The 144,179-nt window shown below is 37.1% G+C and overlaps 7 protein-coding genes, 2 long non-coding RNA genes, 1 other non-coding gene and 1 pseudogene across 17 annotated transcripts; 4 read left to right on the top strand and 7 right to left on the bottom strand.

Annotated features, from left to right (window-relative positions):
* Positions 1–16,073: 16,073 nt before the first annotated feature.
* LOC126598541 (uncharacterized) lies at positions 16,074–20,037 on the top strand. 2 transcript variants are annotated; one of them, XR_007614872.1, is made up of 6 exons: positions 16,077–16,281; positions 17,617–17,905; positions 18,825–19,379; positions 19,500–19,598; positions 19,690–19,770; positions 19,853–20,037. XR_007614872.1 is itself a non-coding variant. In XM_050264910.1 (3 exons), the coding sequence occupies exons 1-3, from the start codon at positions 16,105–16,107 to the stop codon at positions 18,206–18,208; spliced, it is 489 nt and encodes a 162-aa protein (XP_050120867.1). In that variant the 5' UTR covers positions 16,074–16,104; the 3' UTR covers positions 18,209–18,332. The 2 variants fall into 2 exon arrangements, 1 of the variants encoding a protein (XP_050120867.1); XM_050264910.1 differs by lacking the exons at positions 18,825–19,379; positions 19,500–19,598; positions 19,690–19,770; positions 19,853–20,037 and adding an exon at positions 18,186–18,332 and having other exon boundaries at positions 16,074–16,281.
* Positions 20,038–22,962: 2,925 nt separating this feature from the next.
* Positions 22,963–25,311, top strand: LOC126598539 (probable phospholipid hydroperoxide glutathione peroxidase). 3 transcript variants are annotated; one of them, XM_050264907.1, is made up of 6 exons: positions 22,963–23,117; positions 23,743–23,819; positions 23,910–23,971; positions 24,237–24,355; positions 24,756–24,923; positions 25,040–25,311. In XM_050264907.1, the coding sequence occupies exons 1-6, from the start codon at positions 23,067–23,069 to the stop codon at positions 25,070–25,072; spliced, it is 510 nt and encodes a 169-aa protein (XP_050120864.1). In that variant the 5' UTR covers positions 22,963–23,066; the 3' UTR covers positions 25,073–25,311. The 3 variants fall into 3 exon arrangements, with proteins under 3 accessions (XP_050120864.1, XP_050120866.1, XP_050120865.1); XM_050264909.1 differs by lacking the exon at positions 22,963–23,117 and adding an exon at positions 23,245–23,314; XM_050264908.1 differs by lacking the exon at positions 22,963–23,117 and adding an exon at positions 23,382–23,429.
* A 2,329-nt stretch (positions 25,312–27,640) lies between these two features.
* On the top strand, positions 27,641–31,839 carry LOC126600256 (probable phospholipid hydroperoxide glutathione peroxidase). The gene is made up of 7 exons (XM_050266842.1): positions 27,641–28,034; positions 28,443–28,546; positions 30,166–30,242; positions 30,481–30,542; positions 30,638–30,756; positions 31,044–31,211; positions 31,336–31,839. The coding sequence occupies exons 1-7, from the start codon at positions 27,992–27,994 to the stop codon at positions 31,366–31,368; spliced, it is 606 nt and encodes a 201-aa protein (XP_050122799.1). The 5' UTR covers positions 27,641–27,991; the 3' UTR covers positions 31,369–31,839.
* Positions 31,840–32,119: 280 nt separating this feature from the next.
* LOC126600255 (AT-hook motif nuclear-localized protein 5-like) lies at positions 32,120–37,160 on the bottom strand. 2 transcript variants are annotated; one of them, XM_050266841.1, is made up of 6 exons: positions 36,693–37,160; positions 35,956–36,502; positions 35,403–35,470; positions 34,516–34,647; positions 32,929–33,087; positions 32,120–32,716 (listed from the first exon to the last, which is right to left on the bottom strand). In XM_050266841.1, exons 2-6 carry the CDS (start codon positions 36,419–36,421, stop codon positions 32,489–32,491), a joined length of 1,053 nt encoding a protein of 350 aa, XP_050122798.1. In that variant the 5' UTR covers positions 36,422–36,502; positions 36,693–37,160; the 3' UTR covers positions 32,120–32,488. The 2 variants fall into 2 exon arrangements, with proteins under 2 accessions (XP_050122798.1, XP_050122797.1); XM_050266840.1 differs by having other exon boundaries at positions 35,956–37,160.
* A 3,390-nt stretch (positions 37,161–40,550) lies between these two features.
* On the top strand, positions 40,551–41,889 carry LOC126600596 (uncharacterized). The gene is made up of 2 exons (XR_007615484.1): positions 40,551–40,668; positions 40,931–41,889. It is a non-coding gene; the product is annotated as an uncharacterized LOC126600596 (long non-coding RNA).
* Positions 41,890–46,933: 5,044 nt separating this feature from the next.
* Positions 46,934–49,485, bottom strand: LOC126598459 (uncharacterized). Of its 2 annotated transcripts, XM_050264826.1 has the most exons (6): positions 49,185–49,481; positions 49,044–49,101; positions 48,349–48,417; positions 48,176–48,271; positions 47,794–47,883; positions 46,934–47,334 (listed from the first exon to the last, which is right to left on the bottom strand). In XM_050264826.1, the coding sequence occupies exons 1-6, from the start codon at positions 49,331–49,333 to the stop codon at positions 47,284–47,286; spliced, it is 513 nt and encodes a 170-aa protein (XP_050120783.1). In that variant the 5' UTR covers positions 49,334–49,481; the 3' UTR covers positions 46,934–47,283. The 2 variants fall into 2 exon arrangements, with proteins under 2 accessions (XP_050120783.1, XP_050120784.1); XM_050264827.1 differs by lacking the exon at positions 47,794–47,883 and having other exon boundaries at positions 49,185–49,485.
* Positions 49,486–51,215: 1,730 nt separating this feature from the next.
* LOC126599573 (lysine-specific demethylase JMJ17-like) lies at positions 51,216–66,657 on the bottom strand. 3 transcript variants are annotated; one of them, XM_050265968.1, is made up of 34 exons: positions 66,540–66,657; positions 65,058–66,440; positions 63,837–63,894; positions 63,382–63,504; positions 62,899–62,956; positions 62,667–62,803; positions 61,651–61,809; positions 61,462–61,548; positions 60,434–60,616; positions 60,071–60,223; positions 59,790–59,981; positions 59,630–59,695; positions 59,284–59,379; positions 59,076–59,162; positions 58,832–58,948; positions 58,543–58,750; positions 58,390–58,454; positions 58,040–58,098; positions 57,812–57,943; positions 57,565–57,721; positions 57,153–57,488; positions 55,466–55,648; positions 55,313–55,374; positions 54,534–54,612; positions 54,073–54,222; positions 53,858–53,991; positions 53,528–53,645; positions 53,370–53,443; positions 53,136–53,280; positions 52,734–52,883; positions 52,220–52,315; positions 52,038–52,133; positions 51,739–51,938; positions 51,216–51,654 (listed from the first exon to the last, which is right to left on the bottom strand). In XM_050265968.1, exons 2-34 carry the CDS (start codon positions 66,389–66,391, stop codon positions 51,420–51,422), a joined length of 5,529 nt encoding a protein of 1,842 aa, XP_050121925.1. In that variant the 5' UTR covers positions 66,392–66,440; positions 66,540–66,657; the 3' UTR covers positions 51,216–51,419. The 3 variants fall into 3 exon arrangements, 2 of the variants coding, with proteins under 2 accessions (XP_050121925.1, XP_050121924.1); XM_050265967.1 differs by having other exon boundaries at positions 61,651–61,812; XR_007615190.1 differs by lacking the exons at positions 51,216–51,654; positions 51,739–51,938; positions 52,038–52,133; positions 52,220–52,315; positions 52,734–52,883 and having other exon boundaries at positions 53,214–53,280; positions 53,528–53,625; positions 61,651–61,812.
* Positions 66,658–71,068: 4,411 nt separating this feature from the next.
* LOC126599043 (uncharacterized) lies at positions 71,069–72,201 on the bottom strand (annotated as a pseudogene).
* Positions 72,202–90,583: 18,382 nt separating this feature from the next.
* On the bottom strand, positions 90,584–90,655 carry TRNAC-GCA (transfer RNA cysteine (anticodon GCA)). The gene has a single exon. It is a non-coding gene; the product is annotated as a tRNA-Cys (tRNA).
* Positions 90,656–92,399: 1,744 nt separating this feature from the next.
* Positions 92,400–94,902, bottom strand: LOC126600278 (tubulin beta chain-like). Its single transcript, XM_050266862.1, has 3 exons — positions 94,396–94,902; positions 93,673–93,942; positions 92,400–93,340 (listed from the first exon to the last, which is right to left on the bottom strand). Exons 1-3 carry the CDS (start codon positions 94,787–94,789, stop codon positions 92,673–92,675), a joined length of 1,332 nt encoding a protein of 443 aa, XP_050122819.1. The 5' UTR covers positions 94,790–94,902; the 3' UTR covers positions 92,400–92,672.
* Positions 94,903–96,945: 2,043 nt separating this feature from the next.
* On the bottom strand, positions 96,946–98,120 carry LOC126600495 (uncharacterized). Its single transcript, XR_007615453.1, has 2 exons — positions 98,034–98,120; positions 96,946–97,747 (listed from the first exon to the last, which is right to left on the bottom strand). It is a non-coding gene; the product is annotated as an uncharacterized LOC126600495 (long non-coding RNA).
* Between the last annotated feature and the right edge of the window lie 46,059 nt (positions 98,121–144,179).

The raw sequence follows: 144,179 nt of genomic DNA on the forward strand, positions 1-144,179 counted from the left end.
GAACGTACTATTTGACTCCCAAAGAAATAATGCATATATAGAATCCTTTATGCATACGCAGAAAGGTGACTTATGTATTTCATATTGTATGAAAAACATTGATATGAGTTGTACCTAGAACGGTACAAGACAATATCAGTGCAAGCCCAGGATCAGAACCATGGCAACTGTCAAGTGAGTTCTTAAGTATTTAAGAAATACTAAAGGATAAATTCCTCAAAGATCGAGGAAAAATTAGAGTAACGTAATGGAAGCGTAAATGTATTAGATTATGAATCTAATCCATCATTGGATGTTTCTTCATTATGAATGAAGAGATAAACAGATATCTCTTTATTATGACTAAAGAGATATTTGGATGGAAACATTAAAGTAATGACTTTAGTGTGTTCCATTATGAATGCAAAATATATTGCCATATATAAGTTTACAACAATGTTGTTTGGATGGGAAAGTTCATTTATGAACTCTCTATTCGGTTCCAACCAGAAAGTGTCTCTAGTGTACTGACACTACGACACTAATGAGGCGATAGCTCAAGCCAGGGAATCAAGGTCTCATCAAGATCCGAACTCAAATGAGAGACTGAACCACATGATTGAGAATCATGTATAATGGTGACGTCGTTATTCTCAAGGTTGCTTCTATGGATAACATATAGATATCCATTGTCTAGGCCTACTACTCAGCCATTTATGAAATGACTACAGAAGAGGTATCATCACTAATGACCAAGCTGATTGGCTCTAGTGCAAGTGGGAGATTGTTGGAAATGTGCCCTAAAACCAATCATATGATGATACTTTATGGACATTTCACATGTTAAACTAATCTAGTTTAATATCAAGGGCAAAGATTATTGTTTGAGCCGTCTCATATAAATGTTATACGCTTAAACGATAAGTCCAAGGAATATGTGATTGGGAGAATGCGATCTAAAGAAGTTAGATTCATGAGACCAATCTTTAGTAGACACATCCTAAACGTTCCTGATCATAGGATTGCCAATTGGGCATTGACAGTCCGTTAAGATCAATACATGCTATGTCTTCTCTTAGTGAGAGTGACTAGTCTCGAGTCATTGGTGTGTGACATCAAGACAAGCATGTAGGTGCTCAATAATGAATGAGTCCACTGAACACGATCAACGAGGAGTTCTCATACTCATGTCACATGAGAACTCATGGTTGGGATAATGCAAAGTAGTCCTTTGACCTGAGGCATCATAGTTGTCTTGTGGTTAAGTCCTTGATCTTTGATTATGTCACAGTCACTCCATCAGGAGGGTGTCCACGGCACCGTCGGGGTTAAGCCACTTAGCCATGGAGGCAAGTGAATGCGCAACAAGGGATCTCTAACCTTCAAACCGTTTGGGGGAGAATACTCTATGATATGATTAAGAATCTTTGGCCAGAGTATGAATGAGATTTAAGAAGTCGTTCCAAATCACATTCAAGGCAATCATATAAGCACACGAATCACATTGGATAGTAGACATGAATAAACTATCAAACCAAACAATGTGCTCAAGAGTATTGTATTAGAGAAAGACCGTATTGCATTTGTAATCCTAAACTGAATAGGTTCTCCACCTCTTCTGATTAGCTTGGGTAACCATGATATGCTGCTAGGTGTCACTTATGGTTTGTGGAAGCCCTAAACGTGTATAATCACTAAAGGGAGAATTGAAAGTAAACTTCAATTCACAATCGATTTGAAATGGTTTTAATCGCCCACTGCCTCGCTAAAAGGAACCTAATGGATCATACACCGTGTAAGGTGGAGATTGAAGAAACAATGGAGATGAGTAAGAATAATTAAATGGTTTAATTATTTATGGCAAGGATTAATTAATATGTTAATTAATCAAACGAATAAGTTCGTTAAAGACCTCGGGATAGTTTTGGACCTTAAGGCCCAATGGGCTTCGAACGTCAAGCCCATTGACTTAAGTTGTATGACAACTTAATGACAAATAATTCACAAAGGCCTTAAAAGCCTAATGAAACCCTATGGCCGGCCATTTTGTTAAAGGAGTGGGTTTTGGACTTAATTACAAGTTTGCCACTCCAATGAATAAAGGTATAAATATGACTTTATAGCCAAAATTCATTTAGGGTTTCTTTTAGAGAATTGGAGAGAACATATCTCTCTCTTTTCTCTCTAAGAGGCCGGCCCCCTTGGAGGGATTAGCTAGTAATCTTTCTCCTCCAAGGTCACTCATCTCTTCTTCACATCTTACCTTGGTGTGGAGACTTAGAGGTTCTCTATTTTGAGAACTTGGAGAAACATATTCTTCCATCCAAATCCATGGATCTAAGAAGCAAGGAATGAAGGCCCTCTCCTTGGGTGATTAGCCTTTGCTTATGCAAAGAGGAATCTACAAAGGTATAAATTTCTCAACTCACTTTGATTTGAGTTGAGTCTTGGTTCACCCAACTACTAGGCTTTGAATTTCATGGTTAATGTTTTGTTTTTAAGTGCATACAAGCATGATTCCGCCTTTAATTTATTAATTGCATGTTATACATGTTGCTTAAATGAACATGTTTTTCACAAAATTTCCTTCAGCACAGGCATCAATGATCTCAAAGCCATGGTATCCACACATATGTTGTTGATGAAATTTCCAACCCCCTATGGTAATGGTTACATCAGAGGAGATCAACTTAGTGCACGGTCATGTTACAACACTTCGGTCAAGCAACAGCACCTGTCTATGCCCAAGGAAACCTTTTTTATACATGACCAAGTCATAAAGACCAGCCTGAACGAAGCCAACTTGGATCTTCACAATGGCAACAGTCAACCCGACGATCCTCGAGACGACTCTTTCACCCAACAAGCACAACCTGCTAAAGAGTTGGAGAAGGTTTCTATCTCAAAAGATTATCCGGATCGCATGGTGAAGATTGGCACCACCTTGTTCCCGCCCATTCGGTTGGCATTGATCTCTTTTTTGCAAGAGGACACTAAGGTCTTCGCTTGGTCATACGAGGACATGCCAGGCATTTCTCCCGATATCATATGTCATCGCTTAAGTATTGACCCTAAGACCAAGCCAGTGAAACAGAAGCGAAGATTTTATAACGCTGAACGGTACGAGGCAATGAAGGCAGAAGTTGAAAAACTCAAAGGCATAAGCTTTGTCCGCGAAGTCAATTATCCAACGTGGGTAGCAAATGTTGTCCTTGTTAAGAAAAATCCGACTAAAGAAAGTCTCCTACTCCAAAAGGTCTTGTGAAGAATATGTGTTGATTACATCGACCTAAACAAAGGATGCCCGAATGATAGCTTTCCTCTTCCTCTTATAGACAGACTTATAGACTCTACGGCAGGGTGTGAACTCTTGAGCTTCATGGATGCTTACTCAGGATACAATCAAATCCTCATGAACCCTCCAGACCAAGAACACACAACCTTCACTACTGACAGGGGACTATGTTGTCATAAAGTCATGCCCTTCGGCCTAAAGAATAGAGGAGCGACTTATCAGAGACTGGTCAATTCAATGTTCGCCGAACAGATTGGGAAGAGCATGGAAGTTTACGTTGATGATATGCTAGTCAAGAGTAAACATGTTGACCAACACATCACCAACCTATCCGAAACTTTCACCATTCTGAAGAGGTATCGAATGAGGCATTGAGGCTTCGGCGTAGGCTCTGGAAAATTCTTAGGCTTCATGATAAGCCAACTAGGCATTGAGGCTAATCCTGAGAAGATCAAAGTAATCCTCGACATGAAGGAACCGGTAACTTTAAAAGACATTCAAAGCCTTACTGGCAAGGTGGCAACCTTAACTAGGTTCATCTCTAAGGCCACAGACAGATGTGCTCCTTTCTTCAAAGCACTTAAAGGAAGTAAGAAGTACATTACATGAACCAATAAATGTGTCGAGGCATTCAAGAACCTCAAAGACTACATGAGTAAAGCCCATCTGCTCTCCAAACCTGAGGTTGGTGACACTCTCATTATTTATCTGTCAGTATCGGCTTCAACAGTAAGTTCCGTTCTCATTCGAAATGATGGTAATGTCGAACGACCTGTCTACTACGCTAGCAATGCCTTACAAGATACGAAGACATGATACTTCAACATTGAGAAATTAGCTCTAGCATTGGTCATGTCTACTAAAAAACTGCGCCCTTACTTCCAAGCACACTTCATCATCGTGCTTACCAATCATCATCTTCGACAGATACTCCAAAGTCCTGACACTTCGGGGCGAATGATCAAATGGGCGATAGCATTGGTTAAGTTTCACATCTCCTACCAACCAAAGATAGCTAAGAAGGGCCAAGCAGTGGCAGACTTCATCGCCGACTTCACATATCATGTTGACATTGTTTCTACGCCTAAAAAAGTGGTTTCATTACCCTTAGAAGCTTAGAAAATAGAACCAACAGCCTCAGCATGGTGTCTATATGTTGATGGCTCGTCCAACCAATAGGGTTATGGAGCAGAATTAGTCCTTACGACCCCTGACAAAGTGGTGATGGAGTATGCTCTTCGTTTCAAATTCAAAGCGTTGAACAATAAGGCCGAATATGAAGCCCTCATAGCAGGCTTATGTTTGGCCAAACATCTTGGGGTTAAACGAATTGATATCTTCAGTGACTCTCAATTGGTGGTTAACCAGGTCACCAATAACTTTGACGCTAAGGATAGCTCCATGGCAGCATATCTGGCACAAACACAATTGTTGCTCAAGCACTTCCACTACCAAATCACCCAAATTCCTCAAGCGGCAAACAGTCATGTAGATGCTTTGAAAACCAGCTTGGACAAGGCTAAAGGTTGTTGGCCAGAATTTGTACCCCAAGTTTTTTGGTTATACCGCACTTCATATCAGACATCAACAAGAGAAACCCCATTCTCACTTGCCTTTGGTACAGAGGCAGTTGTCCCAATTGAGCTTGAGCAAGCAACGTTCTGAGTCCAGAACTACGTGCAAAGTGAAAATGACAAACAACTTACCCTCAACTTAGATCGAGTCGAGGAACACAGAAATCAGGCTCACTTGAGGAATGTAGCCTACAAGCAGCGCATCTCCAATTACTATGACTCAAGGGTCAAACCTCGTTCATTTAAAGTAGGGGACTGGGTATTGAAGAAAAGATTACTCTGTGACAGAGTCCCGAATGAAGGAACACTTAATCCAAACTGGGATGGACCATTTGAAGTTGTTAGCATCAGTCGCCCTGGTTCCTACAAGCTTAGAAGCTCTGATGGCAAGACCCTAGGCCATCCATGGAATGTTGATCACTTGAAGTACTATTACAAGTAAACTCACATTGTACAAGTGTTAAATTTCAACCGTTCGACATCCTATGTAACGAAGACTATTTGGCATGAATTCAATAAAGAAGTGATGTAGACAACTCAGTCCTAATCCTCTTACATTTCTAGCAATGAAACACTCGGGGTTCAAAGCTTCAACATGAATGCTTCCAACATGAAATAAAGTCTAAGTATATGTCAACAAGACTATACAAATAAACGAACAGCTTCACAGTATATTTGTTCAATCATACATTCCAACACATTCATACATAAGCCAACTGTGCTTCGAAAGGGTTCAACATACTTTATGTCATTCGATACTTGCTATAATGTGCCTCGACACCTTGCCCTTATTCTCACCAACCAGGTGATGAAATGTGAAGAATGAACTCATCTTCATGCCACCAACCAGGTGATGAAATGTACAACCCGTACTCTCCTTTATGCCACCAATCAGGTGATGAAATGTACAACCCGTACTCTAATATCATTTGGCAACTTGCCACTCATGCCACCAACCAGGTGAAAAAAGAACTCATCTTCATGCCACCAACCAGGTGATGAAATGTACAACCCATACTCTCCTTCATGCCACCAACTAGGTGATGAAATGTACAACCCGTACTCTAATATCATTTGGCAACTTGCCATTCATGCCACCAACCAGGTGATGAAATATACAACCAGTACTCTTCTTCATGCCACCAACCAGGTGATAAAATGTACAACCCGTACTCCAATATCATTTGGCAACTTGCCACTCATGCCACCAACCAGGTGAAGAAGGAACTCATCTTCATGCCACCAACCAGGTGATGAAATTTACAACCCGTACTCTCATTCATGCCACCAACCAGGTGATGAAATGTACAACCCGTACTCTAATATCATTTGGCAACTTGCCATTCATGCAACCAACCAGGTGAAGAAGGAACTCATCCTTGTGCCACCAACCAGGTGATGAAATGTGATGAAATGTGATGAAGGAACCCACCTTCATACCACCAACCAAGTGATGAAAGCAACTCCATTCATTCCACCTACCAGAAAACAAGTAGTACAACTTGTACATGTGAACTCCTAGCATTCACAAATAATCAAAAACCCTCAAGCTTGACAACTCAACTAGGGGAGCACTTATGCCCAACAAGAGTTATAGTCACCAACAATGTCTTATTGCAAGCCAACAACAACTTCAGTGCATGGCATACGAAGATCAAGGTATTCAGCCTTCTTGCATTTGCTCCAGACATTTCTCCTCTGTAACTATGCAAACACTACAACTTGTAGAAAGCTTCACACACTCTTGATCAAGACAGTGTGAAGCAAAACCAATTTATGGTGCCAACAACAGCTTCATCAATGGAGGGCAACCACAATTCTCAAAAGCTTCACACACTCTTAATCAAGAAAATGTGAAACAAAACCAATTTATGGTGCCAACAAGAGCTTCATCAAAGGAGTTAAACCACAATTCTCAAAAGCTTCACACACTCTTGATCAAGACAGTATGAAGCGAAACCAATTTATGGTGCCAACAAGAGCTTCATCAATTGAGGGTCACCATAATTCTCAAAAGCTTCACACACTCTTGATCAAGACAGTGTGAAGCAAAATAAATTTATGGTGCCAACAAGAGCTTCATGAATGGAGGGCAACCACAATTCTTAAAAGCTTCACACACTCTTGATCAAGACAGTGTGAAGCAAAACCAATTTATGGTGCCAACAAGAGCTTCATCAATGGAGGGCAACCACAATTCTCAAAAGCTTCACACACTCTTGATCAAGAGAGTGTGAAGCAAAACCAATTTATGTTGCCAACAAAAGCTTCATCAAAGGAGTTCAACCACAATTCTCAAAAGCTTCACATACTCTTGATCAAGACAGTGTGAAGCAAAACCAATTTATGGTGCCAACAAGAGCTTCATCAAAGGAGTTCAACCACAATTCTCAAAAGCTTTACACACTCTTGATCAAGACAGTGTGAAGCAAAACCAATTTATGGTGCCAACAAAAGCTTTATCAAAGGAGTTCAACCACAATTCTCAAAAGTTTCACACACTCTTGATCAAGACAGTGTGAAGCAAAACCAATTTAAGGTGCCAACAAAAGCTTCATCAATGGAGGGCAACCACAATTCTCAAAAGCTTCACACACTCTTGATCAAGAGAGTGTGAAGCAAAACCAATTTATGGTGCCAACAAAAGCTTCATCAATGGAGGGCAACTACAATTCTCAAATCTTCGAAGCAAATTCAAGACTGTTCGAAGCAAATTCAATTTATATGGTTCATCCAAACCTTCGACTACCACAAGGTGTGGCTTGCATCACAATCTCTTGCTCAACGGTGTGGAAGCAAAATTTGTATATGTTGTCTCTCCCACATTTTCAAATTTCTAGTTTTCCAAAAATAAAAAAATTGGGAAATTCAACAAATTTCTAGTTTTCCAAAAAAAAAAAAATTGGGAAATTCAACAAAGCTTCATCAATTGAGGACAACTACAAATTCTCAAAAACTTCACACTATCTTGATCAAGATAGTGTGAAGCAAAATACTTCACCCACAATAGCTTCACCTACAAAAGCTTCACCCATAAAAGCTTCACCAACAAAAACTTCACCCACAATAGTTTCACCTACAAAAGCTTCACACATAAAAGCTTCACCAACAAAAGCTTCACCCACAAAAGCTTCACCCACCATAAAAGCTTCACCCACAAAACAAAAGATTCACCTACAAAACAAAAGCTTCACCCACCACTTCACCAAAAGCTTCACCCACAAAAGCTTCATCCATAAAAGCTTCACCGACAAAAGCTTCAACCACCACAAAAGCTTCACCCACAAAAAATTCACCCACCAGAAAAGCTTCACCAACAAAAGCTTCACCCATAAAAGGCTTCACTCACAAAAGCTTCACCCACCATAAAAGCTTCACCCATAAAAGCTTCACCCACCACAAAAGCTTCACCTACAAAAGCTTCACCCACAAAAGCTTCACCCATAAAAGCTTCACCAACAAAAGCTTCACCCACCACAAAAGCTTCACCCACAAAAACTTCACCTACAAAGCTTCAACACAAAAGTTTCACCTACAAAAGCTTCACACTATCTTGATCAAGATAGTGTGAAGCAAAATCAATTCATGGTACCCAACAAAGCTTCAACCTCAAAGCTTCACCTACAAAGCTTCAACACCAGAGCTTCACCCATAAAGCTTTAAAAAAAAATTCAAAAATTCAAAAAAAACAATAATTGCCTAGGCCTCATCTTCTTTGGGCCTAACAACTTTCATAACAAATATATATATGAAGGAGGAGTTTTGGGCTACGACTTAGAAAGGAAATGCTTCATTCGTCAACTCCTTTAACCGGAGACTTGGGGGACTCCTACCATATGCTACTGCACCTTGATACTCGGAAGTCTCACGACCACTCAGTGACTTGGATTTTTCAAGTCTCCAACCGAGAAGTTTTCCTCACTCAGGAAATTAAGGGAGCACTACCTCGACATACATGCTTCACTCACAAAGCTTCAACATACAAGCTTCAACAAAAGAAAAAATTCAAAGAACTTAGTGAAGAGGGCCTTGGTGTATTTAACACAATACGTTGAAATGAAGCAAAGCTTGTTTATTGATATCTCCGATAAGTTACAAATATGTACATATACATGAATCAAAATAAACAAACAAGAGGGAGCCTTCACAAAGGTTGCTCAGGAGAAGTCTCAGCAGTCTGCAGAGCCCCAGAAAGAGGAAGCATCGAAGGGTGATTATTCAGAGCCTCAGTACTAGGTAGAGCCCTAGAAGGAAGAGGCACCGAAGGTTGATCATTTGGAGCTTCATTACACGGTACAGCCCCATAAGACAAAGGCAATAAATGCCTTTGGAACAAACCCACAAACCTCTAATGATCAAGTAAAATCTAACCATCAGATTCCTGCAGCTGGTCGAGCTTCATGTTCATGTTTATAGCATAGTCATGTGCGAGCCTGTGCAATTGTTTATTCTCATGCTTGAGCCCTTTGATCTCCTGTTTGAGACTTATCACTTCAGCTGCCAATGATTCAACTTGGCGGGTTCGAGCAAATAAGCATTAGGCCATATTAGACACAAAACTTGCACACTGAACACTGAGAGCCAGAGAATCCTTAATAGCCAACTCATCAGACCGTTTGGAAAGTAGTATGTTATCTTTGGGAGTGAAAAGGTTCCTGGCCACCACCGCAACTATCATATCATTCTAGAGTCCCCAATGGTAAGATGACCAGTAAGGGATAAGAAGGATAGGTGCCATATGTTGTCTTGAGAAGGCATGGATGCCTCTTCACCAAAGTTCAAGTCAAAACAATAGTTAGATGGGCCAGACATTTTCAGAAATGATGAAGGAGAAATGAGGTCCAATAAATCTCTGAAGTACAAAAATAAGGGGAAAATTCCTACAAACAATAGCTCTCTTAATGTACTTCTTGCACACAATTGGTGCCCTTATAAAAGAAAGGGCAACATGGTCATTCGTTCAAAAATCGAAAAGGCACCACTCTTCGGATTTCGAAGATGCACCACTTTCCACATACAACATCAGCTCCTTGGGTACCACAGATAACTTTGCCAAAGATCTCTGACAAAGTTTAGACACATAAATTTTGAAGGTCCAGCTACCCTACTATTACCCACAAAGGTAAAGGAACAGCACCACTGCTTGATAACTGGAAAGTCCCTATATGTGTCAACCTCCGTGCTCCGTGGCAAGGCAGACTAGTAAAAATGCCCAACCTTTACTCACATTCGAGAAAACACTCCCAACAAGATTATTTGCTCAAAAATCAAAGAGGCACCGCTCTCCGAATCTCGAGAGCCAGACTCCCAACATGATTACTTTCTCAAAAATCGAAGAGACACCACTCTCCAAATCTCAAGAGCCATACTCCCAACAGGATTACTTTCTCAAAAATCAAAGAGACACCACTCTCCGAATCTCAAGAGCCTGACTCCCAACAGGATTGCTTTCTCAAAAATCGAAAAGGCACCGTTCTCTGAATCTCAATAGCCATATCCCCGACAGGATTGCTTGTTCGAAAACCAAAGAGGCACCGCTCTCCGAACTTTGAGAGCCAGATTTCCTTGGATAAAGTTTGTCTGCAATCTTCACACGCAACATCAGCTTTCCAGATACCACAGACAACTTTTTCAAAGTGCTCTAACAAAGTTAAAATACGTGAAGCTTGTAGTTCCCACTACGTTACTATGACCAAGAAGGGTAAAGGAATAGCATTACTACTTGTTGTTAGGGAGAGACTCCTATATATGTCAACCTCCATCCTCCACGGACAGGCATACCTGCAAAAATGCTCAACCCTTCCTCATATCTGAGAGGGCATTCCCAACGAAGCCTCTCGAAATACTCAGCTTTCTTCCCCCCCCCCCCAATAATACCTATGCAAACTAGCCACACCAGAGCAAGAGTATCTCATATCATCAGGGTCAAAAGCAAGAGTATCCCATATCATGTTTTTTCCCTGTCTTTTCCTTTGCCCTTGTTCTTATCTACAAGACAAGGAAAAAGAGAGTAATCAGTCAGCACTTGGAATCAAGCTTCCAGTCAGGAACTGACTGCCTGGAACCCCTTGCCTGATTACTTACCTAGCATTGCTCTCGAGTACTCATCTTCAACATCTTATGCTTCCAGAGAAGATACCACATCTGCCTGAGGAACAGATAGGGCAAGTGAGAAGGATACAAGGAAGCATGTGGAGACAAGCGTAACAGAACACGTGCCGATACATCCACTACTTTGTCAACAACAAAAGTATCACATATCATCAGGGTCGAACATATTCTAGATTTGATGGACTTGTTTTGACCCTCAAATTCTTGAGTCGACCTTATATTCTGGAGGAAACCAGAAAACCCTCCAGCCCAGTTCAAGAATAAGCCTGTGGAAAGTTACTTCTTCAAAAGCAAAAGTATCTCATATCATCTCTTCTCCATTTGCTTCTCCTTATCCTTGTTGCTGTTTAAGACACAAGGAAATGGAGAACAATCAACCAAAAGCCGAAGTCGAACCTCCGATCCAGGTTGCTTGCTTAGAAGTCTGATTTATTACCTTGTCTGTTACCTCCTTCGGCAAATCTCCTAGCTCGACGACTTAGGGGACTCCTACTATGGGGTTTGTATCGCACTTGACCAACCCCAAAACTACAAGTAAGCTTCAAGTAAAATTGATACATTACCTTGTGCATCTTCATCGGTTAAAGATATCACCCCTGGATGGAAGAAAAGTACTTCCAGAGAAGATGCCACATTTACATATGAGACAGATAAGGCAAGTGAAAATGATACCACACTTCGGTACTTAGAAGTTTCGTGATTACTCAATGGCTTGTATCTTGCAAGTCTCCAATCGAGGAGCTTCCCTTACTCGAGAACTTAGGGGAGCATTGTTTGTACCATACTTGACCAATCCTGAAACTACTGAGCACCGGTCAACGTTATACCATCAAGGACACAAAAGAGTTTCCCTCAAACCAAGAGGCCAATCACAGCGCGACACATGTCGACATCAGAAGCCAATCATAGCGCGACATGTGTCAACATCAGAAGCCAATCACAGTACGACACAATATTTCCGAATGTCATTTATACTAAATCATTCACTAGTACTCACTAAAGGAAAGCTTGAACCTATATACTTGTGTAAACCCTTCACAATTAATGAGAACTCCTCTACTCCGTGGACGTAGCCAATCTGGGTGAACCACGTACATCTTGTGTTTGCTTCCCTGTCCCTATCCATTTACATACTTATCCATACTAGTGACCGGAGCAATCTAGTGAAGGTCACAAACTTCACACTTTCTGTTGTACCAAAGTCTTTACTAATTTTGTGCATCAACATAATGCGTTCACAATGCACATGCAATTCACATAAGTGCCTTATGATGCATAAAACGGATGAAATATTTCCATATCACTGCAATCATATTTCACATCATCAAACACGAGAATATATATAAATATATATATTCCCTCTCTTACCAGTGCGAGATTCATAACACATATATATCTCACTTAATGCCACATTAATCATAGAAATTATGAATAATGCAAAATCAATGCAAATCATAATTCACAAAGCATATTGTTCACAAAATTTATGAAATAATAATGCATTCACATTGCATATCATATTTCACAGCAATAAGAATTCAAGAATATAACAAATTAGGAAGTAGGATCATTCGCTCTGATACCAATTTTGTAACGACCCGAAATTTCTAATTCGGAAGCTAATTACTAAGATAGGCCCCAAATTCATTTTCTTAGCAAATTTCACTAAAAGATTAATCTCAAGTATTTTATTATGGCTGCATCTAACTTTCTCGTTAGACTACCTACATACCCTGCTAAGGGATCAAGCCATTCGTAGTTCACATTACGCTTCTAGAACAACACACTAAAATTTCATTTTGATCCAACGGTTGGATCTGTCGACGTTTTAATTTACTAACTTGCAAATCTAATTCGAAAAGATCCGTACTTCCGATTCCCGATCCGTAAGTTCCTAAGGTCCTCAAATATTATGTACTATAATGTATCAAAATTTGGTGGCAATCCAACGGTTGAATGGTCATCAATTACGAAAAATTGTACAGTGGTACAATTATCCGAAATTTTTGAATATTCGAATCATCGCATCAAATTTCAACGAATGGACTTTGGATATGGGCTCAGGACATCAAGAATGTCCTGCTGTCCAAAATCCATGTAAATAGATTCTCCCCCATGCGCCGCCACATGAGCTACCGCGCATGGTGGTTTCCGGTGACCGGAAACCCACTTTTTCTTCTAACTCCAAATTCTACCAAAATTTACAAGAAGATATAGCTCAACAAGAGGAACAAGTTTTATACCTGCAACAAAGTCCAAAAGTGGACGGTAGAGGGTCAATTCCGCTAATAAAACTGGCAGGTGACTAAAGCTTCCCGGTGTCAATTTATCGCCCACGGTGGTCCAACAGGATCAAACCTGGTCGGGATATACTCCTAGGATGATGGGCTAAAAAACCCAAGTGGTGGCATCGGCCATCGCTTTGCCGATTCACCGAAAAAATGAAAAGGATGGCCGGAGCACCATTGGTTTTCATCGATTTTTATGGCTTCACACCGCCACATAGGGTGGCTAATCAAGGTGGTTCTTTGGTTGGATTTTGTAGAGGGGAGTGAGAACTTCAACATGGTGGTGGTGGCGTCGAAAAATTCCACTTGAGTTAGCTGGAATCGACCTCGGAAAATGGGAGGTCAAATGGGGGTTTTTCTGGGTTATTTGGGCCTCATCACTAGGTTTCTTGAAGTGGAAACCTACTAATTTAGGCTAACTAATTATAGACTCCCTACTAACAGTAAGTCCACATGTCTAAAAAGTCTCACTACTTCTGAGGCTCGTAACTTCTCCGTTCTAACTCGGAATTAGGATCTGTTTGCACCTACGCGCTCGTAGGGTTGTCCTCTATTCAAATATATTTATAAATACAATAAATTATATGAGGATAAAATATGTGCTCATCAAAATTACGTTTAGTCAACGAGAGACATTTTCGTCTTTTCACTTTCCGATAAAAAAAATCCATATAATCATATATTTTAAATTTTTCAGGGTATTACATTATCTGCCCCTGAAACCTAGGTTGCAGCGATTGTATATGTCAACGCATACTGCCACGGACATGAGATGGCATAAGAAAAAGTGGGTTGATGACGATGTCCTAAGGCATCCTACAGATGGAGAGGCATGGAAAGAGTTAGATTGAATGTTCCCTGATTTTGTTATTGATTCTCATAACGTTAGATTGGGACTTGCCACTAACAAATTTAATTATTGTCGTATAATTTTCCGTCATGGAAATGTATGAAAAAATAATACATGATGATGACTCTATTGATAACTAAGGATCCTGGTAAGTTAGATTGAATGTTCCCTGATTTTGTTATTGATTCTCATAACGTTAGATTGGGACTTGCCACTAACAAATTTAATTATTGTCGTATAATTTTCCGTCATGGAAATGTATGAAAAAATAATACATGATGATGACTCTATTGATAACTAAGGATCCTGGTAAGTTAATCGATGTATAATTACTGTTGTTGGTGGATGAGCTAAAAGATTTATGGACACATTATCATATCGTTTTCTTTTGGCAGGCTTCTCAGAAACTTGAAGAAAAGTGTACGAAACCCCGAAGGATCCATTATACAAGCTTGGGTGGCATATGAGGCGCTTACATTTTGTGGAATGTATTTAAACGATGTTGAGACAACTTTCAATCATCCTCCTTTCAATTTTTGCCTAAATCGCTCGACCATTCGGAGATCCGATTTGTGGCGAGTCATTTTCCAAGAATGACATGGAGGTAGCACATTGGTTCGTACTCAACAATTGTGACGAGACACTGTCATACCTAGACGAGCATGAAAATATGATGAAGCAGGCACATTCTTCACATATGTATACCAAGAAACACTGTGAATTGTTTCCGCAGTGGTTTGTCGAATATGTAAGGTTGAAGTGTTTTGTATTGGACATATATATTGTACCAATTAAATTTGCTCGAACTAACAAATTTAAATGTTTGTCCAATATTAGGTGAATCAACTGAAAGCATCGAATTCCCCCGTGTACAGTGAAGAGTTATATAACTTGGCATTCGGACTGATTTACGTTGAATTGTACTCAGGTGCACGGGATGACAAGTTGTGTACGCAAAACAACAGTCTTCATGTCCCCAGGGGAGGTGAAAGTACATACATTGAATTCTATGTCAAACTAATAAGTGTCGTGTACCAAGTGATCCTATTTAAGTGTCGATGGTTTGATACAAACCCAAATAGGCATGGATGTGTGAAAATAGATCATAGATTACTATTAGTGAACACTATCAAAACTTGGTATGATGACGACCCTTACATCTTAGCAACCATGGCAAAACAAATTGTGTATCTAGATGACCCTAAAGCCGGGAGGGGTTAGAAAGTTATTCAGAAGATGGATCATAGGAACGTGTATGCTATACCAGAACAAGACCGTACCAACGACAACATCGACAATGTTACTGACCAATGTCTTGAATCTTCAATGGAAAGTGGTGCGGAAACACTCCAAGATACTAATCTTATCCAAGAACCATTTTAGATAGAAGGAGTATCTTCAATCGAAATACCGATTCAGTCGATCACAATTGACCTCGGTAATATTCCACGATACGATGGTCCAGTGTGCACAAACGACGATGGTGATGTACCTATCGATGATGAGGAATGGGACACTGAAAATGATGATAGTGACGAAAGTGAAAGTTATTATAGTTCGGATGAAGATTAAGGCAATTTATTTGTAACTTTTTTTGTAAAACACATAAAATGGTTAATGCATTATATAGAGTGAGGAAAAAAAATGGTATGAATGATTCCCATTTTATATCTGAATTACTTTGTAAAAAAATTTGTTTTATTTGTATTTCATAATAAATTGTAAACAAAACAAAACAAAAAAAAAAACCAATTTAAAACATAATTGGGCGATGCATAAAAAATTTCGGTCAGGCAAGCATTTTAATTTTACACGGGATTATTGAATTTTCAGACACTTGAGTGACGAATACATATGTTTCATCACGCAAAGTATATTTGCGCAATGAAATATATGTATTCGTCACGCAAGTGTCTGAAAATTCAATTAAGGCGCTTTTTTTTCATGGAAATTTTAAAAAAAAACTTGCACGACGATTGTTTAGCCTTGTGAGACAAAGCCTCCGTCATGCAAGATTCTACATTATTAACCCCATTTGTCTTGTCCCTCCCTCACTTCCCTCTTCTTCCTTTTTTCCCCGCGCAATACGCTATCTTTCCTTCCTCTCTATCTCTGCCCGTCTCTCCTTCACTCACCTCGTCTCTCCGTCCCTCTCTTAGGCCGTCGCCGCTTCTTCTCCAAGAGGTAATTTCCTCTTCAGTTTTTAGTTTCAATTTTGTTTATTGAATGGGGGTTAGAATTAGGGTTTTTATTTTTTCAAATTGGGGGCGGTGGGGTTAGATTTAGGGTTCGTAAATTGGAGGTTACATTTAGGTTCTTAAATTAGAGTTTTTAGGGTTCTTAATTGGGGTTAGATTTAGGTCTTAAATTAGGGGAACGATTTTGGGTAGTGAGGTTAGATTAGGTTTTCTTAAATTAGGGGTTAGATTTAGGGTGCTTCATTGGGGGTTAGATTAGAGTTCTTAGATTAGGGGTTTTTTAATTTCAAGTACAGGGTTCGAATTAGGGGTTTTTTTTAGTTTAAGTACAGGGTTCTTAAATTAGGGATTTGTTAATGTTTTCCTGTGTTCTATGCATCCACAACATTGCACTTACACTTTTCGCTGTCCAACAACCCTTTTATTTATTTATCTTTATATTGTATAATTGACCTTTTTATTTCTCTTTTATTACGATTAGAGGAAATATATTTATGTTTGTGGTTTTTATGTTGGAATTTAAGATATTGTAGGATGTGTTCTCTATTGTAGGTTTGAAAGAAAAAAATTGAATTACACTGTACATTTGTGGAATAAGTTTTTAGATATTTGCATTGTTGACTGCCATGATTTCTTGATATATAATGGGGTATTAGCCTTTGTTGTTGCCTTATTAATATGATAGACTCGGTTGTGTTGCTTGTTGAATTCGGCCTCCCAATAGTCATGAATGGATTCTCTCCTGGGTCTGGCTATACTTAATTCACCAAGAAGGACAAAAAATGGGAAATTTATATGTAAAATGTCTTTTCAGCCAAATAGGGCAATGTCATGGTGATTAGGTATAACAAACCAATAGGATCACATTAAATCAAATGAAATCTGTTTGTGAACTCCATTATTATTATTATTATTATTCAAAGATATGGGAACCCACATGATATAAGCAAATCTGTATTTAACTAGTACATAATGATATGCTATCTCTCACATTGTTAGTTTGTTGTGAGGTCTTTATTTAAACATAAGGTAGTAAGGATATCCAAGGCACCTCACATTTGTTTGGTTTTAGGTAGTAAACTTGTAAGGTTGTCCTTTATGCTAGTTTCTTCTTATAAGTTATAATTGTTAGGTCTATATCCTATCTGAATTGATTAGTTTGTGTATAGTATATTAGTTTTAAGTTTTGTTTCTGCCAAACTTGAATTGGGTTTAAAATTTGGGTTTTTAAATTTCGTTTTAAATTTAAGTTGAAATTATTAGCATGTGTATGGTAAGTTAAATCTTTGTGTACGAAACAAATTGATTTTCAATTTTGTAGATGTCACACCTCATTAGAACCCAAAGGGCGATGACTTCTACACCTAGTTTGACAGCTACACCTAGTCCGACGACTACACCTACTATTGCCACCACTGCTCCGGCAGAGATGGACCATAGGCCGGCCAATCCGGTTGACCCAGTTGGTCCTCCAGTCCCACAGGCGCAGGCATCGTCGACTTCTTCAGTGGTGTTGCCTGTTAGCGCTCGATTTACTCACCGGTACCCCCGCACTACGAACCAGACGTCACCATTGGGATCCATAATCGATGCCTCGGGTACACGGCCAAGTATACAATCCTAATTCACTCCCTCATTCCCATGTTAATTGAGTTTTGTTATTTTAGGTTCAATTTGTTAAGTTATGTCATGTATGAATTAAAAAGTTTGCATTGTTTTCTCTTTTTTTGTTCGCAATTTCTTCGCTTTCATAAATGGGTTTTGTCATGAAATAGAAATTGTGTGTATTCCGTAATTCATGTTTGTTAATTTTTATGTTTTTGCAATTTTTTTGTTAATTTATGTGTCATTTCTTAGTTACTGAAATGGGTTTCTCACATAATTGAAAAGGTGGTGCTGTGGAAGAGATTTGATGCTGAGGAAATGGCCAAAATGTTTAACTGGGAAATGAAAACCTTGGTAATTATCATGAAGCTAAGTTTTTACAGTCGTAGAAGTTTCGGTTGTGACTGTTAAAGTCTTAAAAATGTCAACGTGGATGAGGTTATATGGAATTGTTAGAGTCTTAAAAATGTCAATGTCGAGAGCCTGTGTATACAAGCTCAAAAATTGGCCGTCTTAGGTGGCAGTTATCGCCATTTTTAGAAGTTTGTTGTGGTATTTGAAAACGCTCAAATTGGAAATATGTTCTAATTAGGAGAAAGAAAATAGTGGCCTCAAACAAAGAAGTAGCTGTGATGCTCAATAAGTAACTTTCAGGAGAAATAAAGGAAGAAAATGTATACGAATGTTAACTGAGTTTTGTTATTTTAGGTTCAATTTGTTAGTTATGTCATGTAAGGATTAAAAACTTGTCATTGTTCGAACCTTTTATTAAACTGTTGTGATCACTGTGTTGGATATGTATATTGTTTATGTTATTTTCAGGGTTTTGGGAAATGTTTTAATTATAGGTGAGGTTATGCTGAAATTTCAGTAGGATTTGTTATTAGTTTTGGGTTAATGATTTTTTTTTTCATCTCTTTGCAGCGAAGAAAAACACCTGGGGACCTTGTCGGCAATTGAAGACGGCAAAGGTCACCTGGGTGACCAACGGTCGTATCCCAATCGAATACGATGAGCGACATCGAGCAACACCAATAGCAGAGTAACATAGTGCATTGGCCCACAACATTGTGCATGTCGTGCGGACCTTTTGCCCTATGCGGTGGAAGTCTTGGAAGGCGATGCCGGAGGAGACGAAGAACACGGTGCGCAACCAATTGTCCATAAGTAGCATCGCCTTTTTAATACTTTTCATGTAAAAGTTATATATTTATATTTATTACTGTCTTTTATTACTAATACTTTCAAAATATTTGTTATATTGCAAACAAACTACAATTTGGAGGACATGGACGAGGACATGTTCGTGTACCTCAATCGACTCTTCTCTGAACGCTACAAGCAATGGAAAAGTGACATGTTCCAATGTTTCCATCAGTTTTGATGATCCATAGGTTGCTCTCGATGAGGGTTATCCGAAGGAGTTAGAGGATCGACAACATAGTTAGGTTTGGTTTTGCGGTCATTTTCAAGAGCCGGGTGTGTTTTTAATTACAACTTCTTTCATTTTACTTTTTTGAATTTTTACTAATGTTTATTATTATTATTTTTATTTTCTTTAAGTATTACAACTCATATGTTTAGTTTTTTGTATAACAGAAGAAGACGAAGGCGAACAATATCAATCAGGAGAAGAAGACTTTTCTCCACCATTTGGGTTCAAGGCCTTTCTCCTATAGGATGGAGGCGTGATGGAAGGTATATATTACAACTTTCATTTCTAATTTTAAAATGTCGCTAATAATTTTTTTTTTCTTACTAACATTTTCCTTATCTTTTTCAATTTCAGGAGGGTTCAAAATTTTCAGAGATCGACGTCTTTGCTGACGTTTATGTTCGGCCTGGGGATGAGTTGATCGAGTCCTTTCATGTAATTAATTCCTTATGCATTCAACATTTATACTAATTATTTCAAATTGTTTTCTATTAATAATCCATGTTTTTTTTCACAGGTAACTATGGTGGAGAAAAGTCAGTCGGTGCTTCAGGAGTCCGTCTCCTAGCTTCCCTCAGATCGCCGATCGAGTCTGTGGATCCCCTTGAGGATGCAGGGTTTCACATCGTGACAGAGACCTTGGACCAAACTTTTGGTCAGAGGCCAGAGACTTATTGTCATGGGATGGGAAATACCAGGCAACGAGAGATTAAAGCATCATCATCCTCGCAGTCAAAGGCCCAAGTTACGGCTTTGACGCAGAAAGTCGCTGGCTTGAAGAGTGAGCTGGCATCGTACAAGTCTCAAATGTCGATGCTTGTACAAGCCCTCAGTTCCTCTAGAATACATCTCCCCGGTTTTTCTGCACCATCATAGCCCTTCCACACCAAGCAAGCTCAGCAATCAGGCCCATTGACCTCCAACCCCATCCCCAACCCGCAGCAAGATTACCAAGCACCTTCGAACAACATGCCTATAGATTTTTCCGCTTTTTTTCATAGTTTTGTTCCTGCTTTCTTTTAAAACTTTATATTTGTACGTACATTTTTATTTATATTATAAATAAATAAAAAATTATTCATTAATTTGCTTTTTTTTTTTTTCATTAGTATAAAATCTTTTTTTTTTTTGTTAATTTTCCTTTTATTCTTTTTTTTTAATAAAAATTACACTTGCGTGACGACGACCAGTCGTCGCACATTACCACTCGCCTCTTACATTTTTCGTCGCACAGACTTTTCGAGACAAACTAGTCACAAAGCGCACTTGTACCCTTTTATAACGTACTACGAAAACCTTCATCCGTATAACTTTAGCGCGACGAGTAGTAAAGCGTCGCGCAATTTTTTTTATGCGCGACAAATTTGAAATTGTTCATCACGCAATGTCATTTTTCACAACCTTTGCGGGACAAAATATGTGCGATGATTTTTTGGTCGCTATAGGTTTTGTGCGACCTAATAATGATTTGCTCAACAAAATCTTCCTTGTCGCGCAAACTGTTTAATTTAGTAGTGGAAGTTAAGAAACATCACAAGGTTGAGAGAAAAAAAAAGTGAGTCAAACCTGTATGCTGATATGCAAATTAATTTAGTGATAGCCAAGAAAGCAAGCACAGTCTGAAAACAAAGTAGCATGAGCTACCAACGGAAGGGAATTATGACATACCAAAGTTGGTGAAGACAAGCCCATCTTAGCAAAATTGTCCGCAACAACATTTCCTTCGCGATATATGTGAGAGACGTAGAAAGTCATATTCCGAATGCGGTCCAAATAAATAGACCATTGCGTACAAAGAGGCCAAGGAGGATCAAAATTAGTCGATTGGAAAGCAGAAATAACAATAGAATAATCACTTTCCAACCAAAGACAATGCCAACCCCGCTAATATACAAACTCTACACCAATCATAATTGCTGATAATTCTGCAAAGAAAGAGTTGCGATGGCCAATCCCTTGGCATAAACCACCAAGAAATTGACCATAGCAATCCCTGAAAACTCCTCCACAAGTAGCAGGACCGGGATTTCCTTTGGACAAAAAATATGTATTAAGTCTAGTCCAAGGAACCAAGAAGAAGACCAAAGCACATGAAGAATTATTGGCGCCTTACGAGGGATAGGCTAGATCCCCAAAGAAGAAATGATACAAGTGTCAAGACTATAGGAATAACCAGGAATAAACTTCCCACCAAGAATGACCCCAAAATTGATAGACATGCAAAGACGACGAAAATAGATTGGGTGACCCTTAAAAATAAACTTCTTTCGAGCTTTCCAAATAGCCTAAATAGTAGAAAAACCCGCAAAAATCCAAAGATTGTCCAACTGTTGGGAAAAGGGCTTACGTACGTAGGCATGCCAAAAACAACCAAAGAAATTGAAAAAGATAAAGAGGTACCGAATTGACATGCCAACCACCTCCAAAGCTGCCTAGATATCCAACAATCGAAGACAAGATGAACAATAGATTCCTCGGATTAAGACATGAACAACAAATGGACGCTAAAGAAATACCACGTCATTGAAGTGCACCTTCGGTAAGAAGTTTATCATGAAGAAGCTGCCAAGCCAAAATAGACGATCGAGGTGGGATAAAATGTCGCCAAATAACCTTAGCCCAAGCACAATCACTATGTTTTCGTAGAATAACATGATAGGCAAAAGAAAAGGAAAATTTCCCAGTAGATGTAGGCTCCCAAATCAATTTGTCATCCTTTAGATTTAAAGGCAAAGGTAGACATAGAATATGCCGCGCTACAGAAGGGAATAAATTTACAAAATAATCTGGTAAAGGCCAACTTTGTGCTTCAATAACTTTTGAAGCCCTAGGAAGAATTGTAGGTGAAATGAACGAAGATAATGAAGGGCCAATAATCAGGTTATCCAACCATTTGTCGAACCAAAAGGAAACTGACTTCCCATCACTAATAACCCAACGACTATTATTATTCAAAATAGGAAAAACAAGCTTCAACCCGTGCCACATAGAAGAATGTAAGTAGATATCTTGTTTTTTAACTCAACGTCCGTTGAAGTGCACTAAACCCTAATGTACATGAACAACCTAGCATTGTTTAGGGGGCTTAGAGTTTTATTGAAAATTTGCAACGTGTTTGTACAAAACGCTTATGAGGAGATGTGTTTTCTATAGAAGTTTTCCCAAACCATTCCGTAATATCGAGTTTTGTGTATGAGAATTAGAACGTTTGGTCCAATAGACCCTCAACACTGTTGTTGAGAAAGTCAACATGCTTAGATTAGAATCCAATCAACGTTGATTTCAGCAAATATGTTGGAATGATTACCTTCTCACTTAGTGTTAATTGTATCATTAGCCAGATATTAATTTCATGCTTTGTATCAATTGTATTATAGTAGGAATCAATTATACATACGGTTTCTTTCTTACCAAAAAAAAAAATTATACGGTTTCTTCCTGTAAATATTTGTGCATGGTAACTTTATAAAATATCAATCAAAGAAATTAAACCATAATAAATTTAATTAGTATCTTACAGGATGCAGAATTTGCTATAAGACAACAACCATGACGAATCAATCAATATTGGAGCTACCCAAGTCAAACAAGGCAGACTACTAAATGGTTCACTATATGAGTTTCCTATCTATAGTATACACAGCTCATAGTTGGCCTGGTAGCTGAGAGCTTTAGCTTGACAAATAATTGAGACAGAGAGAAAAAAAAAAAAAAAAAAAAAAGAGAAAAGAATGGCTAGTCTTAGCCCACCCCCTGGACCATTTTATGACTTCACTGTCAAGGTAAATCCTTTCTATCCTCAATTACTTTATGATTAATTTTCTTAATTTGTTGCAGATTGTTGGTTTATTTCTTTTTGCATAATATGAGCGATATAACTACTCTAGTCTAAATACATTACGGGGGGAGGGGGAGGGTTTGAACGTCGAGACGTAGTTGATTAAAGATGAATGGCCTAATCACCCGGTCAATTCACCCGGTAATGAACCACTTGCAAAGATCAGTAGTTTCTTGAGTAAAGTAATTATGTGGTTTGAACTTCGAGATGCAGTTTATTAAAGATGAACGGCCTAATCACCAGGTCAATCCACCCGGTAATCTACCACTTGCGGAAGATCAGTAGTTTCTTGAATAAAGCGATTATGTTGAATGTGTTGCAATCAAAACAATAAGCATATGGGAATTTGGTATTCATTTTTGGCATGTCTTGAGAATTTTCCTTCGCCTGTTCGGATGACAAGAAAAAAAATCATACCTGAAAGGTTAAAAGTTTAAACAAATATATATTGGGAACAGAAGAAATGTTAATTTGTGTTGAACCTTTGTTGGAGATTCAGCTGAGAAATGTGATTTGTTTGTCTTGATCTTGTACTTCTTTTAATGGGGTTTTAATTTGTGTAAGTGCAGGATGTTAAGGGAAATGATGTCGATCTTAGCCTTTACAAGGGAAAAATTCTGCTGGTCATCAATGTTGCTTCCAAATGGTATATGCACTACCTTGTTTTCGTCCCTAATCATGTTTTTTCATTTTATTCTTTGATTCATTGCTCTTTTTTCAATGATTTTTCCGGCAGTGGACTGACCAACTCAAATTACGATGAGCTGAATGAACTGTATCAAAAGTATAAAGATCAAGGTTTGCATTTTGAACTTGTATGGTTTTCTTACATGTTCTTGAGCTGATATCTATGTAGTTACTTCTCCTACAAGTTGAGTTCTGACTGCCCCTCTGTGATACATGCTAATCTGCTGCTTGCTCGAAAACTTTCGAATTAATATATTGCATATGCAATGATCTAATTTTTGTTAGAAAAACATGAATTCCCTCAAAAATTTTGTTGAAATTCTACCTTTTTCCATTACTTTTCCCCTTTGTATGATAAATTACGAGGTTGATACAGGCTTTGAGATTCTGGCATTTCCGTGCAACCAGTTTGGTGATCAGGAACCTGGAAGTAACAAAGAGATTGAAGATTTTGTCTGCACTCGGTTCAAATCGGAGTTTCCCATTTTTGACAAGGTAGATCCAGAAAAGTAGATTATGTTGTATGATTGTTTCTAATTTTCCATTAGTTCGTAAAACAATGAAGAGCGGATGGTGGTTGAAGATCTTTGTGTTTACAAGTTTAAGTTCCAACTTTCAAGGATTTCAAAATCGATACATTTAGGCTATTGAAACTTTAATAGCTGAAGTTTAAAAATAAAAAAATAAAAATAAAAATAAATAAAAATAAAAAATAAAAAAAACCTATCTAATGAGTAATGAGTGCTCATTTTAATTCTATTTGAACTCTTGCAAATTAGAACTTTCACATGCGTTTTTCCCTACGGATATTTCAACTGCATCTGAGAGCTAGGATAGCAGGTATTGCAATAATGTTAGATCTTTCTTTCTGAATCCGCCCTTGTTCTTGTGTTAGATTGAAGTAAACGGAGATAATACTGCTCCAGTGTACAAGTTCTTGAAGGAAGGCATGTGGGGATTCTTTGGAGACGATATTCAGTGGAACTTTACCAAGTTTCTAGTTGACAAAGAAGGAGAAGCGTCTCACCGCTATTATCCAACCACACCCCCCCTTAGCATCGAGGTCTGTTTCACAAATTTAATCATGTTATGCTGCCTCTGTTGTTTACTGTGATTGATCATCTCGATTCATCTGTAGATTTGTCAATTTTTCTAGCCTTTGACATACATTTTCCACAGCGTGACATCAAGACGCTGTTGGGAATCGCGTAAGTAGCTCAGATGTGAAGATTTCAACATATGCTTGCCTTTTGCGTACACTGGAATAAAAGTTAAAGCTTGCTTTGTGTATGTATATTATATCAGAAGGCTTGTTAAAGATGGAGGCATGGTGCTAATTAATAAAACATTAAGCAGTTGCAATCCCTGCTTGTTTCTTAAACTTGATTAAACCATTTCTGTTCCTGATGGGATGATGGAAAATGTTTTAATTGGCAGTCAGGATTCAATCATCTTTCCTAATCTGGATATGTTTGTTATTTTGATCACAGATTGATATATAGGAGAAAGACTTAGCTGGCTCTTTTTCCACGAGATATATCTTTCATGTTAGCACTCATTGCATGACCTCGCATCATGGTGAGTACTATAAAAACTTTGAGGATATATTTCTCATTGGAGTGAGATTTTAGTTAAGGGATCAGCTAAGTAACCTTATTTGAGGGACAACCTTGTAGAGCCAACTTCCCATTGTACTTAAGGATTCCACTGCATATCTTGTCTCTCTCAAAAACCATCTCTACAAAAATCATCATAACTGGAAACAATATATCTGTTACCCTTGTAGAGCCAAGTTCACATTGTTTTTCAACAATCCAACCATGTATCTTGTCTTCCTCAAAGACCATCTCTACAAAAATATCATCATATTTGGAAACCATATGACTGTTAGATTAAATTATAATCCTTTTAGTGTTTTTTCGAAGCACCACATTCATTTATATTCGTCATTAAAATGGATGATGAGATGTGAAAGCTGAATAATTTCAAGCTTTGTATGATCAGGAGGGGAAATAAGTTCAAGCTTTGCTTTTGTGTACGTTTTACTATATCATTGTGTTGCTTCAGGACTCGTTACTATTGTAATGTGTGGTGCTAATTGCTAAAACATTATGCAATTGCAGTACCAAGCCTGCTGTTTCACAGACTAAATAAAACCATTTCTATAATTACATTTCTACTTGTGTGATGATTTACAATGACCTTATTGGCAGTGAGGATTTATGATCTCCTCTGATCTAGATGTTGGTTATTTTTAGTATGTATTTTGTTCTTATTGTGAGGACTGAAGAATTGTTTGATGTTGAAAAGTCAAGAAATCTTGCAGAGGCTTATAAGGAGTTGGACCATTGTCCAGTTAGATTTGGAGTGACACCTTAAACACCTGTTATTAACAAGATAATACTAATATTAGCATCTTCACACATGTTAACTTCCATGTCAATAAAGCTTTTCTTAAAAATAATTATATCATACTTTTAATAATCTCAATTACTAACATATTCTTTTAATTATCCATGTGGCATCACTTAACTTGTTTTGTGGAACCTACATGGGTATCACGTCAATCCACTAATAAATTTTAAGAAATTTTATTTGAACTCATCTAACATCTTTCTACACTCAACTTACTCTCTACACCCATATTATTTTTAATTAAAGAATTAATATATTTTTAAACCCAAATTTATTACCTAAAGTACCCTACCAAACCCAATTAAAAAGTATATTTATCTTTACACCCATTATAAAATAAAATCTTAAAGAAACTCGAAAGTCAAAAATCTTCTGAGTCCTTTGTCTCCCCTCCCACCTTGAGCTCTTTAGAAACAGAGCTTTTTGTTTTTCAAAATTCTCTCTGCAATTTTTTGCTGCATATTATTTGATTTTTTGATAAAGTTTCAAATTTCTACTGGAGCTGCCTACAACATTATAGCATTTTCCATGGTTGTTTTTTATTTATTTGTGTTTCGGTGTTTGTGTGTGTGTTTTTTGCTGCAATTATTTAATTTTATTTGATGAAAGAAATTCATCTAACCTGCACTCACTAACATGCACTAACCCAAGCAATTTCTCAGAAGGAAAAAAAATGTCAATCTGAACTGCAACAAATTTATAATATGAAGTTGAAGTGAAGGGTTTCGTATAGGAGGATAGGTTAGCACGAAAACAACTTTTGCTTTCTGATATGCCAAAGCCAAACAAATTACTAATACTTCTACTTTCCATAGAAAGGGTCTTATATATCAATACTTTCATTACGACTGTTGTAGAACGTTGACGAAAAAAAAATTGAAACCCAAATACTCATTTTTCTATAGTCTAAGAAAAATTGAAATCAAACGAACACAAATTTTCATAAATCGAGTTATACTTTAGTTGGAGAATTCAAAACTTTAAAATCACCATCCATCGATTTAAAAAAAAATTATTTTTCTCCATAAAAGCTATTAGGGTTTTAGTAAGAATGAACACAGGATAAACAATGAGTGATGATAAGATTTAATTATAGTGTGTGGGTTTATTGATAAATTTTATTTTTATTTTTAATTTCATTTTGTAGTTGATGGTAATTATGCAATAAGGCAAAAAGGATAATTTACATTTAAAATTTAAATTGGGTGTAGAAAGCGGTTGCATGGGTTTAAATAAAATTTCTCATAATTTTTTTATTGACAACGATGGAAAGAAAACATTGACGACCCAAAATAATAGAAGAGGACTAAATTGATGAGTTTGAAACGTAAATGAACAAACTGATGAGATGGCAAAACATGAATGACTATTTGTGATAAAACCTTTTTAAATACTATGAACAAATTTAATATATCGAATATGAAGAGAGGAAAAAACCCTAAAGCAGCATGCAACACTAAACCACGTCCACCGTTGTAAAGAAAAAGAAAGGCGGAACAGCCATCGTTATTTCACCTCCACTGTCAGGAAAAGGGAACCACCACCCCACTCTGAATTTATTTCACCTGCATCATAATTTCAAGCACTAAAGAGCTGATTTCCTAGAAAGCATCAGTTAAATTGGAGTTGTACGCTGGATTGTAGCTGATTCTGTGGCGGAGTTGATTTCCAACAGCCTCTTCTGTTGAGCGTTATTTCTCATTGGCTACATCCTCTATGGGAAACAAGGTTTCTGGCTGCTTTACAACAATGCCTCAAGGCAAGATAAATTAAGCTTATTCTGTTCTTTTCTTCTTTAACCCTAATTTAGTTTTGTACAAAATAAACCCAAAATTGCTTGCTGGATTTTGCAATTTTCGTTCACATTTTTATATTGGCTGAAAAAGTTACATAATAATTTAATCCGGTTTTTTCACTTTTCATCTACCTAATCTGCCAATTTTGCGTTTTCGCGAGGCTTTACGTTTTGTTATTTAAAAAAAATAAATACATATTCTAAACGAAGGGAGATTTCAAACACACTGCCATCAACCCAAAATAAGAATGCGATTTTCTAAACTACTCTTTAGTTTTTTTCTGAAAAGGTAAAGTGTGTTGCACAATCAACCCAAAATGAGAATGTGAAAAGGCAATGTTCATGTGTTCCTTAATTTTGCTGCTTTTGTAGCTAGCACAGGTACCTGTGGTACTTCAGAGTTGGGACCGGATTGTAAAATGCCAAGCCAACCCGATGAGTACCCAGACGGAACAATTTACGAATACACTGTCAAGGTAAGCAAGTCCTGTCTTCAATTAGTTTTTGCATTTCTCCTCTCTCTATTTAGCTGGTCAATATCACTTTGTTTGGACCCAATATCGCACCATTGACCCCATTCAATCGAGGTTGTTGAATGAATTCACGAGTTAATAGTATTTTAATATTTTTCCTAGATATTACTATTGGATTATCGTAGTAATTATCTTGTAGAAATATTTTATGAGCTTGGAGATAGGATGAAAACGAAAACTGTTGTTCAACAAGAAGATGGACTCAATGATATTCTTGTTAATTTTTTGGAGTCAATACAATGTAGAGATGACCTTCAACTCCACACACAAATCAATGCTCTACGCTAACCCTCACACTTTTGAGAAAGAAAAAAAAACACTAATTGCTTTACTGAAAGTCAGCACAAATACCGTTTGGTTAAACATATTTGGGTTCACAGATGACGGACAATGACAATCTAGTTAGACAGCGTTTCCAGAGGCAACCAGTGAAGGTGACAGTTTGGCTAAACAACACCAAGGTTGCAGAATCAGTTTTATTTTAGGAGTCTTGACGGTGTGGTTAAACAGGAGCTTTTCCTAAGTTAAACTAATTATCTATCCTAAGTCTTTGCTTGTTAAGAGTCTTTGATTCTTTCGCCTAACAAAGTGACTTCATTAGCTTTCTCGGCGAAGTAAAATGTTCCATGATTGGATATTTCCCAATGACATTCAAAGTTCATTCAAACAGTCGAACCACTTTCACCATAAAGACAATCATCTCTTTTGAGTATCTTTGTCCCTAGAGTTTGGTACCGATTCGACGCACTTATATTTTCACAAATATAGTTGAAGTTGCTAAACCTGGTGTAGAAGATTGAATTTCATAGCAAAAAGTATAATTGTATCTTCAGATTCTAGAATCCAAGGCCGGGAGTGTTCCTTCCGACACCTGATTATGAAGTCAGGAGCATATTCCATCACACTCAAAAGTATTTGCCCGGCCGAGCTCTACAGCAAATTGGCATGCCTGCATCAGCAATCAATCACCAAAAGACGTAGTTAACTCTTAGTCACTCAGCCTGACGCCACATCTATTCTCAAGAGATGGAATGGAAAATTTTGACTCATGTTTTTTGAAATGATGTGTGACGAGTGGTAAATTTGTCACACGAAAAAACAATAATGCATGCTTTTCGAAATGATGGGAAAAGAATTCTCGAGGGAAGCCAAGGGTATGAATTTCAGAGTGTTTACCAAACATTGGTATGATATCTCATACTCATTCCAAGGCTCCAATCTGCAAACCAAACGCCAAATGTTAATCTCCAAATTGTAAAACAATAATTTTGAAGAGATGAGATTATATTGGATATATACTCCCCTTTTGGAATGTTTGATAATATTCCTCAAGTGTGGCTTGGGTGCCAAGACAAAAGCATAATTGAAAGGGAGAGAAAGAAACACTGACACAACATTGGAAAAACACAAAACATATGGCTCGTTTCTTTGTTGGGAATATGAACGAAAAATGTTGATTTGTATTTGATTAAATCCATGCTAGAAATTCAGTTTAGAAGTAGTATTTTTTGTTCTTTGGTTTATAGTTCATCAGATAGTTAATAATTTATATGTTTGTGCAGGACGTTAAGGGAAAGGATGTCGATCTCAGCATGTACAGGGGAAAGGTTGTGATGGTTGTTAATGTTGCTTCCCAATGGTATTCCTCATATTCGGCTCTTCTCGCATTTATTTGTTCTTAATTTAGGGAATTATTATTAGCACTTTAAAAATTTCATTCTACACTCCTCACAAGTGTATTTTTCTTTCTAATTATAGAAAGTTTGGAGTGTAAAATGAGATTTTTGGAGTGCCAATAACAATTCCCTTAATTTATTTCTTTTGTAAAAAGAAAATAAAAACTCTATGATCATTGTTGATTTTCACTGATTTTGCAGTGGATTGACGGAGGAAAATTACACGGAGTTGAATCAACTATATCAAAAGTATAAAGATCAAGGTTTGCATTCTGTACTGTTTTGCAGCTTCAGCATATATTTCTACTTTTCTCTTTTAGTTCTTTTTTTGTATGATGTACCGGGGGTTTCGACACAGGCTTGGAGATTCTGGCATTTCCGTGTAACCAGTTTAATGCTCAGGAACCAGGAAGTAATGATCAGATTCAAGAGTTTGCCTGCACTCGTTTCAAAACAGCATTCCCAATTTTTAACAAGGTAGATTCAGAACTGAAACACTAGATTATGTCACGTCTGCATGCTTTCCAACAGCGTAAACTTACTAGAACATTTAGGCAAGCCAGAAGATTATTCGACTGGATGCCTCATGCATGTATTGTCTTTGTAAAACGGCGAACTGCATTGTAACTATAATTGTTCTATATCAGCGGTTATTTGTAACTCCCTTAGAACTTTTGCAGGTTAAGAATTTTAAATGTGTTCTTGGTCGGTATTGTAATTATTTCAGACATCTGTAAATTTACCATTTGTGTTCTCTGTGTTAGATTAAAGTAAACGGCCTTAATACTGCTCCGTTGTACAAGTTCTTGAAGTTAGGCAAATGGGGATTCTTCGGAGACGATATCCAGTGGAACTTTGCTAAGTTTCTTGTCAACAAGCAAGGAAAACCTGTCGGTCGTTATTACCCAACAACTTCCCCCCTTAGCCTTCAGGTGAAAACTTAGACATCGAATTCACAAATATAATTATGTTATGCTGCTTCTGTTGTTTATTGCAGTGATCACCTGCAGGTTTTGTCAAGTACTCTAGTTGTGTGACATTGTATTATTTTTGCAGCATGACATAAACAGGCTTTTGGAAGCCTCGTGAATTATGAATACTGTGCGATGCAAAGGCGTTAACCCGAGGGTGCATGCTCCCCGCCGGTTTCACTAATCGAACAAAACGATATCTGTTCTTTGTGTGATGATTGACATTGGCCTAGTTGGGAGTCGGGACGTAATCATCTATTCCGAACCATTGTTGACAATGACCTGTGACTCAAAAACTCACTAGCTTTATCTAGTTTACTTTAAATCTTGTAAAACACTGGTATGTTAATTGGTTGTTAGGAGTGTAAAGATGCTAATCTCGTGGACATAAACATTTGAAGAAAACTGCCCGTCTGGTGGCATTCACGAAATAAAGGTCCGATGGATATGGTCACGCCACCATCGCCTAACTCACACCTGTTTGAGCCGACGGGGGATGAGCATTCCATGTGGTGTTTTTGATTGCACTGTTGTGCTTTGGATTCGATGCGTTTTACGTTTTTCCAATCAATACAAGCAGTGTTGTCCCTAAAACACTCCCATAAGATCATAGTTTCTTAGGAGTGGTAAACATCGTAATGGTTCCAAATTGTTACACAAGGGACTGCACATCAAGATACCAGACAAATCAATGAGATTAGCGGGATGCTTGCAAGTGATTATCCAAGGGGCTATAATCACTTCTGAGGCCATAATCGCTTTTCCTCAGAACCGATGGCTCTTTTCATAATCACTTCCAAACGAGCCCCAAATGGCTTCAGACAATGCTTCATCACCTAAGTGGCGAAACACAAGTTGCTCCGAAGACAGAAAAAATGAAAGAGAGACTCATTCATCCATGCATATGCAGCATACAATTCTGCAAATTGTCATTTTTGAATCGGTTACAAACTTCAAAAGGACTTTTGATTCAAATAGGAAGTTTCCACCTAAAAGCCAAAAGAACTTCTTGCTACTGATGAGTATTTTAACCTCCACACTACTTGAAACTTCCTCAACGAGTGAATTATGTCACCCAAAACATCCCCCTGAGTTACGGATTTTGTTACAGATTATGTTAGCACAAACTTGTTTACCCACCAGTGGGTGAACAAGGGTCGGAGAGTTGCATCACAGATTCAGTTCATTTACAACAACACATATATACAAAACTGGCATGTGTCTGTTGCAGCTTATCTTCACCCTCGAGTCAAGTCAATACCGGTGTGGGCATTTCTCAAATCAACTTGCCGCGAGCCAGGCCAAATGCCTGCTCCGGAGGGATTATAATTTTGAGTTGGTGGGGCACTGCTTGGTAGACCCAATTTCTCGCTATGCTGTGCCTCGGAATTCTCATCGCTATTGGGATCAGCCAGTTGCTTGTTCTTGGTCTTGGAGCCACCATATACGAAACTGCAAAGCACAACCTGCAACAACACATGAATCAGATCTCTCAATAGGTCTCCACATTCCTTCACTACAATTAGAACTGATAAAAAGTGCTTTTAAGATCGTCCATCGTCCAATGCTAGACAAATATCACGTCACAACATGTGCATGTGCAGACAACCAGCAGGAAATAGGCATTAGCATTGAGCCTAGAAACGTTGAACAAATTATTGAGCAGTAAACAAAATACCTGCACTGGAGTTGCTGCAATCAGCACTGCCACAGCACCACCAATGACATGACCATTAGGATTAGAAAGGGAAACGCTTATTCCCCCTGTTCGATTGCGAGGTCCACCATCCTCTGCAACTAAGTAAGAACCTGACAAGCATAATATCTGGAACCGACCCTGCAGAGCCACATAAACAACCGAGTTATAAAGGGAGGAATAAGCTAATTATTGCAAAAGTAAGTGCATTTTTATGAGCAATGATTCACTGTTTCTGCATTACTATGACAGACAATCTACTTGATAAAATCAAGACACATTTCCGGGAAGAATATATAAACCTTTTGAGCTGCTCCAGAATGGAACAAAAGAAAGAGAAATGTTGCTTCTTGGAGACAGAAGTAGGCATTCAAGCTTACTTAAACCTGGATAGTATCTGAGATTCTGAACTAATTACTATCGAACAGAGTCCGCTAACAGTTAACCCCACTCCTAATGGCACCTGTTCTCCTCTTAGTAATGCATTAACCAGTCCACTTTAATTATGTTAGGTTCGGCCATTGAGAAGGGTTGGCAACTGCCTAACCGATAATCACCATAAGCATCTCTGACTCTGATTCTAACATTCCAATTATCTGGAGATCTCACTGAGACTTGCCGCTGTTATAGCCACCATCAACCCATAAATCATCAAACAGCCAGTGCGCTGTCACACGGCGACATCTACAATTCCCAAGACCCTTTGAATTATTTTCTTACCATACCATTTTCCACTCGTAGATTCCCTGCCTCCTCCTCCCCCCCCCCCCCCCCGGCAGCGCCCTCTCTTTTTCGTTCTATTCTTTCATTAGTTGTAATTATATCGGTGGCCCGAAGGCCATGTTAGCACACTGTATACCAACTGCTTTTCTCCCCATATGTATTTGATAAGTACTAATTACTGCACTAATCCCTTTCCCATCTGCTATTTGAACCAAACAAAGTGCTCAAACTAATAAAGAAAATGAAATGTACTCAAATTATAACCAATCACAAACTTACACAGAGCGGACAGCTCTTTGCAATTGTAAACATTACAATGCTCAACAACTAAATTACAGTTGCAACTTAAGGTATTTACAAGAAATGATTTAAACAAATAGAAGAAAATTTGCAGCTTCCTACCCTAGTTTTGGAATAGAAATTCTCAGTAAAACTGAGATCTGGTCCAACCCAGAAGGAAAAGGAACTAAAATGGAGTTATTTCTTCTGCTCCATATGTTTTTCCTACGGACATAATTTCTGCACTAATTTCTCATCAGGAACTAAAAATGCTCAAATTATTACAGAAAATGAGATGTGTTATACATATAACCAACCACAAACTTGCACAATGAGCCTGGACAGCTCTTCGCAATCATAAACGTTACAACACATCACTAACTGAACTAATTTGCAACTTTGGTATTGGCAAGAAATGTTTTTATAAAATGAAAAAACATGAAGCATATCCCACTCTTGTAATTATCCGTAATTTAGATATAGTCCAACATAAAAGGAAAAGCATCTAAATTGGAATTCTTTCTTAGGCACAATAACGAGCAAAATTAGAGATAAAATTGAGTTAACCTCATATGTGACACTGACACCAGTAGATGCAGGCTCGCGTAGAGTTACTGAAGACACTGCACCATTTCCTGACAAGATGCATAGCGCCCTTGGTCTCTGTTGTGCAAACAACAATAATTTTGCAGCAATGTCCTATAGAAAAACAATAAGGAAAAAATTTTTAACAGGGGCAGGAGCTCATGTGCATTTAAGCAATAAATCAACACATAATTATCATCCAAAAGCAAGTTCAACATTGACATTAAGACTTTCACCAAGAACCAGACACTAAAGAAACCAGTAAGGAAACAGTAGACAGACAAGTGTTGCATTCATATAGAGTAGCCTTACTTGCGTGTGTTTTTGCAATTGTATGTACTACATATCTCAACTTTCTGGAATCCTAGTGATACGGCCATTCCATTTAAGCAATAAATGAACACATAATTATCATCCAAAAGCAAGTTCAAGACACTGTACATGTTATAAACTTCTAATAATTCCTACCATGCTTTAACATAATAACAGGTAAAGCATTACGCAAAATTTTAATAGTGTAATTCTTATTCCCCTATAGATTCATGATCCAGAAACAATCACTGCAATATTCGAAAAACTATTTGGTTCTGAAGCTTCTTGTTAGCTATCTGAAGCAAGCATACTACGGGCTGGTAAGAATGATCAGTGCATCCTAGTATTCATCTGTTTTACTTTCCTTATGCATGAACTTAAGAGCTTATGCAGAATTGAAACCATAATTAAATAAAGACAATAAATAATGACAACCTCCTATGTCTTCACAAAGGGACTGTTGAACACAACATATTGGAGCAACTCCATTGTAGATCACAAAATGTTTGTGACATCAATTCTTAGTATCTTACTAATACGAGTGGTGTATGGCATACCTCTCCAGCTCCAATGGTGATAACATGGGGTGCAAAAGCTAATCCAGCTGAAGTGTTCATCCAATCCCCTGTGAAAACAGTTTAAAACGTCCATGACATAGTAAGAATAAGCCACCTTTATAATTCATGTGAGAAATAGAAAAACTTGAACTGGAAAATTACAAACATCTAAGCACTAACTATCATAAAAAATAAGTGTAGCGTACATAAAACAACTATAACATTAGAATCTATGACTGTTACTTCTGCGTGCATCTCTGTTTCTGAACTCCTATACATGTTTAAATGTTTGTGCTAAAAACTTGTTAGTGAGCACCTCAAGGACATTACTCGTAATTTACAAAATGCAGGAAGCTTAGTAACATTAGCAGAATTGGCATGAATTAACCACCATTTATAGAAATCAAATGAATGAAGTTGATAAGAAACTGCTAACAATAATGGGCCACTACATGCTAGCCAACTAAATTTAGAAAAACTGATAAAATTAGAACCATAAGCAAACAAAAGTAAGGCATAAAAAAAGGATATTAGAAATTGCACAGAGATTTACCAAGAGTAGCCAACTGTTGCTTCCTACCACTCCCAGGTGGCCTCCCTCTACTACGTTTCGGGGTCGGACTGGTTGAACCCGGTGTAGGAGTAGGTGTTGCAGACATGGGAGACAAGCCCAGAGAAACCGGCCCATCGGGGCCATACTTCCGGGGCCTCCCTCTTTTCTTCTTTACAGGCTGAGCTGAAGGCACTCCGGGAGCCACATTCATGGTACTGCCACGATGTTGAAAATTGGGTCTTGAAGGCTCTACTGAGAATGTTGATCCCACAGAGCTGACCCTCACATTGGACTGAGGTTGCATGAGTGTGCTTGAGATGGGCCTGAACCCAGGTGGAGCATGATGAAGTCCGCCGCCACCGCCAGTAGCCTGTGATCCAGGCATAGACCCACCAACCCCTCCTCCCCTATGGATGTAGTATGAAGCTGACCCACCAGACAATCCCATTGCTTCCCTCCCATCCATGCATTTACTAAGAGATTTGTCACCAAAAAACTCACTTTTTTGTCACCTAAAGATTGCTTCTACAAACCCTCTTGGTCAATTCTTCAGAAAAAGGAAAATTCGAACAAAATGGGGGAAAAAGTTAAAACATTATTTTCAAAAACCAAAAAAACGAGGGAAATAAATCCCCTTTAACCCTAAATCTTCAAAATACAGAAACACAGTGAGCTTATAAAAAAAGGGTTTTGCTTTAAGTTTCGGAAAATCTGAAAAAACCCTAAAAAGTTCTGACCTTTACCCACAGAAACAAGTAACCAAGTGACTGCAGAGCTTGAACAGTACGACCCCTACAGACCCATCACAGAAAATGCCCAGCAAATACCAAAATGTAGAAAATCAGGAGCTCAGGGAGCTACAGAGAAGCAAGAATAACAACCTGGCAGCTCTTGAGCCACTGCCTCAGACACGGCAACAGAACAAAACCCTAGATTTCAAATCTAGGGTTTTGACAGGAAAATGCAGGAGGTGGAAAAGGGGGAAAAAGGAGGGAGGAAAAGACAAAGGGAAGACGGGAAGGGGGGGTTGGGGTGGAAAAAATGAATTGAAAATTTGAGGTTTTGAATTAAAGTTGTGAGTGTGTGTGTGAGAGTGAGAGAGAGAGAAAGTGTGTGTGTGTGTGTGTGAACTGTGAACTACTAATTGAGAGAGAGACAGAGAGAGAGAGATAGAACTTTTTCCTTTTTCTTTAGTCTGATCTGATGAGGCCTGAGGGGAGTTGTGGTATGGTGTGGTGTGGTGTAAGTATCTCTGACTATTAGATAGGAAAGGCCTAATGCTATTGGACAGACATTGTGGAGTACCAACCAGGATGTCCTCATCAGATTGCCCTTGCTTGGGGCACAGAGCCCTCCAGGACCCCCAGTCCCCACATTCCTCTCCACTCTCCCTCTCTCACTTCTCTCTCTCGTTTCTCTCTTTAATGACCCCTTTGGTGTTGGCATCTTTTGCTGGGTTAGGTTCAACGGATTGTTTATCTCATGTAAACAGTGCTAGGAGACGAAAGAAAAGTAATACTTTAGTTATTGGAATGGGTTAGAAATTGGTCATGGGCCGGTCTCAAATGGGAGACAGATTGTTATAGAATGTGAGTTTATTTCTTTTTCCGAGCCACTAATACAAGATCGTCATGATTTTTTCAAACTACTACTACGAGATCGTATGTGGAGAGTTTAAAATATAGTATTGTCGTATAGATTTAATGGCATTGTTTAAGTGATTTAAGACGTCACAATGACAATAAATCTATTAAGTATAAATGTAGGGAAAAGATGTTTTCCTTCAATGTTATTGGCGTAACAATATCGAGACAAATGGAGCAATAGCAAAGTCATATGGATTATAAACAAATTAATTAGTAATTAGCGTGGTCAATAAAGTGTTCATTGTTAAGTTACTGGTCTAAAACTAAAATATAAGAACATGTTTTCAAACTTGACTATACAAGTGGGAGTAAAAGTCATGACCCACATGACACCCACCTTTGTTTTGGTATTTTATACCCGAATTTACACTCTCTTGTCTAATTGAATCTAGCAGTCCAAATAAAGGTGAAAATGATATTATGTTAAATTACACCCATGATTTAAGTGATTCGAAACTTTTTTTGGTCCAAATGAAGATGATGGAATGGACCCAATCAAGGCTAGCCAATGTAAACTATCACCAATTAGGAAGATTTGAGTTGATTGATGTGATCACGAGACAAGGTATATGGACTTAACTGAAACCTGTAAATACAAGCTTCAAGGAAAAGAAAATGATCCCCAATCAAACACACAAACTTATCATTTTATTCTCCTCAATTCCTCTCTAGGAGCAGCGCAATGTAATCCCTAGTCTATCGCTTTTCAATTTCCTTTCAATACAAGTTTTTAATGTACTTTATGTTATTAATTAGTTTATTTTGTGCAAGTTAAATGCAGTTTTCTTTTTAATTTTTAATTTTTTACACACTTTACTTTCCGTCTTGCTTTTGCAATTTCATTTAATTTCAAAGCACTTTTATTTTTACCCACTCACTCTTCATTTAATTTACTTTCTCACAAGTAGATTAATTTTAATTTCATTTATTCTAAATTCTTTTTACTTTTTCGCTCAATCCTTACCTTCACCATTTATCATTATTTTGGTTGTTGCTTCAAAGCCTTGTCTTTGAGGTAAAAAACCGTTCAATCGTTTGATTAGAAGTCAAATCTAAGGTGCAAACGCAATTCACGCTCACATTTTTTCTACATCGGTCAATTTAGTTCACATGGTGACACACACTCACGCATCAAAACAAAGAAAGACTAAATCCTAAAAATAAAAAGGGAAAAAGTTTTGGCATGCCCAGTGGCATACTGTCTATGAGCAACCAATATGGATTGTAATATTCATATCGGTGGATAAACTACGGTGAGTATGGGTTTAGTAGCCAATACATACGAAATGAACAATATGGCTTTAGTGGCCAAAATGACTAAGGCAACCAATATGCCTCTGTTTAGGCCGAAAAATATTGGTTTGGGCCGAGCACTAAGTTGTTCTCGACCCAGAGACCGTACTTAGGAGTCATTGGGGGTCATCCAGTTTATGGGCCACATAGCCAAGGCCGGCCGTGTCCTATTAGGAATCCATGGGTAGTTGAATCCTGATACGAGATGGAGTTTCGATTAGATAAGGATGTTGGAGTTTGGGATTGAATCCGGCTTGATAACAAGTTGAGTTCAAAGTCCTAGTAGGAGTAGGAGTAGAACTGGTTAAGATAAGGGGGGATCGAGGAAAGGAGTCCTACTCCGAGAATGGTTGTGATTCGATTGGAAGCAGGATAGCTACTATAAATAAGAGGAGGAGGACATCATTCAAGCCCCCTCCAATTCAACACACAAACTGCCATGCGCAAACCCTTGCTTTCGCGAAACCTCTCAACAACCTTGAGATTTTTATTTTCTCTTTTCGCCGACACATCTTCAGTTTGGATAAACAGCACTGTGAAGGCAACCGGTGAACATGTTCAGTTTGGATAAACAACACTATTACCGTAGAATCAGCCGACCGCAGAGCACCTTCAGTTTGGATAAACAGCACTAAGTCGAGGCTGACTGGTTATCTATCCAAGTCTTGGTCGAGAAGGATTTTCGAATCCTTATTGGCAGAGGTCATCTCATCAGCCTTCTTGGTGAAGTGAGGTGTTACTGGGGCTCGGCACATTGAACGCCGAGTTGTTTTATGATTGGATACTCACAAGTAGGCTTTAGAGTTTGGCATTCCGACGGTCGAACCACATTTTCCATCAAGACATATATCTGTTTTGAGTATTTGTGCCCCTATACTCTGGTGTTGATTCAGTGTGCTTATTATACTCGTACGAATATAATCACTGTGACCGAATCCGGCGCCAACGATTTGTGAACTTCACAGAACTAGTAGCTTTGTCTTCAGACTCTAGAACCTGAATGCCGAGACGTGTTCCTTCCTTGGCCGCAGTCGCAAGATCAAGAAGTCAGTCGCGTGCTCAATGCAACATCAACATATTTTACTCCTCGGCCGAGCTTGGCCGAAGAGTTGGTAAACCCGCACATAACCGAATGACGTAGTTAGCTCATTAGTTACTCGGTCTACGCGCCACGTAGGCTTGGTAGTTTTTAAGTTCAACAGCCTCTAATGACATTATTGTAACACGATGTTTGGATAAGGCAATTTAAGATTACTAAAGAATTTTACACTGGCATAAATTGAAATGAAGAAATTTTATTTTCTAGAATTTGTGAACTTTCTTATTTGGTTAACCTAAAATAACAACAGAATTTTTTATTTTTAGACTCTCACTCATGGAAATTCAGAAATAACACATATTTACATGAAACTTGAGCTTGTGAATTTTCTTGTTCAGTTGTAATAGTGGTCAATATGACCAAAATAATTCAACCAACATAACTAATGGTTCGGATTATGAATTTGGCCAAACAAATTACTCAAACTAGGGGTGATATTCTAAGGTCCTCTTTTTGAGGACCTGTGAAGGCCTCTTTTATATAGGCATAGGATTTAATTTAAACGGATGAGTTTATATAATCCTATTACACCTAAACAAAATCAAAACACGCTAAAAAAAAAAAAAATGGGTTCATGCTCAAATTTTTTACGGCTGCAGGTTGAAGGAGAGCAGCGCGAATTCCGATTTCACAGTGTCCTCGGAAAATTAAAATTCCCTTTGAAGCTACGAAAATGTATTTCCTTTGTAGTTGTATTGATTTCAATTTCTCCTAATTTTCCCGTCCCCATTTTTGAAAAAAGTAGAATCACGTTGATGTTTATCGTAGAATGGAATTAATTGAGTACCATTCTTCTTTTAATTAGGTCTCATAGTAACCCAGAAATGCTTTCCTAATTGAGCACCATTCTATTTTATATTTCTTTGTGGTGGTGGTTCAACCTCAACCCCATTCTTCTTTTTTTTTTTTTTTGCTTCACTTTTAATTTTAATTGCAGATGGTTGTATGATGGAGGAACAATCTTACCAGGGACGATCTTGAACCGGTATCAACGATCTTCAAGGGTGGGAGCAGAGCGGTAGAGAGGGAGGGTCGGGACGACGTCCTTGACGAAATATTTCCTTTGAGATCGAACGGGATACATTTTTGCTCATCTCTCTCGGGAAACAGGAATGAAGGATGAGTTTGAACCCTATTTCTATTTGTTAGCATGTTTTGATTTTATTTAGGTGTAACAGGATTATATAAACTCATCAGTTTTTCTACCATTAGATTAATTTTATGGCTCAGATAAAAGAGTTCCTCACAGGTCCTAGAAAAAGAGGACCTTAAGAGAGCATCTGTTACTCAAACATGCAACGAAGACTGACTAACAGCCTTGAACAACTCCATCTCCTTCACAAAGGGAAAAGGAAAGGGAGAGAGGTGGCCCGAGAGTAAATTGACATAAAGCATATGGAGGAGGAGTCGGCCTTTGAATTTGTTACTCAAGTCGACAACGTTAATGAAACCCGCACTTCCATTGATTGAGGAAAATGCAAATACCATACAAGATGAAAGTCAACAAATAGCCTAGTTCGACGACCAAAATACTGACGAAATGTCAATTTTTAAAACCACTACCATATATCAAAGTTGGTCGATCAACCAGACTTGGGGGGCATGAAAAAAGGGCCAAAATAATGACCAAAAGTTATATGGGTTTAGGGTTTGGCTGAGAGAAGAGTGAGGCTGAATTATTCGATAGGGAGATGCACCACAGGTGGCCAAAGGATTACAAGCTTTGGTTGGTTTAGTTTTCAATACAATTTGAGTGGTCTTAATGCAGAGTTTTGGTCCGCTTATTGAAGTGGCATGATTCTTTTGCTTATTGATGGTTGATCGCTATCTAATCTGATAATTCAATGCTAAAAAAAAAAAAAATTGAAATGTTATATGAATTTATACTCTTTTTTTCAATTTGTCATATAAAGTAAATTTTAACTCATTCATTATATTAATTTTTTGAAATCATCAATTTGTCATCTCCTAAATCTCTTAAGTTTTTCATTTAAAATAAGTCATGTGCTTCTTGTTTTTATATTTTTATATTTATAGTTATACGAAGATATATTTACACTAGGGTAGGGTATATTGTTTTTGGACTTGTGGGATCCTTTTCATAAGTTCTCTAGTTCTATTCGGTAAGCACAAAAAAAATTTGGCTGGTAAAAAAAAATTAATGAAAATTGTTGGCTATAGTGATAGGAATTTTAGTACATGTGCAAAACAGATTAAAATCACACAAAATACTTGTAAGAGAACATGTAGTTGTAATATAAACGGCTATAATAAAGTCGTTCTCCACAAGAATATTTAAAAAAATTATATTTAATCTAAATCTTAATTCATTACTTAAAACAAAGTTTTAGAAAATATGTTGATTTTATGACCTAGATTAACAAAACTGATTTTAATTAAAAAGATTAGAAAAATCTGCAATATTAAAGAAAGGGAAAGAAAATAATTTTTGAAAATTAAGTTGTAAAAGCACTAGAGTTCCACCGTCACCTTAACAATCGTATGTAATTTATCAATTATCTATGAATTAGACATGCAACTTTGAAGGTTAGGTTTTCCTAATGTATATTCTACTTTGACCTCCAACCTAGAACGTATATCAAACATGCAATTCGGATCACATTTAAACAAAAAAGACTTATAAAGCTTTATTAAAACTCTTTGAAAAATCATGCAACCATTAAGACGTGGTGTTCGCTCTAAGTGAACTTACAATTATTAACCACAAGAAGTCATAACCAATTTCAAGAAACCTTCCGACAAAATTGCATTAAATTACTTTTCTAAAGATCCTAATGGTAGCTAAGCATTAAGATGATAGTTTAAATATAGTGATTAATAATTCAAAGTACACATGCATAATATCATAAGCAATTAAATAAAAACTACATATTCATGCTAATTTTCATGGCCTCGCTGTCACATCCCGGCCTGGGCCCCATTGCATGCCAGGCTCGACTCCGTCATAGCACGATATTGTCCTTTTTGGGCCCCAACCATGCCTTCACGGTTTTGTTTCTGGGAACTCACGAGCAACTTCCTAGTGGGTCACCCATCATGGGAGTGCTCTCGCGCTACTCGCTTAAATTCGGAGTTCCGACGGAACCCGAAGCCAGTGAGCTCCCAAAAGGCCTCGTGCTAGGTAGAATATACATTTAAGGATCACTCTCCTGGGCGATGTGGGATGTTACACTCGCCCTAACAAAAGAAAGTTAATTATACGTATTCATAATTAAAATCAAAAGGAATTTTATTGAAATAGAAAAAGAGTTAAAACACCTTGAAAGTAAAAGTCTCAGAATCTTCAAAAGCTCTAGCCAAATTACTCTCTCCAAAGTCGTACAAAGAATACGACTAGGGCTAGCCAAAAGGCCTTATTTATGCTACTACAGTTGAAATCATTCCTAGAAAATGTCTTAGAATAAAACTAGGAAATAAAATAAATAAAGAGAAACTAGGAAACAATCTCCTAGTCAAACATGGAGAATATGCCATCAAACTTATCAGCCACGTTTTTAGCTACAAAAAGCTCCAAAACAGGTTCAAGATAGCTTATTTTAAAGACATTCTGAACATATCTCCATGAGGGTCCGAACCCAAAAGAGACAATCTTGGACGCCAAAAAACCCAAATAAGCCCAAAAACGTCACTTTGGCAGCATTGCACGCTGCTCATTCATTTCATCGCCATAAATAATCCGTTAGGTAGAAAAATCTGAAACGTTGAGAGACTCAAAAACATCTTCCAATTGAAATCACTAAAATTCATCTATTTGATCACTTTTTCTGAAGAGGAAGTTGAAAGTCTTACATTGAAAATATAATTCAAAGTATCAAAATTTCACCAAGATAATTACCAAAACATACCAAGAATATGGGAAAATATATAATATGAAATCAAACCATCATAGAGATTATTTGAGCAACACATGTATATATTAACAATTAAAAAAAAGTATGAACTCAAAACAAATCTAATTCCATAAAAATTTAAGGCCTAGTAGATGGTGAACCAAGACTCCTTCCGTAAATGAAAGAAGAAAGTTTGAATCTTACCCTTGAAGCTCATCCTTATTTTTACAAGGCAACCACCCAAGTGGAGGGCCATCAAGTCCTCTACTTGCTCCTTGAATCTTTGTTTCTTCCTTACTCCTTTGCTCCTTGAGAATTTGATGAAAGGATTCTTCAAGCAGCAAAGAGATGACACCTCTAAGTCCACACACCATGGATGTGAGGTGAAGACAAGATGGATAAACTAGGAGAAGTTTTGATGCTAATAAAACTTTTTTCTAGTTGGCTGGCTAAAGAGAGAGAGGGAGAGTTTGTGTGCCTCCAAACTTTCTCTCCAAAGAACCCTAATGAGTTTTTGCCTATAAAGTCACTTTTACACACACTCACAAGTGAGTGGCATAAGTGAAATTGAGGCCAATCCTCATGTATAGCCAGCTACCCTAGTGTAGGTGGGCTTGTGTCTCATTTTGTTTAAGTTGTCCTACAAAGTTTAATGGACCTTATGGATCAAAGCCCATTGGGCCTAGAAAACCCAAAACTAATTTGAAGCCTAATACAAACCTTTCTTATAATAAATAACTAATTAATTAATTTTGACCATACACAATTAAACTATTTAATTGCTTATATCCATCCCAGTTACATATTTTTCATCTCACCCTAATATGATGTATGATCCATTAGGTTCCAATTAGCGAGGCAGTGAATGATTGTAACTCTTACTAAACAATTGTGAATTAAAACTTACTTTCAATCTCCTTATGACGAAGATTAATGATTACTAATCTTCAGGGCTTTCACAAACCATGAGTGACACCTAACAGCATGCCATGACTACCCAAGCCAAATAGAAGTGGTTGAAGAACTTATTCAGTTACAACTACAATGCAATACGGTGCTTCTCTAATTCAATACTCCTGACCACATTGTTTAGTTGATAAACTGTTTGGTGGAGAGTTTATTTCATGTCTACTATCCAATACGATACTTCTGTATATGATTCTAGTGAATATGATTTGGAACATTATTCCTAAGTCATATTCATATGCTTTGGCCAAACACTCTCGAATCATATCTTAGAGTATTTTTCTTCTGCTATGGAAGGTTAGAGGTCCCTTGTTGTACACTTACATGTCTCTACGGATAAATTAATGATCCCAACAATGCTAGGAACATGGCCAAGATGAGGCATGTACTTTGTTACATGGTCAAATGATGAAAGACATACCCAAAAGGCATATGTGGTGTCTCAAGAAAAATGACTACTTGTATTTGTGTGTATGTATGTATAAGTATATATACATATATACATATATATATATATATGTTAATGTATGTCTATGTCCATGTATATATATATATATATATTATGCATATGTATATGTACTTTCGTCTTAGGACTGACATTATTTTGCTTCACCGGCTAATTATTCGAAATGCCGTCAAATTTGAGCATTGGGTGTTGACGCACTCCTTTAGTTAATTTATAGAGGTATTCATCAATTTCTTTCCTGAACTTGTGATTATTGGCCAATTTTCCCCCTCAACTTTAATTTTGGCCAATTTCCTCCCTCAACTCTCATAATTAGTCAATTCCCCCCCTCAACTTTAATTTGGCCAATTTCCCCCCTCAACTCTCATAATTAGTCAATTTGCACCCTACTGTTAATTTTTTTAATTTGATCATAATTAAACAAGTGTGTGTAAGAAACTAAATAATATGTATGTTAATCATTTTCCTATGTCTTTATCCTATTACAAATAGATTAAAATTTAGAATTTTACAATTTATCATAGATAATATTATTAGTCATAATAAATCAGTATGGAGTAATTTTATTTGATTTTTTACTATACAAAATTGATAACAAAAATGATTGATGTGTACATTTTTGTATGTGAATACAATTTTCTTTATGAAAGTGAAAGCAAAGTTCAAGTAAATTGCGGAGAATCGAGCTTTAGTGCAAAAATGGCTAGTCAATTCATAATTTTCGACTCCTTATTAAGAATAACCCATTTTATTGAAATAGGTCTGATCCATGAGTTTAGGATTATTATTTCTTCTTCTACATGCTTTAAACCCGATTCATAACTTTTTCTTATAATCAACCCATATCACATACTAATTGTATTATGTTTTTGTACATTTTACCCTATATTATGCAGGTGAGTTTATGTTAATTTTAGTACTTTGTTGGAAGTGATTAGAAATATTGAAAGAAAGAAAAAGAATAGATGGAAAATTAAAAAAAATTAATAGTAGGGTGCAAATTGACTAATTATGAGAGTTGAGGGGGGAAATTGGCCAAATTAAAGTTGATGAGAGAAATTGACTAATTATGAGAGTTGAGGGGGGGAAATTGGCCAATGGTCACAAGTTCAGAGGGGAATTGATGAATACCTCTAATTTATAAACTAACATGACAAGTTTTTCAATCCGCCACACCGCGTGGGCAAAATTTTTTGTGAAAATCGAACATGGAGGTACTTGAGAAACAGTTTCAAAACCGCAAATGTTTTGCACTCGAAAAGGCATCTACGCAACTTAAGACACAAGGATGAAGATAGTCCGAGATCAAGTTCCACAACTTTACACCGGATATCAGTGCAAATCCAAGCATCCACACCAGAAGCATCCTTGATTCCGCCCTGGTAAAGAGAACATTTTTCCATCTGCGTGACAAAACGTTGCAGCTCTCTTACAACAAACCTCAGCCCTCCATTTTTGTAGATTAAAAACCAGCGGATGTGATGAGTTGATATGCACAATACGCAGCTCATGCCTGAAAAATATAATGTGGTACAGTGGTACCGGTCTGTTTGTCAATAGGACTGGAGTGCTTTGTGGGTTTGTTTGTTATGCAAGAAAAGAGTTGCCAAGAAAATCGACCGGGAACAAACTCTGGAAAAATTCTCCCCAAAACGACTTAAACGGAAAGCTTGAGAACTTAACTATGTTATGTCAGTACTAACTATAATCTTAGTTTTGAGCATTACAATACAAAGTCCAGAAGGACAAAATTGGAGTCATCGTCATCGTTGAGACTCAAGAGTGTATATATCTTCACCAAAAATTTCATTTGTGATACTTTTGATCACAGCTCCAATAGCTCAGGAAAGTACCAAGTTTGCTTACCAGTCAGGTCAACGATCTTAGAACCTTACCAATTTAATTCTTGTATGATAGGTGATCCGCAGAGTATATCTTGAGTGCAGTCGTAACGTAATCACTCTGTCATCAGCAAGTAAGAAACAGCTATATCCATTCAGAGACACCTTACTGAGTGACGTCAGACTTCAGCTCTCTGTTCACATAATCCAAGTATCCCTGACAAATATGGAAATATAAATTCCTGTTAGCACCCAACACTCTGAAAACTGATTGAGATGAATGCTATTTGTATTGTCTACCTGAAACAACCAAAGAATTAGTTCTCGTTTGATAACCACCATTTCACATGATTGAGATATGCAGAAAGTACATATGGGAGAAAGGATAGATGAAGAAAGTTGGTGGGAGAGAAGAAATAAAGAATAATGAACGAAAATGAAATCTTGAGAGGGAAAACAACTCACAGTAGCTTTTGGTTTTTAGTTTTCATTTTGTGTACATTTCTTCTACATCTATCATAAATTTCCCCATATCTCAAGCATAAATAGTGAAAAATAAAAAACTAAAAAAAATGGTCATCAAAAGGGTCCCTTACAATATTTATTCAGTTTTATCTAGCACAATCCGACACCTTTCATTGGATTCTATGTAACAGAAGAAAACATACAAAGCTACCTGGAGTATACCAACAGCAGCAAACTTGTCCATAATTGTCTTGGACTGAACTGGAGGCAGATTCAAAGGCTTCAACAGTAGTTCCACATTCTGTTTGCGGTAAAATAGAATCTGAGATTCTAGATCGCTTACAAAATAAGGATACTTGTTGTGTAATTTGTAATAATAGCCTAACTCTTAAGTGTAGGCTGCTCTCTTGCCGGCAAACAAAGTACAAGCAAGATCTTTAACATTTGAAACACAAAAACTGCAAAACCTAACGGATAGTAAATTAACACTAGACACATCCAAGTTAGCAGCAGTGCCCATATGATGAATGAATAGTGTGTCAGAAGCATCATGTCACAAGACTAAATAATTTTCCCACACTATATGCACTAACCTTTGATGTAAATCCCTCGTCCCAATATGTATACTTTAAGCCTTCCAGTTTTCTTGTCTTAGAGAGGTCGTCAATGAAAAGCTTCACTTGGACAGCCTAAACAAAGACGAGCAAATCATGATAAAAAAAAAATGAGAGTCCCCACATAGACAACTCAAGCTAAGAATACACACATCAGGAGTCCCTTTTTGTCTGTCGAACGGGTATCCAACAATGAAGCCCACCAGAGAAAGCTCAGAAATCTGCATACAGAAACAGAAGGAATTATGAATCTGACTTGGGAACTAACATGGACCAAGGTTTCAAACAGTCTTACATCACTGATGTACTATCATGTATGATTTGTACGCATGCTTGGTTACATGCCTGTTACGCCTAGAAATCTAATGATATTGAATACATGGGTATGACCAGGAGAAACCAAAGTTCCTAAACTCATGAGAAGTTCAGAACCAATCACGAAGAAAAACTAAACGCATATAGATATCTTTGAGGCAGCATTGATAGGTACATTCTTCGATATGGTCAATATTTGCATGCAAATATCCAAAAAATTAAAAAAAGATATGGTAAGGGGGGGGGGGGGGGTTGAACTTCACCTCTTATCAGAGAAACGATTAAGTTTAGGCTAAAATCGACATATAGTCAATATTGCTGACACATCTGTTAAAATAGCGGAGAAACTCATATTTCGTTCAAACCAAAGTTTGACAACATACCCAAAGTTTCATTTTAAATTTCCAGAATTTAACAGTGCCAGAACATCTGTAACTTCAATTTCCAGAATTTAACTTGTAAATGGCCCTTCAATTAACATAAACAAGTAAATAAAATCAGGAAATGAACAAAAAACAAAAAAAAAACTCACCAAACTCTGAAAATCGGCGGCCATCAAACCAATATTTGATTTCTTCCTCAACAGAACACTGCGGAGCATCAAATATTAAGAGACCCAAACTCATATGTGAACCATAATTTGAAGATTTACAGGAGGAAATTATTCCAGTACCTCAAGGGCGACGCAATCTTGTTATGAAGATCCGAAACGGCTACGCCGACGTACTTGTCACCGACGTCCAAACCCAGCAACCGCCCGCGTTCCAGAGTATTGGCCTTGAGCAGATCCTGGAACAAGTTCAGCGGCTTCACGTACCTCATCTAATTCGATGCGAATTTGTCCCAAATATATTTGATGAACTCACTTATGGATTTTGTCCTACACTTACGGCGTCGACTGATTAGCGAGGGTTTTCTTGTTTTTTTGGTTTTTAAACAAACCATGTTATGAGGAGAGGTTTAGTTAGGGTTTAAAGTTCATTAGGTTCTTACCTGTATAATGATTAATGAATAGTTCTAATTCGTTTTCCACAATAATCTAACTTTAAACTTCTTACTTATAAAATAAATAAAGGGAAATTTTAGTTGAACTCATCTAATCTATTTCTACATCCAACATACTCTTTGTACCCATTTGATTTTTAACTAAACTATTAATATCTCTTTAAACCCAAATTTGATACCTAATACACCCACATAAACCCAATTCAATATGTGGATTTATTTTTACACCCATTTGATATTTAGAAGCTAAATTTGATGTGTTCAGACCTAAGTTCTTTGCATGGTTTTCCACAACACAAAAGCTGATAATTCAAGTGTCACCTGCATGCTAAAAATCACTTCGAAAAGCGATCTGTATAGTTATGGGGTTGTCATTTTGGAGATCATAACTGAGAAAAGAAAAGGCCGGTGGACCCATCATTCACAGATGGGCAAGTCTGCAAATTTACGAGATAAAAATCAATGGCTCTCAAGGCCGTTCATGTCTTTGATGTTCCAAACCTCGATCAAGTCACAGAAAATGCTGCTGCATTGGCCATACATTCTCCGTGGTTGGCTCAAGGTCTCGGCATTTTCCATCGAATTAATTTCTTGTGATGTTTGTACTCGTGAGGAGCTATATTTAAGTATCGTACTGTTTTGTGTTATTTTCTATGATTATAAATGTTATATTTCCACAGGCTGAATACTGGATGATGAGAGGGCAAAATTATATGCAATGGTGGTCAACAAAGGTTTTTCTGTGAGATTTGCTTTTGCTGCTGCAATTTTTGGCAAATCCTCAGAAGCTCTTTTCTGGCTACAGCTGCCTTGTACTCTTAACCATTTGTTGAATAAGATGGTAAATAAGTCTCCGCAAAAAACCCCTGCTTCAGCATTCGTTCCAGAGATTGATGATGCATCTAAGCTTAATAGGATAACATCAAGGGACCTGGATTGTCTGCCCTCTCCCATCCCATACCCTTCCCATCCCTTCCTATTTCTGTGGTTACGGTTAAGCCACGTTCAACATTTTATATTGATTTTTTTTAGAGAAATAATAAGATAAAAAGCAATGAGAATATAAAATGTTGACATGGCTTAACCGTGACCACAGAAATAGGAGGGGATGGAAAGGGTATGGAATGGGGAGGGCAGACAATTCAGGTCCAACATCAAAAGGAAAGTCAGTTTCTGGAACAGAACATAAAGATGCAATGGTAAGTTGCATTTCAAGATAATATTTTTCCCAAATTTTGTGTACAAGATTTAAGCTAGGTTGCTACGTTACTCACATTTCTCCTTATCTTGTGCTCTTCAATTCTAAACTATTGTGTGATATTTCCTTTATATAAGCTTTTGTAACATCTTTATGAGAGCTATTAGGATTTTAGCCGGAATGAACGTAGGATAAACAAAGAATGATGGTAAGATTTAATTATAATGTTTGGGTTTATTGATAAATTTGAGTTTTATTACTAATTTCATTTTGTACTTAATAGTAATTATGCAATACGATAAAATAGATAATTAACATTTAAAATTTTAAGTTGGGTGTAAAAAGAGGTTGAATGAGTTTAAATAAAATTTTCCTAAAATAAATGAATAGGATACAACTAGCCTCTTACAGATTACTGTTTAATCCTAATTGTTGAATTTGTTTAATTTATTCAACCCAATAGCCATAGACAAACAGGAAAACATGAGATGCTAAAAAACGTGTGAAAGGGGCTGCTTTACTCCATACAACTGAAAGTTGCATTTATAACTTCAGAAACATTTCCAGGGCGGAAAAAACACAAAGGGGAAAACTCGTCATATAGCTCAAGAAATTAAAATTTAGGACCATCTACGTGAGCTGAAATCATGGTAATCAATTGAATAAATTAAATGATGGCCTACAAACAATTTTCTTTTTAACGTTTCACCCTTCCAAATGAGAAAACAGAGAGAGACTATCAAGCTTGGCACGTCGTTTAGCCGCCCTTCTGAAAGGTTTCCGATTTCGCCACCATAAACGTTCTATCCCGCTAGAACACCTATAAACATTGTTGGGGTTCTTTTGTGCTAGACCGGACTCCGCCTTCTTTGGGTTCGTCCTGCACTTTGCATGCGTAGGAGAGGGCGTTTTGGGCTCTACAGATTTCGCATCAGTACATCTGTCGAAGCATGCATTTTGGGAGAACCAGTTATTGGACACGCATGGTATAGGATACAATAAATTTGGAGGAGACCAGACTGACCTCTCTTGATCCACCGCGGGTTCACAAGACAACTCTTCTCCTAGAGGCTGACATGCAGGGCATATGTAAACCTTTGGTGTGGAACGTAATTTAATGCAATCAAAGTGATACCACTCATTACATTGGTCACACGCAATCATTGCTCGTTGATCATACGGCTTTCGGCAAATGCAATAAAGCATACTCCGAGCTTTCAACAACTGAAACAAGTAAGCATTTTTTCATAGGGGGTCAGAGATCAGCACAGTTTATTAACAAAAGGCCACAGCACATAATTAAGATGAAAGCCTCCTCTGTACCTTAAGTTCCTTCTCTAGACGAACAGGCAAATTTTCACCCTCCGAAACAAGTTCAAAAACTTTATCCAAGGGGAGAGCCCCAGAATCGGCAGCAACCTGTGCACAAAAGGCAAATAAGAGAGGAGAGGAGAGAGAAAAAGAGAAGATAGGAGAAAGAGAGAGGACAGAAAAGTGCTCCTAACCTTCTTAGCAGTATCTGCCCACTGCAAACCAATAATCCTCACTTCTGTAAGTTTCTGCCAATAATAATCCGAAGGCGGAATGTTCAAGGCAGCTCCCTAAGCATTGAAGAAAAGACAAATAAATGCATGAATATTAACTACAGAAAAAATATACGATATTCTTTCCTGCTAAATTGCTATTCTTGATAAAGGTTTGCTATTTTGGACAATCAAGAGTAACCTCACACCAGAACATTTGTTTTTGCCTTAAAAGTTGAAGTTCAATGTATTAAATGCTTTTTCTTTCATTTCTTTAGTTTCTAAAAGCAAAAAAACTGTAGCCCCCATTTCTCGGTATCCAGTACTCGTGCACAAGCAAAGAAATTTCTCGATCTAATAAACAACTGTTGGAAAATGTTTTCCATGCCACCGTTTGGTCAAAAAAAAACCAGAGGACTGAGAAATTGTTGCACGAGAAATCCATCTTAAGAACATAGAACGCGCTTCAAATTCATTTAATATCAGCAGGACATACCTCTTTTAACTGCTGCTGAACCTGTTGGATTGTGGGCTTTTGTGAACCCTCCAATAACCTATTGACTCTGACTTTCCATGAGTATCTTGATAAAGCCAACATAAGGTTGATATCACCTTCATGATCATGCACACCCTGCATTTCTCTGGCCTGTATAACAAAAACAATTTCAATCACGAAGATGTACCAAGCCTATATCAAGGTCGTTCCCATCAACAGAATATACCAAGATTGGTTATTCTCCATTTTTCTTTTCAATTTCTGGAAGACTAGTTTTCTAACAACATAACTAGCAAATTCCAACCCAAAGGCATTTATACTAGATGACAAAGCCAATGGGTCCATCATATTTAAAATAAAATAAAATAGTTCAACACTACAGCAAAACACTCCTTAAGATACCTTTAAAGCTGTTGTTAGTTTTTCAACGAGCACACTGAGATCCTTATCAGAATAAGCTAATGCAAAATCCACTAATTCTGTCAAGCGAGATTTGCATGCTAGAGCTTGCTTCAAAACTTCTTTCAGTACATCTCTTTCTTTAATACTGTAAATCCAAAACAATGTTAATAATTTCAATAACTTTAAGAACAAAGCATGAATAAACAAGTAACTTAAAAGAGTGCACTTCATTACCAAACACAGAAGTCTTCTTCACCAGATAAATGTTCAATAATTTTTTGAAGTTCTGGACGCATCCCACCAAGTTTCTATACCATATAAATAGGATATTAAAATAGATATCAAACATACAGCCTTCCTTACAGAATATACTAGACAAATTAAATACATACCAGAGTACTGAGCCCACTTCGAGAAGAAGTTCCAGATACCAGATATCGGCAACATGGGCATTCATATTCTGCATGTTTTCCACCTACCATGGAAGACCCTAGACACCGCAAATGGTAGCTGTTCAAGAAGATATCAAGTTATAACCTATAACAGAGGGGAAGATTTACAGGAATTGTGTTTCTTGCTTGAAATTCTTCATAGTAAAAACAAGTGATTGAAGTGCAAAAATAAGATTGAAATAGCAACCTAATGTGAAACAATTAAGTACTAATAATAACATGTAAGGGTGAAGAACCTGCAAAACTTTACAATAGCAATAAATAACTTACCAGTCCTTGCATGAAGAACAAGTGAGAAATTCCTGATCCAGAGAACCACTGGAGCAGCAAGCAAAAGAACTACTCTCTTTCAAGCCATGTGGTTTCTCATATATGTGTATACATCTCTTTAGAGTCTGTCCTATCTGTGAATCAATAACAACGATTTAAGTCCCCCCGGAAAACATTACAATTAGATGTAATAAATTACAGTTTTAGCTGAAAACCTTTTCTAAACCGCCAAGCAATGAATTATCATCTCCAACTACTATCCTGAAAATATCCATGCACTGTTGTTTCCAACTCTCAACCCTTTCAACTTCAGATACAATCAAATCTAGTTCTGTGCAACTGAAAGCAGCAGAAACTCCAAGTTCCTGAGTGCAATTGAATCATATTAGGCATGTTTTCAGGAATTTAAGTACATAATCGAATGTAATTTAACAATCAATATAATTGACAAGAGAAAGCAGGCAAAAATTATACAACATTGACCAAGCCAAAGTGTTGTACTCTTCAACAATCATAGAAGTCATCAGTTATAATCAAACATCACCTATGCTGATCCATTAACATTATAAATACAAGTGAAGACATTTATTTAAAGGTGAACTGCTAGAGAACGAAGATGAACTTTGTCATTTCGAAAGCACTAAAGCATGTATAAGTGCACAAACTGACTTCATACCTTTAGCTGTAATGTTAGAGACCAAGATCGTTCTCCTGGCCTTAGGCTGAAAAGTTGATGCACTTGCTCAAGCCAGGACCTACAATACATTTACAATTACTTATTATAAATCATACTGGTAATGCAAGAGAGGTCAATACAAATTGAAAATTGTGTAATTTTTAATCCCTGCATTGAAAACCCAGAAACCAAAAGTTTTTTGTTTGTTTGTTGTTATCCAGTTTGTTGCATGCTTAGGCCCAAATGGTTTTCCTTTGCCTCAAGATCAAAAGGGAAAAGGTACAATAAATCAGACCACCCAAAGAGATCATAAAATGATATTAGCAGAAAACAAGCCACTGGATCATGCAGCATCCCCGAAGTTCTAGTATACAAGTTTTAAGGACCAATTCATTCCAAAAGTTCTTTCCTTCAACTTGATAACTAAACATCAAAACATTGCTTAATACAATAAAATCATGACAGAACTTTTATTTCTACCTAGTAGAAGCAGAACCAACATAATATTACCAAATAATATGTAAACAAATTTGGAAATAAGTACTTTTTTTTTTCTAAAGAAATAATTTTGCAGTGACAATAGTATTTGAAAAACACTTTTCTCAAACACTCAGATTATTAGCCTCATTTTCATATTCTGCAACAGCCTGGACTTGTAGCATCCATACCAAGTCCTTGAAGCTTTTTCAATTTCCTCCCACAAATATATCAAGTGATGCACTTCAGTTTAAAATGTGAAAGTAAAACAATGGACAGGTCAAAAGACACTGCAAGCTCACATGTGTTTCTGAATAGCACATTCAAGTTGACCAACCATCAATGGGAAGGAGACACTGATACTCTGCAAAAGAAGATGATACAGTTTAGTATGGCAAGTATAAAAATATCCATGTATAGAATTGATTTGAAATATTACCAGAAAATAAAAACACCTGAGATTTAGAAAGAACTTCTTCAGCTTCACTTAAAGTGCATCTTTTAGAATTGCATGATGCAGAAATAACCTTTGTAGCATGCTCAAGCCATTTCAGCCCTTCAACCAACGAGCCCCACAATGCACTAGGGGCAAATGTACCACATAAATTTTCTGCAGCACTCGCCAAATTTTCAACATCCTACAACAGAAATGATAAGTCTCCGTAAGATTGCCAATCAGAAAGGCATTGTATAGAAAGTAAAAAGAATCATAGTGTTAAAACAAGGCACATGAAAACCAAGCAAGACCAAGATAGCATCCTCGTCATTCCACCACTAGCACCAAGGTAGCTTAAAAATCACAGGGAAACTTTTTTAAGTTGGTCTATGTAATACTGATTTACACTTGCTTAGCAACTTGAGCCTTGCGTTCATTTTGATTGTGGTGGGTTGAGACTTGGGATTGTCATTTCATTTAGGGCCAATATTTACTCTTCCTAATTCCTTTTCTCTTTCTCAGCTCTCTAGTCTATGTCCTCGCCATCTCTCCCTTCTCTTTGATTGAAAAAAATGAACAATAAAAGACAAAAAACAAAAAAACAAAACTTCTGTAAAAAACATGCTTCTAGTTGTACGGAAAACTAGGAGTCCTGGATGCGATGGACAAACAGTGATACACTTTTTATGATGTGTCGGACAAACATTGATACATTCCTTGTGCTGTGCCTTGGTCCATCATATTTCTCTATCATGTATATATTGCATTAATTGGTACAAGAGCTGGTCGCTACTCCACCACTAAATGCATTTTATCATCCTAATGAAATAAGTAGAGGAGATGCTCTACACCTGCAAACATTTTCAGATTAAGAACTATAAATTTCAAGCACTTCAAAGATTTAGCAATTGTCCTTTCAACTTGAAGGCGAAATGTTAGTACTAGGAAGCATGGAGGATCAAGTCATGGGAATATTAACGATTCTAGTGATATCTCTGTTGAGAATATCGCATTTAAGAATGGGAAAAACAGAACAAACTCCGGAAATCGAAAAACAAATAACCAAGATTAATAACACCAAGAATTTACGTGGTTCAGCAATATGTGCCTACGTCCACGGGATAGCAACAACAATCAATGAGTACAACCAATAATCTTGCCAAATCTCTAGAACTAGGACTTGACGAAAAACCTGAAAAAACAAGAACAAGAACAAGAAATACACTATCTCTTTTCTTTTCTCATGCACACACTTTACAATATTCTCTCACTCTAATCCCTTGAGTGGTATACAATTTATTGTTTTGCTCCCTTCCTTCAAAACTAGTACCATAGCCCCTTTATATAGACATAATAAAGGTCTTCTTCAATAAGGATTATTAATCCTAATTGGAATCTAGTTATGAATCCTACTCCAATTGAGAAACTAACTCCAATTGGGAAAACAACTCCAATTGGGAAAACAATTTAATCCTCTAAGACTATAATTCCTTATAGACTTAGAACAACTTATCATGGGCTGGAAAAACCTAACAAACTCTACCAGTAGTCATAACTGGATTTAGTTGGAAATGCAAGGGGAAAACGGATATACTACCACAACTAAAACTTAAGCATCATGTTGTACGATCACTATTGCAAACTCATACGAAGTTGAGCACAACCGCAACACAAAATTTGATTACTATAGGAGTATGAAGTATCACCTCAAGGGGAGGAACTCCAATGCTGAAAGAAAGAGCCTTCTTACACCATTGCAGCACAGAACAAGCCTCCTTAAGTTTCACAAGCTCGCCAAAGTCAAAGGAAAGAGATAAACCAGTGCTTCCCATGGATTTGATTCTTGCAATTAGATGTTCAATCTTAGAAAGAAGACCATCTCTTGTTCCATCATCAACAATCCTCATATCAAATAGGCACCTTGTATCTTGCAGTAGACAGCAAGCGCCATTCTCCCATTCCTTACAGTTCATCAAAACAGTCTCAAGCATCCTTATTTCTTTCAAAGAAACCTTCAGAGGCTTTGACTCAGAAACTAATTCCTGCAACATTAAACCATATTGTCATCCAGGTCTTTCAATCTTTAGCAAAGAAAACAAACAGGAGACATTTGAGAACCTTCAAGGTGTCGACATTCAGCAAAGAACTTGAAACAGATACCACAGGAGAAGTCATTAAAAATGGCTTTGACTTCCTCAACCAGATCTTAGCCTTTGATAGTGCATCCTTGACATCATGGAGAGAAGATAAATGCACATGTATGTCTTCCGAACTCCTAAAACATTCAAATCAATTATTAGAACCAGCAAAGGAACTTATCCACGAACACCCATATGGTTAAAAAAATGTAAAGCATGTTGAAGACCTGATAACATCCTCAAAGTCAGATATCTGAGCCTTGTGTGCAAGGATATATTTCGCTCTTTCCTCCCACAGCATGGCAACAGCTAACACTTCAGACATATCAACAAATAACTTCTCCCCCTCAACATGTAACCTGAAAGAGAAACACCAATTGACCAAGGGTGAATGCAAATATAATCCAGAGTCTTCAGTTCACACTTGTAACAGGCATCAAGGTTAAGGAACATACATTCTTGCCTCCATCATCACTTCTTGAATGAAGTCCAGAGACAATTTAGTATCTCGCATCTGCATATATTCCAAGTAAATTATATGCATTTGGGTGTCCAATTAGGATTCAAACACAAAAAACAAGTGAAACAACATAGGAGCAGGCCAGAAGAAGGGGGAGGGATGGATACCCAGTGGGTCAGCTTAGGCCCACTTAACTTCTTGTGTACACACTGCAATTTTGCAACATGGCATGCACAAACTCACATAGACACAAATCCAATGGGCCAGCTAATCCCATTGGGTACCCACAACCATCTATAGAGGGAGGAAGGGAAGGAGAAGAATTACATACTAATAGTAACTTACCCTCAGCGCCTTTTCCCTGCACTGAGCCTTCTTCAACTCAAACTCTACGATAGACAACTGATCAACTGATAAAAAACACCAGACCCAATGTTAGCAACAGGAGAGACCTATTTCCATTATATGAGTACTGAAAAAGTCAACATATTCCAGAACCTTTAATTTTCAAAGATGCTCCATCTGTTAATATGAGCATTAACTCATTAACTACATTAGTTTGATCCTCCCTTTTGTGAATGTTCACAAGAACAGCATTAAGACGAGAAATCCAAGAAACTGTATCAATGTGGTACTGCTTCAGAAGCTTCAGCTCTGGTGTGTTTACAGTAAAACCATCCAATTGTTTCAGAAGCGCCTCAACATCCTACAGAAGCCATGTATTCATAAGTACAAGTACTTTAAATCATGCAAATCATTTGGGTAGCCTATTAACCATATGACTAACCTCAAGGCTAATAGGACCTTTCAAAATTTCACCACATCGAGCACGCCATGATTCAGCCGTCCTTAATAGATCTGAAAGCCTATCCATGTCTGGGAGTTCAACTTGGAGCTCTGAAATCTGTTTATTAGATTCAAGTTTAAGATCCCAACCACCAAAAACAAATTGTTAAGTCACAACTCACAACCTAAAAGATTTAAACAAAACACAAAGTTTGGCAACAGAACAGCATGCCAGCCATTATTACCTCTGATTTCAAATTGTAAACAACATCAATCCCAATTGCTGCAGTACGTGTCTCTGAGATACATTTTCTTATGCCTTCCATCAAGACCTGCCCCGATAATGAAGCCAGATTATAAACATTAACTTGCCATATACCAAGAATACGTTATAGCTAGAATTATTGTTAACTCAGGTTTTAGTAGAATTTGAATCCAAATAAAGTAAACTACCTCTGCAGATGAAATTTTTTGTAGTAAATTTTCACTTTCTTTCACATAGACTGGAAGCTCACAGGCTCTAGAATACAACAATTTCAACTCCGATATCTGGAGGGACAATTGTAAACAAATGTTAATCATTATGAATGAAGTCAAATGAGATCACACTAATTGATAGTGCTATTTGTAGACATCGAAAAGAGACAATGCCTATTTTCTTCATGTACATGCGTGACCAGAGAAAAGGTGAATTTCTTGAGCTTTGCTCTGGCCCTGGCCTTTTTCTTCACATTAGTATCTTAAGAACACTGTTAGATAAACTCATGAGAAAATAGACTTAAGAGAAATAGAGAAAAACCTTTAGGCATGATGACATAGCAGATTCAATTTCCTGTATCAACATTTTTGCCTTTTCTGCATAGCCCTGTATCACATAATCACACACCTGGTAAGATTCTTAGTTGGCAAGCCAAGGATAAGCACAAACTAACAATTACAACCACTCAGAAAACTGTAACCTTCAAATTATGATGCCCAGTCTCGTAACAGGGCACCGCATCAAAACTCAGCAACTCATTGATATAATCCAAGTGAACTTTCTCGATATTGTTTCCATGATGAGATGACCAAGTTTCAAGTTTAGATAGACAATCTCTTACACCTTCAGCCCATTTCTGAAATCTGATCAAATTCTTGGTTGTTTCCCGCACCTATATTTCAATGTGAAAGTAGATGAGCATAATGTCTGTTAGGTAAAATTTCAGAACGTAGCAGAAGATAAAAAGCAGTTAAAACTCACAGGATTCATCTCTGAGCCAGCCCAAAGAAACTGTTCAGCTTCTTTTAATAAAGACACATACTCATCTCTTGAAAATGGATTCTGAGAAATCTTGCATGAGCGCAAAAGCCATTGTTCTGCAAGTTGAGCAAAAGTGGCATGGCCCCCTTTGACCTACACGCATTGCATGGCCTCAGAAGCACTCTAAAAAAATCCACATGCTAATACATCACATAGTAGGCACCACATTTGTTGAGTAAGTCGGTTAATGTTAAAAATCACGCAGGACATTCTTAGAAAGAAATATAGATTAACATTAAAAACCCAATCCAAAGCATGATGATAGTCAGCCTAACATTATCAGTCAAGATAAAAAAATCCAACCTTTTTTGTCAAAGCCGTTGGTTCATCAGTGCATGAGATATGCCTTCTTATAGTCCTACTTTGTGTTGTCTCCTCAAAACCATGTTTATCCATTTCGAGGACCAATTCATGCAACTCTGCCAGAGAATGACGATATAAAAGACGGAGTCTTCTGGATTTGCATTCGCAAAGGTGTTCCCAATGCTGCACAAAAGGCAAAGTATTTTTGTGAGAATAAAGCAAATGGGTTGAACAGTCAGACTTCCAAGTTCCTAGTCCAACCATGTTCATAATTTTATTTTACAGAGTAAATAGTTATCATTATAATTTAGTTAGTACAAGAGAATTCTTAGCAAGGTAAGGATATGAAACAAAGTTATCAACTCTGGGTTATAGAGATCAGGTAATTAATATCACCTATCAAACCCCTAATGAGAACAGAAAAAAAAACAGTCGGGTTTTATCATCTAAACTAAAAATTTCCAACCAAGTAATCTGCATTCTGACTCAATACCCCCAAACATTGAAAAAAATCTACTTACAAATATTATCCATATCTTTGTTAGGATGCTAAAAGATTTGGAATCATGTATAATAGTATGTATAATATACTTGAAAATTTTATTTTACTCTTTTGTCCTCAATCAATCTATATAAAAATGGAATGTATCTAAAATTATATAATTCTTTTTCAGTTTTTCCTTCCTCTCATCTTTCCTTCTGATAGGATAAGGGAAACTTTGTATCTTTGCTTTTATTTCCTCTATTCCACCTCATGATGTTCACTCCACCGTTAAAGGTTGAATAGATAATATCTAGGTGATTGGTCATTGCATCACCTCCATCAACTTAAAATAATTGGGAAAAAAAATCTCCAAAAAAGAACAATTGTGCAAACATGTGCTTTTATTTTTCTCCATTCAAACTATAACAATCCCATGCAAGGTTTATATGTGCATGGGTTGGGATCATATGTTACATCTGAACTGAATTTACACACAAATTCAAAACAGAGGGAGGATTCGAAACAGATTCTGAGAATCACATACCTCCAGACATACAAATGCAGATGGCCTACAACGACAAACAACAGCAGAAAGAAAAAGATACTGTTGGCATATAATGCATGTAGGATCCTACAAAAACAAAACAGCAGGAAATATCATTATCATCTGAAAATAATTAAAGTTGCACAGCATATGCCCAAACACAAGGACGTAATGCAGTATGGCAAGTACCTCTTCGGTACCAACATACTCAGGGCATGTCCGAGAGGACATAAGGGACGATCTGATGATCCCTTTCCTCCAAAGGCGCTCCCTCCAGGTTTTTTCCTTATTGTAGATTCTAGTCAATTCTTTCTTCAAATAAGTTGATACTCTGCTGTCACAGTCACTCTTCTAAACCAAAACAAAATTAAGCGCATGAGACCTATAATTCAGTTAAGTGACTGGAGACAGAATTTAAGGGGAGAAAGGAAGCCAATAAACAATGTTGGCAAAAGAAAACTACTTTTGCAGCATTATTGACTATAATTTGATAATCAGACGTGAAAACCTTTTTTTAACAATATACATTGATGAGTGTAAGCTATGCAGCCAAGGGCTATCCAACAAACATTATTATGCTTTCAAAAAGTACGTAATATACTAATATATAAAGTTAAAAGTAAAATGTCTTATGAGTTTTTTTAGGTCTATAAAATATATCAAAACATATAAAAATTATAAAAACAGTTTCTTTCTGCTTATCTTTTATTTTTTTAATATCCATAAAATAATATAAAAAAACAAAATCTTAAAAAAAATGCTAAAAGAACCTGTAACAGCTGTTAGTAAAGCGAAAAAAAAAGAAAGAAAAACCAGCCAAAAGTTCGCGTCTTCTTCATCTTTGCAACTGAAAACAAAACGCAGATTTCAACCAAATTTTTTTCAGATTTCAGCAACTTTTATACAAAACTGACGCCTAATCAAACGCCCTGAAGTGAGCCTCATCCACCCAGGCGCGCCCCGACAAAGCTACACGAGTTTTTCGCCGACTCCCACAAAACAGAAAAGGCAAGCCACCCACCCAGCCTCTGAGGCCGCCTAGGCATGCCCTGAGGCGAGTATTTTAAAACACTGGGTAAAACAATCACAAATTTTATTACCAAGCAAACAGGACTTGCATTTGTGTATCATTATACAATACAAGCCTAGGTATTTGTTGTACACATGCATATAGTAGAATAAGATGTTCTATCACTAAAATTAACCTTGGCTAGCACACAAACAAGCTCCTCGTGAGACAGAACGGCAGTTTTGTGATAAAGCTGATACAGCCCTGCTCCAAACCCACCATGAGGTAGCCAGTCCGCAGGAGCAAAATTGACAGCTTCTGCACAGTTCAAACCTGAAAATGCCAGAGCAAAGTGTTATCCCTGCGCAGCAATTAACTGAACACTACATCTACTAACCACTATCAACTTGTAAATCAAAATGCCACACCAAGATTAAAGCCTCCATGGTAAGATCTGGGGAAGGTGATGACAAAATTCCCAGGCTCCTAGCAGAGAGCAAGTGTGAAAAGAACATCAACAATTACTAAAGATACCAGATAGATGAATAATTTAAAATTGGTATGTGTATAATTAAAGTTGAAAAGGAAACCATAAATCCAGTTTTGAATGTACTTATAGAAAGCCATGCCAGAGCATTGCATACAATTGAGAACCTACAGATTCTTAATTCAAAATTCTATATATTACCAAACTCCTTCAAAAGAAAGGGGAGTGCAAAAACAAAGGAAACCTCTAGCAACATTTCATTAAAAAGTGAAATCTCTAGCAACATAAAAACTACAGTTGTCACTGTGTCTCCCCATTCATATTTTTCTGTGTGAAAAATTAATATTAGCATTTTTCAGCATTGCTTTGTCAATTATAGAAGAAAGGCTTTCATAACACGATATCGAATTCAAAATGCTCAAACCTGTAGCACACTATATACAGGAACTCCATTCTCTTGCAAGACAGATGGATTTAACATGGTGACAAGCTGAAAGAGTAAATCGGGTTGTGCATCAAAAAGATCAGGAAGACTGTTGCGCATCACCTACAAGAACATAAGTAAAAAAATGTGTCTATAATAATCCAGCATCAGAAAAACACTATTTGGTTGGCATATGAACCACCAATGAAAGCAATGGTAAATATGAAGCTTTACAGAATCAGAAGAGAATTATAGCAACCAATGAGAGGTATGATTAAATACAAATTAAATTCATTCCCTTGCCATAATAATGTACTATAGAAATTCCGAATTAGAAAAAAAAAAAAGAACAAAAAAATTTGACTTACAAGAAGGATACCATAAATGAGAATGTGCTGATATTCTAAGAACAAATACCAAACCCCCAAAATAGATTAAAAGAATGAAAGGGCTACCTTCTCAAATGCACTGGCTTCACTACCAGGGACGCTGTACCAACATTTTGGCTCTCCCCTGAGAAAACAATATTAAGCTAACATTCAAATCATCCGCCTTAAGTTACAGAAAGGAAAAAATATTTGACTTCTGAAAAAGAGCAAATATTTTATCACTGAATATGAATTGTCACTTTGAAAGCTCACATCCCACAAGTTTCCTTAAAAAAAAACCCGAATATAATTTAATGAAGAAAAGGGAAATACTCATCCACTACAGAGAGACAACAAAAGAATAAAACTTTGAAAGTTGTTTTTTTCTCAAATATATGCAAAAGTCTGAAGGTAATCCAACAGCATAGCCTCATAAGTCTACCTACATATCGGCCTTCAACTATGAAACACTTAATTTTCCAAACTAGTTGGGCAAGAGATGCAAAGTTGGTTTTTAATTGATAAGTGAAACTAAAAATAGAAATGACTCGTCACTATAAGCCAACCACAATGAGATGATACTAGGACATGGCTGAGGTTAGATAATTGTTTCAGTACTCAAATAATCATTAAAAGAACCCAAGGTGCATGATTGAAAGATGACAAATGGACAGGTTTAATTTAAGTAAACCATAATCAAAGTTAAAATCAAAACTGGTATCATCAACCAGGTATACTTCAATGCGATAACAATTTCACCAATGAATGTACTTTTATGTTGACTGAATTCGGCACTGGGAATAATCATCGCAAAAGAAACATTACTTCCAAAAGTGTATTTTGTATGTGATGCACGTATGTTTCCTGAAAATGCTGTCCTCTGGTTATAACCTAAAATCTTGTTCAAAAGTCATCCCGCACATAGCTTCTTTTGAGTTCTTTTAATGCACAATATTAACAGGGTACACAGAAATTTTATTATTAATTTCATAGGATTCCATGGGAAAAAAACGAGTGAAATCATGTCTTTCTTTTCTTTTCTTTTTTAGGGCAATAAGGGTGTCTCCTTGTCTTCTCTTTCATGTTTCTTAACTCTTGTATTTATTTGCTGGCCCCAAATATTTCTCTCTCAGTCACACACACACATACACAAACCAATAGGAGTTGGCATCTGATCCTGCTCCATGGAATGTGCACAAGTTTACAACTCAATGGCACTAATAATCATCTTACGTGGATAGTTTATTTTGCATTTGTAGCCAAAATTATCTTGTTTATAATATTAAAAAATGCACAAGATATACATACCAGTGGTGATAATTCATTGAGTAAAAACAATGATCTTCAAAATGCCAGCAAAAAGATGAGAACAACATCCCAACATACAGCCAAGGAACCATAACACCAGCAATGTTATGATGAACAGCTTGAAGTACTGATCCTTTCAATTTGGGCAAGTTATTGAGATTCCATGGGCTACTGCAGTACTCATCCCATATCTTGGCCTCAGCTGATTCTGGTTTCTGGTCATTTACACGTGGAAACCCACTCCCATATATGGAAGTATCCAAGTCACTGCCATACTTAACTTCCACCTCACCGACTGAACCCTCCACAATCTCCCAAAACTTTTTCTCTATTTGCACCCTTGATGCAGATCCTGCCCCAAACCATTTCCTCTTGGAGCGATTAGCCATACGCCTAAAAACTTCCAGCGAGAACTGCTTACCAGGAACAAAGCCAAAACTATCCTTGTCAGAATTCAAGCAATCCAAACAATACCAATTCCCTGGCGGAACCTGTTTCAATGGAGGAGACAGGCAATAAATGTGCCACCCCTTATTACACCTATCACACAAAAGCATCACTTCCCCGTGCAGACCACTTCTGCATTGTTCACATATCTGATCATGCTCCTCATCCTCCTTCTCTACCTTACCGACCTTAACTTTCTCACCACCATTATTGACTCGCCTCCTTTTGGAGCTGGAACATTCAAAACTCTGTCCACTCTTTTCCACAGGCATAACCCTCTTACATCTCCTAGCCCCCTCTTTGTTCAGCTTGTTATAATACTTTTCATAATCAAACAAATGGTCTCGATACAGTTGACACAATACGTGCTTCGAGCACTCCGAAATCTTTATCAGCGGCGTCACAAAACGAGCAACCTCCGCCCACTTCTTCCCCTTGACAACCTTATCATATCCTCCATACCGCTTCACAGCATTAAATAATTTACACAAATCCAACTCCTCCCCTTCAAAAACCACCCTCTTCCGCAACTTCTTCCCACAGTGGTCCTCCCAAAACCTACTGTATTCCAACTCAAAAGTCTTGGAATCGCAAGACGCAGGCCGCACCTGAAGCTGGTGAATGGCCTGCGTCTTTGTAGGAAACGTAAACAAATCCAAATCCAACGCAAATGGGGGTTTCCAGCACTTCGGCGGAACTATCCTACAAATCCCATACGCCTCGGCCTCTGGCCTGATCTTATAAATATACTCCAAAGGGTCTCTAAATTCATCCTCACTAGGGTAATACACAGGTGCAGATGGAATATTCAATGATCCAGATGCTGTAACACTCAAATTTTGACCTACCACTCCCTTCTCCACAGCCCTGGGTTTTCCCTTTCCCATCAACACCACCACACATATACGCAGAACCTATATGCATATAACTAACTACCTACATAAACATAATTAAATTCCAATTAATTTAATTAAATTGACATTGCAGTACTGAAATTCGAACTCGAGTGGTTTTTAGGGTTTTTGCAGAGCGTACCTTTTGTAGATAACCTCAGACTGGCGAGTGTGAATTCCGAGTTTCGTACGAAACCAAAGTGCAAGGCAATTTAAAGGAATGAAGGATAATTACGCATTAGGGCCTGAAAATGGTTAAAACTACGAGAATGGCAACTCTATCTTTTACTGGCCGTATGTTTCGTCGTTATTGTGTTTGTCTCGTTTGGTCTTTTTACGCCGTTTGCATCGAGGCGCGGATTGTTTGGGGGACCCTTCACGCGCTGCGATATCGGGCAGCTGACCGTGTGGTGTGGGATGGAATCGACGGTCAGGATTCAGGCGATTTGTTTTGCTCTTGGCTTGAGAGCGTGTTTGGTCGCACGTGTGTGATATATATTGATCAACCGTACTGTTGTCTACCTCCTCGTTTGGAAACACGTGTCAGTCTTGAATGGATTAGGCGTTTTCAATTTTTGTGTCGTCAAAAGAGTTTCTTATTTAAAGGGGCACTTCCAAACTTACTGGCTAAGTGCTCGTTTACGTAATCGTAATTGAAACATGAAGAATTAGATTGAGAATGAATCAGAATTGAATTCTAATTGAAACTGTTTCTTTAAATGTTTTAGAATCGAAATAAAAATGACATTGATTCCATAAAGTTGATTATTAATTCAGCAGAATCATAATATAAGCTTGTATGATTACTAAAATGTCCATGTCCCAAATCAAATATTTTATAGGGAAATACTCAGAAATAAGACAATTTATTAATCTTCAGACAGAAATAGGACATTTCAAATATGCACACGACATACATAACAATCAGACAGAAATATGATTTTCATGCACCTTGAAATGACCAAATTGTCCTTGTAACATCCCACATCGCCCAGGGGAGTGGATCTTGTAAGCCTTATGTGTATATTCTCATCTCTACCTAGTACGAGGCTTTTGGTCACATCCCGAACCAAGCATCCACCACATCATGGTGCTCAACTCGGCCGTAGCACGATATTGTCTGCTTAGGCCCCGACGATGCCCTCACGATTTTGTTTCTGGGAACTCACACGAGAACTTCCTAGTGGGTCACCCATTATAAGATTGCTCTCACGCGAACTCGCTTAACTTCAGGGTTTCGATGGAACTCGAAGCCACTAAGCTCCCAAAAGGCCTTGTACTAGGTAGAGATGAGAATATACATATAAAGCTTACAAGATCCACTTCCCTGGACGATGTGAGATGTTATAGTCCTCCCATATAAAAGGGGTATCCAAAATTCCAGCCCTCATTTCTCATTTTGTAGAGAGAGAAACAGAGAACAGAGAGAGAAAGAGTCTATCTTACCGAATTCCAATTAGAAGAACCCTACCTATCTTTGTCATCCAAGAGCTCTCTCTCTCCTCTCTCTATATTTTGAATATGCATAAGAGCTCTCTCTCTAACCCACCAATCTTCTTCGATTTTTACCTTTTCATTTGTAGGTTTTGTGAACTGGGTTTGCTTAATTTTTCTTTTTGATTGATGGATTTTTAGAGTTGAAGTGATTGGTTTGGTGTTTCTTTGAGGAGACCCAAATCCTTCAATTTTTATTTTTTTATTATTTCTCTGATTTATATATGGGTTTTCATTTCTTTCTTCTTCTTCCTCTCTCGATCCAAATTTACAAGCACTAAAATATGGTTTGGCTTTTGCTGCACTTAAATGAAAAAATGTATTACAGGTCAATTGCCTTTTGAAGAAAATATAAATTTTGAGAGAAAAGAGAGAAATCAGAGTGGAAAGAAAGAAGAGATAAGGATATGGATGAAATTGTTTCATATCAAGCTCGCTCATATACGACATGCACATGTTATGCTCACAGATCTGAGCTTAACAAAAAAACCCATAACTCATAGCTCTCTCCTCGAAATCGGAAAAATGACACAATCAGATAAATGACTCTAAACTTTATGTGAAGAATCAAAGATTCATTAATTTGAATTTGGTATCAAATTTGATTGGGTTCAAATATTTCAAGGATTTGAAAATTGCAGTTTGAATAGGCATGAAAGAACTCGATCAAATCAAAGGAAATTGTTTCACGAACTCATTTACTTTTTTCGTATTTGGAGGGCTTGCATCTGAATCAAAGGAAAAAGTAGTAAACTACGTTAATGCGAAGAGTATCAAAGATATAAATACACACCGTATACACTATATGCACATCACATGCACATAATATGTACAGTACATGCAGATGATATGCACAGAACGTGATAAACTGCAACGACAACATATTGGTATAGTGGATACAATGAAAACATAATTGTTACATATATAAGGTTACAATGACAGTTTGAAAAGTCTTGTTACGTATATTAACCACCGCTTAACTGTGCACGTGGAAAACATGATACTCGTTGTCGTTATTTCATGGACTTGCATGACCCTTAACGTCATCTAAGCTTTTTCTTAATTTTGTTTTTAGTTGAGGCCAACTAGGTTATGGTCATACTCACTAAATTTCGGGGCACAACATACATGCATCATAACTATTGAACATTCTCGCTTCTCATATTAAGATGTAGCCATGCACATCACATGCACATTAAAGAAAAAAATTTCACAAATTTCTACAATTGAACACTTAAACAAAAAATGATTTCATCCCAGTTTTGTAGCATGTCAAAATTTGAAATTTATTCCACAACCCATATGTCACAACATGAACACACAAACCTTAATTTAACTTCTAAGTATTAATTCATCTTACAAACAACCCATTTATTCCATAAATCATTGATGAAGAAACTTGGAACTAAACACCCTACCTTACTATGTCTGCCGAAGCTTTAGTCGTCGGAAAAAATGGAACTTTCCGGCCAAAACAGAAAATATGGTACAAAATCCAGCTCACATTTTCTCACCTCTCTCGCATCCATTTGTTCGAAATCAGAGGTATGAGGGTCAACCCAAAACTCAGCACAATCTTCTCGCCTCTCTTTGGACTTCCACCTCTTCGAAATCGGAGTTCAGAATTCTGAGCTTAACCCAGAAACCCAAAGCTCACAGAGCTTTCTCGACATCTTTCTCTTCCAAATAAGAGTAGTGATGCAATGGACTGATGATTTTTGGTATTTATATGTGGGTATTTTAGTAATTTTGGTTTTGTGCATGGTGTGCGTGGCCGGGTTGTCCCATTTTTGTCCCAAGATTAAGAAATTATTCCATTTTAGGGTATTTCCCTATTTTATATGCTTGTTTTTTCAATAAAATTTGATATAATATACAATAATAAAAAAACTCAAATTGCTGTTTTATTTCATAGACACACTTAAACTGGTTTTATTTATTTCTAAATTTAAGTATTTACTTTAATATTTAAATTTTCTTGCTCAAGTTATAGTTTCTTCTCTTCAGAATATGCAAGTGGAGTTGTGCATAATGGGAATGAGCCAGAAGGAAGTAGAAACAAATTGTTAGGAGCATTTTCAATCTATGAAACTAGAATTAACATGATTAAAGTCAATATTTTACATCAAAGTACATCTTCCTAACCATAATAACCAACCTAAACAAAATAATCATGCTCTGCCAAAACATCGTATTATCAACAAAATATCCATAACATGCCTATACATCATATTATCTACAAAATATTTCTAACCTACCCAAACATCATAATAACAACAAAAAGTGCTCATTCCTAATCATCATGGTGTCAACTAGTTAGTCATTAGATTTACAAAACATTCACAATCTTCTCAAATATGTCATTTGGCAGCAAGCAGCTCATACCAAAAAACTAGCATTCACAATCTTCGGATAGTCACTTAGATGCCATTATGCATTCAAGTCTGCAACACTAAAGTTCTCATGCTCCACGAACAATTCCAAATACCCACATATCACTATATTAATAATTCCGAAAGCATTTCCACAATAACTCATGGTTTTTATTTATCAGAAAATAAGAATATTTGGAAACACATTACATAAACCACTCACCTCAATATTATGAGCTTTGACAAGGCAATCGCATACCTCAAACCCTAGCTTTCTCTCTTTTTATTCTTTTCTAAACTCTTTTTAAACATACATATACATACATACACGCACTAACACGTTGCATGAAAGAATGCAATGACACCGCCTATTTCTACCTGCCATTATATGTCTCCTAATATGCGATGAATGAAAGAGTGCAATGCAACCCTCTATTTATAGTAGAAATAGGCGGTGTCAAACTTGCTTTCAACTAGATGGTTTTGCGGCTAAAGATGACTAAGGTATTGCATGTACAAGGTGTCAAATGCATAGCTAATATGCATGAAACGTCCAATTAATAACTTCAATTAGTATGCATAATTGAGTGCTATGTCAGCACTTCTCATACAAACTAGACATGTTGCAACCTAGTCATCAATTCTAGAGCCAAGAAGAAGTTAACTGAGAATGGTAGAAAGGTATTTATTTGAATGAGATGAGAATAATGGGTATATCGGACATGTACATAAAATTGGGCTTCTAATAAACTCTTTAAAATAAAATAGAAATATATGTATAAAATAAATAAATAATTATAAATATCTAATTTAAAATACGGGTTCTCACAGTTCTAGCCATAGCGGAAAATTGTTGAGCTATTTCATCCTCAACTCTTGCCCCCTATGACTACTGTTTGATGTATTACTTTCTGCATTTTGTTGTTGTAAGGTATTTGGTACTAAGAAATACATGTCAACATCATAACCACTTTCATCCTCACATTCATTCTCATTGACATTGACATATTCAAGTCTAACTTCTTCCTTGTCATCAACTTTACCAGCATTTGCACCCACAACACGATCTTTCACATAAATCTCTCCCAAAGTGTGGTAGTGCGGAAAAGCCTTATCATACAATCCATTTGCATCCTTTTTACCCTACAAACGCAAAACCCAAAGCATGAAAGAAAACTCTAAAATAAAATAGAATCATATAAATGCAATCTCAAATACCACATTGATTTCTAAGTAGGACTTAACATAAATCTAGTATGTTTCTTATTAAAAATCGTGATGTGCATGCCAAACATTTAAAACGACTGATACATTGTTGTTGCATGATGATAATATTATATGTTCGAGATGATTTGTTTCATGCACATAGAAAATAAGGGGATGTTTGGTAATTTAACCTCTCTCAAATATAAGTAAACATGCACAAAAAGTCTTGCAAATTAATAGTTTAAAAGATTTTGAGATCGTCAATATATAACTATATCAATTAGCTTCAAGTGATGATTACTCACAATATTTTTAAAAATTTATATATATCCAGTCAAATTACTATATCAATTGGTTTCAAGCGATGATTTATGTATATGCATACCCTTGTAGTTTCATCATACACACTTTTCTCACAAACAAACATAATTTTCTCTTTATTCCCCTCAAATCCACTAAGTGCTAGCAATTCAGTTACGACAAAATATTTTGCCTTCAACGTCTTGATTTGTGATTGAATGTAGGGAAACGCCTTTAATCCACACCCTGGAAGTTTGGCTTCCATCATAGCTTCTATCTTCTCCAAATAACCATTCTTGAAACTGGTGTTAGCTCGCCAAGTCGGGTCACTATGCAATTCAAGCAATGACTCAACCAATATTGTCTCCTCAATAGTTGTCCAATAGTGTTTTTGTTGTCCCTTTCTCGTTTTGCAGATGAAACAGGTGCCATTCTACATAACAATATTAGAAATCATAAGCATTCCAAATAAGTTTGATTACAAACAATGATGTCTTTATTAACTTAGAAACAAATAAATAATTCCAAATGTTATTACACAAATAGTATTAGAAATCATAATCATTCCAAATGATTTTGATTACAAATAGTGATATTTTTCTTAACTTAGAAACAAATAAATCATTCCAAATGTTATTACACAAATAGTATTGGAAATCATAAGCATTCCAAATGATTTTGATTACAAACAATGATGTCTTTCTTAACATAGAAATAAATAAAGCATTCCAAATGTTATTACCTAAACAATGATGTCCGTCTTAACTTAGAAACAAAATAAGCATTCCAAATGTTATTACAAATGCTATTACAAAACATTATAATAGAAAAAGACATACTAATGCCTTCATTAACTTAAAACAAAAGGACACATGAAACACTAGTTTAATGAACCGCCTTAGTGTTCCACATTTCTTATGCAAGGTTATCCCTTCATGCAGTCCATTCATCTTAGGACTCAACAATGGTAATGTAGTTATTCGCATCTGAATTGCCATCTTGGAATTTCCCGTTTGCATCAGCTTCTATTAGATCTACAACCATCTCTCTTCTTATAAAAATTATGGATCATACAACATACTAAAATTATGGATCATACAACACACTAAAATTATAGGATGATGCGTTTAATGTCATAAAAGGATGGACTCCTAAGAATTCCCCAACACATTTTAAATAGCCCAAAACACCTTTCAATGACATTCTAGAACTTGTTTCATATTAAAAAACTTAGGGGGTGTTGTAGGACGATAACCATCTTTCCACTCATTTAGATGATAACATGTTTATCTATAAGATGCAAAAAAAAAAAAAAAAAAAAACTTTTCCGTTTATGTAGCCCCCATCAACTAAATAATAACAACCTATTGTGACAAAGAATCTTTCCACTCATTTAGATGATAACATGTTTATCTATAAGATGCAAAAAAAAAAAAAAAAAAAAAAAAAAAAACCCATCAACTAAATAATAACAACCTATTGTGACAAAGAATTAAATTGTCAACCTTGCAACTCTATATCACGTGGAATTCAAAAGCTAAGAAGTTTAATTACTCAAAGTTGTGAATGTTATCATTAGGGACTTATAATCCATTTCTCCTAGTCACAACATCTCTAAGGACTCGACCATCATGTGTGGACCCTTCCCATCCAGGTAAAACATAAATAAACTGTATGTCTGGAATGTAGACTCCCAAAACATTAGTTACTATTTCATTTTTCCTTATTTTGTACTTTGGTTTATCAGATTTTGTATATGCACCTTAATTAGTGTTCCATCTAGCACACCTAAGCAATTATATAGTATAATAGGCAACTAAATTAACAAATTAAACTATAAAATATAAACTAGTAATTACAAAATAGTGTAGGCATGTAAATACTACATACCTTAAACCATTTCCACTTTGGGTCGGTTGAGTTCTCAGGAATAAGCTCAGGTGTTTGCCAGAAATCCTTTTGGCATTGAATCATTGCTTTAATACACTCATGGAAATACTTACTAATTGTTCGACCAGACTTTCTAAAGTGGTGCTTAACCGTGCAATTCTTAAGATGATGTGCAAGGTTGTATAGAAACAATGCAACCATCTCCTCTATAGACACATTTCAAATAGCTCGTAGTTGTTCTCTAGTCACAAGAACTTGACATAATCTATGAAAGGATCGTCTATCAATTCGTAGTTCAGCAGTACATGTCATATCACTTTCATAAATTAAACTATGCAAGTATTCTAATTACTTGTAAACTCTTATAACTGTTTGAGAATGTGAAGGACTTCTAAGGCGTTTTTTGAAACGATATCGAGAATAGAAACAAGTAGTACTGGCAACAACTATAGTTTGAAGATAGACAATCAACACATCCAACACATCATGTAAATTCTTCTTTGTGACCAAACTTAAATGAGACATTTGTCTACATGATATAACAAAGAAAATAAATGTCATGAAGGACTTTAATTTACAAGATAATTAACATATCACCAAATTGAATTAAATTAATAGTACATGACACATTCAGTTACAATAATTTATTTATTTTCCTCCATACCTAGTCTCAAAATATACTTGCAAGCAGTGAAGAGAGCTCAGAGTGCCCACAATCTTGTCCTCACTCTTCCTAATTTCATGAAGATGGCGAAATTTTGATTAATAAGCATTTGAGCATAAAGAATTGGGGATAAATTATCACTCTTCCTAATCACTACGTGCAGGACATGAACCAATCTTAATCGAATTCAATATGGTCCTACCTTTTCTTTTACTCCCTAAGTTCAGTAAATGATGGTATATTTCGTAATCGGAATCAAATGTCATACACACCCTAAATTTTTACTGAAAATGTGATTTGTGAAGACTTTGTTATACTAACTGTAAACACGAAATTTCTGTAAAGAATGAAACTTGAACATGTGTACAAAGTAAATTTGTATTGATTTGAATTTGTAGGTTACAATCTCTATTTACAATTTTTCCTCTGATTTAGTCTTCAAATTTGATATAGATACGTGATTGTTGATCTAAGGGTCGTGATGACTTAATCTCGGACGAACGGTTGAACAATTGCTTCAAGTTTTGAGCTTGAAAATAATGCGTGGATGATCTTCACCTCAAGGGTGCGGCAAAGGATAATGCTTGATGCGGGATTTCGTTTCTTCAAGGGTCTTGGCGACTTGATCTTGAAACGAACGTTGCTACAAGTTTATAAGCTTGTAACAAAGTCTTGAAAGAATCGTCACGATCGCTTGTTGATTCTTCAAGGTAATGCTTCAACTTTGGTCAAGAGAAAGTTTCGGCTTTGGTTAAATGTTCTTTGAAGAGAGCTTTGGTAGCGTATTAGTCTTCAAATGTTTGGCAGACATTCTTCTGTGTAGAGATTTTCCGACCCTTATGCTTGTGGGAGGACTTGTATTTATAGGCTTCACAAAACTTGCCTTTAGGTGGATTTGGCTTTTGATTTATGTCCTAATTTATCCATGGGAGAATTTAGGCATGTTTTGTGTCTTAATTCCCTTGCTTGGCCAAATTTAAGAGCCATTGTTGCCTATTTTGCGAGCAATATTCAATTCTTACTTGTTTTATGAAGATCATTTAACTTTCTTTTCGGTTTTAGGATCAATTTGGACCATTTTGCCAAATTTAAAGGGAGATTTCTCCCCTTTGCTGAATTTTGGGAATGTTTTGTACTTCATTTTCTTTGATTTGTGCCACATGTCATTGATGATTTGTCTATTTGTGATGAGTCATATGCCACGTGGAGTTTTCTGATGCATCATTTGTATGCAAAGAAATTTACATGTCTACACTAACACCTGAAATTTATCATGTTTTTACTAAAGTCTCTTTATTTGAGAAATTATACTAATACCTATTACGATTTTAATTCACATTAGTATTCACATCAAAGAAAGAATTACTCTTCTAATTAATTACTTAAAACTTAAAAAAACATTTATAAATTAAAAATTTTAAAAATGATATTTTTTGGTTGAGTAAAAGTTACATTAAATAATAATAAAAAAAACCTTATGAAAAAACTAGAAAGCCCTAATTCATTGTTGGAACCAAAGCTGCGCACATCCACGGACGAAGGCGAAGTCTGATGTGATTTATTCTAACACACAAATTAAACCCTATTAAGATAGTTGTAGTATATGAAAGTAGGGATCATTCTAGGCCGGATATTAACTAGGGCTGCTAATCTATACAAATATGACTCAAAAACACAAAACTAGACTTAAAAACTCAAAACAAACTAAAAAGACTCAAAACATCACAAAACAATCAAATAGACTCAAACTAGATGCTAGAGTGTTAATTGGACGAAAATTGATTTTAACTTGACTCAAAACACTAAAAACACAAATTGGATAGATTCTAACTAACTTGACTCAACAAAGTAAAGGGGATTGAGTTTTTGACGAATTTAAAGTAAAACTAAACAAAATTAAAGACTCGAAATACTTTGGACGAAATTGGTGAATTAAATGGGTGAATGGCTAGTTAGAGGGTCCTTCTCCACACATGACATATATAGAATGACGTGTATAAGAGAATATGTGTATGGTAGAGAATATCAACCCTCGTATAGAGAATGGTCGGAGACAAGTCCAAATCCCCTGATAAATACTAAGCTAGAGTATTTAAAGAGGTCTTGAGAGTCCTTGTATGGAGAATAATCTTCATTTAAGACCAAGTCTTTCAAATTCACGTTAGTTTCTTCTCTCAACTATTTGATTACAGAAATTAACTGGTCATTGAATCCAGATTTCACATAACCATCATCATCATATGATTTGCATTGGTTGTGTTTGTTTTCGGTGCCACAAGGTGAAGAGCTCAGGAGGAGCTGCCATCCTGTGAAAACTAACGATAAGTCCATCTCATGTAAGACAAGGTTTCACAAAGGTATAAGCTGCTCTATACATTAGGGTCTAGGAATTGAACTTGTGTGGGTACTTTGTATGAATCTTGTTTACACTAGTGGATTTGACTTGGTGGAGAGTCCCTAGTTTTTTAACCCAGATGTGGGTTTTTCCGGCCAAAAATTTCTTGTGTTGAAAGTCATTTATTACTTGTCACATTTCTCACTTTTATGTAAATGCTACATGTTTTCTTAACTTGCAAATATACATGTGCTTTCAACTAAGTTTATCAGAGTTTAAATGTGTACTAAACTGAACCTTAGTTAACTAGGATCATGTTAGTAAAATAGGTTTAATTGTTTATTCCTGCTTTTGGTAAACTAACAAATCTATTCTTACTTAATTGGTGATGTTGACTAGTTAGTCAAGCATATATTGAATTTCAAATTACAGGATATTCTTTCTAGTACCAATTTCAAGACTAAACAGATCATGAAGAATAGTTAAGGATATGCAAAAGAGATAGAGATAAAAACCCTAATTAATGTGATAGAACAAAAAAGATAGGGAAATCAAAACCTTGAGTTGATATTGATTTTTTTGTTTGTTCTTCCTCCGTGCCAAGAATGATCGATTGTGGAGAGGTTTGTGTGAAGAGAAAGTTTGATCAGAAAATGGGAATGGAAGAAAAAAGTGGGTGGGGATGATTTCTGCTCATAGTTTCTAATAAAACGTGTAGTTTCATTTCAGTTTCTTTTATTTGGAACTTAGGGAAAAAAAAACTTCTTTTTCTAAATGGCCTTGAAAGAATGGGAGGGCAAAAAAAAATTGGGCGTGGAAGAAGAAGGGACGGGGTTGAGGTTGAGTGGGAGACGTGCGTTATTTTTATTTTTCTTTTAATGTTTTTTTCTTTTGATTTTTTTATATTTCTTTTGAAATATTTATTCATACATAATTAATTAATTTATTTTTAATTTCGTAATGGGTAGAGAGATGACGGAAATTAATGAAGGGGAAAGGAAGATAAGGTGGAAGAGATGGGCACAGAGAGGAGATAGAGAGCAAAGTGGATTTATCAAATCTCAAAGATAGTTTGAAATTTAGCAAAATTGTGGTGTCATGCCTCCTTTAATCTTTTTTTTTAAATTAAGCATGAATGATTATACCACACCTTATGTCCGTGATAGATAACAAAAAGGCATTATGGATACTAACAATATTAACCATGATCATTGCCCGTGGTGGCTTAGTATATTTACAACTTGCAACTTTGTGTGTCATTTTTCACAACTATTCTAAATGGGTTAAAATTTGTCTATGGTAAAAAAATTTGTTCACCATATAGTTATTGTGCCCGTGGTAAATTTGTACTTTTTATAACAGACTCCTAAGGCCTGTGATAAAATTATCGTGGTAGATGATCTACTATTTTGTAGTGTTAGCACTTACTCTATCAAACTTGTAGTTGTTGTAATAGGTTTGAGCTTTATATAGAGAGGAAATTAATCATTATATTTCCTTCTTTATTTATTTCTTTGGTGTGTGAGAGCTATTGGGTATATTGGGGTTTTGGTTGTGAGATTGTCAAACACTTTGTATACACTCCCATTTGGTTTATAGTAAGGGTGGGTTAAAAAAATTGAAAATTGAAAAAAAGGGACCGGAACCGAAACAAGGCCGAAAAAAATCGAACCGAACCGATGCTAAAGGTCGAAGATGAATCTATTTCCCTTGTATTGGACTGCTCTTTCCCAGAAAAAAAACGAGCATTGTACAGGGATCTCAATTTCTTTAGGCAAAATTAAAAAGAGACTAATTAGTCATCGAGTAGACACAAAGTCGGAACATAAGTAAAACCTTCATCTTCTATTGCATGACTGGTTTGTGTGCTATAAGTCTTGAAGCATTCTTTTGCAAAATTATTGGATGGGTGCTTTGGTCTCTTTTGTTTATGATGAATTTGCCCTTCATTGTTGTTCAAATGACTTGTTTCCAATACAAGAATCTTGAGAAATTATTATATGATTCATTTGAAAAATTATGTATATATTTGTAAAGGATCAAATTTGTTGTTTTGACCTTACTTTGAAAAGGTGAAGAGAAAAATGCTGCTAGTAATGGCATGCTTGTAATTGTATAATTTTTTTGCTTATTTACTTATAAAAATAATGGAATTTCCCCTCTTAGGTTTGTGACTTATTGCAATCTTATACAACATTTTCAAAACAATTCACTCCATACATCATTTGCTATTTTATTTCAATATAATACCTTCGTTGGATTTTCCATCCATTTGTTCATTAAAAGCTGATGTGACTCACCACGGGGCTCAATTTTCCCTCCAAAACATAAACACATAGACATCATGCTGCCACATCAATCAACTCCCCAAAAAGTGCCACGTGGCCCAAAATTCAAAATTTCCACTCAAATTTTTGATCTAAAATTCCCATCCAAAATTATGTGTTTTTGAATTTCATATTTGTTTATGGTTTTTGCTGGCAAAAATATGCAGAAAGACATATGTCCTCAAAATGAGACCTGCTAATCAACGAATGGGCAGAAATGCATCTAATATCCAAATAGACAACTAAATTAGCATTTATATCACGAGAGTTCAACTGAAAATAACAAGCATGTTCCAAAAATTGGCAACCAAAGCTAACATGTGGTAGTTTGACTGGAAATAACAAGCATGTTCCCAAAAAATATATTCAGCGAGTACCTAAGCAAAATGATAGTTCCTAAAAAGTTGCAAACAATGTTGTGGATGCAAATTTTCTCCTCTTCGATCTTGGACGATTTTGCACCTACAAAACAACTAGCACCTTAGGTTAAGGCCAAAAGCCTCACGCGCCCACGATGAATGGGGGGGGCTTTGGCCGAAGAACCTCCGATGCCAAAGTTAGAATTTTAGAGAGAAATAGTGTTTAGAATATTTGGGATTTTTTGTAAGAGAATTGGAACTAGTGTTTTGTGAAAATGGGACCCAATTTATAGGAGAGGAAATGGTGATTTATTTTGGGGGGTTATGGAGATAATGAGCTAGTTATTTTGGGGAGTTATGGAAATAATTGGCTAGTTAATTAGCAAATAGTAATAACCTAATTAACTAGCTATTTGAATGTCATAAAAAGGGGGAGAAAATGGCAGCAACAAACAGAAAATAAAGGGCATGGCCGGCCCTAGTGGGTTTTTGGTTATAATTTGGAGGTTTAGTTGATAATTAAGGGATTGATTAGGTAATTAGTCAATTTTAGGAAATATGAAAGGAATAAGTATATTATTTAGCTAATTGATTAGCTAAATAATGAAATGGGAAATATATGAATAAATTAGGTTTTAAGTTGATACCTATTTTGGGCACTTTTGACTTGGTTGAAGGATAATTGTCTGCTGATTGCACGTAGGAATCCCGGTATACCTCAAGGGTAGTTTTGTCTTTTTTTTGTCAAAAATCCACGTGTCGCCTTGTGATTATTTTTGGCTCCACAAATGCCCCCACACCTGTTGGGCTGCTTGTAGGAAAGGGCAACAGGTGTAGAGATTTTCTTGCTTTAGGAAACTTAAGACTGTTTCCTATTTTGATGTTGATTCTCTCTTTAAATGGAAATTAGATCCTTCTAGGAAAGGGAAATAAATTTCTCTCAAAGCCTATTTAATTCCACCTTAAGTGGGTTATTAAATCAACTTTGGAGAGCGATTTATTTTACCCAACAAGAGAGAGCAAGTTAGAGGATATTTGTTCCCCCTCCTCTAGCAATCTTCTACATCTTGCCCGTGCAAAGGACCGTCTTTCGTTGATTTCTTCGTCTTCTCCGTGCCGCACCGATGTAAGAAAAATTTAATTTTTCTTGCCTTCTTCTTGGATAGTGCTATTGCAGGGCAACCGTCGGGGTGGTGCGGCACGTCGGCTGGCAGGGGCCAAGAGTTGGCTTGGCATGGGTTGAGGAGATGTCATGGCAGGGACCACTGCTTGGGTAGATTGGCTTGGCTTGAGCCAAGGGCAGCTTGTGCAGCTGGGGTCGAGGATTGTGGCACTGGGGCGCTGTGCTAGGCGAGCCGCATGGCTCATGTCCTTTGGGCTCTTGGACCTGACTCAGGCCAGGCTGGCGATTGAGAGAAATAAGGAGATTGCGGGTCTCATGGGCTACTGGAATGTTGGGCATGTAGGCCTCCTGCCTGCTGGAATGCTGGGTTGAGCTCCCCTGCTGAGTACCATGAATGTCGTTGGTTGCTTAGTCCTCTTTGCTGAAAGAAATGTGGGCTGCTCCAGAAAGAGGAGGTAAAGAGGATCAAGGCGGATGCATTGGCTCGTCTGATCGCTGTCGTGGAGCTTACTATGAATGAAGATGGAAAGAAGAGATCTTCCCCGCCTGCTCATGAGATGCCAGTTAAGAAAAAACTAAAGACTTCTTCTGCTGCTCATGAGGGTCCGCTTGCTACCGAAAGGTATGTGATTGACATGACTTCTTCCAATGGGAAGAAAAATAAGGCTGCTAGATCTGAGCATGTGGCGTCTTCCATGTTGAGAAAGGCTAGTACAATTGTGGATAAGATTGTTCAGCGTAAAGGTTTTATCATGCCCCCACTGCCGAAGTCTGTACCAGGATGTTCTTTGGGAGCCAAGTCCAGTTCACCTTTGTAGAGACTTGCTATTATGAAGAGTGGTAAGGTGGACTCTGCTGCTAAAGTGGCGCCAAAGCCTGCTCCCTTTGCTGCTGAGATTGATTCACCTCAGATTCAAGATCGTAAGCTTGCAATTTCTGAGCTTCGTTTTGCTGCTTATGCTAAGAAGGGAGTGGATGAGCTTCTCTATTTCTCCAGAAGACTTGCTTGCTTTTATTTTAAGGCTTCCATTGGTGAAGTAGTTGGAGAAGTTAGTGCCCAGACTAGGGCAGCCGGGGGTGAAGCGCCTGATGAAGGTGTGGCGACTGAGTAGTCATGGGATGTCTAAGCTGATGTAGTGTAGTATTTTAGGTAGTCTTTAGGATTTTCTTTGTTTTTCCTTGTAGCTCTTGTTTTGCTTGAACTCCTTCGGCCTTTGCTAGTTGTTTATAAACATGTTTTCCTTCGTTTTTCTTCATCTTCACTTCTTTTGTTCATGCCCTAACCTTTAGACTTGATAGACCAGTGGCAGGCATGCTACTTTTTTATAAGCAGACAAGCTCGCGTAGCCTATGCAGCCGTAGGTATTGGTGTAGAACTTTGCAAAGTTGTTAGCCATAGGGTTGGCAGCCGGATGCCTTACTTACAGAAGCAGACAAGTCCGCGTAACCACTAGGTTGTTAACCTTGACTTTCTTCAATTCCGTAGGTTGCGTAACAAGTATCACAACACTTTAGGACTTGGTGTAGGTTGTTCCGCGCTTGGCAGAGGTGAAGCTTATCGACTACATAGCATGTCGGCAGTGGATAAAACTTCGTATATGCGCGCTAGCTTGTTTAACCTTTCATAAGAATGTGCAGTTGCCTAAGTCTAGCGCGGCTTTACTGCTCGAAGGGCAAGCCGTAGGCAGTCTTCCGGAATCCGTAGGCTACCTTAGTGCACTCGGTAACAGCTTTAGGATTCCAGGGCAGCCGTCCATCGAATGTACTGCGTAATGTGCCCTCTCTGTCTCTAGGGCCCGGTTCCCCACGGATTAGGCCAAGAGACCCAAAATCCTTCAGTTAGCTAAGCCTTGAAAAAGACCATTGCGGCTACTTTTAGGAATCCCGGCGCAAGCCATCGTGCATCTAGTTATACTAGGGCAGCCAGGTTCATCCACGTCTGGATATTCGGAGTGTAAAGTTTATCCTCCCGTCTTGGAGAGCTGACCCATATGGGTGTCGGGGAATTGGTTTATCCTCTCGCACTGGAGAGCAATTAGTTTACCCTCTCGCACTGGAGAGCATGGTTGGTCCCTCGGGGGGGCGCAATTCCTGCGATGGGTCCCTAAGAAGGGCGCAATATTCTTTTGAAGTGCCGGAGTGATCAGTTGTTATAAGCATGCAGCCGAGCCAAGTTGTGATTACTTCTGAATTCCTCATTGAAAAACGAGTGAAACGAACAAGAACTTAGCTGTAAGGTAGGAACTGTATAACAACTGGATAGTCCTTGACTTGTGAGGTGGTGCCCGTCGAGCTTCTTGAGTCTTCGGGCTTTGATGTAGTAGGAGGTCACACATGGTACTTCTTCAGATTGTAGGCGCTCCACTACTTTTCGATCTTTTTATCGTTTCATGGTAGCGGGGGTATAATTACTCTTACCGCCTATTCTGCTGAGCTTGTACAGACCTTCCCAGATGAGATCCATCTTTTTGGATGTTTCGGCCTGCCTATTGCCGTGAGGATATCTCGGCATGGACATATGCTGCTTGATGCCATATTTTTGGAAGAACTTCGCCAAATCTTTACCCACGAATTGCAGGCCGTTGTTGGTGACGATGGATTAAGGGATGCCAAATCGGTAAATGATGTTCCTCCATATGAAGCGCTCTATGTCCGTCTGAATTGTGGTCGTCATGGGCTCTGCTTCCACTTATTTGGTGAAGTAGTCGGTTGCCACGAACCACGGCTGCTCGCGAGCCTTTGTAGTTGGATGCGCCGTTGACATGTGAATGCCAAAAATCTCCATTGAGGGAATATGTGCGGCTAAAGTGTGATCGACTGCCTTCAGGGCATCGTTGGGCCGAGTTGTTACGTTCGTCAGAAAACTTTGCATCTGCCAGGGTCTACGCCTTTATCGTCGCCGGTTTAGATTCGGCAAAATAGTGCGTCATGATGATGACTGCAGGTAACTGTAGAATACAGGTAGTCGGGCCCCCAGCTCTTCTCGCATGATGGTAGAGCTTATTGCTACTTTAGATACCGTCAAACATGCGAATAAGTCATCCGCTGCTTCTAGGGAGGTGATGTCGGGTACTTCTTCAAGTCCTTGAATATGCATTGGCGAGCCTCATCCCAAAGTGCATGCTTCTCTGCTAAAGCAAAAGAGTCTGCCAGAGTTAGATCTTCTTTCATGATCAATTTTCCGAATAGCGGGTGGTCTGCTGGAAGTCCTTTTTGGAAGGCTGCTCTAGCTATCGAGTCGTTGCATCCGACTATTTTTGCTTTCTCTACTTTGAACCTCCTCACATAGTCGCGAAGCGACTCCTTTGGGTTCTTCTTGACGTCGAACAAATGGTCAGACTTCTTTTTGATCGAGCGATAGGATGAATATTCTTTGGTGAAAACCAAAGAACGTTCGTAGAAATTCCGGATGGATTGTGGCGGCAGGGTGTAGAACCAATCTTGCGCCTCGCCTTGTAGAGTGGTGGCGAATATCTTGCACATGAGATCATCGTTGTTTTGATAAAGGATCATTACACTTTGGTAACGTTTTAAGTGTCTCTCCGGGTCTTCATCCCCTTTGAAAGATGTGAAATGTGGCATGCTGAACTCGCGTGGAGGCTCTGCCTGCTCGATCTCCTCCGTGAAAGGTGACCTGCTTATGTTGGTTATGTTCCGTCGTAGTGCCTCGTCGGTGACCTCGTTGCGTTGGAAATCATGTAATCGCTTGGTCAAGAGTCTCTCTACTTCTTCCTGAATTTGCCTTTGTTGGGGTAGCGGAGCTCTCGGCTGCCCCCAGTCATGACTTGCTGGTCTAGGCTGCTCTTCCATGTGTTTGGCTCGTCTATGCCGCGGATGCAGTGCATGTGGTGCGTTCCTAGTAGGCGAGCGAGTTTTTCGCAGGCTGCTGGTTGAACTTGAGCTGGATTGAGTGACTCCTTCTCTCCATCCGTCGTGCTGCCTACTCTGATGTGAGGTGGATGACGCTCCTTGTGGGCTTAGCTGCGAATAGACACTTTGCCCGGAAGGTTGTTCATGTTGACTATCGGAGTATGACCCCAACCGTGAATGTATGTTTCTCCGTGGGCCTAGTCGAGAGTGTATGCTCCTTCGCGCTCTAAGACGGGAATGTACACTGCCCAAACGTTCGGCTAGTGGCTGGTCGAGTGGCTGCTTGCCGGGACGCTGCTGGAAATGTCCGTCTGCACGTTGGATCCCGATGCGTTGCAAAAGTTGATTCACCAAGGTTGTCTGTTGTGCAAGGGCGCTCGTCAACTCTATGACTTGTCGAGACAAGTGTTGTTCGCCATTTGGATTGGAAGAGCTTAGAAGGAATGCGCCTCCTTGGGCAGTGGAAGAGTGGTAGACTTTAGGCGCGAGATTTGAGTTGGGAAATGTCAAATCCGTGAAAAAATATGGTGAGAATGCTCCCGGCTCGATAGTAGGTCCAGATGGTTGAGATAGTCTTGGGCCGACTTGGGCTGCTTGGAAAGCCACGGGAGTAGTCTGGGCCTTGAGAGTGGGCTGCTCGTCGGGAGCCGGCTGGGTCACGAGAGCAGACTGCTTGGCAGGAGTAGGTTGGGCCGTGAGAGTGGGCTGTTCGACGGAAGCAGGCTGAACCATGGGAGTAGGCTGCTCGTCGGGAGCAGGCTGGGCCACGAGAGCAAGCTGCTTGGTAGGAGCAGGCTGGGCCACGGGAGTGGGCTGCTCGACGGAAGCAAGCTGGGCCACGGGAGTGGGCTGCTCGATGGAAGCAAGCTGGGTCACGAGAGCAGGCTGCTTGGCAGGAGCAGGTTGGGCCGTGAGAGTGGGCTGCTCGACGGAAGCAGGCTGGACCACGGGAATGGGCTGCTCGTCGGGAGCAAGCTGGGTCACGAGAGCAAGCTGCTTAGCATGAGCAGGCTGGGCCGCGATAGCAGGTTGCTTGGCAGGAGCAGGCTGGGCCATGGAAGTGGGCTGCTCGACGGAAGCAGGCTGGACCACGGGAGTGGGCTGCTTGTCGGGAGCAGGCTGGACCACGGGAGTGGGCTGCTCGTCGGGAGCAGGCTGGGTCATGAGAGCAGGTTGGGCCACGGGAGTGGGCTGTTCGACGGAAGCAGGCTGCTCAATGCGCGGTGCATATGAATGCGAGGCTTGGGCTTGGGTCCACGTAAACTTGGATGGCACGGCTTGGGTCGTGGTCTTGGTACCGTGAGCCTTGGATGGCACGGCTCGGGCCGTGGTGAAAGCTCCATGGACCTCGCCACGAATGGCTACCGAAGTAGCCACCGCGGTGGTTCCCATGGTGGCCGTGGTGAAGGCACCATGGACCTCGCCGAGGTAGCCACCGCGGTGGTTCCCATGGTGGAAACTCGTGGTGGTGATGCCGCTCCCCTTATTGTCGCATTTTGCCTCACGGATCTCCGCAATCCCATTTCTTGTATATTAGAATTTTCACTTATGGAATTTTCTAAATTTCTAGCCATTATATTTTGCTTATACGTTTTATCAAAGAACCTTTGCAAGTAAAAAATTCTAATAATAAGAACGTATGAAAAATATTCAAATGGACTAGAAAATAAAGAAAAAACCTTTTTGTGCGAAAGTCTTCTACGAGTATGGATTTCAACTCTCAATGAAAGCACCAATTTGTGGATGCAAATTTTCTCCTCTTCGATCTTGGACGATTTTGCACCTACAAAACAACTAGCACTTTAGGTTAAGGCCAAGAGCCTCACGCGCCTACGATGAATGGGGGGGCTTTGGCCGAAGAACCTCCGATGCCAAAGTTAGAATTTTAGAGAGAAATAGTGTTTAGAATATTTGGGATTTTTTGTAAGAGAATTGGAACTTGTGTTTTGTGAAAATGGGACCCAATTTATAGGAGAGGAAATGGTGATTTATTTTGGGGGGTTATGGAGATAATGGGCTAGTTATTTTGGGGAGTTATGGAAATAATTGGCTAGTTAATTAGCAAATAGTAATAACCTAATTAACTAGCTATTTGAATGTCATAAAAAGGGGGAGAAAATGGCAGCAACAAACAGAAAATAAAGGGCATGGCCGGCCCTAGTGGGTTTTTGGTTATAATTTGGAGGTTTAGTTGATAATTAAGGGATTGATTAGGTAATTAGTCAATTTTAGGAAATATGAAAGGAATAAGTATATTATTTAGCTAATTGATTAGCTAAATAATGAAATGGGAAATATATGAATAAATTAGGTTTTAAGTTGATACCTATTTTGGGCACTTTTGACTTGGTTGAAGGATAATTGTCTGCTGATTGCACGTAGGAATCCCGGTATACCTCAAGGGTAGTTTTGTCTTTTTTTTTTTGTCAAAAATCCACGTGTCGCCTTGTGATTATTTTTGGCTCCACAAATGTCCTATCTGCTGCCAACGTTTCATAAAAATTCCATCCAATGTTGAGTACAACAACATCCACATCAACAAAAACATTCAAGGTTCTGTATACAAAAAAATCCCTAAATCATCATCATATAAGCCACAAGTTGATTTATAAACCCTAACACAATAAAACAAATGGAGCAGTTCTTAACTTGGGTACACCACCTCGATTACTGGATGTAGCTTCTTGTGCAGAACTTGATGCCTAAAACAAATAAAAGGATTTCAGGATTTACGAAGTGTTAAATCAATTTAGAAATCATATAACTATGTAAATGGTTATATTCCACCTCATGTCTTGTAGGAAGATGCATGTGACAAGTCCTGGTACTGTGACCCTCTTCTTTACATATCCTACATTTGAGGGTCCTTTGGCCATTTCTTGAGAGCTATTGTGGCTGTGGAATCTCCACTTCTGTTAGTGGCTTCATTTTGTGTAGAATCAACTTCTTTTGCCCATTTTGCAACCTTTTTGTTTCTCTTCTTCTTGCGTTTTCTAGGTTGTCTAGTATATAGAGGAGGCTAGATAGGTGGATTTTCAGTGACTTCCCACATAGACATCCCATTCATTGGCTGGATGAAGTGAGAATATATTTCCAAGTACATGGACTTGGAATAACATCTAATCCACACAGTTCTCTGGCTTCTTTCTCTTATAATTAATGGCAGCAATAACATGGTTGCATGGTATGCATGTGAGGTCATATTTTCAACATAAACATGTATGTTTAGTCAAATCACCAACATATTGGTCACATTTGCCAGCATCCACTTAGAATTTTGTCTTATAAGACCATTGAGCAATACATTGAACACACTCCATCTTTCATCCTCCAACTTCTTCTTAATCTTGGGGCACAAAACTTTATGTTGTCTTCCCATAACATCTTGTTTTATTTGAATTATTTTCATCAAACATGGATATGAATGATTTGAAGCATGGTTACAATTGGATTGGACCTTGCCTTCACTATCACAACATTGAAACTTTCACACAAGTTGTTAACCAACATTTCACACTTGGTAAAAGTTAAAAAATGAGACATACTCCAATGAATGACATGCATCTTTATGAGCCAGTCAAATGCATTTTTGTTAAACAATCTAAGTGTCTTCATGACTCTTTTGAAGTGCGGAATTATGTTGGTCTTGGCAGCAGCCCATCAAGCATCTTTCAATGCCTTGCCTTTAAATTGATCTTTATAGCTTGTATACAGATGCCGCACACAAAACTTATAGTGACCATTAAGAAGAACCTTCAAGAATGTAGGAATTAAACCCTTATCCATGAATGTTGATTTACAATAAAGGTCCAACCATGTTGATTTACAATTTTAATGTTCTCTGCTAAAATGTTTGAAAACCAAATCCATGAATCCTTGCTCTCCATCTCAACAACTGCATAAGGTATCACCCAAGTCTCATCATGGAACATTGGGATCTATCCCCACAACAATATGCTAAGACTTTAAATGACAACCATCTAAACCAACCAAAGGTCTACAATCAGCTCTAAATTCTTCCTTGCATGCATCCAAATGCACATACATCTTTTAAAACCTTCCTTCATTCAGTATAATTTTCACGGTGCTCCCTGGGGTTGTCTTCTTGCTTTCGTTAACAAAATCCTATAATTTAGTGCATTGCTTAGCATGTTTACCCATAATAATCTTCAACGCAGTAGTCATTGCCCTATAGGCTTTCATCTTTTAGCAACCATGTTTTAATTCAGCTCCAATTCCACAAAAGAATCAACAGGCCTTATTGGATTAAGCTGGATCCTTTCGAAGTATATTTCACTAAGCCAAGCTTGTTTCATATTCTTATTGACCCACAATCTACTATATGTTTGAAAATCCAACAATTTCTTCATTTGCATGTTGTTTGAATTATACATATTTCCACATTTAACAAACCAAAGACATCATTCTTTGCAAACTACATCAACCTTAAACCTCTCATTTTGTGGAAAATAGACATCCCCATACGTGCATTACTATTGCCCTACGAAACTGTGCAACATCCCTAAATATCAACCCTATTGACAGATGTGGGTTCTTCATGTCAGTCTTCTCGTTAAACTCATGATATAGCTCATTATTGTTTTGATAACCATCTCTATCTTCATGGACACTCCGAATGCTATCTAAATTGTAGTCTGGCTTATTAACATCTACATCAATCTCTTGTTCAAAAATCATTTGCTGCTCAAATCCCTCCCCTTGTTGATTATCTTGTGCCCTAATGCTAGCCAACACTTCATCTCCATGGAATTCATCTTCCAAAAAGCCACCATCAATTCATCTTCAGCTATTCAACACAGGACAATGCATCTCTAGCTTCATCAACATTAAGATCACCGAACCCTAATGAATCAAGGCCTTTTTATAGCTTATCAAAAGCCATTCCTTCATTTGTTCCACTTTCAAATAGCAAAGGTTCGGATTTGGCTCACTTTGAAAATATACCATCTAATTCACAGATTGGTAAGGCACATTATAATCATCACCAAGCCCACTTATTGGATATTCAATGGCTAGCTTGCCCTTTCCTATATTAACTTACACTAGCCTCTTTTGGTCATCCTCATCACCATTAATTTCTTGAATAACGACACTGGTTTGAGTAACCGGTTCAATTGACTTAATAAAATTTATCTCTTGAGAGGCACATTCTTCAGGTATTATTTTCTTAATGTAGACATCAATCATCATGTGTTTTGGCACAAATTTGCACGTATTGATCACATAAGAATCAATCTTCAATGGCTTCAACCCATTTTGAATCTCCATCCCTGAGAACCTATAGTGGTAGCTCATGAACAAATTTCCATATCCTAGTTCCTCAACTATATTATGAACCTCTAACAATGACATCAAGTCTTTGTCACAAAAGAAAAAAAATCAACCTTGCCTTTGACATAGAAGTCATCACTAAGCTCCCCGCCATGATACATTTTAATTGTGAAAATTTCGTCATCTCCTGAAATTCTAGCATAAAAAAAAACCCTAATTAAATTGATGAAAACCCATACTTCAGAACCACAAAGCATAAATTTCAAGACCACAAAGCTCAAAAAAAGATAGAGATTACCATAAACAAACATTAGCCACAAGCATTTTTCTGGCAGGATCAAACAAAAACTCATATGTACTTATATGAGCGTGCAACACATGTCATATTTTTCATTGATCTAAACCTAATTAATGGAAATATTGTATTGATTAAGTTTAGAATAAAAATTGGCCATTAATAAATGGCTAATTAGTAAAATTTTCATTGATTTATGGCTAAAAAACCTAAATTGTTTCTAGTTTATGGAGCTAGGATATATGATTTCGAAGAACCCCTTTGGTGGCACAAGCAAAGTTACCTTCTTTTCTCAAATAATTCCGATGAAAATTGATTGGGTTGCGATTTTCGCATCCTAACATCGTTTTTGAGCGGGATGACGAAAGCCTTCTAAAAGAAGGATGTCTTTGACACTGTTCTCATAGCAAAAATAACTCTGTCTTTAGCCATCTACATTCAAAATTGAATATGTTGAAATATTTTCTGCAATCATACGAAAGTGTGTATGACAATTGAAGAATTCTAATCACTACCAATCTAATAAACCCGGTGGACATCGACATTGCTTATTTTTGAACTGAAAAATCTTGTTGAATGATTGACCAGCAAAAGAAACGTCATTAAATGAACGAATGTAGTAAGAAACCAAAAAAATAAAACAGAAAACACCCAAAAAAAGGGCCCAACCGGGTTCGAACCGGTGACCTCTTGATCTGCAGTCAAATGCTCTACCACTGAGCTATGGACCCAATCGTTAACAACAGTTCTTTTTGTAGATTATATATAGGGTTCATCATTAGGTTCTGGGTTCTAAGGGCTTCGACAGATCAAATTGTTTTTTATTTTTTTATTTTTTTTATTTTTTAATATAATGAATTACATCTATTCAATTGGTATTGTAGCAACCAACTTATAATGTTCCTATGTTATAAGTTATATGACTCCTATCCAAGGAAGAAAATATCGGTAATATCGGAAATATCGGAAATATCGGTAGTCCGAAAACATGGAAATATCGATGGAAATATCGGGATAATATCGATATCGATAAAAATTACATGGAAACCACGGAAATTGTAAGAAAAACTTGGAAATTTTTAATGAAACTTTGTAGGATGTTTATTTAGTCAATTATCTATTAGTTTATCACAAAAAATTGGAAGGAAATGCATTGCATGATGGATTTAACTGATTTAAGTTGATTATATAGCGAGCTGGCAAACATTGTGAGTGTAGAAAATATGTAGTAATTAATGAAAGAAGTTTAAACACACCATAATCATTTATACATAATTAATTAGTACAATATTTGGAGGTTTTATTTAGGATATTAAAAAAAAAAAGGGAAGTGAATAAAATGATGAAGAATAATATGCCGAATTTGACACTTTAAATTTCTTACACATAAGAATAAGACTAAACTTTAATTTGGATGCCGATTATGTTTTTTCAAGTTTATATAAAGTAAAAGAATTGAATTTTGGAAGCCAGGAGTGTGTCAATTGAATTTTGGCCGGCATGCAAGGTATCAATCTCTTCGTCTCATCGAGTAGTACAACTTTCCTTTTTGTTTCACTCAATTTCGTTGAGTATTGAAAAAGTTATACTCATTTGAATCTTACCCAGTTTCCGGCGACCTCAGTGGCTTTCGAGGCAATTTCCGGCCAAACCACAACTAGTCAGACATCGTGTAAGGTACCATTCTCTTCGTCTCGATTTGAGGGATACAACTTTCCTTTTTGTTTCACTCAATTTCGTTGCGTATTGAAAAAGTTATACTCATTTGAATCTTACCCAATTTCCGGCGACCTCAGTGGCTTTCGAGGCAATGTCCGGCCAAACCACGACGATTCAGACGTCGTGTAAGGTACCATTCTCTTCGTCTATTCGAGGGCTACAACTTTCGTTTTTGTCTTGCTTGATTTCGTTGAGTTTTGACAAAGTTATGGCCGTTTAAAGTGGGTGTAAATTTTCGGCCGAAATTCTGATTTTCTCCTATTGGGAGAGTCCCACATCGCCCATGCTTGCTCACTGCCCTCGCAATTTGTCCTATAAAACCCACATTCCCCTGCTCAATAAGCCATATCTTGTTCGCCCTTTGGGCTATGATCAAATGAAGTATGTGTTGAGTTTTCTCAACATATTTAAGTATTTTTTAGTATTATGTGGTGATATTATCGATAATTTCAAAAATATTGCGATATTATCGATATTATCGATAATATCCCGATATTTTGATGAAAATCATTTGGATAGTTAAAAAAATATCGGATCTCCAAAAAAACGATAATATCGGCGATATTTTGCCGATATTATCGATTTTTTCTTCCATGCTCCTATCCAATAAAAAAAACAAAAAAAAAACTTATATATGAGTTTAAAATTCAGATGCAATGAAGAGGTGAAATGTAATGTTTGAACTCAAAATTAAATTTGAAATTAACTTTTCAATGTGTCGGAAGTGGTCTCAACATTATAAGCCAAAGCAACAAGTCACTCAATTTAGTGTCATAAAAATATAATTCGTAATTATGAGACAGAAATTTATTGTTTTTCTCTCTTATAAAAACTCATAAAAATCACAGCAATCACATATTCACAACATAATTGAACCCAAATCCCACGAATGGAAAGGCTTTCGTTATTGATAAAAAAAAAAAAGAAGGAAAAATTAAGATAGAACAAGCACAAGTTATTGAGCCCAATACGTAATTCAGTTTATTTTCTTCCTTCCCAAGCAACCTAAAATTGGAAAAATCCCAATTCTCAATCCTCCAGCTCTTCCTCCTCATACTCTCCCTCATCTTGTGCCACAGCATCTTGGTACTGCTGATACTCAGAAACCAAGTCATTCATGTTGCTCTCAGCCTCAGTGAACTCCATCTCATCCATGCCCTCACCTGTGTACCAGTGCAAGAAGGCCTTCCTCCTAAACATAACCGTGAACTGCTCCGAAACCCGCCTAAACATCTCTTGAATTGACGTTGAATTCCCCATGAATGTGGAGGACATGGCGAGCCCGGTTGGTGGAATGTCACAAACACTTGATTTCACATTGTTTGGAATCCACTCCACAAAGAATGAGGAGTTCTTGTTTTGTATGTTGATCATTTGCTCGTCCACTTCTTTTGTGCTCATTTTTCCACGGAACACGGCCGATGCTGTCAGGTATCGACCGTGGCGTGGATCTGCGGCGCACATCATATTCTTAGCGTCCCACATTTGTTGAGTGAGCTCAGGGATTGTGAGGGCTCTGTAGAATTGGGAGCCGCGAGAGGTCAAGGGTGCGAAACCAACCATGAAAAAGTGGAGGCGGGGGAAAGGGATGAGATTCACAGCTAGTTTTCGAAGGTCGGAGTTGAGCTGGCCCGGGAAGCGAAGGCAGCATGTGACTCCACTCATGGTTGTGGAAATCAAATGATTCAAATCACCGACTGTAGCATGTATAATGCAAATGGACTTTTTAGTATTTAGAAGTGCAATAACGAAATGATAATGTTTTTTGTTTCTTAGATGACAAGTTATGTTATCAAACTTCCAATATGGACCTTAATATTGACAACTCAATAACATAGCATGTCAGACTATCTGAAAAGAGAACATGTGAATGCATGTTAAGTTGTCACACTCTTAACTTAGGTCAAATGTTTAAATAAACTCATGTAATCAAATGATTCAAACAACTCTAATTCGACAACGCAACATATTAGATTGTTGGAAAACTTGCATTTATATGACTAAAAAACTATTACTGATTAATACATACAGCTTGGATTTGTGAGCTTCAGAGTTCTGAAACAGATATCATAGAGGGCTTCATTGTCAAGGACCATGACCTCATCAGCATTTTCAACTAACTGGTGAACAGAGAGAGTGGCATTGTAGGGTTCAACCACAGTGTCTGAGACTTTTGGTGAGGGGAAGACTGAGAAAGTCATCATCATTCTATCTGGATACTCTTCCCTGATCTTTGATATCAGTAGGGTTCCCATTCCTGACCCTGTCCCACCTCCCAGTGAATGGCAAATCTGGAACCCTACAACACATTATTAAACACTTAATTAATTTTTATTGATCATGATGAACATAACCAAGATCTTGTGCCTTGCTTGTGATTGGCTTTTTAACCAAAATAGTCATTGAGATTTGCATAACACATCACTTTGGTCCTTGAGATTTGAAATCAATAGAAGTGGTCTCTAAAATTGTCTACCATCAATCATTTTGATCATTTCGTGCAAAACTATGTTAAGTAAGGATCAAAATTACAAATATACCCTCAATTTAATAAACAATGACCAAAATGATTTGTCTAAACTAATTTTGATCTATCTTTAGAATCTAGCAAAACCACATTTTCTAGTAAATCTTTTATTTTGGATCCAACTTTTCTAGAAATATATGATCACATCAATTAGGACTTTAGAAGAAAAAAAGAAGAATTAGAAAGAAGAAAATGGCCAACAATCTCAAATTACAAATTAAATACCTTGTAAACAATCACAATTCTCGGCCTCTTTTCTAACCACATCAAGAACAGCATCGATCAACTCAGCTCCTTCTGTGTAATGCCCTTTAGCCCAATTGTTTCCAGCTCCATTCTGACCAAACACAAAGTTGTCCGGCCTGAAAATCTGCCCATAAGGACCTGTTCTTAAACTGTCCATCGTCCCCGGCTCGAGGTCCATCAGCACTGCCCTAGGCACATATCTCCCTCCATTTGCTTCATTATAGTAAACATTCACCCTCTCAAGCTGAAGGTGAGAGTTCCCGTTGTATTTTCCCGTGGGATCGATCCCATGCTCGTCACACATCACCTCCCAAAATTTGCCTCCAATTTGGTTCCCACATTGTCCAGCTTGAACATGCAAGATTTCTCTCATTTTCTAAAATGTACTAAAATAAATAAATAAATAAGGGTTTATGGGGCTAAAGAGAAAACAAGGGAAGAGAAGAACAATGGAAAATTATGAAATGGTAATGACCCTTTTTGTAGTTGTTCAAGTCTCTAATTTTTTTCTTCTGTTGAAATAATTGACAATATGTTTAGATAATAATAATTTCATTTAATAATTTCATGTGGTTTGTTCAGAGAGGCATGTCAAAGCTCCAACCAGGGGGTCGTGAGCTGGATAAGGGAAAGCGACAACAAGATTCATGCTTGCTATCTTCTGGCGACATTCAATCTCACCTATCAACCCCTTCCCATTTCATTTCACTTCTGTCATTAATTAGGATATTCCTAAAATACCCATTTTTTGATCGGGGGTTTTGTTTCTCTCTCTAACCTAATTTGAGTTAATAATTTAACACATTATGAGGATCATTGCCATTAATATGCTATACTTATCCTCTATTTTAATATAATCAAGGATATGGTATCCAAAGAGAAATGCTATATTAATTCAAAGATGAAAAATATTATGTCATGACAAGAACAAAACATACACCATATCATACATGCACATGTACGTAGATGTTATATTTACTTGGTCATGCGGTTGTTACAAGTTTTTGACAAATGAGCCGAAGATATTGTTTACTTGCATGTGAATAATTTGTTGAAGAATAGAATCTCACATTAGAAATGGAAGATTCCATGCTACTAACAACATTGTAGCATTTTTTGATAAAATCCAATACCTGTCGAGTTGTGTAGGTGGTTAAGTTGTGGCAATATTAGTGTGATTAGTAGTGGGCCACTTGCTTGACTCTGAAATCTTGACATGGTATCAAAGCGGGTTAACCTGACCCAACCAGACCTGTACGTTCCAATTATGAACAAGACCCTAACATGATCCTGACTTGACTTAGCTTGACTTGGCCTGACGATGAATCTTCCGCTGCTTGAAAAAAAAGGAGGTTACCGATGTGGAATTGGTTGCACATGTGGCCCACTAAAGACGTGGTCCCACGTCAGTGGGAATGTTGAAGAATGCAATCCCACATCAGAAACATAATAATACTTTACTACTTGAAAATGAATGGTTTCACTATTGATAACACGGAGACCTTTTGTGATTAAAGTCAACACCTGTTGGGTTGTGCATGTGGTTAAGTTGAGACAACATCGGTATTATTAGTAGAGTGCCGCTAGCCCGACTTTAAAATCTTGACATAAGTGTTAATCCTTGATGAGTGTCAAATGGTAAATTCTATGGTCATCAACAATTGACAATCAGAGGCCTGTTGATGCCAAAGATTAGTAATAGCATCAATAGAAAAGTTAATCCCTCTAAAATTACGATGAAATGAAATAGAAGAGAAATCACTAGTTAAGTTTAGAAATTCCATATATGTGCAAACTATTCTAATTCGCCAATGCATCAAACATTGACGAAGAAGATAATTAACAAGAATTTTGGAATCACCCTCTAGAAAAAGTATTTAAATCACTAGTTGCTCATGTACGTTGAAATCAAAGCTCTTATTTATTTTTTATTTAAAAATAATGCGTACTATATTCGAAAATGTTGTTTCTTATCGATCGAATGATGCCATGCATAGTATTCATAAACAGATTTCTACGAAAAAAAAGAAATTTTCATATTAAATAAGTTTTCTATCTAAATTGAAGTGTTTTTTTTTTTTTTTGGATATTGTGTTATGGCTGATTTGATCTGCTAACCAGAAATCGAAAACATGTCCTGAAAACAAAGTAACTTAGATTTACGTTACTTTGATCCTATACCAATTACAACAAGACATATTACCTTTCGCAATACTGTATAATTATGATTGGTAACAATAAAACTTCGCAATAATGGATTTTTTTAGTCAATGATCGATAAGTTATGACTTGCACCAGAAGAATGTGATTTCCAGATCAAGTTTTGGTGCCTTGTGGGAATATATATACGTATAGTATAATGTGCGTGTGTATATATATGTATGAGAGAGAGAGAGATATATATAGGGGGGCAATTATTGGATGCATGGGAGATTCGATGTCAGTCTGCTCCCAACACCCCACTAGTTGCCTTGGCTGCTTGGAATCCGATGTTGACTCGTGAGCGTTCTTACAATAATTTACCAAATATAATTTCGTAATGGAAAATTTTATTTAAACTCATGCAACCTCTTTTTACATTAAACTTAAAATTTTGAATATTAATTGTCTATTTTACCCTATTGTATAATTACTATTAAGTACAAAATTAAATTAATAATAAAACTCAAATTTATCAATAAACTCAAACACTATAATTACCTTATTTCAGCAGTCTTATTAAACCTTGCAATTCTTTTCCTGTTCTCTATTTAGTGGAAATCTCAATAGGGTTTTCTCACCAAGAGTTGGATCAACTTTTGACTCTTGTAAAATTCGGGTTTCTTTTCCTCCTCCATAAATTTGAGAGCTGAGAGAGAAGCTTTTATTTTACAGTTGGTTTGTCCGAATGGCGCTGGTTGCATCTGGGTCAATAGAACCAGCAGGATGCAATGAAACTACAGCTCTGAAGGTAGAAGGAAACAGCAACCCAATGACAGCAGCCTTATCTGGTGCAACATCAGGCGGACTTGATCGTAACTTACTTGAACTATGATAACTATGATCCTTTAATGTTTCACTGGAACTCTCATTTTCTGGCAGTGAAGATGCTCGTTTCAACCAATCCAATCGTTCGTACGTATATGGAAACTTTCAATTAGGAACCTTTTCCATACGCACTAAAACCTCTAATAGCGTTTTGCAATCTAAACCATCTTCTTGATTATGTGCTGCGGGTGCTTGGGAAATACGTTGCTTCTTTGAAGTTGATTCATTACACTGATCATTTGATGCATCATCAAGGTGAGGAAAAAATCGCCTTTTTTGATCAGTGAATGCCTTGAGAGCTAGCCTAAAACATTGAATAATAGAATTCAAGAAATGGCTTCAAGGGTCAGCATAACAAAATACACAACCACTAAATATAATCCTCAATAAACCAGATTCGAAACCTGCTTTGAAATTACGAAATTTTTTACAGTGAAAATTATTCAAAATCTATACTTTTTGGGAAGAGAAACTTCCATATGCTTTTGAATTTCAAAATTTTTTCGTTTAATCATGAATTTTCGAGGAAAGGAAATAGAGAGGCCATGCTAACAAGCAGGAAGACCAATTCCATGAAACTCGAAACCAACCTGGTCCTATCAATTGCAGAAGCACCAACTTGGCCGGCGAGCTGCCGCTTCCAAGCATACGCAACCACAGCGCCATCCGGACAAACAAACGGCATATGTAATCCCCAAGAATTGAATTGGGTTTATGGGGGTATATTAGGTATTAAATTTGGATTTAAAGAGATATTAATAGTTTAATTAAAAATCAAATGGGTGAAAAGAGTAAGTTGGGGGTAGAAATAGGTTAGATGGGTTTAAATAAAATTTCCCTTTCGTAATTAGGTTAGTGTTGATTTTTCCCACTAATTATCTTCACATCCATTGCGATTTGTGTTCTGTTTTTTCTTTTTTAAACTATAGGGGGAAAATAAAACATCCTATCAGCTTAAAAATTTGGGAACTAGTGGGTTGTAAAATATGATATCAAAATTTTGGTTCTTGGAGGTCTTGAACTTAAAATCCCCATTTCTCTGTTTAATTTTTCTTTTCTTTTTCTTTTCTTTTTTTTTATCTGTAATGTGCAGTAATTGTCATGATTTTGATATGCAACGGTGCTGAATATTTAATCAAAATTGGAACCACATATATAAATGCAACTTGTTGCAAACTCCATGGTACTAACTTCGGTTTGATAACCCATTTTATTTTGTGTAAGATGGATGTGGACGGATAATGAGAATATGGGGGAGGGGGGTGGGGGAAGAGAGAGAGAGAGAGAGAGAGAGAGAGAGAGAGAGAGAGAGAGAGAGAGAGAGAGAGAGAGAGAGAGAGAGAGAGAGAGAGAGAGAGAGAGAGAGAGAGTAATACCGGGGGGATGGAGGGGGAAGAGAGAGAGAGAGAGCGACAAGAGAATTAAATAAGCGAAAAGAAAATTTTGAAAATATAAATAACGTCAAAATAGTTTTTAATTTTTAATTTTATTGTTATATTTTTCATCTCTCCTACCATCCTTCATTCGCTCGTTTTTATCTCTCGTTTTCCCATGTACTCTCTCTATTATTAACACAAAAGTAAAAATAATAAATGAATTAATTATCAAATAGACCCTAAAATAAAAGTAATCCAATAACGTAGAGTAAGAGGGGGGGGTGAAGATATCAGAAATATAATTTTTTATTTATTTAACGAAAATATGATTAAACATATGGGCTGTTGGAGCGTATCTTTTAAAAGTGATTAAGAAAATAAATAGACTTTGATTTGGTAAGTACAGTTATATAAGTCGGATGAACCATCCACATCTTAAGTTATCACAAAATTATGTTGGGATGTTCTCTCTCGACAGCAACCAATCACCCATCATTCCAGGTGGGCAGATGCATTTGGCATAAGCCCCCACACTTCCTTCATTTTTTGTCTATTCTTCTCTTCTTGTATGTATCCATTTCAACCCCAAGACTTACTAATTACCCATCCAAATTTACAGATTACAATTCAGCTTAGATTTACAAGTACGCTCACATATGACATGTTTACTTAGTTCGAATAAGATGGATTACAAAAATAAAAAATAGGAGAGAGAAGGAATGTGGATGATCAAATTAATTATCCTACCCTTATCAATCTAGTTCCTTACTTTTTAAGTTTTGGATTATGAATTGTAATGTGGAATTCGCATACTTTTTTTATTCCATATATGATAATTACCACATGATCATCATGAATCAGAATAATTTTAATACACATACAAATGTAAATACAAATGTAAACACAAAGAAAAATCAATGGACTAGAGTATACAGACATTGGTAAATAGGTGCAGAAGCACAAAAAAAGTATGACGGTAATGTAGGTAGTTGGACAGGAAGCAGGAGCACATGGCACATATTTGTAGCACATGACCTTGGCATGGAGTGCCACAACAAACCATTATCTAGGTAAGACAAACAAATGAATTCATATCAAGAAATTTCCCATACTTTTTCACCAACCATTTCATAACATGAAAAAAGTTGAGGTTCCACTATAAAATTAATTGACAATTTATGAAGTAGTCCAATTATTAATTGGGAGCTTTTGATATTGGTGCCTCATTCGCCAACTTGTTTGTTTAAACATCTATAGGTTTTAGGTTTTAGATTGTACCACCTCCTCTAAATGAGGAGCCAAGTAGATTAAAAAAAATGATTTCATTTTTCTAAAATTTACGAACATTGTCATTCTTTCAAGCGTTGGGAATTTATTTATTTTTACCAGTAGATTTTTTCCTTTTGAATTTAATATTTCAATTCCATTAAAAATTGTCATTATCCTTTTTATTTTGTTGTTATCCTTGCAATCTGGAAGTATTATCTCAATGGCTTTTGAATTTGAATTGTTAATGGTTGCTTACTCAATATATAACAACAATTGTACCCAAGTTAAATATGATATACAAACCCACTTGTTACACTAAAAATGTATACCACTGTTAACGTACCTATTTGGAAAACTATCAATAAATTTTTTAGAACGTATCTAATAACTTTAAACAGATGTACCCAATTATTGACAAACGTACCAAATACCTTCCAACAAAAGTACTAAATTATAACTTCTAACGCACCTTTTTCTTATTAATTTGATTCTTGGGTGCATTTTATCCCAAATGTTTTGGTATATTTGAAGGCATAACATGATCAATTATTAGGTACATTTATTATGCAATGTTATTTTGGTGCATATCAATGATTTGAGATGTATAAAATACGTTTATTAATTTATTCGTACCAGTTATTTGGTACATAAAATAATAATATTGAAAGACAAACCACTCATATGGTATGTTCTATACTGTCCAAATGCGTTCTCCGTCCTTCGTAGAAGCATGCCTGTTGGGCGAGGTGGTTCCTATTTGGTATGTTTGAAGATATTGCCTCCTACAAACTTCTGTTTGACTGGCTAATGCGGCCGGGGGCACTCTCATTTGTAGTGATATCATTTTTGCCATACCAAACTAAGGGTTGCTCACCAAGCATCATGCCCCCAGATCAAAAGCATCGGTTAGAGAACAAGGAAAGAAATCTGTTGAAGAAGAGTAGGAAAAAAAAAATAATTAAACAACAACTTACCAGCCGCACCCACAAGTAGCAGAAAACATCGAAAACATCAAGCAGCAAGAAACCTAAAATACCTCAAAAGAGGATTACTATTCAAATGTGAATTACTATTCAAATGTGAATTAATAAATTTATGAAAGCAACCACTAATTCAAATGGAAGAGCCATCCAAATTTTAGACGTGAGAATGAATCTGGATAAACACAACTAATAATTAAAAAAAATATCCCTGAATAAAAGGCCATGCCAGGAAAAATGAAAATGAAAAACCTCCGAAGAGGAGGATAAATTCGGAATTCAATATGTAGCATTTTAATTTGGAGAAATATAGTAATGATATAAAAATTGATTAAATAAAAAAAAAACTGATGTGGCACCTAGTCAAAGCACCTTAATCATAATTTGAAAAGGCATAGATGTTTGATCAAAACAATGTAAAATTTAAGCACCTTAATTTAATTATCCCTTATTAATTATAAGCACATGCAATATTTTACTCCCCAATGTGGGACTCATACGTACTCTCAACAGGCTCCCTCATGTGTGGTGAATTTTCAAGCCTAATACATGAACAACATAAATGGGGTAATGTGAAGTGCATGTGGCCGTTGGTTTTCACATGCAGGACAACTTGCTCTAATACCATGAAGAAAGTTGAGGTTCTATCATAAAATCAATTGGCAATATAAAGAGTAGACCAATTACTTATAAGCACATATAAGTCTCTTTTATCCTCGATGTCAGATTCATACTCTCAATATGGAACAATAATTCACTCATATAAAGAAATTTCCCTTATTTTACACATCAAATGATTTCTCTCAAGTGTGAGGTAATGATATATAGCAGTCTTACTCAAACTTCTCTTCCACATTGAAATTAGAGAAGATAATATGATTTTTTTTTCCTCTTCATAAAAGCTAAAACTGCAATTTTTTATTTAGGGTCGGTTTGATAATTATTTTGTTTTACGTTTTTATATATTAGTTTTTAGTTTTCAAACTACTTTCAATTTTCTGAAAACCAAAAAGTGAAAACTTAAAGCCGAATTTTGAAAACTCAATAAAGTAGTTTCTGTTGCAGTCCTGATTAGGTTAGGAATATGATTGTTTAAATCCTAAGAAATCCTTATAGGATTCTATCATATCTTTTAGATGGTATCCTTGTTTAAGTGGTAATACGTAAAGGGTAAGAAATTTACTTCCCTACTACTATAAATAAAGGCATAATGAGGGTGAGAAAGCACACCACATAAGTCTTTCTATGCTTGCCACACTCTCTCTCTATGCTTGCTGCACCCTTTCTCTCAATCTCTCAATAATACATCAGTTAGATAGGCCATATAATACATTATCATCACACTTTTGACGCTACGCTAAAGAGAGTTTGTTCATATTTCAGGGGATTATTATGTTCTAATCATTATTATTATGATTTACTTTTTATATATTGAATTAATGTACTTCTATTGATTCAATTTACTTTTTCTGTGTTGAACGTGATAGAACGCATCAGAGCTGAAATTCTAGATTCCTAGAAGGATTTTCTACAAATTCAAAGGCTCAATTTCGTTTTCTGCAAATCAGATTCTCCTAAAGTACAAGTTTGATATTTTCTTCGATCTGAAGCATAAACACATTCCCCATGATGCATGAACCCTTGATATATATTTTTGCTATATATATAGGGAATTGTTATTAGCACTCCAAAAATCTCATTCTACACTCCAAACATTTTATATTAGGAAAGAAAAATACACTTGTGAGGAGTGTAGAATGAGAATTTTGGAGTGTCAATAATACTTCCATATATATATATATATTGTATATTGCATATATATGTCAACATATATATGTTCATGCATATACAATTTATAATTGCTATGTGGTATTATTGTGAGTCAATGAAACGAAAGAAAATAGAAACATGAATTTTTGGGTTTGAAAACTCTAGAATTAGAAAGAAAAAAATAAATAAATATGGGACATAGCGTTGGGTCGTAACTTTAAGCCGCGCCGAGCCAGACAGGCTGGCTTGAAGCCAAGTTGTGTCGAGCCGAGCAAGACAATTTCGTTCTGACGCCAGGACCACTACAGCAGCCCCTGAGCTTCGCTGCGTGCGTCACCACGCTTGTGTGCCCAAGCCTTCCGCTCTGGGCTTACAACCTCATCCGGTGGCACGGCCTGCATTCCAGAAACCAGCGTTATGTTAGGCTTCTTGCTCCAGCTTATTCTTGAAGCCAGCAACCTGCTTGGCTTTCCGCTAGGGGTAGGTTCGGTTTCATTTGGTTCAGTTTTTTGTCAAAATTGAAACCAAACTAAAATTTTGGTTCGATTTTTCCCGGTCTGATTTTAGTTCGGTTTCGGCTTTTTTCTTTAACAATAAAGTACACAGCAATCCTTTAAACCTTATGTCTATACGTTCATGTAGAAAACTTGCATAAAGACAAGCTACAAGCCAGACCTGCAATACAAAGTAAATATAATCAAAACAAGTTGAAAGAAATTTCAACCCGAATCAAATTAATGTGATATTTGATCATTTGTTTAACATATAATTAGATATAAAAATGAATTAGCAAATGAGAAAAAAATAGCAAAAAACGCAACAACAAAAAAAAAAATGAGAAATTAGATATGGCATTCAGAACCACAATTCATACCCCAAAAATATGAACAATATGCAAAACCCCATCAAAATAATTTAAAAAAAAACAACCCACTTTAATTCAGCAAACCCACATTATAAATCATATCCATTTCAATTCGAAAATTACCTGAGAGATTGGAAAGTCCGAATTAGAATCTTCCAATTTGGAAGGGGTAACGATTCGAAAGGGCTAGGGAAAATCACTGTTTGGAAGAAAGAATCTGCTTGGAGAATTGGAGAAGATTGCGAGAGAGAGAGAGAGAGAGAGAGAGAGAGAGAGAGAGAGAGAGAGAGAGAGAGAGAGAGATAGATAGAGAGAGAGATTTGGAGGAAGAGAGGAAGAAAATAGAGAGAGAAAAAAGAGAGAAAGAGACTAAGAAAGTAGAGAGGAGGGTGGGAGAAAGAGTGACTGAGAAAACGAAGAGGTGAAATAGGAGTGGACGGCTAGGATTTGTAAACTAAAGAAATCTATAAAGACTTAAAGATCCAAAATATTATAAATGATTTACTCATACAATTATAGCAACACAAAGCCTATAGTCAAGTTGGCTTGAAACAACTACTTTGAACCTAAAGTGAAGGGGTTTGAACCCTCACACCTCCATATTTTGATTATTTGTATAATTAATAATATATCAGTTTTGTTCTGCTAGTTCGGTTTCTAGACCACCAAGACCAACACCGAACCAACCAATTTCGATTCGGTTCAATTTTTTTAGTTCAAATTTTGTTTTGCTTTGGTTTAGTTTTTTGTTTGATTTTTTTCCCATTTTTGATTTTTTGAACCCACCTTTACTTTTCGCACCTCAGATCGCCTCTCTAGCAAGCCTGATACTTGCTGGGCTGTTTTCCTTTCGACTCATAAGCCTAAAGCTTGAACCCCTGTATTGGGCAGCCTGAAGCAACCTACCCAGAGCCCAATTAAGGCATGTGTGAAGTCTAGTTTTTAGTATTTGACTTTCCTTGTCAATGTTCTAAATTGTTCCATACATGTTGTAGTTAGATTTAGGTTTAGTTGCTTTTCTAGGATCATGCTGCTGGAAATATCATTTCAAGAGTTTAATTTCTCTCATTAAAGGTTTGTTCATACATATGCATTTCACGTCATTATTTCCAGTTCGTTCTGTCTAGTGGTTATGTCTAGTCAAATCTTACCGCTGCTGTTAGGCGAGCTGGGCACACACTTTAATGCAACTCACATGGGCTTTCTGACAACCTTTTCCCCGAGAATCTTTTTCAACCCTAGATTTTTTCTGATTTCTTTTGCACATGAAACATGGCATTTCCATCCACTCTCTTTGTCTAAAACAAAGCCCTCTATAAATGTTTCATCTAGGGTTTCAGCTTGGAGCAGTCATTTGGTTATCACTTGAAAACCCTAGCCACAAAAATCACATTCATTCACTAAATTCTCATATCACTGCATATTAGGGCTGCATTGTTTTTGTGACTTTGATATTTGTTTTAGGTCAAGCTTCTTTAGTTTCAAAATTTTGAGCTGACTTTTTTTTGGATTTGTCTCAGTTTCATCTTTCAAGCGTTTGATTGGTGAAACTTACTAGGCGATTGAATCCAGATTTGCTCAACTTCATCTTAACATCATTTGCATAAGTTGATTGGATTTTAGTGCCATAAGGTGAAGAGCTTAGGAGGAGTTGCCACTTTGTGAAGACTGAAGGAGTCCACGTCGTGAAAAGCAAGGTTGCACAAAAGTATAAGCTGCTCAGTAGATTAGGATCTAGGAATTGAGCTTGTATGGTTACTTTGTAAGAATCTTGATTTCACTAGTGGATTGGACTCAATGGATAGTCTTTGGTTTTTTTAACCTAGAGGTGGGTTTTTCCGGCCAAAAATATCTCGTGCAATTTATCATTTTCTAGTTTACTTATCTTACCTTTTGCTTGTATTATATGTCATTATTATTTGCAAAGAGATAAGTCCATGCAACTAAGATTGTCAGAGTTAAAATGTGCACTAAAATGGATCTTAGTTAACGTGGAACATTTTAGTAATTGAGCTTAAACTTGACTACTTCCGTTGCGAGTAAACTAACATATTTGATCTTAGTTGATGAGTGTTGCTGACTAGTCAGATAAGCACATATATAGATTTTAAATTATAGGTTATTCCACCTAGTACCAATTTCAATTGGTATCAGAGCCGTGCTCTAGATATACATAAAGTGGTCTCTAGGAGCTGCTGGTATTGAGTGGATTCTTACCATGGATCATGATCATGTTGCAGAATCTTGCAACTCTCATTCGTTCTTTGATGGAACAAACTATGCTGCATGGAGTGAGTAGTTTCAAATCCTTCTGTAGGCATAATATCTAATTGATATGGATTATCTTACTTTGGAATGGAAGGCTCTTTCGAGGACAGTTGATGGAGAATATGTTGTAAATGCCAAAAGTGAGTGGAGTTAAGGGGAGATTAATTCCGCTATGGCTAATAGAAAAGCACGGAGTGCCATTGTTTCTGCCATCTTACCAACTCAATTTGCACATATTCATTATTGCACTACCGCAAAACAAGTATGGGACAAACTCTAAATTCTACATGAAGGTGACAAACAAGTGATGGATCTTAAACTCCAATTGACTCTTTCAAAGTTTGAAGATTTAAGAATGTTGGAGTCTGAGACTTTCTCGGTCTTTTATGAGAAAGTTGAAATGTTGACTAATGAGGCATTGGGATTAGGAAAACCTATTAATGAGACAACAATTGTCCAAAAAATCTTGAGGACCTTACCTAAGAGATTTGAAGCAAAGAATGCTACTATACAAGAATTTAAAGACTTAAATAAAATTAAACTTGGAAAGGTTGTTGGAAAACTCATCACCTATGAGATGAAGCTGGACTTGGATAAAGGTGAGTCAAAGAAAAGAAAAGAGGTTGCTATTCAAAGTGTTGACAAATCTAAAACAATGGATGAATCATGTGATCAATCCCCTGATGAAGATCTAGCCTTATTTGTTAAACAATTTCGAAGGATTCTTAAGAATATAGGAAAAGATGATAAAAGGGTTGGGGAGTCATCAAACAATTCATTCGGTCAACATCATGATAAGCTTACTTCTGGATTAAATCAAGGGAGGTTTATTTATAAAAGGTACAAGTCTTCTCCAAGTGTACTTGGGCCATGTTTTGAATGTGGTAAAAGAGGACATCATGTTGCTGAGTGTGTAAATAACAAAATGTCCAGTCAGAAGCATGATAAAGCTATAATGTCCACATGGAGTGATAGTGAAGATGAAGATTCTGTCTGTTTTGACTAGTGACAATGATGATGTTTTGAATGTTTCTAAAGATGTAATGCATCATGATGTGTTTGACATGTATGACTCTTTGTTCGAGGAGACTTGTGTTTTAAAATTGGAAAATACGGAGCTAATCAAGAAGGTGTCCAAGTTGTAAGAAGAAATTGAGTCTCTTCATCTAGTCAGAACAAAGTTGAATGAGAAAGTCACTTTTCTTGAAGCTAAACTTCATAGACTAAATGAAATGGCTCATATTTGCATTGGTGAAGATGAAAGAGATGATCTTATTGCATCCCTTGAAGCTTAGGTTCGGGAATTGATGATATCTTAAGAAAGACTACTACAACAAATTCAAGAGTTGAAGGTGAACAACGAAATGCTTCATGAGGTCAACTTAAAGCTATCATTTGAGTTGAATGAGGCTGTGTACAAAATGGATTATTTGACTCTTGATGCTGAAAAATTCAACAAAGTTTCATGTGTTAGAAGTCCATATGATGCCAAGAATGCTCTTGTTTTTGTGGATAGTGGTTCATGCTTAAAGAGCATAAACTCTCCAGTTGTGAAGGAATCTTTGTTTGTGACTCCTATGGTCAGTACCTCTTCAAAGACAAGATTTATTTCCATGTGTCATCATTGTGGTGAATTTGGTCATATTTGACCTAGGTGTAGAAAACTATTCTCATAAAGGAAAAATGACTTGAAAAGTAAAGTTGATCAACTAGCTGTGGAAGTCAACATAATGGCTCAATTGGTTGATTCTTCTAGCTCTGGCAAGGTTAAGTCATGTTTGAGTGATCCTTAAAGGGTTTCTGATAAATGTCTAGTAACTCGCTGTGCTCCTTATGCTCATAAACCAGATGTTTGGTACTTTGATAGTGGATGCTCCTGTCATTTGATGAATGACAAAGTGGCCTTCCAGTCACTTGTACCTGCCAACGGCAATATCATTGAGTTTGGTGGAGATTGCATGGCCCACATTACTGGAAATGATACTGTCAAGATTCCTAAACTTCCCCAGCTTGAAAATGTCTGTTATGTGGCTGGGTTGATGACAAACCTTCTGAGAATTAGCCAACTATGTGATGATGTTGCTGATGAAGTTCGTTTCTCAAAAAGATGTTGCAAAATTATTGACAAAGATAAAAAGAATATGCCGGTTGTTCACTCTCTTGTCATTCCTGAAGGTGGTGAGCATACAAATTGGAATAAAGAAACCTATATATCATGTGTTCTAAGGGGCAACCACATCTATTATTCTCTCAAAGTTATTTGTGTGAATCATCCAACTTGGAAAAACACTATGATGTCTCACATGAAAATAGTCTCTATTGTCAATTGCATTGAAAAAAAAAGGTATGTCTCTCTCTGTCATGCGATTGTAAACTGTGACCTTGTTTTGTCTATTCGTGATATTCGGTTGTGGTTGTTGTATCTGTTGCATAACTTTGGTGTAAAACTATTGGTTGTTTGATTTCATTGTAATAGTACGTGTGAAATTGATTTTTGGAATAGCCCCATCTTGCATTTAACCATAAATCATTTTAGAACTCAATTTCATTTCATTGGTGAGTTTATGGAGAGAAAGGCATGTGCTTCAATCTTAGTTTCATTTGAGAAACAGCTAACTGCCTATCTCACAAGCACTTTGGACAATTAATGGCATGAAAATCTTCGATGGTCCGTTGCTCTTTGTGCCATCAACTAAATAGGTCGAACAACTATGCTTCCAATTTTCTTTACTGTATGTATAGTTAATCAGTTGTATGTGACTAGACAATCTTCTCATCAGTAAATTCTGTTGTTCTTGTTTTGCATCTCTTAACTATCATGCATGGGTGATATTTGGGGATTAACCTTGAATAATATTTCCACTATGATGTCAAAGGTTCTCCCTAGTTTGGTTGATAGTCTCTAAAAAATCATTCTTTCATTTAGCAAAAAACTTATGTTAATTGTGGGGTTAGGCTTACTTTGGTTGATTGGATTGTAGTGACTCTACTTAATCCATAAATTGAGTTTAAGTATCAATTCCAGTGCCAAACACCATCTGTTGTTGTCTTGCTTTCTTGCTCAATGCTTCACAAAAGAAAAATCATTAATTCGAGTATCATTACCATCACCTATGAGCAATCTTCTCAAAAGTTTATCCAAAAAGGGGAATCTAAATCATTTTTCCCTACAAATATGTTCTCACATGCAATGTCATGTTCAGTCGAATCATTCCCACTTGTCATAAAAAGCTCAAAAGTGTTTTGGGGTGGTTCAAATACATCTTGCACCAACCATATCAAATGACTTGGGTTTCTTACTACCATATGCCATTTCAAAGTTCCATTTGGCTTTGGCTTCCCATTGTGTATAGTTTTGTGTTTTGCTCTTTAACCCAATTTATGTTCCAAGTGTTGTTTCTTGAACTTAATGGATTATTAAAAGTTTGGTTAGCCTTAAAATTAACTTTGAGCCTAGTGGAATGATGTTATGATTTAAAGATGGTTATCTCCAATCCCATTCCCATACCTTGACACATAATGGTTGCCTTATGAACATGTGTTAATCCTTGCTTTACTGTCCATGTATGACTTTGAAGACTTATAGATAGCATTGCATATCATATTTCATTTCAAGTCTTTATTTAAGTTTAGTTCTTTTGCTTGGAAGCATAGACATTGGACCTGTTTTTTTTTTTTAATTTTTTTTAATTTTTTTTATCCTGACTCTCCTTGAGAATTGTTTGGATAGTTGTAGCTTAATAGTACCAAGTTTGTGCTCGTCTTCTGTGTTATTTTCTGGTCCTGAGCATGGTATGCTCTGGGGGTTATTATTTTGATACTAAATTGTTCTTAAAATAGGGGTTTGCTTTTTCCGTCCATTCACTGGAACTCATCGAAAAATAGATGTTCATTTAGGGTATTTATATCTTTGTCCATTATGTTTTAACCTTTCTAATCTTAATTGTTGATTTCATCTCTACAGTTCAAATTATTTCACAGAGTCCAAGGTATTTACCTTTTCTAACTTTACTAGGTTTTTACTTTCCCATTTACTTGTGTCGTTGGTTTTTGTCTGTACACCCTTTTATTTCTCAAGCTCCGATCAACTATCGCGGGAAATCTTTGCCATCATGTCTTCGCGTTAGGCATCATTATGTCACTCCAGTTCTCAATCCTCTCTTCCTTGTTGTCAAACTCGATCTTAATCCGTAAAACTTGCAGCCACCTCTCTTGAGTCATCTATCATTCCAACCTTTCCTACAACTCGAGCTACGAAATTCTATAAGGAGGTGATTGCTAGGGCTATTGTTCTAGAGTGTCAAGTAGTTTGTGATGATCTTCCTGTAGAAGATGCCATAATTGTAGATGATCTCATTGACCGTTACAAGTTACATATGGTGAATTCCCCTCTTCCCACTTTTAATTTGTTAGTGGCTCAAAAGTTCTATGTCAATGTTCCCTCCAAATTTCCAAATTCTGGAGGTTAAGTGTATGTATGTGGTGTCAATATTCCTTTTGATTCCAATGTCATCTATGATATCTTAGGTTTAGAACCCTCCAATGCATTCAACATGCATTCCTTTGATTCAATCACCTGTCATTATGATATTTATGCCTACCACCGTCACACTTTCTTAGACTCTTCTATACCTCTGGTCAAGAATCAAGAGTGTTTTTCAACCCTAGATCTTTTCATATTGCTTTTGCACATGACATGTGGCCTTTCCATCCCTTCTCTTTGTCTGAAACAAAGCCCTCTATAAATGTTTCATCTATGGTTTCATTTCAACTTGGCTATGAGAGTTCAATTTTTTTAAAAAGGTTGATTTCAGCTTGGAGCTGCCCTTTGGTTTTCACTTGAAAACCCTAACCACAAAATCACATTCATGCACTAAATAACAAATCATTGCATATTAAGGTTGCATTGTTTTTTGTGATTTTGATCTTTGTTTTAGGTCAAACTTCTTCAGTTTCAAATCTTTGAGCTAACATCTTTTTTGATTCGCGTCAGTTTCATTTTTCAAGTGTTTGATTGGTGAAACTAACTAAACGATCGAATCTAGATTTGCATAAACTTCATCATAACATTATTTGCATAAGTTGATTAGATTTCGGTGCCACAAAGGAAGAGCTGAGGAGGAGCTGCCACTTCGTGAAAATTGAAGGAGTCCACCTCATGAAAGGCAAGGTTGCACAAAGGTACAAGCTGCTCCGTAGATTAGGATCTAGGAATTGAGCTTGTGTGGTTACTTTGTAAGAATCTTGATTTCACTAGTGGATTTGACTCAATGGAGAGCCCCTGGTTTTTTAACCTAGAGGTGGGTTTTTCTAGCCAAAAACATCTCGTGCAATTTATCATTTTTCTAGTTTACTTATCTTACGCTTTGCTTGTGTTATATGTTCTTTATTATTTGCAAAGAGATTAGTCCATGCAACTAAGATTGTCAGAGTTAAAATGTGCACGAAAATGGATCTTAGTTAACTTGGAATTCTGAACACGAAAATTATGTAACGAATGAAACAAGAACATGTAGATTTGTATTGATGAATTTGTAGGGTTACAATCTCTGTTTACAATTTTCCTTTGATTCAGTCTTCAAATTTGATGTAGATGCGTATGTTATTCATCCAAGGGTCGTGGCAACTTGATATTGAATCGAACGTTGTTACAAGTTTTAAACTTGTAACAAAGTCTTGAAGGAATCGGCACAAGTGCTTGTTGATTTTTCAAGGGAATGCTTTGGCTTTGGTCGAAAAAAAGTTTCAGCTTTGGTTGTTCATTCTTCGAAGAGAACTTTGGCAGCGTATAAGTCTTCAAAGATTTGGCAGAAGTTATTCTTTTGTGAGAATTTCGGCCCTTCAATGTAGAAATTGTCCACCCTTTATGCTTGTCTTGGGACCTTATATTTATAGACTTCTCAAAGCTTGCCTTTGGATGGATTTGGCTTTGATTTGCGTCTTGATTCATCCATGGGAGAATTTAGGCATGTTTTATGTCTTGTTTCAGCCACTTTCCCTTACCTTGGCCGAATTATAGGGCTTATTACCTATCTTGTGAGCAATCTTCAATTCTTGCTTGTTTTATGAAGATGCTTTAGCCTTCTTTCCGGTTTTGAGAGCAACTTGAACCCCTTGCTGATTTTAAGAGGGATGTTCTCCATTTTGCCAACTTTTGGGAAGGTTTTGTACTTCCTTTGCTTGATTTGTGCCACATGTCTTTGATGACTTGTCTATTTGTGATGAGTCATATGCCATGTGGAACTTTGTGATGCATCATTTGTATGCAATGAAATTTACATGTCTACAAATGCCCCCACTTCAAGGCACGTTGTAGGCATGTGCTTGTCACATGTAAGAAACGTGTTTTGAAGTCCTGCAATGTGAATGTTCTAACTCAAGGATCATTGAGACTTGATCTTGAATTAGCTTGCTTCTTCAAGGGCCGTTGAGGCTTGGTCTTGAATGAAATAAAATTTATCTTCAAGGGCCGTAGATGCTTAATCTTGAATGAAATGGAAATTTTCTTCAAGGGCCGTAAAAGCTTGATCTTGAAAGAAATTAAACATTTCTTCAAGGGTCGTAAAGGCTTGATTTTGAAAGTAATGAAATTTTTCTTCAAGGGCCGTAGAGGCTTGATCTTGAAAGAAATAAAATTTTGGAAATGGATAAATCAACACATACTTATTGTGCGTATTGATTTTCCATAATTTTAACAAAATACATTTGGTGTATTTTGAGATTTGGATTTTTTTTCCTTGTGGTTGTGGTAAAAATGCTTTTCCTTCCTTAGGTATGAATGTCCTTCAATTTTGGTAATGAGGGTGATTTCCTTCAAAATGTTGGAAAGCTTTGGTGGTTTTCTTCAAGGTTTTGGAAAGATTTAATGTTTGTCCTTGAGTAAATTGGATTTGCATTTTTCCTTTCCCTTTCTTTTTTTTTTTTTTTTTTTTTCGGCCAATGGGGTGTTTTGCCCTTTGCTTTGGGAAACTTGAAGGCTTGTCCTTGCTTTGGAGGGATACCTTTTGTATTTTGGCAAGGAGAGGTACTTTCCTTTGATGTTTTGGAAATTTTGAAGCCCTTTCCTTTTATTTTTTATTTTTTTGTTTCATTTTCTTTTCTTTGCTGATTTTTTTGTTGCAAAAAACAACATTTTTTTCTGAGGTCGAAATCAGCTTCCCTTTTTTTTTTTTTGCTTGGAATTGCTTCCTTTTTGTAGCTGGAATGTGCTTCCTTGTTTTGATTTTCTTTTGTTATTTGGTATGTATTCTCCCTATAATATTAGAAAGCAATTGACCCTTATTTATAATGCAATTGGGTGTGTGTGTTTTGACATAAACTACCTTGTCGTGCACTGCCGATGTACTTACTGTTGTGCCATGTGCAGTTGCTGCTTGCTGCCGTAAGTTTTTTTGTTTGGTTCTTGTTGCAGTGTGTCACTTTTTACCTCATTATGCTGTGCAAAAGACTGCAGCGGGGTTACGTTGTGTAGTGCCTTTTGGTCATAGTTTTCCCTCAGTGGTGACGTTGGCGTACAGTTCAAGAAACTGCTTGCATAATTATTGCAGGGTTGCGTAGTGCGATTGCGAGCATTTTGGTTTTCTTTGCTACTGTAGTGTGCTTTTGAAGGACCGTCTTGTAGTTGCCCACTTTGCTATGCTGCTCAAGCTTTGTGGCTGATTTCTTTTCGTCATTATGACTTTGTCATCGTCATCCTTCAATGATCACGAGGTTTGTCTCGCATCTCTTTTGCTTTAGTGAAACAATTTTTTTTTCTTACTGTCCTACTCTTATGCTTATGTTGCCTTGTTTATTTTGTTGCAACCATTGTATTTTTCAAGTGCTTTAAGAGTAATACCATCACTATTCTTGCGAAGGAAGGCGATTTGCAAGATAGGGGAATAACGTTGAAACTTTGTGCGCTGTTGACTGGCCCTAAGGTGCTTGTTCTTCCTGCAAAAGACAACTCGATGTATATCAAGTCGTGGTCTTCTGAAGTATCTTGGGAGGTGATAGATTTTGGCAGACTAAATACGAAGAAGAAAGCATGTACATCGAGGATTCTTATCTTGAATCCTTCACACCATGTTCGTGACAATCCATCGGCTTCATTTGAGCTTCTTGGTGATCGCAGCCGTAACAGAGCTATGACTTAGAATAAAACATTGTTGACTATTGGAGAAACCGTCTTTGTTCACTTTTATTGAGAATGGCTTAAAGATGTCTTGAGCCAATCCAAAGATGTGCTTATTAACGTGGGCCTTTATCATGCCGTATACGCATCTTTGTTTAGTTATGATCGTCATCCTTCCATCATTCGTGCGTTCTTTGAGCATTGGTGTTCAACGACCAACACACTTCACACAACTTAAGTGGAGATGTCGATTTCACTTTGGGATTTCCACAATATAAGAGGCTTATCGATCCATGGTAATTTTTATGACGAGGTTATGAAGGATTTATTTTGAAAAACATGTTCATTTGAGCAACATCATATAGCATGCAATTAACAATTAAAGGCGGAATCATGCTTGCATGCACTCAAAAACAAAACATTACCATGAAATTCAAAGCCTAGTAGATTGGTGAACCAATAATCAACTCAAAACAAAGTGAGTTGAAATTATTACCTTTGTAGATTCCTCTTTGCATAAGCAAAGGCTAATCACCCAAAGAGATAGGGCCTTCATTCCTTGCTTCTTAGATCCATGGATTTGGATGGAAAAATAGGTTTCTCCAAGTTCCCAAAATAGGGAACCTCTAAGTCTCTTCACCAAGGTTTGATTGTAGAAGAAATGAGTGACCTTGGAGTAGTAGGATTGCTAGATGTACCCTCCAAGGTGTTGGCCTCTTTAGAGAGAAAATGGAGAGACAATTCTCACCAATTTTCCCCCAAAATAAACCCTTAATCACATTAATGAATATTTGGCTATAAAGTCATTTATATAGTCACTTCTTTAAGTGACCTAAACAACCAAAAAACCCTAATTCATCTTCATGGCCGGCCATATAGAGAGATTTGGGCTTTTGGGCCTTAATGAATCTTTATTCATTAATTGTCATACAACTTAAGTTAATGGGCTTGACGTTCGAAGCCCATTGGGCCTTAAGGTCCAAAACTATCCCGAAGTCTTTAACGAACTTATTCGTTTGATTAATTAACATATTAATTAATCCTTGCCATAAATAAATGATTAAACCATTTAATCATTCTTACTCATTTCCGTTTAATCTCCAATCTCTACCTTTTATGGTGTGCGATCCATTAGGTTCCTTTTAGCGAGGCAGTGGGCGATTAAAACCATTTTACATCGATTGTGAATTGAAACAATTTTCAATTCTCCCTTTAGTGGTTATACACGTATAGGGCTTCCACAAACCATGGTTGACGCCTAGCAGCATGTCATGGTTACCCAAGCTAATCAGAAGAGGATAGAGAACCTATTCAGTTCGGGATTACAAATGCAATACGGTCTTTCTCTAATCTAATACTCTTGACCACATTGTTTGGTATGATAGTTTATTTGTTCATGTCTACTATCCAATGTGAATCGTTTGCTTATATGATTTCCTTGAATGTGATTTGGAACACATTCCACAATCTCATTCATACTCTGGCCAGAGATTCCAAATCATATCATAGAGTATTCTCCCTCAACTGTTTGAAGGTTAGAGATCCCTTGTTGCGCATTCACTTGTCTCCATGACTAAGTGGCTTAACCCCAACGATGCCGTGACACCCCGAGGGGGTGAATTAGACATAATCAAAGATTAAGGACTTAACCACAAGACAACTGTGATGCCTCAGGTCAAAGGACTACTTTGCATTATCCCAACCATGAGTTCTCATGTGACATGGAATATAAGAACTCTTCGTTGATCACGTTCAGTGAACTCATTCGCTATTTAGCACCTACGTACTTGTCTTGATGTCACACACACCAATGACTCGAGACTAGTCACTCTCCCTGAGAGAAGACACAATACGTACTGATCTTAACGGACTGTCAATGCCCAATTGGCAATCCTATGATCAGGAACATTTAGGATGTGTCTACGAAAGAATGGTCTCATTAATCTAACTTCATTAGATTGCATTCTCCCAATCACATATTCCTTGGACTTTATCGTTTAAGCATATAACATTTATATGAGACGGCTCAAACAATAATCTTTGCCCTTTATATGTAAACTAGATTAGTTTAACATGTGAAATGTCCGTAAAGTATCATCATATGATTGGCTTTAGAGCACATTTCCAACAATCTCCCACTTGCACTAGAGCCAATCAGCTTGGTCATCAATATGATACCTCTTCTGTAGTCATTTCATAAATGGCTGAATAGTAGGCCTAGACAGTGAATATCTATATGTGTTATCCACAGAAGCAACCTTGAGAATAACGACGTCACCATTATACATGATTCTCAATCATGTGGTTCAGTCTCTCATTTGTGTTCGGATCTTGATGAGACCTTGATTCCCAGGCTTGAGCTATCGCCCCATTAGTGTCATACACTTTCTGGTTGGAATCGAATAGAGAGTTCATAAATGAACTTTCCCATCCAAACAACATTGTTGTAAACTTCTATATGGCAATATATCTTGCATTCATAATGGAACACACTAAAGTCATTACTTTAATGTTTCCATCCAAATATCTCTTTAGTCATAATAAAGAGATATTTGTTTATCTCTTCATTCATAATGAAGAAACATCCAATGATGGATCAGATTCATAATCTAATACATTTACGCTTCCATTACGTTACTCTAATTCTTCCTCATTCTTTGAGGAATCTATCCTTAAGTATTTCTTAAATACTTAAGGACTCACTTGACAGTTGCCACGGTTCTGATCCTGGGCTTGCACTGATATCGTCTTGTACCGTTCTAGGTACAACTCATATCAATGTTTTTCATACAATATGAAATACATAAATCATCTTTCTGCTTATGCATAAAGGATTCAATTTACGCATTATTTCTATGGGAGTCAAAGGGTACGTTCCCTTTGAGAAGGGCAACTTGCTAGTCTCACTAGAATCGTCCTTCTTATTGAAGTTTATCATCATATGAGAAACTTCCTAGCATCCATTGTCTATTATTAGGGATTGATATAATCCAATTATATCATGAAATATATCATTATAGATTTCCATCCCATGTATATAGACTATATCTCCCATATACATTCTATCTTCATATAATGTATTAAAGTCATAACTTTAATGAAGAAGTATTCTTTTCATTTCCAAAATTAATATATCATATATACTTAAATTTTAGGAACATGATTAACTCCCACTAATCTTTTGTAAAACTCGTAAACAAAAGATTCATTTACATCTTGATGAGAAATCAAACGATTTGATCCTTTTTCCTCATAAAATGCAAATAGCTCCCACTAACTTGCTAAGATCCATGATGGATGGATCTCTACAACTTACATGTCTTGTGATTTATAGTTTTGGACATATATTATCAAGACTATCTTAATAATGGTTTCGGAAACCCATATTATGTCAAAACATTGAATCACCATTTTAGTTGTAGCTAGCAATCTTCGAATTAATTGAAACCAAGCCTATATCAAAGATGGTTTCTTCAAAGTCAACCATTCTCTTTGATTGTAGTTACCTTAAGCTACCAATTAGCTATGAAGGTTTCATTATTTCGAGTCAAATGGTACTTTACCATTTCCTTGAGTATATATCGTATATGCACTCAATGTAGTCATAAGGATTTTCATTCTTATCGACTACCTTGGAGCTTGTGGTATAGGAACTAGGTTGTTATATTTGTTGATTACTATCTTGTCTCTCAAAGAACCCATTCTTTGAGTTCTATCTCTCGTTCATTTGCTTTTAGGCAAATCACATTGTAGAATTACAATGAACTACCCAACAAAACAACATTTGTTAGTTGGTTTATAGAAGCGATATCCAAAAGTTATTTTAAGGATATCCTACAAGATTGTTATCAAACAAATATTGCTTATTAGCACACAACCCCAAATCTTTAACATGCTTAAGATTTGTCTTTCTTTTCCAACTACATCTTATGGAGTCATGAAAATATTGGAAGATCTTCTCATCGACAATCATATTGTTTTAGAAGTATATATCCTATATATGGGTAATAGATAACATTTAACGAACTAAATCTTATTCAAGTTCGTTCTTCTCCTAATGGAGAAATACATTATCTTATGATGCTATTTTCCTTGATATCTTTCAAGGAAACTCATCTAAAGTGTTACCTTTCCTTGGATCAAATCTAAGGAGGTAAATACTTTAGATATCTTACTCATCTATTTACATTTCTTGAATTCTTTGAAACCTTTTGCAAAGTATTCGGATTTGTGTTTATTCAAAATAAACTATAGTCCAACCGAGAGTGATCTTCGGTGAATGTCATATAACATGAGTAGTATTATGTTGTGGACAAGTGCCACTAACATCTAAGTGAATTAACCTCAACAACTTTGTGATTCTTTCTTCTTTCCAAAAGAATAAAGATTCGAACATTTCGCCTCTATACAATTTTAACAAGAAGGTATTGGATCCGGATCTAACGATCCAAAACATCCTTGTTTCACCAACTCGTAACTTATGTTTTAGAGGTATCACAATTTAGTTGGGATTAGTCACTACTTTGCAACCTTTTGGGTTTTAAGCATCATTATATTCTAAACAGTTAACACTACCATATCATCTCTACTATAGAGACAATCAATTAGATTACTATAATCCAATTTCTTTGGTAGTTCATATGAGGAAGTAAGTACTATCTGCTTTCGCAGAGATCTATATCTTATTCACGTTCCGTATGTGAAGCACCTTTTCTTCTCTCATATATCTTCTACTTCTTATTAGTCACACTTTTACAACGATTTGTAAAACATAGTTACTAATACGGAATCATACATTCAAGTAGAAGAACCAACTGTTTTGAACTATTCAAGAACATTTTACAACACCTTCGAAATGTGTGTTCTTGACACTTGCAAGACATTTCTTGCAAATACCCCTTCCAATGTCCATCCTTTCATAAAGAAAGTTTGTTCCCTTGGAGTTATTTATCTTCTTTATTTGACTTTCACCTTTGACTACATTAGTCATGGTCCCTAAACTCCCACTATCTCTCTTGAAACCTTTTTCAATTGTGTTATACACATCAAACAATTTGGAGAGTATGTGGTTATTGTTCACTACATAGTTTACCATAAACTTAGTGAACCATTAGGATAGGGAAACAAAGGTGAAGTCCTTGCCTAGTTTCCGTCTCGTTAAGTGGTTTAACACTTCAACACTCAATGATTCAAAATCATCATAAGTCCATGTTAATGGACTATTTTTGTCAACCAACCATTATGTTCTAAACATAATTACAAACTTTCAAGAGTTGTACAAGGCAACTCTCATTTCTTCATACAACAATTTGTAAGTGAAGAATCATGGCACATAAAGTGTCCATGCCCTTGTGCTTACTTCTCAAGTTCTTTGTTCAATTAACAAAGAAATAAGCACTAAGTGTTTGTATTGACTAAGGGTTGTTCAAAGCAACTCTTATTTCTTCATACAACAATTTGTAATTGAAGAATTATGACATTAAAAGTGTTGTCCTCTCTATGATAGACCTTTTCTAACATATTCTTCTAATGATACATTATCAATAGGAAGATTGTGAGGATGAGACTACTTAGGTACATTTACAAGCCATTAAAGACAATCTATGGTTTTGTAGTACCAAGTCCGTAAACTAAACGTTCGGTCTTTTATTTGTCAAGTGTTGGATAGCGTTTGCAAATATATTGGTAAACAAATACATAACGAATATAAATTGATTGATTTTAAGCCATTTGATTCGGGTCTTTAAATCAAATAGCACCACCCACTATTTTTGGCAAATTCCATATCCCTCATAGGAATTCGAGAGTTTTGGATGAAACTCTTAGTAGGTTATGGGAGGCTCACTACTACCAAGCCCACCTCACAATGATATGATATTGGCTAGCATTAATAGTAATGAGAGAGTACGATTACTCATTTGCAACAACCTCTTGCAAGTACCCATCTTATTTGGCCTGTAGAGAATGTTACCTCACAATGATATGATATTGGTTCCATTGCACTTAGTTAAGTCATTCCCACCATGCTTAGTTCATGAAGGGTTTCAAGAATAGCCTCACGATGATACGATATATAGCTATCCTCGTTGCCTACACTCACCTCATCATATGTATATGGATTCCTCCTGAGTATAAGCATGCACTTTGTACTCCCCCATGATAGGGTGAAGCCGGTGTACAAGTCATAAACGATTGGATCCCACCACGGTGGAAGGCCACGAAGAGATATTCTAAACATCTCTCGCTTATCAACTTAATATTGGTTTGGTTGAGGGTTTTTAGGTCTCATCACATTTCAATATACATTTTAATCTCTATTAAAACAATTTTGGTCCTATTACAACTATTGGTCCATATGATTGTTTTAGTTGTACATAATACTCCCACTATACTTTTAAAACGATTTTTAAAGCAAGAGTATATGTTACTACTAACAAAATGAAAATCCAATTCTCATTTAAAGAGACAAAACAATTTTGTTCTCATCCTATTTGGGCCATCATGCAATAACCACAACTTTTTGGGCCATATTGCGAAAACATAAACTTTTGGGGTCACTTTGTAAAAACACAAAAGTCACTACTTCATGTAAATACAACTAGAACCCAAAATTTAAATAAATTCAAAAACTTCATTAAAGGAGCAAAACAATTTGTCCTTTAGCGTTTTTAGGCCTTAACGTCAAAACGTAAACTTTCGGGTCAAAGTACAAATACACAAAAGTATCAAAACTTTATGTAATTGCATAAAAGCCCCAAAAATACCCTATTTTATTAGGGTGGCCGGTTTTTAGGGATAAAAAGGAGTGGTGGGTGTTTTGATTTATTAGTTTTGTCAAAAACAATCAAGTAGTGCTTTCACCTTTCATAAAAATAATATATGTTTTGATGATTGATATTTCTTTCATCATTTATACAAATATTTAACACTTTAAATACTTTCATAAAAATAATATATGTTTTGATGATTGATGTTTCCATCATCATTTATACAAATATTTAACACTTTAAATACATGATAAATCATTTGAAAAACATATATCATAAACTTTATGAAATAAATCAAAACTTTGAATCAAAACACAAACCTTTGTGTTCTTGGCAAGAACATCAAGAACATATGAAGAACATCCATGAAAACCCATAAGAGCTCCATGAATGTTTTCATGCAATAAAACTCAAATTTTTATCATTCAAAATGAGGCTAACATCCTAGGGTACTTAGGGGTTCCAAAAGTCACCTTAAAACATTTTTAACAAGACAAACATGAACCCAAAAAATCACCCTTTGGATTTGGCCGAAAATCCCCAAAAACATGGCACCAAATTTTAGCTCCAATATTCATCCTCATATGAACTACATCTACAACATTTGAGATGGCAAATTTTCAAACAAAATTTACATTCAAAGAAGCAAGAATAAAGCTTGTAACAATTACAACTTTTAAATCATAAACTTATGAACTACAAAACCCAAAAGGATTCACCAACTACTAGACCTAGGCTCTGATACCACTTGAAGGATTTATTTTGAAAAACATGTTCATTTGAGCAACATCATATAGCATGCAATTAACAATTAAAGGCGGAATCATGCTTGCATGCACTCAAAAACAAAACATTACCATGAAATTCAAAGCCTAGTAGATTGGTGAACCAATAATCAACTCAAAACAAAGTGAGTTGAAATTATTACCTTTGTAGATTCCTCTTTGCATAAGCAAAGGCTAATCACCCAAAGAGATAGGGCCTTCATTCCTTGCTTCTTAGATCCATGGATTTGGATGGAAAAATAGGTTTCTCCAAGTTCCCAAAATAGGGAACCTCTAAGTCTCTTCACCAAGGTTTGATTGTAGAAGAAATGAGTGACATTGGAGTAGTAGGATTGCTAGATGTACCCTCCAAGGTGTTGGCCTCTTTAGAGAGAAAATGGAGAGACAATTCTCACCAATTTTCCCCCAAAATAAACCCTTAATCACATTAATGAATATTTGGCTATAAAGTCATTTATATAGTCACTTCTTTAAGTGACCTAAACAACCAAAAAACCCTAATTCATCTTCATGGCCGGCCATATAGAGAGATTTGGGCTTTTGGGCCTTAATGAATCTTTATTCATTAATTGTCATACAACTTAAGTTAATGGGCTTGACGTTCGAAGCCCATTGGGCCTTAAGGTCCAAAACTATCCCGAAGTCTTTAACGAACTTATTCGTTTGATTAATTAACATATTAATTAATCCTTGCCATAAATAAATGATTAAACCATTTAATCATTCTTACTCATTTCCGTTTAATCTCCAATCTCTACCTTTTATGGTGTGCGATCCATTAGGTTCCTTTTAGCGAGGCAGTGGGCGATGAAAACCATTTTACATCGATTGTGAATTGAAACAATTTTCAATTCTCCCTTTAGTGGTTATACACGTATAGGGCTTCCACAAACCATGGTTGACGCCTAGCAGCATGTCATGGTTACCCAAGCTAATCAGAAGAGGATAGAGAACCTATTCAGTTCGGGATTACAAATGCAATACGGTCTTTCTCTAATCTAATACTCTTGACCACATTGTTTGGTATGATAGTTTATTTGTTCATGTCTACTATCCAATGTGAATCGTTTGCTTATATGATTTCCTTGAATGTGATTTGGAACACATTCCACAATCTCATTCATACTCTGGCCAGAGATTCCAAATCATATCATAGAGTATTCTCCCTCAACTGTTTGAAGGTTAGAGATCCCTTGTTGCGCATTCACTTGTCTCCATGACTAAGTGGCTTAACCCCAACGATGCCGTGACACCCCGAGGGGGTGAATTAGACATAATCAAAGATTAAGGACTTAACCACAAGACAACTGTGATGCCTCAGGTCAAAGGACTACTTTGCATTATCCCAACCATGAGTTCTCATGTGACATGGAATATAAGAACTCTTCGTTGATCACGTTCAGTGAACTCATTCGCTATTGAGCACCTACGTACTTGTCTTGATGTCACACACACCAATGACTCGAGACTAGTCACTCTCCCTGAGAGAAGACACAATACGTACTGATCTTAACGGACTGTCAATGCCCAATTGGCAATCCTATGATCAGGAACATTTAGGATGTGTCTACGAAAGAATGGTCTTATTAATCTAACTTCATTAGATTGCATTCTCCCAATCACATATTCCTTGGACTTTATCGTTTAAGCATATAACATTTATATGAGACGGCTCAAACAATAATCTTTGCCCTTTATATGTAAACTAGATTAGTTTAACATGTGAAATGTCCGTAAAGTATCATCATATGATTGGCTTTAGAGCACATTTCCAACAGGTTATTCCTAGCATGGAGGAATTTTCTCATCGCAATAGTCAAGGATTGCCCGCGAGTTGCTGCTATTTGTTTTGGACATATCACAAGCTTTCCTAGGAGGCTTACAGTAAGTCAGGCGTGAAGATTTCTTCATGGATTCGATTTTGGTATTGGGATGCTAAGAAGTACAAGAAGAAGCTTTTGAAGAAAAGTGGCCGCAACAAGACTACTAAGCCAAAGGGAGACTCAGACCCGTTAAGTGCCATTGGTTCAGCTAGGCACCGTGTCACTGCCGAGTTGAAAATGTTTGAGGATCTTGGTGTAGCGTCAAAGCACGTGGAGTTTTTAAAGTGGCTAGCAAGATGGCTGCATGTGAATCTTTAAGTTTGTTTAAAGTGTGTTGAGGATCACGCCGTATACACATCTTTGTTTAGTTATGATCGTCATCCTTCCATCATTCGTGCTTTTTTAGCTTGTTGGCTTTGTAAGTTTGTTTTCCCCAAAGATGATGTCAACTTTATTCTTCTTGGAGTTTTTAAAGTGGCTAGCAAGATGGCTGTAGGTGAATCTTTTAGGTTCGCGGTTCCGATCTTAGCCAATATTTATGACGACTTGAGTATTGTTTCGAACTCAGCGAGCACTGAAGATTGTTCTGCGGTACTCCCCTACCACTGTGTATATGGTTGGTTGGGTGATTATTTTGATGATGATTTTGATTTTTTTTTCTTTCTATTTTGTCGTACACAGTTTATGCTCTTGCAGGCCAGGAGCGTTGAGTGTCACCTTTTAAGCTCGTGTGAACAAGGAGCATTAGGTGTCACCTTTTAAGCTCGTGCGAACAAGGAGCATTGTTGCAGTGTGTAGTTTACTCTCGTATAGGCGAGGAGCTTTGTGTATCGCCTTTTAAACTCGTGCAAACAAGGAATGTTCAGTGTCGTCTTTTATGCTCATGCAAACAATGAGCATTGTGCCTTATGCAGTTTAGCCGCTTCATGTAGGCAAGGAGCATTGAGTGTTGCCTTTTAAACTCGTGAGAACAAAGATTGTTGAGCGTCGCCTTTTAAACTCATGCAAAAAAGGAGTGTCAAGTGTCACCTTTTAAACTCATGCGAACAAGGAGCATTGTGCCGTGTGCAATTCAGGCTTATGTAAGTGAGGAGCATTAAGTGTCACCTTTTAAACTCGTGCGAACAACGAGTTTCGAGTGTCACCTTTTAAGCTCGTGCGAACAAGGAGCATTGTGCTGTGTGCAGTTTAGGCTCATGCAGGTGAGGAGCATTGCTTGTTTGGTTTAGGGGTAGTAATGCTTAAAGAATCTACCATTGATGGGGATCTTTAAGCTGTCTTCCACCATGATTAAGTAGGCATCGTTGGTGTAGACCTCTTGTATTACATAAGGTCCATCCCACTTTGATGTGAACTTGTTTTTTGTCTTGTGAGTTGTGATGATAAGCCTTCGTAATGCCAAAACAAGATCTCTAGTTTGGAAAGACTTCGGGTGGACTTTCTTGTTGAATGCCTTGGATAGCCGTGCTTGGTAGCATTCCAAGTATTGTTAAGCTTCAAGCCTTCTTTCATCGAGTGCTTCCAACTCTTAAAGTCGTAGCTTTGCATTTTCCACTTCAGTCAAGCCTTCTTGTATAGCCATCTTTAGTAAGGGGATTTGACTTTTGAGTGACAGAACAACTTCCATGCCATATGCGAGAGAATAAGGCGTAACTTGGGTAGGAGTTCTATATGTCGTCATATACGCCTAAAGTGCTTAACTTATTCTTTCGTACCAATTTCTCTTTCTTTAACAAATCACATTCTTCATAAGGTTGTACATCGTTTTGTTGAATGTTTCTACAAGACCGTTGGCCGGAACATGATACATGGAAGACTTATATTGCTCATAAAGCTCGTCTATGAGTCAATTGGAGAACTATTTTCCATTGTCGATGATGATGTAGCGAGGTACACTATATCGATGAATGATATGCTCTTTGATGAAACGGATGACAACTTCCTTCTTGACTTCCCTTAAGGGTATGGCTTCAGCCCACTTGGAAAAGTAATCTGTTGCGGCTAGGATGTATGCTTCTCCTGTAAATGACTTTGGTGTGATTGGTCCTACAACATCCAATCCCCATGCATCAAACAACTATGAAGCAACTGTATGGTGTAATGGCTCATGTGGTTGATGTATGAAGTTGGCATGGAATTGGTAGGCTTGGCACCTTTTGGTGTACTCCAGGCAATCCTTCACCATGCTTGGCCAGTAGTAACCCATTCTTTTGAGCTGGAAATGTAACTTTGGTCCAGAATGATGTGCCCCACATACACATAAGTGTGATTATTTTATGGCTTAATTGGCTTCTTCCTCACCTAGGCATATCAGAAGTACTCATTCAAAAGAGTGTCGGTATAGTGTTCCTTTGTAGTAGAGGAAGCAAGGTGCTCGTCGATGTATTTTATAGCAGTGTCTAGGATTATCTGGAAGTTTTGCATGCTCCAAGTAGTCAATCATCAATTATCTCTATTCTTCAGTGTCGATTGGAAGTACTGAGACGATGTTTGTGTCATCTACTATCATTTCAGTAATGAGGGGGATCACCCATCTTTGGCAAATTGGCACGTCCGTAAATTCATCTTCTTCTAGTGCCATACTTGAGGCTAGGTTAACGAGAGCGTCCACCATTTGATTTTCTTTTCTTAGCACATGTTTTAGCAACACGGCCTCAAACTTTTGTAGTAGTTGAGTTGCTAGCCGAAAGTATAGGATGAAACCATCTTTCCTTACTTCATATTCAGTTAAGAGTTGATTGATTATGAGTTTGGAGCCACCATACACTTCTAGTGTTGTGATTTCCATGTTGATCGCCATTTGCAGTCCAATGATTACCGCTTGGTACTCAGCGACGTTGTTGGAGCATAGCTTGCTTAGTCATAAGGAATCAGGTAGTACTTATCTTTGTGGCGACATGAATACTACTCCTACCCTAGCTCTGTCTGCTCGTGCGAATCCGTCGAAGAACATCATCCATATCGGAAAGATGTCGACATAGAACACCTCATCGTCAGGTAAGTCGTTTGAGATTTTCCAATCGGCTAGGATTAGATGATCGGCAAGGAAGTCTGCTAGTGCTTGTCACTTGACGAATTTAGTTAGGACATGGATAATCTCATACTAATTAAGAAGCAACACCCATTTAGCTAGTCACCTTGTCAAAACTGGTTTGGACATAACGTATTTGACTGGGTCAGCTTTAGCTCCCAAGTGGATGGTGTAAGCATGCATGTAGTGTCTTATGTTGGAAATGTGCCCTAAAGCCAATCATATGATGATACTTTACGGACAATTCACATGTTAAACTAATCTAGTTTAAATATAAAGGGCAAATATTATTGTTTGAGCCGTCTCATATAAATGTTATATGCTTAAACGATAAAGTCCAAGGAATATGTGATTGGGAGAATGCAATCTAATGAAGTTAGATTCATGAGACCATTCTTTCATAGACACATCCTAAATGTTCCTGATCATAGGATTGTCAATTGGGCATTGACAGTCCGTCAAGATCGGTACGTGCTATGTCTTCTCTCAGGGAGAGTGACTAGTCTCGAGTCATTGGTGTGTGTAACATCAAGACAAGTACGTAGGTGCTCAGTAGAGAATGAGTTCACTGAACACGATCAACGAAGAGTTCTCATACTCATGTCACATGAAAACTCATGGTTGGGATAATGCAAAGTAGTCCTTTGACCTGAGGCATCACAGTTGTCTTGTGGTTAAGTCCTTGATCTTTGATTATGTCAAACGTCATTCCATTGGAGTGTCCACGACATCGTTGGGGTTAAGCCACTTAGCCATGGAGGCAAGTGAATGCGCAACAAGGGATCTCTAACCTTCAAACTGTTTGAGGGAGAATACTCTATGATATGATTAGAATCTCTGGCCAGAGTATGAATGAGATTTGGGAATGCGTTCCGAATCACATTCAAGGAAATCATATAAGCACATGAATCACATTAGATAGTAGACATGAATAAATAAACTATCAAACCAAACAATGTGGTCAGGGGTATTAGATTAGAGAAAGACCGTATTGCATTTGTAATCCCAGACTGAATAGGTTTTCTCTACCTCTTCTGATTAGCTTGGGTAACCATGATATGCTGCAAGGTGTCACTCATGGTTTGTGGAAGCCCTAAACGTGTGTAATCACTAAAGGGAGAATTGAAAGTAAGTTTCAATTCACAATCGATGTAAAATGGTTTTAATCGCCCACTGCCTCGCTAAAAGGAACCTAATGGATCGCACACCGTGTAAGGAGGAGATTGAAGAAACCATGGAGATGAGTAAGAATGATTAAATGGTTTAATCATTTATTTATGGCAAGGATTAATTAATATGTTAATTAATCAAACGTATAAGTTCGTTAAAGACCTCGGGATAGTTTTGGACCTTAAGGCCCAATGGGCTTCGAACGTCAAGCCCATTAACTTAAGTTGTATGACAACTTAATGAATAATGATTCACAAAGGCCCAATTAGTCCAAAATATCCTAATGGCCGGCCATATTGTTTAGGGTAGTGAACTTGGACTTATTTACAAGTTTGCCACTCAAATGAATAAAGGTATAAATATGACTTTATAGCTAAAATTCATTAAGGGTTTGTTTTGGAGAAAATTGGTGAGAACTTGTCTCTCCATTTCTCTCTAAAGAGGCCGGCCACCTTGGGGGGTGCATCTTGCAATCCCACTACTCCAAGGTCACTCATTTCTTCTCCAATCTCTCCTTGGTGAAGAGACTTAGAGGTTCTCAATTTTGGGAACTTGGAGAAACCTATTCTTCCATCCAAATCCATAGATTTAAGATGCAAGGAATGAAGGCCCTCTCTTTGGGTGATTAGCCTTTGCTTATGCAAAGAGGAATCTACAAAGGTATAAATTTCAACTCACTATGTTTTGAGTTGAGTTTTGATTCACCAATCTACTAGGCTTTGAATTTCGTGGTTAAAGTTTTGTTTTTAAGTGCATGCAAGCATGATTCCACCTTTAATTGTTAATTGCATGCTTATTGATGTTGCTTAAATGAACTTGTTTTAACAAAATAATCCTTCAAGTGGTATCAGAGCCTAGGTCTAGTAGTTGGTGAATCCTTTTGGGTTTTGTAGTTCATAGTTTGTGATTTAAAAGTTGTAATATGTTACAAGCTTTATTCTTGTTTCTTTGAATGTAAATTTTGTTAGAAAATTTGCCATCTCAAATGTTGTAGATGTAGTTCTTATGAGCATGAATATTGGAGCTAAAATTTGGTGCCATGACTTTGGGGATTTTCGGCCAAATCCAAAGGGTGGATTTTTGGGTTCTTGTTTGACTTGTTAAAAGTGTTTTCAAGTGACTTTTGGAACCCCTATGTACCCTAGTTTGGTTAGATGTTATTTCCCTAAAGTTTGAATGGTTTTGGAATGTTTTTGAGTGAAAAATGTTCATGGAAAATTTTGAGTTTTTTCATGAGTGTTCTTCATTGTTCTTGACATTTTTGCCAAGAACAAAAAGGTTTGTGTTTTGATTCAAAGTTTTGATTTATTTCATAAAGTCTTTCTTTTGTGCTTTATCAAATGTTTTAATGTGATAGAAATTGTGTAAGGTGATGGAAATGGTGATGAATTTATGTCACAAATTCCACTTGCAAGGCTTTATGAAATTGTTGAAAAAATTTCCAAATTTTTGTGGACTTATCTCCACTCCCTTTCCCTCTCTAAAAACCGGCCCTCCCTCAATGGGAGTACTTTTGGGTCTTTTATGCAATTACATAAAGTTTTGATACTTTTGTGTATTTGCACTTTGGCCCAAAAGTTTACGTTTTTACGTTTAGGTCCAAAAACGCTAAAGGACAAATTGTTTTGCTCCTTTAATGAAGTTTTTGCATTGATTAAATTTTGGGTTCTAATGTAATTACATGAAGTAGTGGACTTTTGTGTCTTTACAAAGTGACCCCAAAAGTTTTGCAATATAGCCCAAAAGTTGAGGTTAATTTCTTTATGGCCCAAAAGTTGAGGTTAATTGCTTTATGGCCCAAAAGTTGTGGTTATTGCATATTGGCCCAAATTAGGTAGAGAACAAAATTGTTTTGTCTCTTTAAATGAGAATTGGATTTTCATTTTGTTTAGCTCCATTTAAATCAATTTTATGGATACAAAAACCAAATGAAAATGTTGCATTCAATTTAATTAGTTAAAGTGTTAATTAATTAAAGGGTGATTATGAACCTAAGCCTACGATAATTGAGCTAAGTGAAAGGCCGTTTCAAATTTGTTTGAACCATGGGAATGTGTAGATTAGACTTTGGTTGTAATTTGATTTGATCAAATGTTGTAAAAGGGCATAAGCTCTTCTTTACTTTAAAGTAATTTGTTTTATGCAAATGTTGTAATGAGCATAAGCTCACCTTTACTTTGAAGTACTTCTTTCTTGCTTTATATGATATGCATGAAAATGAAGTAGTTGGGTCCAACGCCCCTAAGACAACACGCCTTAATGTGATTAAACGCGTAACTAAAATCAATCACCATTCCTAGACCGAGATTCAACACAAGGCTCGTGTTGAATCTAAACAAAGGTTCATAGTCATCCTAAGGCCCTAAGGCAACTATATAGTCCATCAAATGAATGCAAGGTTATGTTAGTAGTATCATATACTCTTGCTTTAAAAAACGTTTTATAAGCATAGTGGGAGTATTATATACAACTAAAAACAATCATATGGACCAATAGTTGTAATAGGACCAAAATTGTTTTAATAGAGATTAAAATGTATGTTTATATGAGATGAGACTAAAACCCTAAACCAAACCATTATTAAGTTGATAAGCGTGAGAGTGCTTAGAACACTCTTTCGTAGGCCTTCCACCGTGGTGGGATCCAATCGTTTATGACTTGTACACCGGCTTCACCCTATCATGGGGGAGTACAAAGTGCATGCTTATACTCAGGAGGAATCCATATACATATGATGAGGTGAGTGTAGGCAACGAGGATGGCCGACATCGTATCATCGTGAGGCTATTCTTGAACCCCTTCACGAACTAAGCATGGTGGGAATGACTTAACTAAGTGCAATGGAGCCAACATCATATCATTGTGAGGTTACATTCTCTAGAGGCCAAATAAGATGGGTACTTGCATTAGTTGCAAATGAGTAAGCGTACTCTCTCATTATTATTAATGCTAGCCAACATCATATCATTGTGAGGTGGGCTTGGTAATAGTGAGCCTCCCATACCCTACTAGGAGTTTCATCCAAAACTCTCGAATTCCAATCCAAAACTCTCGAATTCCAATGAGGGATATGGAATTTGCCAAAAATAGTGGGTGGTGCTATTTGATTTAAAGACCCGAATCAAATGGCTTAAAATCAATCAATTTATATTCGTTATGTATTTGTTTACCAATATATTTGCAAACGCTATCCAAAACTTGACAAAGAAAAGCCGAATGCTTTAGTTTCCGGACTTGGTAACACAATCCTAAAGATTGTCTTAAATGGATTGTATATGTACCTAAGTAGTCTCATCCTCACAATCTTCCTATTGATAATGTATCATTAGAAGAATATGTTAGAAAAGTCTATCATAAAGAGGACAACAATTTTAAATGTCATAATTCTTCAATTACAAATTGTTGTATGAAGAAATAAGAGTTGCTTTGAACAACCCTTAATCAATACAAACATTAGTGCTTGTTTCTTTGTTACATGAACAAGGAACTTGAGAAGAAAGCACAAAGGCATGGACACTTTATGTGCCATGATTCTTCACTTACAAATTGTTGTATGAAGAAATGAGAGTTGCCTTGTACAACTCTTGAAAGTTTGTAATTATGTTTAGAACATAATGGTTGGTTGACAAAAATAGTCCATTAACATGGACTTATGATGATTTTGAATCATTGAGTGTTGAAGTGATAAACCACTTAGCGAGACGGAAACTAGGCAAGGACTTCACCTTTGTTTCCCTACACTAATGGTTCACTAAGTTTATTGTAAACTATGTAGTGAACAATAACCACATGCTCTCCAAAATGTTTGATGTGTACAACACAATTGAAATAAGTTTCAAGAGAGATAGTGGGAGTTTAGGGACCATGACTAATGTAGTCAAAGGTGAAAGTCAAATGAAGAAGATAAGAATTAACTCCAAGGGAACAAACTTTCTTTATGAAAGGATGGACATTGGAAGGGGTATTTGCAAGAAATGTCTTGCAAGTGTCAAGAACACGCTTTTCGAAGGTGTTGTAAATTGTTCTTGAATAGTCAAAACAGTTGGTTCTTCTACTTGAATGCTTGATTCCGTATTAGTAACTATGTTTTACAAATCGTTGTAAAAGTGTGACTAATAAGAAGTAAAAGATATATGAGAGAGAGAAAAATGTGCTTCACATTCGGAACGTGAATAAAATAAAGATCTCTGCGAAAGCAGATAGTACTTACTTCCTCATATGAACTACCAAAGAAATTGGAAAAACATAGATTGTCCTTATATTCCAATTTTAAGGAACTAAATTCCGTCACTATGTGAAATGGATAAATGTTTTGTTTGACAAAACATTGTTCTTTATTAATGAATGATTAGATTATTGTAATCTAATCAATTATCTCTATAGTAGAGATAATATGGTAGTGTTAACTGTTTAGAATATAATGATGCTTAAAACCCAAAAAGGTTGCAAGGTAGTGACTAATCCCAACTAAAGTTGTGATACCTCTAAAACATAAATTACGAGTTGGTGAAAGATGGATGCTTTGGATCGTTAGATCCGGATCCAATACCTTCTTATTAAAATTGTATGGAGGCGAAATGTTCGAATCTTTATTCTTTTGGAAAGAAGAAAGAATCACAAAGTTGTTGAGGTTAATTCACTTAGATGTTAGTGGCACTTGTTCACAACATAATACTGCTCATGTTGGATGACATTCACCGAAGATCACTCTCGGTTGGACTATAGTTTATTTTGAATAAACACAAGTCCGAATACTTTGCAAAATGTTTCAAAGAATTCAAGTAATGTAAGTTGATGAGTAAGACGTCTAAAGTAATTACCTCCTTAGATTTGATCCAAGATAAGGTAACACTTTAGAACAGTTTCCTTGAAAGATATCAAGGAAATAAGCATCATAAGATAATAGATTTCTCCATAAGGAGAAGAACGAACTTAAATAAGATTCAGTTCGTTGGATATTATCAATTACCCATATATAGGATATATACTTCTAAGACAATATGATTGTCAATTAGAAGATCTTCCAAAATTTTCATGACTCCATAAGATGTAGTTGGAAAGAAAGACAAATCTTAAAACATGTTAAGATTTGGGGTTGTGTGCTAATAAGCAATATTTGTTTGATAACAATCTTGTGGGATATCCTTAAATTAACTTTTGGATATCACTTCTATAAACCAACTAACAAATGTTGTTTTGTTGGGTAGTTCATTATAATCATACAATGTGATTTGCCTAAAAGCAAATAAACGAGAGATTAGAACTCAAAGAATGGGTTCTTTGAGAGACAAGAAAGTAATCAACAAATATAAACAACCTAGTTCCTATACCAAAAGCTCCAAGGTAGTCGATAAGGATTTATAAACCGTCTCAGTTGAATGGTTTGAACTTTATGACTATGTCATAGAGTTGCACCTCTTAATTCGAAAGAAATAAGAATGAAAATCCTTATGACTACATTGAGTGTATATATGATATATACTCAAGGAAATGGTAAAGTACCATTTGACCCGAAATAATGAAACCTTCATAAGCTAATTGGTAGCTTAAGGTAACTACAATCAAAAGGATGGTTGACTTTGAAGAAACCATTTTTGACGTAGTCTTGGTTTCAATTAATTCGAAGATAGCTAGCTACAACTAAATGGTGATTCAATGTTTGGACATAATATGGGTTTCCGAAACCATTATTAAGATAGTCTTAATAATATATGTCTAAAACTATGAATCACAAGACATGTAAGTTGTAGAGATCCATCCATCATGGATCTTAGCAAGCTAGTGGGAGCTATAAGCGTCTTATGAGAGAAAGGTCAAATCGTTTGATTTCTCATAAAGATGTAAATGAATCTTTTGTTTACTAGGTTTACAAAAGATTAGTGGGAGTTAATCATATTCCTAAATTTGTATATATATATATATATATAAATATATATGTGATATATATGAATGTATATATGATATATTAATTTTGGAAATGAAAAGAATACTTCTTCGTTAAAGTTATGACTTTAAACATTCTATGACGATAGAATGTATATGGGAGACATAGTCTATATACATGGGATAGAAATCTATAATGATAGATTTTTAGGATATAATTGGATTATATCAATTCCTAATAATAGACAAAAGATGCTAGGAAGTTTCTCATATGATGATAAACTTCAAATAGAAGGATGACTCTAGTGTGACTAGCAAGTTGCCCTTCTCAAAGGGAACATGCCCTTTTGACTCCCAAAGAAATAATGCGTAAATAGAATCCTTTATGCATATGCATAAAGGTGATTTATGTATTTCATATTGTATGAAAAACATTGATATGAGTTGTACCTAGAACGGTACAAGACGATATCAGTGCAAGCCCAGGATCAGAACCATGGCAACTGTCAAGTGAGTCCTTAAGTATTTAAGAAATACTAAAGGATAGATTCCTCAAAGAATGAGGAAGAATTAAAGTAACGTAAAGGAAGCGTAAATGTATTAGATTATGAATCTAATCCATCATTGGATGTTTCTTCATTATGAATGAAGAGATAAACATATATCTCTTTATTATGACTAAAGAGATATTTGGATGGAAAGATTAAAGTAATGACTTTAGTGTGTTCCATTATGAATGCAAAATTATATTGCCATAAAGAAGCTTACAACAATGTTGTTTGGATGAGAAAGTTCATTTATGAACTCTCTATTCGGTTCCAACCAGAAAGTGTATGACACTAATGGGGCGATAGCTCAAGCCAAGGAATCAAGGTCTCATCAAGGTCCTAACTCATATGAGAGACTGAACCACATGATTGAGAATCATGTATAATGGTGACGTCGTTATTCTCAAGGTTGCTTCTATGGATAACATATAGATATCCATTGTCTAGGCCTACTATTCAGCCATTTATGAAATGACTACAGAAGAGGTATCATCACAGATGATCAAGCTGATTGGCTCTAGTGCAAGTGGGAGATTGTTGGAAATGTGCCCTAAAGCCAATCATATGATGATACTTTACGGACATTTCACATGTTAAACTAATCTAGTTTAAATATAAAGGGCAAATATTATTGTTTGAGCCGTCTCATATAAATGTTATATGCTTAAACGATAAAGTCCAAGGAATATGTGATTGGGAGAATGCAATCTAATTAAGTTAGATTCATGAGACCATTCTTTCGTAGACACATCCTAAATGTTCCTGATCATAGGATTGTCAATTGGGCATTGACAGTCCGTCAAGATCGGTACGTGCTATGTCTTCTCTCAGGGAAAGTGACTAGTCTCGAGTCATTGGTGTGTGTGACATCAAGACAAGTACGTAGGTGCTCAGTAGAGAATGAGTTCACTGAACGCGATCAACGAAGAGTTCTCATACTCATGTCACATGAGAACTCATGGTTGGGATAATGCAAAGTAGTCCTTTGACCTGAGGCATCACAGTTGTCTTGTGGTTAAGTCCTTGATCTTTGATTATGTCAAACGTCATTCCATTGGAGTGTCCACGGCATCGTTGGGGTTAAGCCACTTAGCCATGGAGGCAAGTGAATGCGCAACAAGGGATCTCTAACCTTCAAACTGTTTGAGGGAGAATACTCTATGATATGATTAGAATCTCTGGCCAGAGTATGAATGAGATTTGGGAATGCGTTCCGAATCACATTCAAGGAAATCATATAAGCACATGAATCACATTAGATAGTAGACATGAATAAATAAACTATCAAACCAAACAATGTGATCAGGAGTATTAGATTAGAGAAAGACCGTATTGCATTTGTAATCCCAGACTGAATAGGTTTTCTCTACCTCTTCTGATTAGCTTGGGTAACCATGATATGCTGCAAGGTGTCACTCATGGTTTGTGGAAGCCCTAAACGTGTGTAATCACTAAAGGGAGAATTGAAAGTAATTTCAATTCACAATCGATGTAAAATGGTTTTAATCGCCCACTGCCTCGCTAAAAGGAACCTAATGGATCGCACACCGTGTAAGGAGGAGATTGAAGAAACCATGGAGATGAGTAAGAATGATTAAATGGTTTAATCATTTATTTATGGCAAGGATTAATTAATATGTTAATTAATCAAACGAATAAGTTCGTTAAAGACCTCGGGATAGTTTTGGACCTTAAGGCCCAATGGGCTTCGAACGTCAAGCCCATTAACTTAAGTTGTATGACAACTTAATGAATAATGATTCACAAAGGCCCAATTAGTCCAAAATATCCTAATGGCCGGCCATATTGTTTAGGGTAGTGAACTTGGACTTATTTACAAGTTTGCCACTCAAATGAATAAAGGTATAAATATGACTTTATAGCTAAAATTCATTAAGGGTTTGTTTTGGAGAAAATTGGTGAGAACTTGTCTCTCCATTTCTCTCTAAAGAGGCCGGCCACCTTGGGGGGTGCATCTTGCAATCCCACTACTCCAAGGTCACTCATTTCTTCTCCAATCTCTCCTTGGTGAAGAGACTTAGAGGTTCTCAATTTTGGGAACTTGGAGAAGCCTATTCTTCCATCCAAATCCATAGATTTAAGATGCAAGGAATGAAGGCCCTCTCTTTGGGTGATTAGCCTTTGCTTATGCAAAGAGGAATCTACAAAGGTATAAATTTCAACTCACTATGTTTTGAGTTGAGTTTTGGTTCACCAATCTACTAGGCTTTGAATTTCATGGTTAAAGTTTTGTTTTTAAGTGCATGCAAGCATGATTCCACCTTTAATTGTTAATTGCATGCTTATTGATGTTGCTTAAATGAACTTGTTTTAACAAAATAATCCTTCATCTTAGCTTTTGGATAGCAAAAACTAGGGTAAGACATATCTTCTCAATCGGTGAGTGGTTGAGTTCGGTACCAGTGAGAGTTCTACTTAGGTAGTAGAGTGCTCTTTCCTTTTGGTCTTCATTTTCCAAGAGTGCTCCAATGGAACCCTCGTGTTTGGCAATGTATACGATTAACATCTTTCTAGGCATGGGAGCTCTTAAGACAAGTGGGCTTACCAGGTACCTTTTTATGCTCTCAAAGGCATTACGACATGTGTCATCCCATATGAATGGAGCATCATTTTTCATGAGTTGATTGAAGGGTTGACATCATCCAGTGAGGTTAAAGATGAAGTTCCTAATGAAGGCTAGCCTTCCTTATAGACTTTTCAGCTTGTGTATATTCCTTGGCTTAGGCATGCTTTGAATGGCCTTAATCTTCGATTGGTCCGTTTCAATGCCATAGTGCTTGACAATGAAGTCGAGGAACTTCTCAAAGGTGATGCCAAATGCAAACTTCAACGGGTTCATCTTAAGGTTGTAGTGTCATAGTTTGTTGAACACCATTCGTAAATCCTTCAAGTGATATGATCTCTTCTTGGTATTGACAACTACGTCGTCTATGTAATATTCTACGTTTTTGTATAGCATGTTGTTGAAGATCTTCTACATTGCACATTGATATGTAGCTCCAGCATTCTTCAAGCTCAAAAGGCATTACCTTGTAGCCACAGATACCTTTGGAAGTACAGAAGGCTGTTAGTTCCTCGTCTTCGAGAGCCATGTAAATTTGATTGTATCCAGATGAGCTATCCATGAATGATAGTGCCTTGTGGCTAGTGGTTGCGTCTACCATGATTTCGATGATTGGCAAGGGAAAGTCATTTTTTGGGCAAGCATCGTTGAGGTCGTGGAAATCTACGTAAACACGTATTTGTCCAGATTTCTTAAGGACAATGACGATGTTGGAGATCCATTTAGGGTATTGCACCATAAAGTCTGGTTCAATTAGCTTGTCAATCTTGGCCTCAATTTATGGGATGAGCTCAGATCAATAACGTCTTTGAGTTTGCTTTGTCGGTTGCTTTTCAGGCTTGACTACAAGACGATGCACGACAATGGTAAGGTCAAGGCCGAGCATTTCTTTGTAGGTCCAAGTAAAGACGTATTTGTACTCCATTAGCAGTTGGTAGTACTCCTCGATCTTGCTGTACTTAGTAGTACACTTACGAAGATAGGCTTCGATTCCTCGCTTGTGCCTAAGTTGAGCTCATTGAGGTCATCAACCTTGGTTTGACCCCCATCCTCGAGCTGTGGTGGCGCAGTAGTGACATCTTCCTCGGGGATTTCATTTTTTTGTCTTCTTGGATTATGATGTGGAAGACGTATTGAACCTTTTCTTCAATGCAGTCCTCTTGGGTTTATTGGCGTGAAGATTCGCCAGTGTGGATGATAGTGCGTCTCTTTACCTTCAATTGTCCTTTTGTGTTGACTTCCAAGGTTGATTGGGGCTTCAGTCTTGAAAAAACCGAGTTTCAAATGTTGTCTTTTTCTGCTAAATCACTGAGCTTTTCTTCCTTTGGCGTTGTCTTCCTCCTTCTAGAAGGCTGCTTGGTTTCTGCAAGTTTTTCCAAGGTCGACCATCGTGGAAGAGAGCTAACCGTGTTGCTTTGTTTCTTAGGTTTTGACAACCTTTTAAAAACAGAGCTTTGGGGTGTTGACGGGTTAAGCTGCTAGAAGACTGAAGTTTGGTCTTGACCACCAATGCGATCAAGTGCCAAAATTCTAGATTTTGAACGATTCAACCTATCAAAGACTAACATTCCAAGTGAGGGTTTAGGCTCATCTTGATTTTGTTCAATGTTCATGCTGATGTGTTGAGCATTAACGTTTTTCGTTTTGCTTGAAATCTTCATGGTTGTATTTGGTGTGAAGCCAAGTCCAGCTTTATTGTTGTTAAATCCGTAACCATGCTCCCTTAATTTCTTTTGAGTCTTGGTGAGGTTACGTTCTTTGTCGTTGACGGTGTTAGAAACCTTTTTCCAAGATTTAAAAGGGATTCCAAATCGTACCCAGCCTTTGACATAAGTTTGTAAACATTTGGGTTGAAACCTTCTTCGGTCCTCTTGGTTGGAAGAATGCTTGATTCCACCCCCTTTGGAAGGGGTTTTACGAAACCTTGCAATGGTATTGAAACTTTAACATCGCCTAGCTGTGTCAGAGGTAAACTGCGTTTGTCTTGAGCAGCTTTATATCATCCTTGTGCAGTTGTGTGTCGATTTTGCTTATTCCAGTTTCAAACAGGGATTGCCCATTCTTTCTTCTTAATATTTGGATGTATCAGAAGACGGGTGTGTTTGGTCATTTTGAGGGCGTCACACTCCTTTTGGTTGTTGTGGGTTTGGCAAACTCATTATCGTCTTTGTTTGAAGATGGCACGGCTTCCCCTTCTTGCTTCTTGGGCACAGCTTAGCACTCTTGTTTCTTAGTTGTGGCTTTGCTTGTGGATTTGATCTCATTTGGAAGAGCTTTGGGTACCATGTCTTCATCCATGTAGAACTTGGCATCCGGGAAATGTGATTCAGCTCCGGTGAATGGCTTGGTGTCGCCTTGTACCACATTTACTCCTTCTCATTAGAACTTCAAGCATTGATAAGGGTGGATGACACCAATCCATTCTCATGGATCCAAGGTCTTCCTAAAAACAAGCTGTAGGAAGTTCTTGCATCAATCTTATGGAATAACGTGCTTGATTTGAGTTCGCCAATGGTCATTTCTACTCGGATCATACCCATCGCTCTTTGTCCTCCTTGGTTAAAACCTTAGATTAGGAGGCAGCTTCGGGATAATTTATCCATCTTGATGCCGATTGTGGTCATTGTTGACTTTGGCATGATGTTTATAACCGATCCACCATCCACAAGCATGAGGTTAACTTTATGCTCCATTACGTACCCAGAGACGAAAAGATTATGGTTGTGAGGCTTTGATCCCAGCAGCAAGTCTTCGTCAATGAAGTTGATTGCGTTATGGGCAGCACAACATGTGGCATATTCGTGTGGTTGAAGCTTCAAGTCTTCATCCTTGCTTTCTTGCACTTTGTGGTTATCAGGACTCATTAAGACCACTATTAGTGCTTTTTGTATCTCCTTGGGCAATCGTAGTGTTTCCTTGATGCTAAAGTGTGCCGGCAGGCCTTCTTTGGGCGTAAGGGTCTTCTCTTCCTCAATGGCGAAAGTTTTGCCTTTTGAGGGCTCTTCTATCTCTACTTCAACCATATGACAGGCAACGGTAGTGCACTGTTGGAAGAAGTCTTTCAAGAAGTACTCGTGCAAGGAGACGGTAATGGGCGACTCTTGCTCCATAGGTTCCCCTACGTACTTTGGCTTAGCAGCTCTTACGCTCCTTCTGAGCTTTCTATTGTTGCGGGCAATGTTTTTTCTCTTGTTCCACCTTTGGTCGTATGGCTTGTGGTCTTGGCTTTCTTGTTCTTTTATAGGTCACCAATGTCCATTATTTTTCATCATCAATAGGCACATTTTGGTCACTTGCCCCCATTGATTGTTGTACGGAAGATGCATATGGCTTAAGCATGGATGGGAGTGGTCATGCGTCACTTGGAGGGGCACGGGATCGAATGATCTGAACACAATCATGGTAGTGTATGTTGCGGATGTGTCTTCCAAGTCGAGTTCAATTTGCCCTTGTTGTGCTAACTTCATGATGAGCTCCTGGAGGATGAAGCACTTGCCAACAGGATGACTCATGATACGATGATACTTGCAGTACCTAGGATCATTAACGCCATTCATCTCTTCGGGGCACTTGTATTCAGGTAACTCAATTACCTTTTTTTCCAGCAAGTCGTCTAGCATTGCAGCCACGTCAGAGTTAGGAAAAGGGTACGTCTTCTGCTACAGTTCCCTCAAGGTGTCTGTGTACCTGTCTTGGGTAGGAGAAGGCTCACATTTCATCTCTTTTGTTTTGCTTTTGGAGGAGATTTTGATGGACGTGGTGGAGGTCTTGATAGGGGTAGTATGGATGGCAAAAGTTTCCTTGGTGGGCTTTTTCCCAGTCTTATCTACCTTTGGAGCAAATCCTTTTTTAAGCCGATGATCGGCTCTTTCTTCCCATGATTGGCAATACTCAACTCCATGTCATGGGATCGAGTTGCTAATTCTTCAAAAGTTCTTGGTTTTATGCCTTGGAAGATGTAATGTAGCCCCCAGTGCATGCCTTAAACACACATCTCAATGGCAAAGGTTTCAAAAAGCTGATCTTTACAATCCAAACTTAATGAATGCCACTTATTGATGTAGTCGACGACAGGTTCATCTTTTCACTATTACATACTCGTTAGCTCCAGCATCCTTACAGTGCGATGAGTGTTGTAGAAATGGTTGAAGAATTCCCTTTTAAACTAGTCCCACTTGTTATAGACTCGGGCTCGAGGTCGATGTACCAGTCAAAGGCATTACCTTTTAGCGAGCGCACGAACTGCTTAACGAGATAGTCTCCCTCCGTCCCAGCATTGTTGCAAGTTTCAATGAAATGGGCAATATGTTGTTTAGGATTGCCCTTTCCATCAAATTGCATGAATTTGGGTGGCTAATAACCCATTGGCATCCTCAAGGTGTCAATCCTTTTAGAGTATGGCTTTTAGTACAACACGGAATCATGCGAGCTTCTTTCATATTGCGCCTTGATTGTGCTTATGATCATCTCTTGCAACTCTTAGATAGAGAAAGATCCCATGAGCGTCGCAGCTCGGTCCACCTTTAGCTTCTCCTCAACTTTGTCTATCTGAGGCTCTTCCTTTTTGTCAGTTTCCTCCTTTAGTGGACCAACCTTCGGGTTAGCTTTCTAGTCATGCTGCGCCTCCAGACAGTTGACGAGTGTAGCAATTTGCAAGTCTTTTTCCTTCATGGTCCTTGTCAGCCTTGCGATTGCTTCGCTCATTTGTGCCAGCTGCTCTTTGATTAAAGTCGCACCAGTAGTCATGACTTGCATGGCTACGTGATACGAGCTGCTGCTTGAGTCAGAAGTCAACGACTCATAGTACCTTTTCAGGCTTTCTTTCCTTGGTGCCCTTAGCGAGGCAAGGGTGATCACGGGCTCGTGCCTCATGTGCTTTTACTCCTCCGGCAAAGTTGATGTAGGGGTGGAAAGCACAGTGGAAAAAGATCTTGCCTTGCTTCGGGTTGTGATGCCCAAACTGCCATAACTTACGGCAAGGATGTTCTTGTTCTTCGTGTTGGTTACAGGAACAACTTGATCATTTCTTGATGCCATGTGTGTTTCTTGTGGATTTGAAGACAGAGATGAGACGCAAAGATATCCCACTGGGCGTGCCTGAAGGAAATTTTGTGAAAAACATGTTCATTTGAGCAACATCTATGGCATGCAATTAACAATTAAAGGTGGAATCATGCTTGTATGCACTCAAAAACAAAACATTACCCATGAAATTCAAAGCCTAGTAGAAGGGTGAACCAAGACTCAACTCAAAACAAAGTGAGTTGAGAAACTTTTGAAGGGAAATCTATGAGATTTATGTGGGATTTCTAATGACTAGCATGCATATACAATTCAAAATTTATATACGAAAGCAACGGAAGCATGTTATCAAATAATATCAAAGCTATAGTCATGCAAATCCCCTTCAAGATGTATAGGTTTATATATGATGCATCAAAACATTTTAGTGAAGAACAAAGTTTAGGAGTAGTTTTATACCTCTTGATCTAGATCTTAGACCAAGGATGGACCACCTCCAAGACCTTTGCTCCTTGAACTCCTTGAGCCTAGCCTCCTTCCTTGCCTCCTCCACTTTGTTTACAAATGAGTGCTCCTAGGTTCTCTTCAAGTCTCCAAAGTTGAAGACCTCTAAAGATCCTCACCCACTAGTGTAGTGAGAAGGATGAAGGAATAACCAAAGGGAGAAAAAGATGATTAGCTAAAATCTCCCTATGGTGGCTGGCCTTTGGTGTTGAAGAGAGAGTTATTTTCTTTTTCTCTTTTGTTGTTTTGAACACCTAAAAACCCTAATGAAAAATATCTCTATAAAGTTCCTTTTATAGAACAAAGAAACCTAGTCAACCACTTGACTTCCTTTCTCTCCCTTTCCCTTTATGTGGCCAGCCTCCTTAGTGTTGTTTGGGCTTTTGGGCTTTTATCATTTTAAGTCATCTTATGCTTGAATAAAAGCCCAATGGGTTTAGGCCCAATGGGCCCAATTAAACCCAAACGTTTCTTTAAGCCCCAAACGATCTTTTATCGCTTTTATGATTTCTTTAGACTTTCTAAATTAATCACAACACTTAATTAATCCAATTAATTATTTCCATCATCCATTAGTTACTCACTACAAGAGTGTATTGGTGAACAATCGTTTTAGGTTCTAATTAGCAAGGCAGTGAGGTGATTGGCACCAATCCAATTGATTATATTTAATCCAATCACTTAGTGAATTAAAACTTACTTTTAATTCACCTTCTTCTTTGACGACTACATTTAATAATCTAGAAGAACTCACAAGCCATGAGTGACATCTAACCATATATCATGGCTACCCAAGCTAATGTAGAAGTTGTTCTGAGAACCTATTCAGTTGGAATTACAATGTAATTCGATCCTTCTCTAAACAATACTCTTAATCACACTATTAGGGTATGGATATATTAGGTCAAACCCCTAATGTGATTTTTCCATGTTATATGATTCAATTGAGTCGTATAGGAACGCTTTCCTTTATTACGCTCGATACTTCGGCCGAAGATTCCCGAATCATATCTTAGAGTATTCATCCTCTCATAACGAGGATTAGAGATCCCTTGTTGCGCATTCACTTGCCTTCATGACTAAGTGGCTTAACCCCAACTATGCCGTGGACACCCGCGGATGGAGTGACTTTGACATAATCAAAGATCAAGTACTTAACCACAAGACAACGATGATGCCTCAAGTCAAATGACTACTTACATTATTCCAACCATTAGAGTTACTTGCTTGACATGTGAGTAGACCTCCATGCAAGTACTCTCGTTCGATTGTGTTCAGTGAACTCATTCCCTTAATGAGCACCTACATACTTGTCTTAGTGTCACTACACGAATGGGATGAGACTTTCCATCCTTCTAATCGAAGCGGACATAGTACATACCAGTCTATGCATTGTCAGTATCCCTCCGACAATCCAATGACCAGGAACCTTTTGGACATTATGGTTATGTGAAGAAGGTCTCTGTAGTCTAACATCATTAGATTACTTCTTCAATCGATCCATTGTCCATGGATTCACCATTTAGGACATATATCGTTTATAGAGATAGTCCTAAATAGTATCTTCGCCATTTGATGTATAAGAGTCATCTATACATCCATTTATTGTCCTGAAAGGTTTCTTCCAAAGATTGACTTTCAGGGCATATTTCCAACAACTTTATACCTTTGTTGATTCCTCTTTGCATAAGTAAAGGCTAATCACCCAAGGAGAAGGCCTTCATTCTTGCTTCTTAGCTCCATTGATTTCTTAGATGAGGATGGTTGAAAGGATTCTCCAAGTTCCCAAAGTTGAGAATCTCTAAGTCTCCACACCAAGGTAGGACTTGAAGAAGAGATTAGTGACCTAGAGAAAGTAAGATTGCTAGCTAAAATCCTCTAGGGTGGCCGGCCTCTTAGAGAGAAAAATGGAGCTTGTGTTCTCATCTTTTCTCTAAAAAAAAAACCCTATGGATGAAATGGCTATAAAGTTGCCTTT

Source organism: Malus sylvestris, chromosome 14 (assembly GCF_916048215.2).
Source record: "Malus sylvestris chromosome 14, drMalSylv7.2, whole genome shotgun sequence".
Taxonomy (NCBI): domain Eukaryota; kingdom Viridiplantae; phylum Streptophyta; class Magnoliopsida; order Rosales; family Rosaceae; genus Malus; species Malus sylvestris.

What these genes read in the sequence shown, in the direction of transcription:
- LOC126600255 (XM_050266841.1), bottom strand. Translation starts at nt 36,421, where the DNA reads ATGGATGGGAGGGAAGCAATGGGATTGTCTGGTGGGTCAGCTTCATAC. An exon ending in TCACCATTGGAGCTGGAGAG is followed by an intron (nt 34,648 to 35,402) that starts GTATGCCATACA and finishes GTTTTTCTATAG; the next exon opens with GACATTGCTGCAAAATTATT. An exon ending in GTGTCAGTGTCACATATGAG is followed by an intron (nt 33,088 to 34,515) that starts GTTAACTCAATT and finishes GTGGCTCTGCAG; the next exon opens with GGTCGGTTCCAGATATTATG.
- LOC126599573 (XM_050265967.1), bottom strand. Translation starts at nt 66,391, where the DNA reads ATGGGAAAGGGAAAACCCAGGGCTGTGGAGAAGGGAGTGGTAGGTCAA. An exon ending in GACTTTGAGGATGTTATCAG is followed by an intron (nt 57,722 to 57,811) that starts GTCTTCAACATG and finishes TGAATGTTTTAG; the next exon opens with GAGTTCGGAAGACATACATG. An exon ending in TGAATGTCGACACCTTGAAG is followed by an intron (nt 57,489 to 57,564) that starts GTTCTCAAATGT and finishes TTAATGTTGCAG; the next exon opens with GAATTAGTTTCTGAGTCAAA.
- LOC126600278 (XM_050266862.1), bottom strand. Translation starts at nt 94,789, where the DNA reads ATGAGAGAAATCTTGCATGTTCAAGCTGGACAATGTGGGAACCAAATT. An exon ending in GAATTGTGATTGTTTACAAG is followed by an intron (nt 93,943 to 94,395) that starts GTATTTAATTTG and finishes AATGTGTTGTAG; the next exon opens with GGTTCCAGATTTGCCATTCA. An exon ending in GAAGCTCACAAATCCAAGCT is followed by an intron (nt 93,341 to 93,672) that starts GTATGTATTAAT and finishes TACATGCTACAG; the next exon opens with TCGGTGATTTGAATCATTTG.
- LOC126598539 (XM_050264907.1), top strand. Translation starts at nt 23,067, where the DNA reads ATGGCTAGTCTTAGCCCACCCCCTGGACCATTTTATGACTTCACTGTC. An exon ending in TTTATGACTTCACTGTCAAG is followed by an intron (nt 23,118 to 23,742) that starts GTAAATCCTTTC and finishes GTGTAAGTGCAG; the next exon opens with GATGTTAAGGGAAATGATGT. An exon ending in ATCAATGTTGCTTCCAAATG is followed by an intron (nt 23,820 to 23,909) that starts GTATATGCACTA and finishes TTTTTCCGGCAG; the next exon opens with TGGACTGACCAACTCAAATT.
- LOC126600256 (XM_050266842.1), top strand. Translation starts at nt 27,992, where the DNA reads ATGGGAAACAAGGTTTCTGGCTGCTTTACAACAATGCCTCAAG. An exon ending in CTTTACAACAATGCCTCAAG is followed by an intron (nt 28,035 to 28,442) that starts GCAAGATAAATT and finishes CTGCTTTTGTAG; the next exon opens with CTAGCACAGGTACCTGTGGT. An exon ending in CTTCCCCCCTTAGCCTTCAG is followed by an intron (nt 31,212 to 31,335) that starts GTGAAAACTTAG and finishes TTATTTTTGCAG; the next exon opens with CATGACATAAACAGGCTTTT.
- LOC126598541 (XM_050264910.1), top strand. Translation starts at nt 16,105, where the DNA reads ATGCAAGATTCTACATTATTAACCCCATTTGTCTTGTCCCTCCCTCAC. An exon ending in CGCCGCTTCTTCTCCAAGAG is followed by an intron (nt 16,282 to 17,616) that starts GTAATTTCCTCT and finishes TCAATTTTGTAG; the next exon opens with ATGTCACACCTCATTAGAAC. An exon ending in TGCCTCGGGTACACGGCCAA is followed by an intron (nt 17,906 to 18,185) that starts GTATACAATCCT and finishes ATAATTGAAAAG; the next exon opens with GTGGTGCTGTGGAAGAGATT.
- LOC126598459 (XM_050264826.1), bottom strand. Translation starts at nt 49,333, where the DNA reads ATGAGGTACGTGAAGCCGCTGAACTTGTTCCAGGATCTGCTCAAGGCC. An exon ending in GACAAAAAGGGACTCCTGAT is followed by an intron (nt 48,272 to 48,348) that starts GTGTGTATTCTT and finishes GTCTTTGTTTAG; the next exon opens with GCTGTCCAAGTGAAGCTTTT. An exon ending in CTGCTGTTGGTATACTCCAG is followed by an intron (nt 47,335 to 47,793) that starts GTAGCTTTGTAT and finishes CATATTTGTCAG; the next exon opens with GGATACTTGGATTATGTGAA.